We start from the raw sequence: 138,727 nt of genomic DNA, 5'->3' as shown, positions 1-138,727 counted from the left end.
TCTTTTATACTTAGAATTGATTCATTTGTTTCCTTTCTACCATAGGTCATTGGACACGTACAAAGAGTTTTCAAAAGAATGTAAGTTGCCAAAGCATTTTCAACAGAACAAAACATAAATATAAATGAGATTGGCCATCTCAGAAATAAACACTCTGAGGAGTTGAATGCAATATTTGTTTTTGACTGATAACACCTTCCAATAACAGTTCTTTACACTAGATCTCTGCTATTTATTTTAAAAAAATATTGATACATAAAAAAAGTTGGGCTGTTCAGTTTGAATGACTATTATGTTTTTGATCAATACCCCTGTATAAATTAGCTGTGATTTGTCATTTTTTAATTAAAACTTCTGCCTGTGAGCTGTTATTAGAGTGTGTTTTAGTTGGGATAGAATGGTCCTAGCTTATCTTGAACACATTCAGTCCACACTCTTTAGAAACCTATTTATGTTTCTTCCATTATTGGATGAAAATTATTGAAGTACCTAGCCTTTTTACTTAGATACTTGAAAATTCTGATGGTGCGTTAAGATTACACTTGGTTGATTGCAGTCTATGAAGGAAAATACCCCTTTTGAGCACAGTGTATAGAAGATGTGTTCTGCAACAAAATAATCACCATCAGACCATGTGCTATCACTTAAGCGAATTGTCTGTTCTATATCGGATCATTTTTTCACTAAAGAAGAGGGGTGGGGCTACATTAGTCTCAAAACAGCTGTATGGTGTTTGAATTTTTATTTTGAATCATTTTCGTTGGAGTTCACATCCTCTATAGTAAATTTATTTAAAATTTGAAGTACCTAAAGTAATCATAAAATATTTTTATTTCCCAAATTTACATACAGCATTTTTTTAAACTACAGAGCTCAGCAATGTAAAAACTTTATCTTACAATCAAAGAAAAAAATTTTTTTATAAAAAATTGTTATAAAATGTTTTAGGATAACTTTTGCACTCCAAGCTTTTTTGGTCCAGCCAATTGCCTCTCTCTTTGTCGTTGTTTCCGTTTTTCCTCTCGCAGCAATCTCTCTTCAGCATTTCTCTGCTGGCGATCAGAGGTTTTGATAGTTGCTGCAATGAAAATGAGAAACAGTGATTCTTATAATATACATAGGGTATGAATATTCTAGGACGGGTCTGTAAAATTTTCCCGAAATGGAATAGCAAACCTGTCCCTTATAAACAATAAAAAAAATATTAGACAGCTATAAATACATTTTTATGAATAAGGGATATAAAAATATGACACACTTGTTCTCACCTTTCAAGCCAATTAAAAAAATTTAAATTTCAAGGTCCTATTTGCAATATTTAAATTTTTTGAAAAATCTGTGTAGCTCTGCTAAAAATAATTTTTATATTTTTTAATTTTAATTCTGAAATTGTAAAAGAAAAACAGTAAAATGTCTACTCTATGCAATTAAATTTTACTGTGATTATTTTAAAAAGTACTCTGACAGCAAAAAATTTCACCACCTGTGATGTACCACATAATGAGATCCATGCAGAGGGGTTAATCAGTGTCAAATTTGTATTTCTTAAGAAATCTTTTTGTATCTGGCTCTTAACTAGTCACTTTCAAGAACTACTCCAAGCTGGCATCACTATATAATTTGGTTGTTAATTTAAATGCATTAAAAATCATTGAGAATGCTTATTTCGCTGTGAAATTGTACTGCATTTTTTCAGTACTTTTATCTATGTACCAAGATGTAAAAATTTAGAGCTGCATAAGTATTTTTTTTGCTTGTCAAGTCTGGCAATTACGAAAAATTGTATGTGAAACAGTTTTATTTCTGTGCCACTTGTATGCATCCAAAGAGCCGCATATGAGCTCGTAAGCCACACTTTGCTGACTAGCAAAGTTCTAGTTCTAGAAGCTGTTCTCTAGTATCTGTGCTCTAGATTAATTTAATACACATGCATTGCAAAACCAGTGGACTATAATTAAAAGGTGTTTATGTCTTCTATTCAGGATGGAACAAAGAAGAAGAAAAGCTCATCCTTCTGGAACATGTGCCGCTGCTTCAGAGATTAAATTGACAGCTTATGAATTTCTGATTTGTTCATGTTCAGAAAAACAATTATATTATTCTTCAGCTGAGATGTATCGATTATACGTTCTCTCTCGTCATTAAATATACAGTTTCTTTCTTCAATTTTTAAACATGTACAATTTACCTATTTCTTGACTGAAATAAGTTATAATTTACTTAATTATTTCTGTTTCAGTTGCACTTTGATTACCAAACAATGTGGTTGTAAAACTTAAATCGCCAAGCGATATAATTTTGCTATAAAATGTAACTTCACTACTGTTACTTTTGGTTAAGGACAATTTATATCCTCTCTCAAAATCAGCTGCCTGTTCAATATCCCAGTAAAAAAAATCTGGATTTTTACATACAAATAGATTATTCTATGTTCAGTATAAGGCACTCATGATTTGCAGATTACTCCAGTTACAATACAAATTGGTTAAGATCATAGACTGCTATAAAAACCAGACAGCTGTAGACAGGCTAAATATGCACAGACATTAAAACTGGCTATATATATATATATTTAGTTGCAGTTCAATTTTAAGAACCAGTCCACTGGTGCATGAAGATGTGCGTGATGGCACTCTGTTATTCATGCAAGGTCTTAGAAAACTGGCTTATGCAAAGACGCAGTTGGATTTTCTCTTTCCTGAATTCTTCAAATCACAGATCCCTCACAATCCAGATGAGTACAGTTCTGTAGCGTAGTGGGCTGGGGCACTCATCCAGATGGTGGTCCAATTCCCTATACAGGCAGTGGAATTTTCTTTACTGAATTAATCTTCACATAAGCCAGTTGTTTAAACTCTTGTGATCACTTGTTCCTGAACATGTCATTTATTTGAACATCCTTCCCATTTACAAAAATTACCGTTATCAAAATTTTGAACTTTTGATTTCATGAACTAACTGTTAGAGGCTCTTTTTTTTTTATAAACTTTATTTTTTTTTTCACTATTTGTAAAATTTTTGAGTGTTGTGAAACATACCTGAAGCTTTATTTGTGACAGTTTCTTCGTCCCAACTGCTCCACTGGCTGTCTTCTTTGTTCCAATCGTCTTTTGTAAGTTCATTCTGATTTGAAAGGAGGTCCTTGGATCTTGGAATTTCACTGAATGGATCTGGAGACTGGTCCTCAGGAAAGTAATCTTTTAGCTTGTTCTCCTGAAGAGAAAAAAATAGTCCCAAAAGTCTTGAATATCTTTGCAGAAATGAAATTTGAAGAAATTGGAAAATTGTGGTTTCTTTGCACTCAGATTTTTGCACAAAAGAAAATCAACCAAAACATATGTTATTGATCTTGAAAAAGATTGTATATTAGAGTTTGGTAATTGTTTTTGACGTGAAAATACGCCTTTTAAATAATCCGACAATACTGAATGCATTCTCTCAAAAAATTGTGCGATAAAATTTTTTAAATGCTAATATCTCAGGAAATTTTCAGAACATATCAGTTTTTGATATCTGCGGGTAGATCTCGTTAACTTCGGCTTCAACAAATTCTTTGGTCTGGGCACCAGGCTCGCAGTCCACATTCGTAAAAAATTGTTTTTCACAATATCTTGGGAAGTCTGCAGATATTTACGCAAATATATGCCAATGGTGTGTGCCATCTGATGGATATTCTGAAGACAAATCCGATGATACCCATTTCATTAAGTCAGTACCTACCACACAATTTAAGGAACAAAGAATGTATTCACGTCAAAACTTGCAGCTGTGTCTACACAGCCTACTCCATTTTTTCAAATCTGCATACAAATCTAGCTCTCACTGGCCATTTTACTACAGCACAACTATTAGATGCACACAAAAGCAAATTCACAGCTAATTTTTATGCCCCTCAGCTAGGTGCAGATCCAAGATAATGTGTCAAGGGGAAACTTATTGATGTACGTTAGGTGAATTGGCCTATATTTTAATGGGACAGGCAAATTTTCTCCATACTATGACTCTTGAGAGGGATGATCACCCTCCTTTAGATTCGCACTTGCTTTCAACAGATTTGTCAAAGCAGAGGTTGAGGAAAAGCTCGTAGACGTTTAAAAAATTATTGTACATTATGGAAAGACAGTGCACATACTTACACTTCTGAAATTGTCAATAGGTTCAAAGCTCTCCCATTCATCTATATCCCACTCACCACCGATTTCTGGCTCACAGGATTCAGATGCATTCAGATTTATTTCAGAAGGTAAATTTTCTTTGCTCGTAGGTTCATCCTGGAATTTCACACAAAAGACTATAAAAATAAATAATTAATCAAAAAGGTGAAAACACAAAAAAATGAAGAACCATCATGGTTTCCTAATGCATATCGATTACTTAAAAAATTGGCCCTGGTGACAATGCTCATTTAAGTAAAAAAATATTGATAATAGTTTCAGAATCGAGATTTTGCTGCTGGTGGTAATAGTGTTCAGCATTTCTCTAAGAATATAGTTTGAGTTTTTATGGTTATGAACTTGATTAACAACATTGTCCTTTCCAATTATTCAATGAATAAGCTAATCACATGAAAGTTGAACTAAATATGGTTTTGCTACAAACAAATTTTATACATCCTATTGGTGATGAGCAGTATGATATTTTTAATTTTTTACATTCGAATCACCATTAGCATTACCTTTTGCAGTCGAATAAATATACCTCCAGTGCTATTATTAATGTAAAATGCAAATGAAATAATTTCCCAGAGGAAACGAAAAAAACAAACAATAACCTCGAAATCATTCCAATCTTCACCCCAACCATCTGTATTTTCAGCATCATCGCGATCTGGTGACTGTATGACTGGAGGTGGACTTTCTAAAAAGTAAAAAAAAAGAAAAAGAAAATTATGTTTCATGGAAATATTTTTATGTTTTTTCATAAGGGGTAGAAGAAAATCAAAATGTTCGAAAACCTTACCTATGGTTTCTTTAGTTTCAAGCAGTTTTGTTTCTGTGAAAGACAAATTCGGTGGTTGTAAACACCAGTATTTGGTTTCATCATGTAAGTTCACTCATTGCATACTTTTAATTATGGTAGAACCATTATATCAAACCCTGTTATTGTGGACATCACTTATAACACACAGTTAACAAAATATGATAATAAAGGGTGCTTATTTTTATCTGACAAGTTTTAAATTTCCAAACAAGAGATTAAACAGTGTGTTATAGTAGCGGCTCGCTACAGTGTTGAACAAGTTGGAATGTGCATGATTATCAAAAATAGGTTGCTACTCTTAACTGGCGTCAACTAGCGAGTATTTAAATTTTACATACAGGCATTCTTCACTTTACACGATTAATTGGTTTTGCAAAATAGTCGCATTATACAAAATTGCATAAAGTGAGTTGAATTTAACATGGGAAAGATAGGGGTAGGGGGTTGATTTTCTTCAACAGGATTAAAAAAATTGAACTCAAAAGCAAAGGAAGTTTTTTTAATGAATTAAATTAATACTTTTCCTGTCTTCACTACTTCTGATTGATTCTAGTGTGTGTGAATATTTTCTTTCCCAAAGAACCTGATATGAGATAGGCTGATAACTCTTTTCAATAAAGCAATCGAGATTTAGCTGATTAACAGCATTTTTCATCTCCTTATAAAAACTTTAGTAGCAAAGCCAGAGAATTCTGCATATTTCTCACAAATATAAAAATTATACTTTAACTGGAACCACTTTTTTTTTTATCAAGTTTCTCATGGTATTGTCAATGCATTACTAATCCTTGTTTACCAGTAAGATCTGGTGAGTTTTATCTGAGAATTTCTTTCATTATTTGTCTCGGCTACATCACCAAATCCAATGCATTTTGTCATCAAAGGATTTAACTTCGTTATATATATCTTCAATTTGCAAACCCTTCTCCAGGATTAAAGTTAAATTACAAGCCGGATTTTGCAGGTTGGAATTCATAAAATAAACTTTATTTAATTATAATGTGATTTTTTTTTTAGTGTGAAGTGAGGGACACCTGTACTTTACAATGACTCTACATGCTGCTCATTGATGGCACAGTTGGTAGCGTAATGGGTTGTAACACTGTTGGTTTTGGGTTCGAATCCACACCTCGTTACCTGCAAACTTTTTTTTCCACCCTTTCATTTTTGATTTTTTGACTGTCAGATTTATTTTTCTGCATCTTAATTTTTTTTAAACCATCACACAAGTGAAATGCAGTTCATTATTAAATGCTGGTGTAACCAAGTTTGCCTTCACTTGTTCTCAAAGCTGATATCATTACATTAGCACTGTAGCATTTTGCTAAAGCTTTTCCTCCCATTTTCGCTTTTTTGCGAAAGGAATTTTTTATTCAGCTTAAACCCTGATTTCCAACGAATAAATGTTGGAATGCATGTGTATTGAACCTAACGCGCGTGAAGTTTGTTCCTGTATAATGTTTGGTATGCGTAGTGCTACCATTCGGCATCAATTTTTCTAACTATGCATGAAGTGTAATGATGGGTTAATTCTATTGTTGTAGGCCTGTTGCTCTGTGGTGAGACTTTTTAATGGGAAGATTGGCTCAATTTGTGCCTGAAAGTTGAGAATTGCATGACTCGTACTGCTTGCTGCCCAGAAAAGTTAAGATTAATGCGGTATATACAACCTAGGTACAACATATTTTTGAATTCAACCTATTTTAAAAGCTGTTTTTTATTTGAGGTATATTAAATACTTTTTACAGCTAACTACTGTACTTTCATTGATCTATATCCTTATAAGAATTATAAACCAGCTTCCATTAAAGCGTACAACTTTCAGCCTCTATTAGTCTGTTATAATGAGGTTCTACTGTATCATTATTTTTTGTATTTAAATGGAAAATATTTGAAGCATTTACAGAGACAAGCTACAAATTGAGGTTGGAAGGGGGGTAGTTAATTTTCTAATTTTATTTCATTGGGCGGTATCAAGCAATTTTAATCAATCAACCAGCTAGGGTGTTTTAGCGATGGAATGTCTATGCGTTTTTACTAAACTTTATAGACTCACACACTTTCATCCAGACATTTGTACCATACATAGCTGCTTAATGTGAACTCTTACATTCTTTCAGTAGCTGAATTTGAGGTCATTATGTTCATAATGACATGTTAAAAATGCATCATTAAAAAATATAATGACCCATTTGGGCGAAAAAAAAAAAAATTGATAAGGGAAACAAATTGAGTGTCTAGCACCCTAATATAAATACAAACACAGAGGTCACAATAAGCAAAATGCCTAACGAGGTGGCTGAAGAAAGATGTCCGTAAAAAATGTGGATGTCAAATATAACCAAAATACAGCAACCCAATATAAAAGCATATATCATGAAAGAAAAAACTAATAATTAATACTATATAATACATTGCCCATAAAAAAGATTATGGTTGTCTTATTCTAAGTATGGATAGCTTCTCAATTTATCCCACCATGTTTATCATACTTCTTTTTTTTAATGTGTAAATTGTGTTAGAATTCATGACCCCCCAGAGGTAAGCTATTCCAGTAACAATCCTTCAAGAGAAAAACTTCTTGTGACACCACATGGAGTTGTCTCTTTCTAAACGAATAACTATACTGGTGTCCCCTTGAAGAAGCAAATTTTAAACATATCATATTCATATCATATATAGTTATCATATTCCCCCACGACAGCTGCATTTCTCAAATGTAAACATATTCAATAAATCGTCTTCATAGCTCAAGCCTTGTGTGATTTCCAAATGTGTCTCAAAAGATTGACTCAGAACAAATTGCTGCCCTATGAAGATGAAATGTGGTTGTTAAAGGCGATTTTAGCTGCCAAAAGTGAAGACAAAATAAGTTTTCAATCTGTTTCTCGTATAATATCAGACAACATTTAAAACATTTTTTTAGAGGGAAAGTTTCTCCAGACTAACTGTTAAGAAATCAGTGCAGTTGGATAAAGATAAAAGTGAACACTCTATATATGTAAAGTAATATGAGCATATATTGTTTTTTCATCTTCAGGTGTGCTCACTTCTTTAAGGGGGAGGGGGTGAATGATAATATATGTGTTAATGGTAATTTGTCAACTTAGTTCCAAGCAATTTAAAAAAACAAAAAGATCAATGTTTTATCACCTTTGTTATCAGAATCTGTTGGTGCAACGTTAGCTACAGGTGATGAAGAACTCCTAGATAAGGAAGGCATATGCAATTTATCCACTAAGGATGTCACAGCCCATGATGTCCAGCTGGCAGCAACTGCAGAAGGTGTAACTGACTGAAGGTCTTTTTCTGGGAATATCACAAACAAAAATTTGAGATAAGAAATTATACATTTATACAGAAAAAAGGAAAAAAGATTCATATTATCGGACAACACAAACAATGGTGTAATCCAGTGTTATCCGAAAAAATAATATGTTGAGGAGTAATTTCACTTCTCTCCAAAATTTTAGGTGTAGTTCTGTAAAATGAGTATTTTTTAAAGAGAAATGACTCTATTTAAAAATATCTGAAATTTGAAGTATTTTCACTTAACGAAATTTGGAGAAAAAATTGAATTTTGAAGCATATCACAAACACTAGTGTAATCTAAGCACAATGTTCCCAAGACGAAATAATCAGGTGGTTATATGAATACTATATTATGCTGTGAAAAAATTGATAGGTGATAATAGGGTAAAAAAAAATTAGATTTAATAAATATGTTTGATTATCCTATGTATACATTTGTGATAAGCTTGACCCTGATTCAATGATTTTCTTGACAAAAAGAATGAAATATCTCAAGTCTTATTCAATTTTTTGAATTGAGGTTTGTCTATAATATAAAAATGTATTTGAATTTTAAAAGAAAACAAGTGGAATAAAATCAAGGTGAATTCATCAATTAAGGTAATTTGATATGAACTTTCTTTACCCATCTCTTCAGCTAGGGAAGGGTCCTCTGATACTTTCTGCAGCTTCTGAAGGAAACCACCGATTGCCCTGAATGCCTGTATAAAGAAAAATATTTTAATGAAAATAGCATGCATACATATATTCACTGACTGTTGAACTATATAAAAATTCATATACCTCATCTCTAACACTCTTCTCTGGATCAACAGTGAAATGACACAAAGCAGGAACGACACGCATAGCACAGTCGTTTAGACTGTAATACCGCTCAGTGGCAGACAGTGCTCGAATCGCTGCAGTACGTGCAGGTGGGAATGGATCTTTAAGAGCTCGGAAGAAGGCACAGATAAGTACTTTCTTTCGGACCTGAAATTCATTAAGATATTGGAAAAAACAGTTGAATATTTTTGGCATGTATTTAAGAAAAAAAATGCAAAATTTATTTTATGAAGAATTTTATGAAATTGGTGAAATAGAATTGAGTGAAACATAAGATAGATATATATATAGTTTTACTTGAATCTTTTGACACTAAAAAATATTTACCTGTGGATGTAGATAAGAAGCAATTTTTCCAAGACAAACTATTGTATTGGTTCTGATTCCACCCTATTAAAAAACAAGTGAATTTAAATCATGTAATTAATAAAATTTAATTGTTCAAATAAAAGACATTAACATATTTCATATACTCTAAAAAAGTCAGACATCTTCACCTTTGCTCGCAAGCATTACAGTGCTCCATGAAGTACCCAGAGCGCTCGATGCTAGTGTCCGATTTTATGCTTGTGAGCACTTGATTAACGCTCCAATTGAAAATCTTGTACAATTGCATTCAATGATTGAAATCACCCTGATATCATGCATTTGTGTGCCAAACTTGCCATAAGGATGCTCTTTTGATAATTGGTATAGGCAGTGCTCGTGACTAGAAAAAGGTTGAAGACCTCTGCTCTGGGTAATGAGTTTTACATCTCACTCTCGCAACAATCTAGAACAGTGATGCCCTAACAGATTGAGCCAGGGGTTCTGTGAAGGGCTTCAGAGGCAAAATTATAGTTTAAAATAATGATTTGGAAGATCCCCCCCAACTGACATGGCACACTTCAGGGTGTTCAGAGATTGAACAGAGATGCTGCAAGATATTTGAAATTAGAGTTGGGCCTTGATATAACAAATTTTCATTTAATGGGTTCCTCAATTTAACAAACTTTTTAGAAAGTATTTCATCAGAGGGCAGCACTTGAAGTTGAACTTTCAGGTGGTTTTTAAGATGGCTTCCAGGGGAAAGTATGATTTATTACACAAAATTTAGCAATAAAATTCTGGAAAAAATCGTATGCGAAAATCAATATACCCTGCGTCATCTTGGCTGAAAATTTTTTAAGAAAGTGGATTATTTCTTAGCAAATCTTTTTTCTTTTTGTGATCATTTATGTTTTTAATGTATTTTTTTAGTACTAAAAATGCTTGTTCTTCTGTGGTTCCAAACTCTGAGGCGAGAATGTGAGCCGATCTCTCTGTTAAGAAGTCTCTCCACAGAGAGCAACAAGCCTTCAACAGTACAATTATTTAATTATTACACTTCACTCATAGCTAGAAAAATTAACGGCAGATAACAGCACTACACATATCAAGCATTACACACCCATAAACTTCACATTAGGTTCACAACACGTATACACACATTCCAACATGTATCAATTCGTTAGAGGTTCCAAAGAGGAATGTGGACGAGGTGCATGTGTGGTTAGTGGTATCAAAAATGCAAAAAACATCTTGAAAATTCCAAAAAAATGAATACTTGGGTCTGGAAGGGTATAATAATTTACCCCAATTTAATGAATAAAAATGTCAGTTTCATCTGATTTGTTAAATCAGTATCCAATTGTACAATCTAACCCTAAGGAAATGATCAACACAATATCAACCACCCTGAGAGAAGAATCATGGCCACATTCTGCAGCAGGGTTCTTAGGCTAAGGGCTGGGAGATCAACAGACTCTCTATAGTGAATTTACAGTGTGTAAAAACAAAAAATTATAAGAATTATTCTGGGACTGAAACAGTGTCAGTCCCACCCTTATGGGGGCCATGCACAGAATGTATGACGCATAGAGAAACAGAAAAAAAAAAATTACGTACCTGATCATCTTTGGTCTGCAGCCTTGCAAAATGCTTCAGCATTTCTTCATTCAGATTCTGGTAGTTCAATTTTGGGGCAAGGTAGAACATACACTGCAATTAAAAAGATTAATTTGCAACAACTGCAATATGAATGATAAATTATGATTATGTTCCATGTTATCGAAATGATTAACTAAAAAAAACAACAATTGTCTGCACCTTGATAGTGTATTCCCTTATTACAGGACTAGTATCTAAAAATCCTTGAGTGACACTTGGAAATATCTGTGTATTCACAACAGAATGAGAGAAGTGATCGATAAACTCTTCCATCTGTGGGTGGAAAACATCAAAACATCACAATGGGTTACAAATCATTATGAAACATGGGGTTGGTTGGAAAAAATCTTTCTGTGAAATACACTATTAGGTAAAAAATTTTCTGAATAATGAGTTAATTAATTAATGTTCAAAAGCTCTATATGAGAAACCGTAAATCATTTGTATCAATGTGTAAGGATCTCATTTTGTATCTCTGACTTTTTGCACTTAAAACCATTTGTGTTTAGAATAATCAATATGACCATTTATGTGACAATGAAATCAATATGACCAATAATTTATAATTTTGCCTGTAACATGTGCCTCTGATACAATAACTTATTAACTGAATGATTGATCAAAGTATTCAAAATGACTTGCCATACATATTGAATCAAATTAATTTTTTTCAGTATAAAATACTAAACAATAAATACCTATAAATGCCAAAAATTTAAGAGAATATATGCACAGTTACGGATAGGCTTGGTTAGGATCTAGATCGATGGTAGGAAAAAGTGACTATTTTTTCCATTATGCTGTTTGTTTTGTAATGAAAATGCTATTGCAACTTGGGAACATTTGTGTTCCTTAACTGTATATATAAACCTTATAACTTCAACAGATTAAAATACACTCACGTCCATAAATTAAGGATAATTCAGAATCACACAGAAATCGAAATCTAAAGTAAAAATTTCACCTGTAGAATTATCACACACATCTACAAGAATGATATGCAAATTTCAGGAAGCCACCAGATGATGCCGATAGTACGTCACAATGACGAGAGTGTAAGGGGGGGGTATATAAGGAATGGTGGCAAAGAAGTGAAATTGTTCACAAGAGTTCTGTAAGGCACTCAGTGCCATAAGCGAATAGTTATGACACAGAGGACGTATGTGGATGATTTTTTACGTGGTAGAATTATCGGCCACCTGGAATGCGTACTCAGATGGAAGTATCCGAGGAACTTGGAATTGCCCAAAGTGTCATCTCTAGGCTTTGGTAACGATTCCAAGATAACGGAAATGTCAGTAGACGTTACAGTACAGGTCGCCCTCAAGTTTCAACGCCGAATGAAGACCGGTATTCGGCAGTAACTGCCAAAAGAAACAGACGGAGCACAGCATCCGACCTATCTCGTCAGCTATCTGCAGCCACGGGTACCACAGTTTCAAGGCAAACCGTGTACAGACGTTTGGGAGATATTGGTCTATATGCTCGCAGGCCTGTCAGATGTATGCAACTCACTGTCGGCAGCGATTAGCCTGGAGTAGAGAACATGCAATGTGAACATCGTCACAGTGGGCTTGTGATGTTTCCCGACGAGCCCAGGTTTAACTTGCAGTCTGATTCACGTCAGACTTTCATATGGAGAACGCCAGGTACCCGTTACCACCAAGACAACATCATTGAACGACACCGTTACGGTGGTGCAGCATTGCTCGTTTGGGGTGGAATTATACTGGGTTCCAGAACAGATCTGCATGTTCAAACCGGAACCATGAAAGCCCAAATTTATCGGGACATCATTCTGGAACAACAGGTACGTTTGTTTAGGGGTGCCGTGGGTGCAGAATTCGTGTTTATGGATGACAACGCCCGTCCTCACCGAGCAAACATCGTAAACGAATGCCTTGAATCTGAGGATATAACCTGTATGGAATGGCCAGCATTCTCACCTGACTTGAATCCGATAGAGCATGTGTGGGACATGCTTGGCCAACGAGTTGCAGCCTGTCAACCACCTCCTACATGTGTACCGGAACTTCGGAGAGCATTGCTAGCTGAGTGGAGTGATCTTTCCCAAGATCAGATCGATAATTTGATACTTAGCATGCCTAGGCGTTGTACGGACTGTATTTCATCGCATGGGAGACATACAATGTATTAACCATCATACCAACCATGTAATAGTAAGTTTTTGTAAAGGAGATATTTTTTACAATTGCTCCAGGGAGCAAAAATCGTAGTTTTTATGAATGGTATCATACATACACCATTGTTTTTGTTCTTTATGAATAAGTAACATTTTTTTTTGTTTCTGAACCTTTATTTGCTGGCATTATCCTTAACTTATGGACATGAGTGTATTCTGATTTAAATGTCTATTCAATAACAATTTCAGATTTTTTCAAATATTACGAAACCAATTATAATTTTTTTTACTTTATATTAGATGTTGGATTTAGAGATTTAATCAGGTTTTGAGGGAGTTGAATTTGTGCAAAGTGTGTTTTTGTTATTGTACCATGTACTTGGTAACGTAGGGACATGTACTATGTTTTGAAATTTTGCCACCATGGTTGTTTTGCTAAAGGTGTTGGGCCAAAGTAATAAAGATTATGATTCTTCTGATTCTGAATTGATAATTTGCATGTTACAAAACTTCATTCATCGGACAATTTTGGTATCTATTAAGTGATTATGAAAAATGATGAAAAATGAAGTCCAGTGATATCTGAGTAAATACAAGCATAAGCAATGTTCAGATACTTGCTATAATCACTGCACTTAAGGGTTTTTTAATTTAGAAAAAAAGCTTACTCAAACATAAAAGACGATAGTCATTACCTTCTGCAGTAGCTTGGCCCTTGTTCCACGATCTTTTGATGAAAACATTTTAATAAGACATGGTACAATTTTTTGTTGGTATTCTTCTTCATTAAGCAATTTTCCAAGCTAAGTATAAGAAAAAATCAACATATAAACAGAGTAATATAATATTTAATACACAGATTAAATAGTTTGATAAACAGATCAAACTTATTAAAAAAATAAAAACTCTCATCCATATTTATTGAAGTACAAGCATTACCTTGAATAATGGAGTTAGCACAGATGAGCCTGCATTGCCAAATTCAAATGCATTAACAAGTTCAGGGAGGACTTTGTACAGGCATATGTCTTGAGGGAAATCATCTAATACAGACGATAAGTTATTAAAAAACTTGAGCTTCTCGTCATTCTCTTTAATCTAGAAAATTCCAAAGATAAGAAGTTACGCCCTCAGAGATATATATATATTTTAAACTATAAGAAATTTTATAACATAAGGAAAAGAACATGAATGTACATATTTAAACTATTAACACTCACATGAATTTCTCTTAAGAATATCATGGTGTCAACAAACTTATTTCTGAAGAAACCTTTTCCTTTTGATGCTTTCTTGAGAAAATTTGTTGTACTTGGCCTCGATGATGGATTTGTCGACACAAGCTCATTATAACATGGCCCCAAATTCTGAGGGATCTATGCAAAAGAAAAGAGAGATGCAAGTGGAAACAAATTCACAATAATTTTTTTAATGTAATCATAACTAATTTACACAATTTAAAATAAATTTTTTTTGGATAACCATTGTATCATTATGAGTTTGAAATCAACTAATTGCACCAGACATGAGAGTAGAATCTCAATAATCCACATAATTTTCAATATTGTGAGGTAGTCTCAGTCACCTCAAATTTATTACGACTGCTTTTAAGGAATTAATGTTTACCGGGGGTTCTCAACCTTTTCCCACCCACAGCAGCACTCCTTAACCTAATCAATGCTTATCCATGGCTCTACAGAGCAGTTTAACAAATTATCTCTTTGAGAAACCTTTGTCGCAATGCCTCTGACAAAGGTTGATAGCTCACAGTTTGAGAACCCCTGATATACACACACATCCTTCAGAATATTTGATAGTAGAAAAAAAATCAACATACTTTTCCCAGTGCTTTCAAAGAAGATGTGTTTTGCAAGGGTCCATTGAATATTTCCCATGTTAGGCAGCCAAGACCCCAGCTGTCATACGACCTTAAGAAATAATGATGAATAGTACATTATCTTGAATGAGCCATTAGCAGCAGACAGAACACACATCCATCCATAAAATATAAATTAAGAATTTCCTCATTTATAGCTATTGTAATTTATCACAAATTATTTCCTTAAGGGGACTTCTGATATTTTTTGTATGATGCACTTATAAACTTACAGCTAAAATTCTGCACACAGCAGACCTAGAAATGTATTTTATATATGTTATGCAGGATGATTCAGAAAGCATAATCCGATTTCTAAGTGATATATATACATTCAATTAATGACAAAATCATCAGCAATACATGAATATTAAAGGAAATTGTCTGAGTTTTTTTACAAATGTTCAATATGACTTTAGTTACATGCATATTGTCACAAGGTGCTTCAACAGCCTCCTGTACGTGAAGACAAAATTTCAGTCATCACTAACTTTCAGCACTTGTAAGTCATGCAAACAAAAGAATACTGGATACAATTTTACTTTCTCACCAAAGAACTTCATAAACAACACACTTGCATTATTAATTGTTCATGATTTAAAACTTAGACATTTTTCCTTTATACTCATTAATTACTTATTGTTCTGTGTTTCTAATTTATTTTTTTTGAAAATAATTTTGAAACTGGATCAATCTTTCTGAATCATCCTGAATATGTGATTTTCAGATATTCAGGATGATTCAGAAAGATTGATCCAGAATATGTGATTTTTTTTCATTCTTATGTGGGATTTAGAAACACTTCATAAACTTTATGCCACATCATTTAAAGATCGTAACTTAAGGTAATGAAAAATTCAATGATCATTACAAACCATATTTGTGTGTGTTACCAGTAACAAGGAAATGAGAAAGGTGCACAAAAAGATAGATTAAAACAATTACTTATGGTTGATATGTTTTCTTTGTATTAGGTTATGACAAAAAGTTTTATCAATAACGTGTTGAAGATTCTTTAGATATTGATCATGAACTTTTTAAGAAAAAGTTTTAAGGGAAAAGTTAATCTACGCTTCCATGAACTTTTTTGTTGCTTTTTTAAAAAAATCTTTTGTTTTTTCTTAACGAAATTCCTACTTACAGAACAGATTACAAGTTGGATTTCTGAGGTCTGTGCATGCATATTCTATTTGAACAGCTTTGCTTGTAATACACTGCTGCATGTGTCTTTTTCCTGCCACACCCCCCACAAACAAATAGTTGAAAGTCTTCAATGCAGTTCTGGACTGAAGTTTTCCATTATAAGGAAGCAGCAGGGTTGGTTTGTCTTTTTTTAAATGTTAAATGCTGCACAGAAAAATCCATCCTTGTAAATGTAGAATGAAAAGGAGAAAAAACACACTAGAAAAATGTACTGTAATTTCTGGTATGTAAGTTGCTGGGAGGTATGAGTTGCACCCAGAAAAATAAAATGGTGAAAAGAAGTTTTGAAAACAATAAATATAATTTTGCGAAAGACACACAAAAACCCTGGCTTTCTCTTCCTTTTTTTTCTCAATACTTATATTTGGTTAACTAGCTTAGTACATGTCTGAATAATCTCTATAAAAAAATTCCTGAGGGTTCTGATATCAGAGTTTGATTGATAATTGGAACTGAAAGTAACCCAGATGAAAATATGAAAATTTTTTGCCCTGTTTTGTGTGAGAAATGAAACAGCTACATTTTTTTACATAAAACTGGCTGCAAAATGTGCATTTGTGCCACTATATTCCACTCTGAATTCAGCCATTTTGAGAAGTTCAATGTGGATTGCAATACTTTTTAATGTATGTTCCATAGATCCCTTTACAATAGTCTTTTGAGCTGATGAATTCAGTCAACTGAAAGAAACTGACCAAGAACTGAAAAAATTATGTTTCTCCTGATATTTTCTTGCATTCTAGGAAGGCCATCTAAAAGCAGCTCCACATGTATATGGAAAATAGGGGCTACTACATGATTAGGACATTGTGAACTGAGTACAGAAGTGAATGATAATAAGGAAAAGAAGTACGATTTTTGACCTCCTAGTTTTGCAGGTCAATAATGATAATTCTATTGGTTGATAATAATATTTCTGGTTCAAACTTAGCTTCAAAATATGAATTTTTTTTTTGACAAAAAAGATATTGCTCATAAAAAATGAAATCTTGATAACTATGAACAAAACTCTCCCCATGTTATAATATAAGTCCATTCTGCACTTCTGAAAAGCGATAACAATACTCAAATGACACCATTACCCGTGATTCCAATAAGCGCTGCCTACTGTACTATTGAATATAATTAGAAAGACTTTGTTTTCTATTTCATAGAAAACAAAGTCTTTCATAGATGTGTATTACTTGTATATACTTGTATTTCATAGAAAATAAAGTACAAAACATTCTCTCTCAAGAATAATAGTTGAAATTACCTAATGAGCTCAGGAAGAAAAAATCGTCCACTGAGCTATTCTGCTCTTCCTAACAATTTTCCTCCACTCATACTATTTACTACAAGTGTAGACACAAGACAAACATATATAACGAAACGATGAACCTCTCTGCTAATTATAAAATTGACTTTATATCAAGCAAAGATGAATTTGAGAAAGAAAATTCACATTTCTCTATGGGATATTTTGTATAATTAGTGGAGATGTGCATCGTTTCGTTGTACGTCAGAATCTGGGGGCTGATGTCATCATGAGCTGTTGCTGAGTTAGAAGACTGTCTGCTGTACAGTCCCATTCAGCCTAAGGCCAAGGTTACACTACGAAATGTTTGTAAAAGCTCTTTTATGATACTTGAGAAATGCAACCAATAAACAGATCTGTTACAATCAATCAAATGCATCTAATAGGCTTATTGGCTTTTTCAAGTTTTATAAAAGAACTTTTTTAAAACTTTTAAAGTGTAATCCCAGCTTAAAAAAACGTATTGTTCTAAGAGAGAAAGAAAATGTCTGCTCTTTTTTTTGTAGCTTAATGGTAAAGCACTCGCCTGGACAGTGAGATGTTGGTGGTTCTTTTCCCCACAGAGGAATGAATTTTCTTTCCTAAATTCATCTGTTAATTGCACTTTTCACAAAGATATATTTCAATCCTGTAACCATTACAGGGAATATCTGACAAATAATAACATTTTTTATTCATTTTTGGCTTTACCACGACCCATCAGTACTCAATGATGAAAAAAAAAAAAAATTCAAGGAAATATATTGGAATAAAATGGTTTTTATACATGTTAGGTCAGCTGTACAAGGGCAGGAATCAAACTTTTGTAATGATACACCTCAGCTTTATTAGCAAAATTTACCTTTTGCAGATGTGAAACTAGCGGGAGAAATAATTTTTTAGCTCAACTAAAGTGACCAAAATTAAAAAAATGGAAAATAAGAAAGCCAAAGAATCATTGCAATAAAAAAAAAAGTACAGTATATACTCGTGTATAAGCCGAGTTTTTTTAGTGGGAAAATTCGTTCCTAAAGCATGGCGCTAATAATTAGTAGTGATAGATGGCATTGCAAATCATCAGAGTGATTTTTGTAGCTATAGATAGATGGCGGTTGTGTTAGTACTTTTTGGGTTAAATCCACGTGGTAATTTTTTTCTCAGGCAGTACAAGTGTGTAACCCACAGAAAAATCATTGATCTAGTGTTGTATCAGTAAGTATCAACGATCAAAAATGGAGAAAGCTAAAAGATTTGCGTATGATGCGTCTTTCAAACTGAAAGTTATCAAATTCGGCAAAGAAAACAATAACTGTGCTGCAGCTTCGACATATAACGTCAATGAGAAACAAGTGAGAGAATGGCGGAAAATGAAAGAAAATTTCAGCCATGCGGAAGACAAAAAAGGCTCTTTGAGGAAAAGTATCTGTGTTCCCTGAACTCGAGAAGGAATTGAATGAATGGGTGCTACACCTCAGACTGAAAGGTACAATTGTGACAAGGACAGCCATTCGTCTGAAAGCATCGAAACTAGCTGAGAGTGTTAAATTCAAAGACACAAATCCAGAAAAGTTCTATGCATCCTCAGGTTGGTGTACTCGTTTCATGAACCGTTTCGACCTGTGCTTAGGCCAGCAAACAAAGATCGCACAAAAACTCCCAGAAGAATTGGAAAGCAGAATTGAATCTTTCCAGAAGTTCATAATTGAACTGTGAAAAAGACATGGATTTGAACTGTCACAAATCGGTAATATGGACGAAACCCCGGTTACTTTCGATTTTCCAAGCAATAGGACTGTTGATGAACTCGGGGGAAAAAAAACCCCATCTTTGTTAGAACAACTGGGTACGAAAAAACACGATTTATGGTCGTGCTACTGGGCATGGCCGATGGAAAGAAATTGCCTCCAGTTGTGATTTTCAAAAGGAAGAAAATTCCTCCGAACATGAAGTTCCCACCAAGAATGATCGTGAAAGCCCAGGAAAAGCGCTGGATGGATGAAAAAGGCATTCTACAATGGATCCAGGAAATATGGAACAAAAGACCCGGAGCAGTGTTCGAGAAACCAGCATTATTGGTATGGGATATGTTCAAACCCCACAGAACCGATAATGTCAAAGCCAAGGCAAAGAAATCGAAAACATCATTGGCTTTAATACCAGGTGGGCTAACGTCGATTTTACAGCCTTTAGATGTGAGCATTAACAAGCTTTTCAAAGACTATTTGAGGCATTTGTGGATTGAATGGATGAGTTCCGATGATAAAGAAACTACAAAAAGTGGTGCCTTGAAGAAACCTGACATTGGCCTAGTGTGCCAATGGGTACATGAGGCGTGGAATTCTGTTTCCACCGAAATTATTATCCGATCCTTCAAAAAGTGTTGCATCAGCAATGCGATGGACGGAACTGAAGATGATATCCTGTTTGAAAGTGACAATGGCGATGACAGCCCAGATGAAGATAAAAACGAAGATGCCGCACCCTATGATGATCTGATGGATTATGATGAGCTTGGAGACTCAGAAGAAACGGCTTAAAAAGTTTGAATCATTTTTTATTGTAAATTTGCGTAAGCTTTTTGCTTGAAAATATAAGAATTTTTTTTTTTCTCTGAAATGCAAGGATTTTTTGGGGTCGGCTTATACACGGGTTTTCAATTTATTGCGGTTTTGGTGGTCCTGAAGTGGGGGGGGGGGTCGGCTTATACACGAGTATATACGGTATTTATACCAGTTATTTGCTTTGACGTGTGAAGAGCTTTCAAGTTCAGGTGGGTTGTAACGTTTCAGAGCAGGAATGATTTTTGCAGGCGGTCTTTCATTAGATGACACTATATGCTCTAATCCAAATAATCTCCATTCACCAGCCTTTGTGACAAATATAGATGTGAGGCAAATATTGTTGTGGGAAAGATTGCAGTCTTTATTCAGGAAACCAAGGCCAGACTTTAGAAAAGAAAAATAACCATTATCAAGATTTTAGTAAACAAAGCTCTTTCAAAATTACAACAGATCACATAAAACTAAAAGTAAATCAAATAATTCATACAAATCTTATTTAAAACACTGAGAATATACAGTATAATCTCTCCAATCTTGGACAGAAAAAAAATTACTTTACTTATTCTTTAAAAAACTTTCGTGAGTATTTCTTGGATCCGAAAAAATGAATTTTTATGTGTTTTTTGAAGATTGTAAATAGTAGATTTTTCGATTCCATATTCTTCACACAACATTCATACTGGTGCTTTGCTTTCATGCTTTTCCAAAAGTTCAACTTTCCTCACATATACTTGAATCGTTATGTGTTCGTATCTACACCTTGTACCTGCCACATCACTTGGCAGGTACAAGGTGTTGGGGCTTAAGAAAGACGAGACAAACACATTTGCATGAGTTAGATTGTGAAAGAATGGGAGTTAACCTGCTTAGCAGGTTGACCCCCCCCCCCTGTCAGCAAAATTTTGTTATCAGCTCTCCCCTCTGAATCCTAACTCATATTTCCATAAAGGGTGGTTGATGATGCAAGCATTATCCAAACCCCCCCTTGTCATCAAAAGTCAGCAAATCGGAACCCCCCACTATCAGTGATGACATAATACTTGAATGACCCCGTTGTTAAAAACCTTCATATACAAATATATATACAGGGTGATTATAAAAAAACTATCCTGACATATGGGCCTAATGTCAAACCAATGAATATTTTATTCATTGGTTGAATTGGTTTATTCATTGAATTTATGAAAATTTTTATATTATCAAAATATATAGTATGAAGTCAAAAGCAAAAGATGGATACTTCCAAGAAAAGAAAAAAAGCTGATTTAGACAGTTTTTGGCATACTTACAAATTCATTCAGGTAATCACACAAAATAATAGAGTGCTATAGATAAGTTCTGAAACACACTTAACTCATAGAACAGAAAAATTTATGAAGATAGAAAAGTTCTTTTGATCAAAACTAATTTTCGCACTTATCACATTCATTGAAATATGCAAATGCCATCATTGTTTTCACTTTCTCAGAAGATCAAAAACTGCAGTGGACACCAACAACATATATCGAGGAAGAAAAAAAAAGTGATGCATAAAAGAAAAATGCCTGATGTAATAAGAAAAATGCCGAAATAGAATTTGGGTAAAGTAAAACATTGAAGTCCTCAGTTAAAAAAAAAAAATTCTAAAGCATCCAGAATATGTGTGTCTGGATTTGAGAGGTTTTGCTGTACTAGGAAACATCATAACATACATAACACACCATCTGCACAAACAATTCTCGGAATGCGCCTATAAAAAAAAAACCACATATATAAGGTTAATTCTAATGTGCACCATTTCCCAATAGTTCTTCAGAGGATTGTTTATGAGGTGCATGAGCAATTTAGCAGTAGTACTGTTTCTGATGTCCCACAGAATGCTATTATTAAGCATAGTATTCATTCAGCCTTCACAGTATTTATAGTTTTCAATTCTCAACAGAGGGTGCATCAAACAACAGAAATATGGTATCTGGGTACTTTTTGCATGGATGGCGTAAATGAATGAAGACACCTTGAACAGCTAGCATACGCAACATCAAATATGTAAAATGATGATGCAATAAAATGAACCATATGAATGAATCTCTTTTTTTTAACTGCAAAATAACACACACAAATACAAATAATATACAAAATACGACAATAGAAGAAAACATACACTCTGCAGCTCTTACGGACCCAATCGGTCTGTCCCAGAGCTTAATCATTTTTTTTCTATAATCAGAAAGCAACAGTAATTACATTATGTGTAACGCTAAATAAATCTGATTTTTTTTCCATTTTTTATTTGTTATTATTTTTTAGTTTCATTCAAAGCTTGCCTTCAGCACTTATTTTCAATAAGTGTTTCGAAATTTGAGATAGAATTTGCAAATGTAAAAATTTCTTCCTTGAGATGTTGAAAGGACAATTTTTTTTCAAATTTGTTACAAATGACTGGTCCCAAGTAATTCATACTTTTTTGTATAAGGTATTTATATGTTTTTGGTGATGAATAAAAGAAACTGTACCTATTTGAACTTCTATCATTGTTATTTATAAGAAAAAAAATGATGATTCTTTACCATGAAAATGATTAATTTATACACATAGTTAGCCTCAGTTCAAGTGTTAAAACATCTGAATTAAGTAGGTTTGAATTATTAAATGTTAAAATATTGCATTTAATGCGATTGTATATGTTATTTACATTTTTGATATTGTCGAGGTATGCACCTCCCCATACCATTATTTTGTAAGTTACTTTTGATTGGATCCATGCGTGGAAGACTGTCTTAAGGAGTTCTGGGCTTATAATGTTTCTCAATCTATATAATACTGCTATTTGTTTCCGAAATTTACTATAAACATTGTTTGTGTGACTATTCCATTTCAAATCGTCTGGTATAATAATGCCTAAATATGTATATTCTCTTTCTATAGAATTGCAAGAACAGCTTTGGGGAGAATATTCACAAGTGTGTAATTTTATTGATATTGGGGTCTCAGGTTTCATACATCTAGTTTTTCGACACATGAATTTTGTTTTTTCAATGTTTGGGAGCAATTTGTTTTTTGTTAGCCACATGTTAATTAAGTTCATCTTCAACTTTAGTAATCACGGTAGACGTTGTCTTACCATGCAATTTTAAATGGCATAAATCATTAATGTACATTAGAAAAAGAGTGGGGGGACGTAGAGTACTGTTCCTTGAGGTATTCCTTTTTTTAATTTTAAGATAGTTCCTATTTTCGTTCAGTATACTAACTGCCTGCTTTTGTCCATAGCAATACATCTCGAACCATCGCAAAAAATCACCACAAATTCTAATTTTCTCTAATTTATTCAATAGTAGGGTTGAATCTACATTGTCAAAGGCTCTTTTCAAATCAATAAAAACTAATGCAGAGTAAATATTATTGTTGTAACTGTGATTTACGTATTGATTTACTTTTGCGATTGCCAGTTCAGTACTTTTTCCTGTTTGAAATCCATATTGACTCTCAGTGAAATAGTCTGTTTTAAATTAAGTTTATTTTCATACTTTTTTCAACTCTTTCTTTCTTCTCTCTGATGAATTAATGCTGGATAAGTCAACATGATCCAATCTATGTATGTTATCTTTGAATAAATATTTATTCTGAAAAATCTCTATAATGAAAACTTCATGCACGTATTCTATAGCTTATACAGCAACTATTGATTAGTAAGAGTTAAATATAAATACTAGACATACAGCTATTTGATACAAGCCCCAGGATATCGCCAAATTCTTTTGCTTTTCGGAATAATCAATATGCTTCAGGCGCATGGAAAGAGGCTCTACTTTTTCAGTTACAAGGTAAATAATCTTTTCTGTCTGAAAATAGAAATGAGCATTATTCCAGCATTGCCACATCACAAACACATATACTGATGTATTACTCTACTACAAAGTCTACTGACCTCTAGGCTGTCTACATAGGTTAATATACTAGGGTGTCTCATTGTCTTTAGGCGCTTGACGCAACTTTTGGCAACATCGAGCTATAAGAAACGACCAGATATTTTTTATGCACAATTACGGCAAACATTTCAAAGTTGACAAAATCTAAAAAAAGTGACAAGCTTTGTTTACTGTTTTGAAGGCATGTTATTATTATACAGAAGAACCCAGCTAATCCGAACTAATTGATACAGTGTGTGAGGAAAATTCACTGACCATGCAATTCATGACGCTCACTGCGGCACAATTCACCAAAAGAAAAATTCACAGACAAACAATTCATTAACAAAATGTCACAGTGAGTGAATGGATTAGCAAGTAAGAGGAGTTAGTGAATGAGCAAATGAACAAGTCACTCGTATGGTCAATAACTAAATTGCTCATTCACCCACTCTATCATTCATCTATTCACTTGGTCACTCAAACTGCCACTCACCTATTCACTCAGTCACTCATAAAGTTATTTATTCACCACTTGGTCACTGACTCGCTCACTCCCTCTGTCACTTATATGGTTGCTGGTTCACTCAATCACTCACTCAGTCATTTGCTTGTGCTTAATCACTCACTCAGTTATTTGCTTGTGCTCAATCACTCAGGTACTCACCCATTCACTGGTTCACTCACATCATCACTCAATTACCCCCTCACTTGGTCACCCATATGATCACTCATATGGTAACTCATCCTCACTTGGTCACCCATATGATCACTCATATGGTAACTCATCCTCACTTGATCACTCACTCACTGGAGATGAACAGTTGTCAATGAATTTCAGAAGTGATTTTCACTATCGGTGAATTGCTTGGCAGTGAATTAATTGTTGTCTGTGAATTTTCCATACATCCATTGGGATCAGGCTATTATCGGACACTTATCGGCCATTATCGAAAAACTGCCCAAATCGTTCCTTTTGAAAACCAATGAATGACAATGATGAAGGATTAGCGGATTACAATGCAATACAAATACTGTTATCAAAATATTAAGTTGAAATACAATTGTTTCAAAGAACTGAATATACGTGTGTTCATATGTTTATATATATATTTTTTATTCCAAACTTACCAGAGAATGTGTTTCTGTTGATGCAACTTCAAAAGTAAATACTGATACGGCTTCACCAGTCACCTAGAGAACAGAAATAGAAGTTCACAAGATTATGGGCTTGATTCTGAATTCAAAAACAATCAAATTTAGAGAAAACTGACAACACTAACATTCTTAAATTGTGCATGTATCCAGGGCCCGTTTCTCATAAGTTCGGAGGGTCATGGGCAAATATGATTTTTTCGTCACCCATACAAGTGTTCTTTGAGGCAGTGACATGAGGAAGAGCAGATGCATATTTATGGGGGAGGGGGGGGGGGGGGTTGCGGAGCTGTAGCCCAAAGTGGCTAGTTCGGAGTAACGGCAAATTGGAGTAATGTGTGATAAATAAAATTATTAGAATGGGAGAAATGCTGTAAAAAACTTTCATAGCCCACAAGAAGTAAAAACACAAGTCTGTCTCTGGCTAGAGAGCGGAACACTACGACAGTGAATGAACAAACGAGTGAACTACAGGGTTTGCAAGCACGTAGGGATAGAAAGAACGACCAATAAGAAGTGATTGCAGAACCTCTCAGTGACCTAGAGGGCAAGGGACGATCAGTGACAGACCAAAAGAGTGACGTAGAGTGTTTGAGCGTGAAAGTGAATTGAAGATCAAGGGACCAGGTCAATGAGTGACCAAAACAGTGTTTTATCACGCGAATGACCAAAACCGTGACTTAGAAAACAAGTGGCTAGTCGGTGACCTAGAGAGCAAGTGGCTAGTCCAAAAAGTGACCAAGACAGTTTCTGAGCGTGGGAGTGGTCTAGAGATCAAGTGATCAGGTCAGTTGAATGACCAAAATAGTGACAAAGGAAGTGTGCAAGCAACTAAGAGAGAGTCACCTAAAGAGCGAGGTACAATGTCAGTGAGTTACCAAAATAGTGACCCAGGGAGTCTAGGAGTATGGGAGTTAACCTGGAGAGCCTGGGACCAAGTCAGAGAGTGACCAAAATAGTGACAGAAAAGTGTGGAAGAATATAAGTGACCAAAAGCATGTAAGTGAGCATGTAAATGATCTGGAGACAGCTGTGTATTTTCAGGAGCGGGCAAGAGGGTTATGGCACAGGACTGCAAATCTGAGTCAATAAAATTAGATTTGAATGGGAGGAGGGAGGCAAGATAGTAGGAAAAACTATAAATACGACTCTGAAGAAGAAAGAAGGAGGTCTGTGTCTTATAATACAACAGAAAGTCGATTTCGGAGCCCTGGGCAAGGGACACATTCGCCCGTGCGAGAAACAGGCTCTGCACGCATCTGTGACATTGTGATGGTCATGAAATAGATGGAGATTATCCGCGAGATACACAATAGATCTCAAAACTGGGTAATGGAGATGGTGATTTACGGCATCACCTTTTTCTTTCCGGAGCGCAACTTCCACATGAAGAGATCATTTTCCCATTCAACTTCGGTTCCGATTTCGTAGCCGAAATCTTTGAGCACGTCGCGACTGAAGAACGACCACATGATGACTGTGCTTCGCTGTGCAGACGGTAGTTATCATAGGCGAGTACTGTTTGTCTTCTTGGCTCATACACGGCCTTCCCAATCAGTCAACAACACACATCATCTGTTGACATTGTTTATGGCTCGTCAACTCTGTGATGAAAAAAAAAACCTACATCGGGACGGTTTTGACCGTACCGTCTAACGACCCCATGATCAAGAGGTCGGTCGTGCTGCCATCTTCAGTCCTTTTCATTTGGTGAATTTTATAACTGTTGTTGCTCATCATGATGGACTGACCATATTTTATCGAAATATGTATAACCATGCTGCCATCTTCCGTCAGTACATCTGCCGACCGTATATTTTTGGCCGTTATTTCACGAACCCCCCCCCCCCAAAAAAAACATGTTTAACTTGATGGTCGCGACCATATAATTTGTATTTTCCAAGACATTCCTGTATGGCTCAATAGTTTTTTTAAATAAAAAGTTCCATTTTTCCTCCCGTATTTTCAAGAAAGCTTGCTTGAATTTTTATTATTTAAGAATAAAAATTTATCAAAATTTATTTTTCTTATTTACCATGACTAATTATGATATTATGATAATTATGACTATAAACGAGGGGCGGGGGTCATAAGTAAAAGGATGCGAGTGATCAACTTATCTAGTTCCGAGAAAAGTCTGATGACCATACGTCCCGTATTTCCCAGGACAGTCCCGGTATTTTCTGTTTTTTTGGCCGTCCCGACTTTTTGGCAAAAGTGTCCCGTTTTTATTCTTTATTGAAGTCAAAGATTGAAATTAATTTTCAACTCATAAATTATTTTATGATAATTACAACTATATGTGGGAATATTAATCTCCCACATTTGCCTTAGTAAACGTTTTGTTTTTCGTGGAATACATTTTAATCCACTGCAATTTGCAGTAATGCATCATTTCCCGCCATTGTGATTTTTCCGTAATTTCAACAATATTTGTCAACTTTGTTCGGTTTTGGCGTCGTTTTTGGCAATAATTGGCGATGTCCCGTATTTCTCTCGAGGAAATATGGTCAGCATAGAGAAAAGCAATTTTGAAGTTGATTTACTACATGCAGTAGCGCGCAAAAGTTTTTTGACAAATGCAATAATGTTTGTAGCTCCAACTCATCTGCATGCACTGCCCTGAACAGGGCCACAACTAGATGCTTGGTCACCCGGGGCAAGCGCGCATTTTGACGCCCCCTTGTAATGTTGAAGGAGAGGTTTCAGAATGAAATTTGCGCCCCCTCGGGTTCAGCGCCCAGGGCACGAGACCCGCCTGCTCCCCCCTAGTTGCAGCCCTCCCCTGAACCTTGACATATGTTAAGGGGGTCATATACTTGTTCACATGGAGAAAAGTTAAAATTTCATTAAAAATACTATTTAGCCATTGATTTATTAGAATTTTTTTCCCACATATTTTTGATTAAATATGCTATATCCTATGCCAGTGTAAAATTTTACAAATCTTTGATACTTAATTTTTTTCAAAAAATACATTAAAAACAGCTTGCGTGCATGATGAAATGATGTGACAATGTAGAAAAGATGTTTTCTTTCTTAAAAACAAAATGTGACTCCGGAATGAAAACATCAAAGTATGTTTGTTTAAAACGATGAAAAATTAGTTGAAAAATCACGAGTCATCACCCGGACAGTTTGATTGCCATTCAGAGAGTAAATCCGATCGAAATGAAATCCAAACCGACTAAATACAATCCAGAGCCATCGAACTTATTACAGAGGAATCTAAACATTATTTCTGGATTGGGGAAGTTCAAATATTACGTAAGCAAATTTTTAATCATTTTTGACCCCCTTCCCCCCTTGTCAGCAAAAGTCAGCAAAACGTTGACCCCCTCCCCCTTTCTCTTGTCATCAAAATTTCGTCATCAGCTCTCCCCTCTGAATCCTAACTCATATTTCCATAAAGGGTGGTTGATGACGTAAGCATTATCCAAACCCCCCCCCCCCCCCTTGTCATCAAAAGTCAGCAAATCGGAACCCCTCCACCATCGGTGATGACGTAATACTTGAATGACCCCGTTGTTAAAAACCTTCATATACAAATATATATACCGGGTGATTATAAAAAAACTATCCCGACATATGGGCCCCTAACTATCATACCATTCACAGAAACTGAATGAAATTTTGGCATAAGGTATTTTGATGTATGCGCTCAAGAATGATATGGAAAACAACAGTGTCACTCTAACAGTTACGGTTACAGTGAGAAAATTTCGAAAATATCAAATGGCAACACCAAGTTTTTTGTTTTGGAATGTGATCTCCATTGTGAAAAACCCTAAATAGCGTTCGAACGCCAATAAGGACAGAGAAGCAGCATAAAATAAAGCATTTTATTGTGTTTCACAAATTTTCCACAAGACCTTGTGGAGGACTAATCAGGCCTCAGCCGAAGAAACGGTGTGACGAATGAAACGAACATTAATGCTCTGGTGCACGGCAGTCCTTTTTACTTGCCTAGCTCCGGGGATTTTCGTGCTACAGGTGCCATTCCAACGCTATTTAGTGTTTTTCAGTATGGAGATCACATCCCAATACAAAAATCTTGGTGTTGCCATTTGATATTTTCGAAATTTTCTCACTATAACCGTAACTGTTAGAGTGACACTGTTGTTTTCCATATCATTCTTGAGACATCAAAATACCTTATGCCAAAATTTCATTCATTTGATCATTTTTGTCGCACCACGGTCATTTTCTGCACACGAGGGCTAATTAGACCGGGACCTACAATTTATTGCCGATTCCGAACGGCAGGCTTGTTTTTCATACTCATCGAGAGGTTGGTGCGCTAACACCTCGATGGGGGGACTCCCTGCGGTAGCAATTTTTGCTGCGGTCAAGTCGCCTTTTTTTGTTGTACCCCTGTGTCAGGAAAGTTTTCTGAAAAGGACGAACTGGGTATCGAACTCGCGACACCTCTAAACATCCTTTGGTACTTTAGGCGAGCATCTTATCGACCGGGCTACCGCGCCCAAATTTCATTCAGTTTCTGTGAATGGTATGATAGTTAGGGGCCCATATGTCGGGATAGTTTTTTTATAACCACCCCGTATATACATACATTGAGTACGTTCTTTGCCCTCTGGGAAAGTTAAAATGACGGCCCTCTCTGATCCCATATTAAATCAAACTTATTTATAACCATTGAACCTGAGTTTAAATTTTCATCAACATATAGCAACAGTTCAGGGCCGCAACTAGAGAGCGTGGGCGGGTGCAAATTTCACCCTAAATTCAAAAGTGATTTATTGGTAAGTCAGTAAAAGTACGTTATCTGCCCAATTATTTGTCTAGTGTAATTTTCTTGACCATTCATTCATCAAATTAACCACCCGGGTTATTGCACAATTTCTTGGTCTCTCCCCTTTTTGGTCAATTATTTGGTCGTTCAATGACCCGGTCCCTCACTCTCAAGGTTACTATTTTGACACTCCTATGCTTACACACTCTCTATGTCTCTCCCATTCTCATACACTCTCTATGTCTCTCCCATTCTCATACACTCTCTAGTTCGACCTTTTGGTCTTTCACTAACTTGGTTATGCTTTTGGTCGATCATATGCTTGCTCACTGTTTTGGTAGCTCACATGCTTTACGTCACTCTCACAGTACAACTCTTACTTACCGACCTAGTCCCACACTCTCTAGGTTTCTCACATGCTTGTAAATGCTTTGGGTCACTCTTGATCGCCATAGACAAAAACTTGTATCCACACATAGAACCCAACCACCTCCCCCATTATTTGCCACCATCTCTATAAGATCCCATGACAACAATATAGGGTCCAGCCCTCCTATTGTTTCGAATAGCTATCTATCTATGTTTATCGCTCGCTGACCTCTCTAGGTCACTCCCATCTTGCACACTATTTTGGCTGCTCATTGACCTGGCCCTTTGTTTTCTCGGTCATTTACATGCACGACTTAGACAATTTTTTAAGATAATTTTATTATAAATTGCAAATAATTTTTAAAATAACATTAATTGATAATTTTTTTCAAATTTATCCTTGTTACATTTTCCCGTTTTTCTGTATTTGGCAGTTACGGACAAATTACTGAGACAGTGAGAGAGTTGGGACATCAAAATGCACCAAAATGCAGCAAACTCTGTACGTAACTTGTTAGGTTACTCCCTCACTACCTCGGTCTCTAGCAGAGACGGTTTTATGGTGTTGCCGTCCGTAAGCAAAGAAAATTTTGTCGCCCTTCTCGCATTTTTGGCCACCCATGACTCAAAATTCACCACCCTCTGATTTTTAGTTGATCTAATTTGCTCAGTTGAGAATGTAGAGGAATGGTGTGAGGAAAATGTAAATACATTTCCAAGGAACTCGATATGCATTGGAAACTTCACGTTAAGGAGAAACGACACTGTTAAATATCTTGGATGCATATTAGATAAGTCCCTCTTCTTTGCCCCACAAGCAACTTATGTAAGAAACAAGGCATCACAAGCTGTAGGAATGCTTTCACGAATTACGTTTCCTCAAGCAAGACTTTCACTACAGAACTAGGTCATCTTGTTTAAGACCATCATCGGTCCCATTTTGACGTATTCTGGCCCCAATGTGGGCTTATGCCAGTGGAAGAAACATGAGTCTACAAAGGCAACAAAACATTATACTACGTACTACATTTCGCCAAAGCGCCATGGTACGTGAGAGGAAAGAATATCAGGAAAGATCTGGATGTGTGTGTGTACCATTAATCTTGGACTTCATCAAAGAACTCGCAAGCGCGCATTTTGAAAGGCTTAGATCATCGGAACATGTCACATGATCATTGGATCATAGATGCTACCTGGACTATGAACTCAGCTATGAAAATTAAAAAAATCTGTGTTATACTTACATTTACCATCTCAGTACTCTGTTGAAATTTGGTAAACCGCATTTTTATTCGAATATGTAATCGAATTTATTTCCATTTATACTCACGTTAACCGCATATATTCACGTACATTCTCATTTATTCCTTTCCGTAAACATAAGATACAGCACTTATAATTTTATTTTGTGGACATTTGTGAATTGCAATTATTATAATTTTGTTATTTTTGTAAATTACCTTTAGTTTTCGATATTCATTATGTTAATGGCATTAGTCTTGCTCGCATAGTTGTGAATGCGTGTCATGTATTGCAAGGTCTGCAATTTAGACTCATAAGCCGGGTTTTCCTAGGAGCAGGTTTCCTGTGCCGCGCGCAACGTGATTCGCCCAGCGCGACATGCCGTCCACTCACCAGTAAGAAAAGCAGCATGACTGTTTTCCTACAGAGCGCAATACGACAGCGCTTTAAGTCGGGCGTGATTGGCCGACTGCTTCTGGAGGAGTCAAATGCGTCGTGCGCCGTGGTTTTGCCGATATTCTCTTCACTCTAGTGTGTTTTCTTTTCCTTCCCTTCAAATCGGAGCATGCAGACGACAGAGTAGCTGATGCCAAAGCCATATATAGTCCACCGATCACGAGAAGAACACTGACTACGTCACGTCGGACGATTCTATTATTTTCTTTTAGGTAAAGCAACTGCCCATCGAGAATAGCCACGACCTCCTATATAACTCAGGTGGTTATCTAGGTGGTCGTGGAATAGCGCATTACCAACGGCGCTTTCCCGTTTGGCACCTTTAGCGCTATTTTGGCTTCCTAGCAATTTCACTAAAAGCGCCACGGCAGTGCTCTCAATAACATCGTCATCGCAGTGTTTTTGTTGCGTAAACACCGGCTGTTCGACAGTGTCGTCTTAAGGAAATGTCGCATTAGATTCACAAAAATAAAATCTGGTTGAAATTTTCCAGAATTTACTTGGTAGGGCCTTAGAAAAATCACTTTGCCCGGGAAAGCCCGTGATGCTGTTAAGACGGCCCGGCTGCTCGAGCACTTACGACACATTATTTTAATACAAAAAATATATTTTTTATTCCGGAGAAGGGATCGAAAACTCCAGCCTTTTTGTAATAATCAGTTCCATGCATCAAGCTGAAGCCGAACACTGCTCGTATAAAACATTTTCGACCATGGCTCCCAGAAGGATGGGCTACTACACTGCACACCAACTCCGGTCATATATCGCCATACGGTGATTTCCAACCAGTGGAGTTGGGTGGGAAATGAAGGCTTCATTTCCTAAGCACCTAATTCCATCGGTGGTCGCCCTAGGCTCGGTAGGTAAAGAACTTGCTTCGAATGTTCTATGCCCGGATTCGAACCCATGGACCTTGATGGTAACCTTCGTAATGGCAGACGAACTGAAGACGAAGGATGGGCTGACAAAATCCAGCCTATAGGAGAATTCTTATAATTTTCTTTTTTTCCCACACTGTAAATTCAGAATGGACGGCCGGTGAGAGATCCCGGCCAGGATCCCTGCTGCAGCATGAGAGGACCATTTTTCTGATGCACTTAAGCATGGCCCCCACATCTTGCAGCCGGGCTCTCAGATCGGAATCTTCGACGGGTCACTCTAAAATGAATTTATAGTTGTTGTGAAAAATGACTAGAATCATCCAGGGCCCCAGGGCTGGATCCCTGTCAGCCCTGCCCTTGGAGGGACATGCCCTTAAGGTGGCTATAGACGTAACTGCAAACTTGACAAGCAGGCATGCTCAATCTTTTTATTTGTCACTACTGCATTTGTCACCTATTTGAAAAGCCCATATGAGTAGCTTCTGTCGAGAAAGTAACAAAGGAAAAAAGACGATGATATGGCTATAAGAAAAAGTAAACAGAAGAAGAATGGCCAATTGCTAGCAGGTGGCATTTTCTTGCTGCGGTATAGAAATTAAACCGAAGAAAATGCCATATAATTTACAGTAGTAATAAATTATTATTATATTAATAATACTCCTTTTGTATTAAATTATTAATTCAAAGTAATTTAACAATTAATTTATTTTATTATTTTAGGAATTTAATTATTAATTTAAAGTAATTTTACGCCCTTTATTACTAAATGATCACTACCCCCTTCGAATTGTTTTCTGTATCAAACATTTTAGTTCAAAATATTAAATTTAAATTTAATAAAAATTCAAATTTCTTATATTAAAAAATTAAAAATTTAATTTACTTCCAAAATTTATAACAACAGTTTTCGAGAACATCTTTTAACAAACGCCAACACAAAAAGCGCAGCTCAAAAGCGCAGCGTGAAGACTGACGGGGGGAGTTCACTGAAGCGTGAAGAATACCAGCATAACAGAAAGAACCGATTTGTGGTTTTTACTGGCAACCCGGGGTGATTTTTATCCTTTCCCGAAATGGACCCTCTCCAGAGAGGAGGGTTCGCGTAACTCTTCTCGTGATCTGAGGACTATACTTCATATAGACGCCCTGATCTGATGCGCCTCGCTAGGAAAACACAAACGCGTAGCGTGATTATGTAACACGTTTCTGTTGGCGCGAAATAGTCTAATTCGGTTCACGCTGCGCAACAAACCTATTCCTAGGAAAACCCGGCTTTAAGGAGGTTGAGTACTGAAGGGTGTGTACAGACAATGCAATCATGAAAAGTGTATAATTATTATACTGTGTAATGAACGAATGATATTTTTAAAAAATAACTCATGCTCTGTAAACATAAATCTCTGATTGGCATCTCTCAATTATGTCTCATAATCCGTAGGGATTTTTAGGTAACACCCCCCCCCCCCCCCCAATGACAAATGTTTCTTCAGAATATAGTATATCCCTCGTTGGGCATTTTGCTTGTTGTGGAGTTGTATTTGTATTTCTCGTGATGAGTGCTCTGAATTCAAAGATCTGTAAATTACCCACTTGGATTGAAATTAAAATTTATATCTCTAAACATACATTCACTACACTACTGACATGCAAGCACAAACTTGTCTTTTCTTCCACATGCCAATCCCAGGCAATTTGTAGGTCGGAACACAGCCTGCAAAGGCTAGGAACCGACGAAAACGTTCAATTCTGGTCTGGTGGTGGCTAGTTGATCTAAAAAGTGTTTTGTAAGTCGCTGGACAGCCTGCAAGGGCTATTCCGTAGGTTAAGGTGTTAGATAGCTCACTGAACTCTTGAGGTATTTTGGTCTAGAGAAAAAGTTTGGAATAATATTCACGTTCTTTTCAATATATCACTACATCTATCTGCAGTCACAATTTCTCACAGAACTCCTGACGATGTCTGAGGTAACTCGTGTGAGAGGAGTTAACTAAAACTCGGCCAAGCTGATATATAGCTTCTGTAGGAATCAGTGTGTGCGTGTGTGAATTGGATAAAAAAAATAGACTGGAGATGCTCTCATCGAATCGACATTTTTTAATGATTCCAAAACCTGCGTTTATTTCAGGGTCAAGCACATTCGCAGCTGTCGACGACCATGTTTGGCAGTTTGACGTCATAATAGGTGTTCGGAGATTTCCCGTCCGTATAGATCGCGTGCAAATCGCTCATTTTGTGTGGCACGCAGCATAGGTTCGGCACCCGCTTGTTCAGATTGATCTGCATTTTCTTGTGGATGTACATTCTGACGACGGAGGAATACGTCGGGTGCACCGAAGACGAAATGTCAGCGAGGCAGGAACCTTTGCAGAAGTTCGCCTCGTACGTGGTAGGAGCGTAGATCCAGTCCGCCCATTCGATTTCCGTGAAGTTCACCTGCGGACAGATCCAAAAAATGAACAGTCACTGACTCGTATACAATTATAATATAAGGCAGGCTTTGAGGTAGGTGGGTAAGAAAACTTACAGTGAACTTATCTACGCAACAGGTCGTCGAATAGTTTGTGCACATCACGCTCCTCCTCCTGCGCTTGGAGTTGCCTTTCGGTGAATCGGTGTGAACGACCAGGAACGGCTTCTGGTTCTGCTTCGTGGACACCAGTGGTTCGAGGTCCGAGTGACATCCGTCGCAGCTGATTTCCAGTTTGTGAGTCGTATCGTTCCTCAGTGCCCAGGAACGGACCGCTGACGTCAGTTGTAACTCTACCCAACCAGGTGATCTGGAACATATGAAACAGAAAGATGTGCTTTTGAGAGTTTGATCATTATTCACCAGAGATAACATCAATTTCATAGGTCCTTGGAAATAAGTGGGTACATGCCTAATATATTTGGTCATTAAATATCGCATGGCTCGAGCAAAGGACTCCGTCCAATACTAGAGGTATACGGGGTGTTTCAGAAAGGACTTTCTAACTTTGAAATTACATAACTTGGAAATTGTGAAAGATGGGAAGATCGAACTGGAATGATCTGTTATTAATGATCATTTTAAATAAACCGATCCGTAAAATTGAGTACAAATTACAAATTTGACTAGTAGATGCAACCGCAGTCGTTTTATTTAACGATTTGTTTCTGTGGGGGCTATTTGGAAGTGACAAGTCCTCAAACCTTGTGTCAGCTTGAACAGTTCATCTCACAAAACAAGAACAATGAAAAAGACAAATACAGTACTCCAAAAAATACGAAATTCCTAATGCATTTAAAGAAACTATGGGTACCGTCTTCAGAGGATAAGTATAATATGATCACTATCCACGCTGACCGGGGATCCCAGTTGGGTTCGATACCAAATCTTAACTCTTGCTTGCTCAGCAGAAAAAGACGAGTCAACGTCGCGTGGTAAGAATGAAAAACACGCACGCAGTGTGTATGTGTTCGCGCGGTCAAACGTTGTCATGACAAGGGAGCCACGGGTTGAGAAAGTTTGGGAACACTGCCCTAAGGCATCAGTGTCACCAGCTCTTCCCTAGTGTCTCATGGCCCACACTTTGGGAACCACTGCATTAGTGTTATAGATGTGAAAAAAGGGAACACTTTTTAGACAGACGTATTCAAAGGGAGGCAAAAAAATTTTTGCGTCAGGTGGCGAAATTGCTTGGACCGGCCATGGATAAAACCATGAATATAACAGGATGTACTGTATTTTATGTACTAAGGTTTTCAACAGCTGGCTGATGCGCAGATGAATTTAGGAAAGAAAGGAAATTCAACTGTGCCCTTGAGGGAAATCGAACCCGCATCCGCTCACTTGCCGGCTGAGTGCCCTGGACTACAACGGCAACAAACACCTATCTTTTCTTAGAGCTCGTGTGCGCTGAACGGGACCGTAAATGGACGGTCGGACCTAACTTAGACCAAAACTCATAATTACTGACACTGCCACCAAATGGCGACTTATCCTAGGATGACGTCATTCTCCGCTATCCATACGAAGGTTTCCAACAGTCAGCTTAAGCGAAGATGAATTTAGGAAAGAAGGAAGATCCTTATATATAGGATGTATTTGGTCAGCAACGATGTTTAGAGACAATGATATCTTATTCAGACGCACATTAACACGAATTAAAGGGCACAGAGCATGTTAGGAAAACATTTCCCCCAAACTATCACTTTAGTCCCCGCCAATCTGAAGTAGCTAAGCACTTCGCGTCCATGATTTCGTGCTGTTTTCGCTGAATTCTCACTCGCCCAACTGCGTGGTGTAACTGAAAACGGGATTAATCGGACAACATAACTTGTTTCCAATTATCCACTGTCCAATCCTTGCATTCCTAAGGGATTTCGAGACGTATTTTCTTATGTTCAGAACACGTACACGCACATTCTGGCATGTACCAGTTTCTTAGAAGTTCCGCAAAGGAATGTGGACGAGGTGCATGTGTGGTTCAGTAGTAGTATATTGACAATACCATTAATGCTGAGGAAATATCGAAACAAAGAGATTTTTGCATATATTGTTCGACGTAAAGGCCCGTTTACACATGCGTCAAGTAGTTAATCAAATTTTAAGTCGTCAAGTAATTTAAAATGCATGCAGACACATAAAGGACCGTTTATAATCTGTTTGGTTGTTGAGTTGTCAAGCTGACAAAACGGATTCTATTTTATTCGTTTTAGTAGGCCCTACGCGCATGCATGGCCTCGAACTATCCAATGAGCATTGACTACTTGCTTACTCACCTTGGGACAGTTTTTTTTTGAGTACTTGATAACTTAAAATTACAGTATTTAACTAGTAAACTACTTGACACGTGTAAACAGGTCTCTACAGGTCGGAAGATATTATTAAGCATCGAATCTTCCAACAAATGCTAGTGACCAAAGCGCTTGAAGGTAGCTTCTAGCGTATTCTTCAATCGCCTTGCTAGTGACATTTGAGGTGGAAGGTATGTAAGTTTCATAAATGGTATGGCTTGTGTACCTGTTGATCCCCTTGAAAGAAACGACCCTCTTGGTGAGGTCTCCGTTGACAGGATGAGATGAAACATCAATCACTATCAAAGTGACATTGCCAGAGCTCCGAGATTCGGATTCAACGAAGTTTTCGCTGTCGACGTTGTCGTTGATGTACAGCCAGAGCTTCGCGGACGTGACGCGTCTCGTGTGCACCTCATGCGTCAGGGTGAAATCGAAGCAACTCGAGCTGCGCCGCCTTTCCCAGTCGTTGGTCCGGGGCCACCAACAACTCTCCGAGTCGACTGAAATATAATGGAAAGAGAATGTCATCACGTGATTATAGAGTATATATGTGCACTCTAATATGGTAATTTGGTAAGGACATATTTGAGGTAGGGGTGTACGAAGAAAAATCGGAATCAACAATGAATGCAGGGTTGTACACGTTACCTTCACGTGCGCAGAGAGGATAAGAAACAAGGTAGGAAATGTGGAATGCTTTTTAATACTCACAAGAACGTTTGTGGTCGCAGAAGGTGCTCAGAGGCGCTAACATGAGCAATAACACAAGCTTGATAGAGAAACGGAACATGGAAATATACATTTTGAAAAATATCTGGCGTCTTGAAAAATCCCAGCTGCAATGTGTCATCAATTTCATGTGCTCTGATGATGCAATCTCAGATGCAGTAATAGTGTGCGTCAAGTTGGCACTCGTCCCATCGGGAAATATTCCTTTTGGGCTTGTTGTCGACTGGAAGAGACAACACGCTAACGAGAACAACGGACAACAACGGAACAGACTACACGCGATGAGAACAACGGAGTCAGGCGACTAGAGGCGTCTGAAGGCGTTCATTGAAAGTGACTCTTGCATGCAACTCAGTTCGCGACTGCACTCCATGCAAACGAGTGTGTTCTTGAATAAACTTGAGGAAACATTGAAGAACTACAGTTTTTGAAAAATGCACCGAGAGGACCATATAAAAAGTCTATTACATCTCTGACACAAAAATCAGGCATCTGACACAAACTCGAGGAAGGCGTTCGTGTTGTGAGTAAATAAATAATAATATTTAATCGATTACTACTCACCATCACAACCGATGAACGACAATTATTAAATTACAGCTTTCATGTTCACGAGGGGAAGGAAGGAGAAAGACCGAAGGGGAGAGAAAAAAAAAGCGAGGTGAGTGGCGGGAAAAAAAGTAAACATCCACACTGCCCCTGCGCAGAAATGTTAAGACGCGTTTAATCATAATTCTGCTGGATCGGTTGCTCGACTGCTTTCGTCAAGATATTTTGTAGCGCACGACGTTCTCCTACTTTCTGTGTAATGGGATTAGTCTTGCGAATAGACAACTGTGTGTGACTTGATTATCTCTTCCAGTAGACAACCGGCCTTAAAAAGGTATGAGTCTAGAAAAGACACTCCGATATACGAGTGAAGGTTCTACTCTAATGTAATTAATACATAATGATCACCGAAAGCTCCACTCCAGTACAGACTAGAGTGAGGAGATGTAATTTGCGTAGTGTTCAAAATACTACAGGGAGATCTCTCGGTATAACATCCTAAACGTTTAATGTCAGCTAACTTATAACGTCAGTTTTGAATGTCTCGACGGCATTATTAGCAAATATTGTTCACTTCGCATATGAAGTCATCCCGCTTTTTTTATGAGCCATTTTCATTCGGTCCTCACGCGTGACGTTATTCCGCGGTGTCTGTACTTACAGCAACCCTTCAGTGATGAACTAATTAAGAAATGCATTCTTTGCATCAAAAGAATTTCCATTTACTTTCCACGACTTACAGCAGTGATTCTCAAAGAGTGGGTAGCAGTTCCCAAAAGTATCTCCAAACTTGTATTGCACGGATTAATATGTGTTTTCTTGGGAGTTAGAAGGAATTACTCTCCCGGACACGTACGGTAGGCGCTGCCGTCAAGGCGTCGCTAGAGGATGCATTTTTATATACACTGGTAAACATAATAACAACATATTCACATGCATAGGCATACGCAGGATTTTTTCAAGTGAGAGGGATTTAATCATTTTTTCTTTTGAAGGGGAGAAAAATGGAGGGGGAGTTTACGTTTCTGAGGCTCGGGGTTCTCTGGAAGGGGGGTCCCTCCCTTGCGTCCGTCAATGTGTGGTCCCACCATTACGTACGCCAATGTCCACTTTATACAGTATATCTATGGACAAGAAATTGGATACAAGAAGTTAGAAAAATGATACTTTGAACACTGGTGCACACAATGGGGAGGGGGTGTGCAAAATGTTTTTCTGATAAAATAAGGAAATCCTGCTTACGCTACTGGTCTCAAATCATATTTCAAAGGAGTAATGATGTTAGTTTTGGTTTAATTACATCAAAAATTGGAATGCGGTGAAAATTTGATTTGCGAAAAAGTTATTATAACAAGGGGGTTTAGGATTGGTACGGGGAAAAATGTTAATTTTTCTTCGTCAATAGAGGGCACTGCATGAAAACAAATCACTGAAAATATGCAAATCAAAGTCCTATAAAACGCAGGTTGGGTGGTTAACAACTCATTTCGAATTTTTTTAAGGTTTCTTTTGTGATTTTGACCAATGTTGGATAAAGCACTATTGGTTATGTTGTTTTATCTCAGCCCCGAACCACCGGCTAAAGCATTTTGAATACAGAAGAGAGTGAAGAAAGGCTCAGGTCCAATAACTTCTGCCGGGTTTACAGCGCTCTCAATCGACGAAAGTTTAAGCTGAGTATTTTCCTTAAAAAAGAAAAAAAAGAAAATCTGTTTGTGAGAATAACTTTTTTCGCAAACCTCATTCAAATTTCAATTCTTTCAATTTTTATGAACTTTCAAACTACTTGCGAATTTAGAGGGATACCCTGTAAATCATAATATCCGTCTTATAAATGTAATCTGGTTCATCCTGGTTTTTCCTCCAGGATTTCGGGAAATAAATTTGGATTCCGGGTTGTATTTTAGGTGCGGGATCTCGCGAGAGTCCCTATCGGAGGCGAAAATCAACGAATACAGATGTTTCAGTTTGCGCGTTCGAGAATGAGAAGGAAAACAAAAATCTAGCTCTAGTTCTAGAGAGAGAGTAGTTACGGTTTTACAGCAACGAAATTTCGAAAACTTTTTACAGAACACCCCCATTCTTATGAATTGCAAAACGTGATCTCGGCACAGAAAAATCAAACCATAATTGGCGTTAGAGCGTTACCTGCAGCATGATAAGCTACAGGTAAATTCATTTGTACATAGGTTGATCATATTTCATCGAGGGCAATTGGAATCTAAAATACGAGGTATCACCAATAAAGTTACCAAAATGTTGGCAGAACTGCCAATTACACTAGTAGTCTACAAGGTTTTTCTAAAATGGAAAAATGAAGCTGTTCGTAATTAATTTTTTGGGGCTGATTCCAGATCTGACCCTAAAAAATTACCATCACACTCAAAAATTAAATGCTTATAAAAGCAAATGTTCTAACTTTTCTTTGTTGGAGATCATAGGATGAAGCAATGGATCCAGAATCGAATCTTTACGATTGATGATGCGAACCATCTATGCTGCATGCGCAGGCTCGACGTTGTGAGTACGTAGCTATGATAAGATTATCAATGGCGTTTTGTGGTATCCGGGTCCATTTAAGCGAAAGACTTGTTCGAAACTCACCGAGGCTTTGGGAAGGGTCACGGAAAGTAGTTGAATGTTTTTCCGGATGTCTAATATAATCTTTATTGGGTTCAAGTCAAAAGAAATGGGTGGTTATTCCATACGAATCAGCGTTTCAGACTGAACTTAATACTCAAAACACACAAAATGTGTTAACTTTTGAATTAGTGTCCATAAAAATGGCATCAGGTCATCATTAATGACCATAAGAAATGATGCAAGGATGTCATCTCGATAGTGCACAACCTCTAGTGAAGGTACCAAAGTCGATGTGGTTGCCAATAGAAATTTCTATTCAGATCACCATACCGTTGAAATAGAGAATTATCAGTTCGTTGGGAAGGAAACTATTGGGGAATTTTTGTGTTTTCACATAGAACTCGCTACATAGAAATCATTCACACCTGCAATAAAGGGGTTTTTAGGGAATCACAAACAGGAAAATCACCAACAGTTTATTCAAGAGCTGCTTAGTTCGTACAAAAATCTTGGCTCCAGAAGTCCATTTTGATGTTTCCCCCTGATAACCCGGGAGCAGTCAGTGATGAACAAGAAGAAAGTAGTAAAGAAGAAAGTATGTGTAAAGAAGAAAGTATTTTATGATAACAATGGTCAAACAGTTGACCATTGTTATCAATATAATTGGACAAAAATTATCGATTGATGCTGTCATTGCTTAAAAATTGTCGATGGGTTGGAAACAAAGGGCTGCGGTGAATCTGCAGTGAGATCGAATGTATTTCCCGGTAATGATCTGAGTAACACTAAAAATTCTAAGAAAAGTATTGTTGAAAAACGAAACATTTCTTTTTTTGAAAAGCCCGGATGTCCCGTCGATCACGTGGCCGCTAGCCTGGGATCTTTCACGAAATACGATTCTTTAATTATCAAATCGCGTGAAATTGATAAGAATACACCACCCTTGCCGGGTAATTATAATAATAAATACAATGCAACTATCCCAAGTAGCACAAAGATATAGATCTATATCGTAAAATTTCAGTTTCCAATATAGATCTATATCGGGCCACGATATCGTTCTGGCTAAAAAAGGCATAGTCGGAGATAAATAGATCTATATCGTGAATGTGATATATTCAAATACTTCAAATTTTGGACGATAGATGGCGCCCTTTCGGAAGAAAAAAAAAGTGTAATTAATTGGAGGTGGGTGGATTTGAACCCATGTAACCTGAATTCTTCCCATCTCTAACCCCGCATCTTACCAACCCACCACTACAGCACTGGTTACAGTTTTTTATTATAACATTAAATTACAAGTAATCTTTTTTTTTACTTGTATTTTCAATCAAATTTATTCATTTTCATGTATGCACAAAAATTACAAAATAGAAATTGTTAGACATATTTATCATTTTGAGGCAGATAATAGAAAAATTATATTGTAATTGAGGAAATTATATATAATACAAGAAACAAATTAATGTATTGTGTAGTATATTATTTATTTAAAATTATTAATTTATATGCTAATAAAACAAAAAATACAGAATAAAAAATATGCATCACAAAAGAGTTAAAATTCTCAAAGTATGGTAAAAATGAAAACATCAAAGGAAAAAAATAAATAATTTTAAGAAAAACACACATACAACAAAAACAAAAGCAATTTTTTTTAATTAAAAAATATGTGCAATTATAAAGTGGCAATTAAAGTTACAGTGTATAAGTTCTCGCTCCTTCTAAAATACCAACATCTACGATGTAGAACATGCACAGTAAGGATTCAATTATAACTGACGAAATGATTTTGATATATCAACATAATTAATCCTATTAAAATCAAAATTTCATATGAAAAATCATTCATTCAAACGTTTTTAATTTCAATTCAAACAAAAAATTGTACGCTCGACTTTAAATTTTCTCCAAATTTTTATTTCAAGGCAATATTTTTATTTAAAGGCACACAATATGGTGATATATCAGCATATTGTGTATCTGATATATATCTTTGTCAGGTTCATGATATAAATGTATGTCATGCTCAGGATATAGAGCTATGTCTTCTTTGATAGATCTATATCAGGTCTATATCGAGAATCTGATATAGATCTTTGTCAGGTGCACGATATAGATCTATGTTTTTCAAACTATATTAAAATAATTTATTGTCCCAAGTTGTTGTCCTTCAAAGTAGAGATTATTCACATGGAATCAAATACATATTCGGCTGAAAAATTAAAGATTTTATCAATTAACATCATAAATAATTTGCACCATATAAGACGAGATCGTTCTATATCATAGTTATGACATCTGATATTCCTCTGACATTTCGATATATAACGATATGGTCCAAATATTGTACTATATCGTTGTGCTACTGGGGTATTATGAATAATATAGATTTTATTAAAAATATATATCAACACATACGTTTTTTCAAAATCGAATGAACATATGACAGCTCCTTCTGAATTACTTTTAATGTTTTAAATTTATATATGTATTGTCAGTTAAGACTAATATCAACAACGTGGACCTGAATAAAGTTTTGCGATATATTTTCTTAAATAAATAACTACGAGCTTCTAATACTAGTTCATAGATGGCGCTATAAACAAACAATTTGTAAACAGCTTCATAATATATACAGTATGTACATTATTACAGTGCTCACCCCCTAGGCTCTATTATAGGGGTTCTTAATCTATGAATGTCGCGACCTAAACTTGGGTAGCAGGGAGGCTTCCAAGATGTGTCGTACAAATCCATTTACAGCCTGGGTTTCTTGAGCCGATGGGAACGACCAAAACTTGTGAGCTTACGAAATTTACTTTAAATCAAAAACTTGAAGTTTTTGGTTTTGAAATAAATGCTAGATGCATCTATCCGCTAGGAATGCCTTGAAATCTGCAAAACATGTGGACGGCATGCATCTAGTCTTATCGGTCACGACCAAAACTTGATTCGTAGAAACGTCCGAAATAAGACGTACAAATCCAGTTACATTCACGGATTCTTGAGCTCGGGTCATAACCCAAACTTGATGTGCAGGGGCTTCCAAGATGGCGCTATTAAAGAACAATTTGTAAAACAGCTTTTTAATATATATATTTTTTATTACATTGTTCCAGTGGTGTCTTAACGCATGGGCCCACCCGCGCGGCCTCAAGAGAAGAGGGTCTCACAAAAATGGGAACTAATTGAAGTTTTCGAGAATTTTCCATGTAGGGCTTCAGAATTGGCCCGGGGGGCCATGATGCTCTTAAGACGGCCCTGCATTGTTCACCCAGGCTCTATTATACGAGTCCACTTATAGCCATGTATTCTTGAGCTATGAATGACGACCTAAGCTTGATTCACAAAGGCTTCCTATATGAGTCGTACAAATTCACTTACATTCTTTGTTATCTATAACTGATACCTATAAATGCACCTATTGCGTCACTGTTTTCATTAATTTCGAAAAAACAAACTGTCCTATGGGTCGCGAAGCTGATCTTGTTGGCGATTTAGTCTCGGCTGAAAAAGATTAAAAAACCCTGCCCTAACGTACTTGTGTTGCCACAATCCTGCTTATTCCGGGTTCTAGTGGTGCTGCCACCTGTCTCCAATATCATAGAAGTAGAAGATGTTCGATTTTCCTTGTACCGTGTCGAAGGTCTGCCTGCTGTTTTCTGTTAATGTACGCCCTAAACAAAATGTTGCAAGTTGGGAATCGTTTCGTCAAAAAAAAAAAAACTAATGGCTTTCAAAATTTGAATAGCTTGAGGGCCGTATTCACCGACATGGTTTAAACTGTAGTGACAATTTTTGGATAAGAGATCAACATAGATTGGTTAAAAACCTGAATTTAACCAATCTCCGTGTCGTATCTCTTATGGAAAAATTGTGACTATAGTTTAAACCCTGTCGGTGAATACCACCCTTATTGATTTTGTAGAAAAGTTTTTATCGAGAATTACACGCAATTGGCTACTTTTGACCTTCGACTATTCGAGAGGATGATAAAAAGATAATGAGATCTCATTATCACTTATTTCGGTTATAGGTTCATTTCGGTATCACTTATAGGTTCTCAACCAGTGACCCGCAGGCCAAATACAGCCCATAAGCAGTCCGATGTGATCAGTGATTACAAAACTAGCGTGAATTTTGACCCAGGTCAACAATTTTCTTAATTTGCTTATTATTCTTTAATGTCTCCAAAATTTCAAATCATGCACCCTCCCTCTACAAGGCAGAGCCGTCTCAAGAGTATCGTGGGACCCTGAGCAAAATGGTTTATAGGAGGACTAAAAGTGACTGCTTACCAATTTACGTGATTATTATAAAAAATCTTGAAGAAATCTCGTCACGAGGTTCCCCTCCGCACTTAAGGCTCCCCGGGCCATGATTGGATGGTTACATGCGTTAAAACAGCACTGCTACAAGGATGAGGAAGACGGAGTTCTAGCAAATCCCCCATATGCTACTATGACACTCTCAAGTAGGCTTTGAATTTAGCTTGGGTGCTTTAGATCGATCTTATTTTCTTGAAAAAATTTCACTGTGAATTTTCTGGAAAAAAAAAAACTACTAAGCCTGCTGGATGTCCTGAAGCCACACAGTGAAGAATGTAAGGATTCTGTTGTAACTTCAGATCCTTGAAGAAACCTTGCGGGATATTCGAAGGTATCACGAGTTTGATACCGATTTGTACTAATTAGAAACTGTAACAACGTGGAGGTGCTACAGAAACTACGACATGATCGCAGAGGAAGATTGCACCGCAGGGATTCTCACACCGAGGGGTCAGTGCTCAAACCTCTCGGTGAGTACAAAAAGGCCAAATATGCAGAATGCTGCGGTTCGGAATCGTCAATCAATCTACAAGCGCCAGTCTGAGTGCATATATTATCGTGGTGCGACAAAAATGATCAGAAACCTTACGATGAAACACTGACCGACTGTAGGAACCTGACCAGTCCTCAAAACATTAATAGGTCTCTTGGTTGATCATATTTCATTGCGAGCAATTGGAATACAAAATACGGGATATCAACAAACCAAGTTGGCAAAACTGCCAATTATTAATATTTGGATAAAATTTCCAATTACTGCTGTAATGACTTAAAAATCGTCGATGGTTTTTTTTTAAACTGAGCACAACTCAGGTCTATCGTCACGGGCGATTTACTAACTGGCGAGTTGTGCTGGAAGTGTAAGTGTGTGTGCCTAACAGCCTTCGTATTTTAGTGTTGTGTTTTGATTTTTCAGTCTGCCATCTATATTTCAGAAGTGAAGTGTAATGATTGAACATTTGTATCCCTGTTGCTCTCTGTGGCGAGACTTCTCAATGGGAAGATCGGCTCGCCTTCGCGTCTCGAAGTTGGAAAACAACTTCAGCTGACCACTACTGTGGCGACGATGGGGTTCGAACACGGGACCTCGTGATGCAAGTCAGTCACTCTGACCACTCAACCACCACGGCGGCGAAACAAAAAGGGCTGCTGTGAATTTGCAGTGTTTTAATAAGAGAGCAAGCAGAGCTCCAAAATGACAGTTCCATAACATGGAAATGCAAACATTTACGTTCGATACTGCAAAAAATAGAGAAGGTAGATTGGCAGCAGTAAGAACACAAAAACAAGCACAATTCTGACAACATAAATACGTTAGGGGGACACTCAGAACAAACATTCTGTAGGAGAATGTACGGTTAAGTAGTAATAGTAGTGTGAATCGCTGTAGTGAGCATAAAGGTATTTCTCGATAATGATTTTGAAAAACAAGAATTCGAACACACTGAAAAACGAAACATTTTTGCAAGGAAGTCGGCATGTGCCGTAAACTACGGATCTTTCAAATTTAATAGATTTGTTCACTATCTTTGCTCAAGATGGGCTATTAAAGGGGTTCTAACAAAAAAAAAAAATATTCATTCCTGCATGGAGTATGATATGTAGCATCACCAAAAAATGACCCTCTAGTGGAGAGAATCTCATTTTAACTTACCCAAAACGATTCATCAATTAACATTGAAAAATTTATGTATATATATTTTAATTTACTTTTCTATTAAATCAATTGTAACAAACATGTAATTAATGAATAATTTCTAAAGTTTTAATTTATTTTTTATATGTATTATGATTAACGCCAGGAAAAATGACGTGATTGTAGTTTTGTGAAAGATTTTTCTAGTTATTATGAGCTTCTAATATTAGTTCATAGATGGCTCTAAATAAAAATGAAAATGATTATCTATGTAAAACTGCTTCCTAAAGTCGTTTTCCTATATATATCGGAGCAGGTTTCTCTACAGCACATGCAGCGTGAAAATGCTGATTGGTTAAAAACCTGAATTTCAAGTTTTACACACAAGGCGCAGAATTTCTACTCCTAGGAGAAACTGGCTTAAGATATACAGGGTGTTCTGTTAATGGTCCGACAAACTCTGAGGGTTGTTGGTAGACACCAAGAGGAACAAAAATTGCAATGGAACATGGTATCGCAATTACGAACAGGTTGAAAGGATGAAAATCGCAAAGAAACGCATGCAGGTTTCGACGTCACGCTGGAACGACAAAAAGTACAATAATAACTACAAAAAGATTTATTTGATTAATTATTACAAGAGATGTTGGAAGTGGCGGCCGCTGACGTCATGTCATTGCACAGTCTACATTCTACAACGACGTAAAAGCGATTCTCGGACGCGCGAAGATACGCCAGATCTGTAACTGCTACACGTGCTTACTACCTACCTCAATAGCGCTAGTTTACGTCGTCCGCAGCACGTGATTCTACCCCAGCGCATGCGTTTCTCGACTCTGCTTACGTCAGATATGGTGAACGAGCGCATTCAGCGATTAACTGGCACCCACCTTTCGTCTCCTGTGCACTCAGAGCCTGCATGCATTTTTTGCGATTTTCACCCTCTCAACGTAATTTGCGACACCATGTTCCATTTGAATTTTTGTTCCTCTTGATGCCTACTACCAACCCTCCGAGTTTGTCGGCCCATTAACAGAACATCCTGTGTAGTTTTTTCATTTGTTGGCCAAAGGGGTTTTTACCCTATAGATCGCGAACTCAGCTTGATTACCAGAAGCGTCTTAGGTGAGTCATACAAATTCACGTAGATTCAGCCAGGGATTTTTAGCTGTGGGTTAAACCCAAACTTGATTCGCAAAGGCTTCCTAGATGAGTCATACAAATTCACTTGCAATCATTGCTATAAATGCACCTATATTGCGTTACTGGTATCGCTAATTTATAAAAACAAACAGTCCTATAGGTCGCGAAACCAATATTGTTGGTGGTTTTAGGTTTTGGCAGAAAAAGGTTAGGAACCTTGCCCTAACGTAGGGTTTCCAGATTCGAAAACTGAGAAAGGAGGGCCCTTGCACGCGCATTCTTTCCACAACGTCACTTTTAACAATTCACATAGCGAACGGCGCCACTAGGAATCAGCATTGTGTTGTTTGCATTCTGTTTTCATTGTTTCTAAATGGATGAGTTAACACTCTTCCCCTTCAGTACTCAGAACTAGATGTTGGTGAACAAACAACGATGTTCCTAAAATGTATGTTGCGGTTTTTTTCTTCCAGAGCTGTTTTTTTTATATTATCTAACTAGGGCAAGATGGGCCGTGGTTAGAATAGTATCAGTGCCTCTAAACGCATGGTCTCCACCCAGGCACGGCTCGAGGCCTCAGGTGCAGAGGGGCCTCATGATAATAAGATGTTGTGAAGATTCTCGAGATTAAGCGTGTGAAAATTTGTAAGCAATCACTTCTACTCAGGTAGAAGGCCTCAGAAAAATCAATTAGTCCGGGAGCCCATGATGCTGTCAAGACGGCCCTGCTGCTGCCTTGCTTTCACCTTCAGTTTTTGTTTTCTGGGAATTTTGAGGACGATTGGTCAAAGCATGTAAACATGTGTGAAAAAAGTGCACACACAAACACTCATCCAGGGATGATGTCACTCTCCTCTATCCACACGAACGATATTAATCGCTAGCTGATTGGAAGATGAAATTAGAAATGAAATGAAAATTCAGAGCTGCTCTTGTAAGGAATCGAACCAACGTCCTCTCACTAGCCGGGTGAGCGCCCTAGACCACTAGACTACAAAGGCAACGAATCCCAATCTTTCCTTAGAGCTCACGTGTACTGCTAAGGAAAGACTGAGATTCTTTGCCTTTGTAGTTTAGTGGTCTAGGGCACTCACCCGGCAAGTGAAAGGACGTGGGTTCGATTACCTGCATGGGCAGTTGAATATTATTTCTTTCCTAAATTCATCACCGCATCAGCCAGCTGTTAAAAACCTTCAAACACTCAGGTCAATGAAGAGATATATCTTTCAGAGTAAAATATATGTTCAAACAAAAAAATAGTTACGGAAACCTGGAAATGGCAAAAGGGTGAATTTCCTGAAACATAGGAGGCCGCTTGAAATGACATAAAAAAAAAAAAGGACGTCTGGTAACCCTACCCTAACGTATTTGTATTTTCGTGTTTTAGAGATTCTGCCATCTAACTTCAGTATTAGAAACGAAAAAGTGCAAGATGTTTGATTTATCGTACGTGGAGATATTCTTTCCAGTTGCTGTACGCTCCAAAGAAAATGTTGCAAGCTGGGAAATTTTTTTTTTAAACGCTGGATTTTTCACAATTTTAATGGCTTCATTGATTTTGTAAGAGGATGTTTACTGAGTTTTAAACTTATTGGTTAATTTTGACCGATGTCTTTTGGTGGTGAATTAGTATATTTCGAGGCATACATTCTCAACCAGTGACCCGCCGAGTAGTGTAAGCAGTCTGATGTGCACGATGATTATTACTACAAACCACACATGCACCTGATTCTGGAATATGATTGTATGTGTTGTGAATCTAACCTGAAGTTTGCTTATGTGTAATGCTTGTTATGTGCGGTGTGTTGCCATAAATTTTTCTAACTAATGAGTGAAGTGTAATTATAGAATAATTGCATCGCTGTAGGCCTGTTGCTTTCCGTGATGAGACTTTTTAACGGGGAGATCGGTTCGCATTCACGTCTTGAAGTTGGGAACCACAGAAAACCAACCTCAGCCGAGCATCACTGTGTCGACATGTGTACAATGATTACAAACCTAATACGAATTTCAACAGATCGCCCATTTTCTTAGTTTCTTTATTATTTATTTTCGTTTCCGGAACTGAAAATCATAGCTCCCGCAAGACGAGGCTGACGGTGTCTTTTTCTTTAGCAAAACCTTCTAGATACTACTATGTCCCTGTCTAGGAAACTTTGGTTCCAGGCTAGGTGCTTTAGATTCACCTCATTAAAAAAAAAAAAATTCACACTGAATTCATAAGAAAAAAAAAATTAGTGAGCCTGCTAGATGTACTGGCCTAGCGGGAGCCACGTGGAAGAATGTGGGGGGGGGGCTCTGCTGATAACTTCACATCAGAAATCTTACGGGATGTTCAGAGGTGTCGCGAGTTCGATTCCGATTCGTCCTCGTCTAAAACTGTTCTGACGCATGGGTATTACCAAAGCCTCCCAGAAGTAGTATCTAGGAGACTTTGGGGCCGTTCAAGTATTACGTAAGCAAATTTTTAGCCATTTTTGACCCCCCCTCCCCCTTGTCAGAAAAATTTCGCCATCAGCTCTGCCTCTCTGAATCCTAACGCATATTGGTGGGATCAGAGACGTACACGGGGGGGTATAGAGAGGATCGTGCCCCCCCCCCCCGACGATCAAAAAAACATTTTTTTAATTGAAATAAAGAAATAACAATAAACAATAAAGAAATAACAACAATAAAGATACCGAAGTCTCTATATTGAATTGACCATGGAAAATTTTATAAAATAATGTTAATCGAGAGAAATGAGACGAAGAGTAGAGAGAGGAAGGAGATGAAGTTCGTTTTCAAGTTCGGACACAAGAAAGGAAAGATCAGCAGCAGTCGTGAGCAAATCGGGTGGATTTATTTTGGATTGATTCGAGTTTGTCTATGTTACTGGAGGTGTAGGGGTCCTAGATTTCAGCGGCGTAGGAAAGAACGTGGGAGATATACGTTTGGTAACAGAGCAGTCTGATATCCCAAGTGGAGTGTTTAAGATTGCGGCGGAGGAAGAAAAGTTTATTAGGACACTTCTGGTAAACGTAGTCTACATGTTTGTTCCAACGTAGGTCGGCTGAGATTATGACACCGACGTATTTGATTTGAGAAACTTTGGATAACGTTAAATTATTGATGGAGTAAGAGTATTCAAGAAGTAATTTACGGGTAACTTTTATGTGTGAACCTTTTTTGAGATATTGATTGGCATTTGCTATAAAGAACACCAGTCCGCGATAGAAGCCAGGTTATGTTGGAGAAGTTCTTGATCAGATTGATGGTGAATGATACGGTAAATTACACAATCATCAACAAATAACCTAATGGTGCAGTTGAAGGATTCTGGAGGGTCATTGATGTAAATTAAGAAAAGTAATGGGGAGAGGACCGATCCTTGAGGGGTCCCAGACTTTACGGGGGCGGATGGGGAGTTATGATCATTGAAATGGACAAACTGTTTACGATGTTTTAGGACAGCTTCTACCCAATTAAGTAATTGCACGTTAAGGCCAAGGAATGAGAGTTTAAGCAGAAGTTTATTATGGGGAACTTTATCAAAGGCTTTAGAGAAATCTAGGAAAACGATATCAGTTTGTAGGTTGTTATCAAATCGCCCATAGATGGTGATGTACATACCAACACGTGCAGACAAAACACACATTACTATTCGAATTCGCCTTCCTGGACCCATAGTTACGTTCAGTTAATAAAGAAATTAATTGAAGATTTATCATATTTACTTATACGAGCTTGGGAAAGATGCGTGATTTTAGTTGAAAATGATAAATTCTCCGTTAATGACCAAAAATTGATAAATTAGAGTTTGGAAAAAAAAATAAGAGTTTGCCTGATTTTACTGAGTGGAATACATTAAAGCCGAATTCCACGGGTCCGGTGATCAGAAAGGTGTCCGTTAACGGGGAGTGTCTGTTAGGGGAGGTTACACTTTAATACAATTTTTCCTCCTTTCCACAAGGCATTGAAAAATCCTCTAAAATATTAGATACCAAAACATATACGTATTAATGAAGCATAAGACTGGTATAATACTATAAAAGTTTTATTAAAATTCTTTCATAAAAAACTTTCTTGTATAAAAATTATTTTACAAAATTTGACAAATGTAAACAATAAGCTCGTTGGTTCCATTTGCTCGAATGTAACCGATATACTTATTGATTATATTTTTCAAGTTTAGGAAAAGACCTTTTATAAAACTTTTATAACCATAAATACACATTTTTACAATACTTTCGCGCGTTCAGTTTCGGGTAGATTGTGGCAAATTTGTCTTCAAATTACTCAATTCCAGTGTGGCCTAGAACAGTTCTCGTTTCAACAGGCCCAAAAGATTGGATTATATACCAGTTTCGTACCCCCATTACAACATTTCAAACATCTCACCTAAATTCATATCTCTCGCCATCTTAGGCTTATATGTATATATCATTTCCATATAATTATAAAGCTATCAATATTTCCACATTAAAAAGATATATAAACAAATCACCATAACATGCATTTTTTTGAATTCTCAGACGTTATTACAATTACGCAATTCCAACTGCAAAAACGACATTACACAAGTGCTATGACCTAAAACTGTTCAAAACAGTTCAAGTCAAGTTTTTAGAACTCCTTCTCTCTCTCCCTACACACCATCATAATTCTTCCACTACCAGTTTGTGAACAATTTAAGAAATAAAAACAAATCAATATATATATATATATTAATTTAAAAAAAAATCATTCAATATTCTATATTCGTTTAATGCTTCACATGAGGTTATAAACCCCATGAAAAGCATGTCTAGACGACGGACGTCATCCTAAAAATAGTTGATGCAGGTCATGCATGATTTCGAATATCAAAAAAATAAATAAATTCAGGCGATAGAAAACTCTAGAAAAGAACTCATACTTTTAAAATTACATGTATTTTATATATATATATATACATATATATATATACATACATACGTCGTTGCTGTATTGAAGTTTAAATAGTATCCGGTTTTAAAATGTTTTTTTTCTGGAAAAACAGAAAATGATGACGCATGTGTCTCTTCAAACCATCAATTCTATTGTCCGTTTTCTCCGAATAACCATTTTATTTTTGTTGCATATCACATATGCAAATTTATTTTTATGTATATCTAAGATGATGGAGACAATGAGTTCTGTATTATACAAAGAAAATTTAAAATGGAGGGAAGTCTACAAAAAAAAAAAAAAATCTAAATAAAACCAAGAAAAAGCAGACCAGACATTATTATTGGTTACGTATATTTTTCTCTTCGCTTTACTAACCATTATACAAAAAAGAGCACTCCAGTGTCGGTGATGATGACCTTGGCCTTGAGAATGCTAACCAAAATTAGTTTAAGAAAAGAAATATAAGATGTGGAGAAGTGATTTAACTGTCTGGCACATCTGAAGGTTAACAATTTCAGTTAAGAAAATGATGATGCCAAAAAACATCATCTCTAACGTAAGAAAAAGCCCAAGTCGTTTACTGGTGGAGGGTAAATATCCTATTTTACATATTAACAGTGTCGTTAACAATGTTTCTATTATTACTAGACATGGGCTGATATAGTAGACAAAAGATGGGGAAGAATAGTTATGAATAGATACAATGTTATACAAAAGAAGAAATGTCATTAGTTAGTTAAAGTTTGACTAATTAGTTTTCCCTCTTTAACATACCATCATTCTTTAGCACGCGTTTGGCTTCCCCAAGGACGGTTTTCACATCTTTGTTATTCACAAATCTCACGTTTGAGTTGAATACATAAGTCATGTATAATTAATATAAATTTATATACCGTATTTACTCTCATACAGGGTGATTTTAAATTCATGGGGGGAACTTTAAGAGGTGATATAAGACTCTTAAATAAGTATTTTTGATCATAGAATGTGCAGTCGCATCACAGTAGCAATTGCTGTAGAGGGTGTTTTTATATATATAGAGGTGTTTTCAACAAAACACTTCACCATAAACAAATATATTTTTCTGCGAATTTGCTGCAATAAATGCAATTAATTGTTCGAGGGTGCAGGGTATTGTAATGTGATAGGCCTTCTCATTGTGGATAACGCAAATTCTACCACAAGTCTTTACACCGGTTGATCATTTTTTTTGCGGAGCATAAACTTCATGGTCCTTGCAACAATTAAAAAGAAACTCCAATCCAATCCGAAGGTGCATATGCACCATCGAATGATTGATGGCATATATTGCAACATGTCCGTCGGCAAAATATTATACTTGGTGAAGTATATTGTTGAAAACACCTCTAAAAATATCCTCTACTGCCTTTGCTATTGCGATTCGACAGCTAATTCTATGATCAAAAATGCTTGTTTAGGTGTCTTATATCACCTCTTAAAGTTTTTCTCACTAATTTAGAATCACCCTGTATAGGACGAGCTCGCATTTATAGGACGAGGTATTATTTTAGACGTCAAAATCTGGAAAAATAGATTAGATTAAATAGATTTTCGTTCATTCACAGATAACAGCATACGATTTTTAGGGCGAGACGACGTAAACGGCAATATGAGTCGGAGTATTATTGTATAGGGCAGTGCTTCCCAAGCTTATTCAGCTCACACCGCCCCCTTTTCAAATAACAATTTTCTCATCGTCCCCATGGAAATTAAAAATTCACATAAAAAAAATTGAAAGATGCAGCGAAGAATTTTCGATTTTTTTTGCATCAAAATGTTTTCCTTCAACACAGTGGTATAAAAGGGGGTTAAAAATTCGAAAACAATCATAAGATTGCATTAAACGTCATTACAAACATTAAAAAAAAAAAAAAAAATTAAATTTGTGAGTTATTGTTATAGAATTATAATTCACAAAACATATGCACATATTTACATTGACTGCAGTCAACGAAATATTCGCTTCACACTTAAACAATATCTATTAATAATGAAAATTCAAAAGAAAGAGACACATAGTGCTGGACTATTTTACTAATCAGCATCCTCAAAACTCCCTACTACTGAATATTTGTAGTTGATTTAGATTTTTGTCAAAAGATTTGTGATCGCATTCAAACGTGTCTCACCTGAAAAATTCTGTGCTACATTGGAACCTCTCAATAATGGACACTCCGTTAATGGATAGTAAAATAATCAATCGCATATCCGGAGTCCCGTCGACGTAATTCAAAAAGTGTCAGGTAACGGGGCGCGTCCGTTATTGGAGGTTCCTCTGTATATCACATAAAGTTCAGGTACAGTTTCTGCTTTTTCAATCAGAGCAATTGATAGCCATCTTCAAATTTGAACTTCAGACCCTCTTGATGCTATTTCTGTCAATTATTCTTGTGAATGTGATTATTGTTATTGTTAAAGATTGAAAATTGTTATATTTATTCTTTTATAATCGCCCTCCCCTCTTATTGTCAACTGCAGTTCACATATTCCTGAAACAATTTAAACTATATTTAATGTGCTATCCACTTCTTATGAGAAATCGCATATCCGGAAAATTTATTTTACGCGAAATTATTTATTCCCACCCCGATGAACATTGGACTTGAGTATTCTACTTGGATATATTTGAGTATTTCATACTGACATGGATCATAAAGTAAAGTGTTGTTGAGTTGCGTTCCGGCGAATGCATAAACTTTCAGTGACAGTGAGTCCGTAATCATCCTAAACGATAATCCTCCCCCTCTCTCATCGATTAGAGAGTAAGTTAATTTGTAAACATTATCTTATTTTTTTGCACGTTTATTCATGGTGTTGTTTATATTACGTACATTTTATTGCATTATGTATAACTATTAATGTGTTTTATTATTGATTGAATTCCGTTTTTGTTAGTCCTTTTTATGTGAATGACTAATTGTGGAACGAATTACATATCGGAGTTTCCATTATTTCCTACGGGAAAGTTTGATTCGCATAACGAGCTATTCGGATAACAAGCACGTTGGCGGAACGAACTAAGATCGTTAACCGAAGTTCCACTATATATCTCTTTATCATACACAAACGATTCCTGTTTTTACGAATACGGTTATAGCGAAAATCTCGTTTTCGCGAAAACGTTTCTAATTCCCCCAGATGAGCTCACATAGGAACAATGTAAAAATCTGGAATTTCTTTATAACGAAATTTCGCTTTAACGAAGTGATTTCTCCGATCCTTTCGGGTTCGTTATAACGGGATTCGACTATATATGAGAAAGAAAGAGAAATCTACTACACCGATCTTTTCTGCCCCTTCTATTTCTAACATGCGAACAGGGAGAAACCAGTTTTTTTAAATCAGATTTACTGCTATTTCAAATTTGTTACAAACAGCCCCTACGTGAAGGGGGTTGGGGAAACTACAATGGCTACAAATCATGAAATGAAGCTGGTGGCGATAGAGCAAAAGATCTCAGTGCCCAATCTCAAATGTCTGGTCATCACGTGGCGAGTGGCGACCGTTAATTTTTGTCTTTACTTTGAAACGTGCAGGAGCAACGTCCTGTTGGGAGAAATATTTGTCTAGAAGTTACGGGATGTGCCTCAAAAAATACAAATTCGTCTCAAACTGTCTTTTGATATGCCTATATTCCCAAATACGTATAGCCCTGTCATTGCATAGGTGAATAATACTTAAAAAACCGTCGAGTCCATCTAAATTGCTTCTCATCAAAGAAAACATCCTCATCCCACTCATCACAGAAAACTCCATGCTGTTCGGCACATCGCTTTTCTCTGTGCGGTTGTATAAGGGAAAGTTTTACTTCGGTTTTGCGTAGCAGTAATTTCAATTTCTTTTTATCACATTAGGCACAATTCGACGAGTACAAATCAAGTTGTATTTCTCTTCTGGATTATTCAGATATTTTTTTCCCACGTAGAAACTGTGAATATAATAGTCTTTTTCTCTCTGATGAATGGTAACAGAAAGAAGCCTTCTTGTGCATGCTATATAGTCCATAATTCTCGGGCCCATTTATGAAATTTCAATTAACAGTCTTCAATCTCTTAATACTTTTGGAAATTTATGACTAGACATCGCAGTTTCTCTGAGTATTTTGCCTTTTATATGTCCAATAAATATGTTGTCTTTGGCCATCTTGACACTTCCGGAAAAAAAAAATAGATTCTCTCCACCGTGCATAACTGTCAAAACAGTCTCTGCCGTTAATTTAAACATGAGAAAAATTCAAATTTCTCTCCCCGACGTCAGAAAACACAAGTCTTTATTTACTTTTTCCCCAGGTTTTGACCTTTACTAATATTTAAAGGTTAAGATCGAGATTTAATTTAAGATTTTTTTCTGGAGTAGTGCAGCACTGATCAAAATTACTTCCACCGGAAAATGCTCAATTCCACTTATAATTATTGCTCCGAAATTTTCATATATTTGCATCTGCAAGTTTTCAATGTATGATGATATTTTCGATTGACCTTAAACACTTTCCTCTCACCATAATGATAATTTAATCATTGCTAAAGAGTGATGAAGCTCCGAAAAAAAGTTGATTCAATGACATATTTGATAGGTCCCCATTAAAATATTGAAATTAATTATTGAATATACTATGGGTAATTCATTGATTTATTTATATGGTTAATTTTATTGAAAGTGAATTGATCGCAGTTAAAAAATGCGTGCGTTCTAGTGATGAATTTTTTTTCGCGTGTCCAATTAATCAAATAAATATGAACTAGTTTAACAATATTTTTCTTCCAGGATTCCGAGAATTTCTGGTCTCAAATTTTTTCTCTCAAAATATATAAACATTCTTACAACTATAAAATGTCTCCAAGTGTTTTATTTCCAGATTTCAGGTCCTACTTTAGCCCATTACCTATTTAAATTGTTTGTTGCGTGCGAAATGTAGCTTGGGCCCAAGTTAACCAAACCCGGGGGTTACTTGAACCCAAATTGCAATAATTTATTATATACGTATATAATTAAAATTTTCGATTGAAAAGAAAAACACAGAATCTTATAGAAAAATTTCCTAAAAGTAGTAAAAATTAGGTTATCAGCACAATTAATGTTTTAAAGGCTATGCTTTGACAATAAATACATAAAAATTTTCACTTTTTGGGTCCAAGTAACTCCAAGTTACGGCACTTTATATATAAAAAAAAGTTTTTGATTATATTGCATTGCCATTTGAAAATGCAACACCAAAAAACGAAACAGCCAACAAAATATCCTTTGGAATTCGTGTAGAAAGTCGCCTCTGCCGTTGACACAGTGCGAGCCACATTTGACATTTTTATGAGGCTCGCGGGCCACTAAACAATCTTACACACATGTTGCCGTAAAGCTCGGTGGGACATGAGTTGAAGACCGCTGTCATACATCATGGAATAATGCATAATGTTTCCAAAAGTCTGTATCTTTTTGGAGTTTAGACATCTTTTCAAATTTTTAGAAAAATACTGAGAGAATCGTTCTGAAATTTCGGTCACATTAAATTTCGCAATTGCATTTAATTTCACATTAAATTTCGTGAAAATTATGCCCAAATTTTTTGTAAAAATTTAGTTAGTAAAAAATATTTCTAGTTTCGTGAATATACGCGCTATTCTCACGAAAGTTGCAAGTCATTCTGATACAGGGTTGATCAAAACTTTGTTTTTTCTTATTTAGTTTTTTGACGGTCCCCTAAATACACTCGTGTGACTAAATTTTCACTAGAAATGATGGATACTAACACAGGGTTTATATATGATTGAAATTTCAGAACGATTCGCTCTGTATTCTTCTAGAAATTCGAGAAGAGGAGCCTAAACTCCAAAAAGACTTTTGGAAACAGTGTAAATGAATGCTTCTGGTAAGTGGTATGGCAGGAAAATTCAGAAGCGGGAGAACATTCTAAAACGTCACTCAAACCCAACTTCAGAGGTGAAACGGTATATTTTTTGCCTCGGTGGTGATGAACCGGGGGTGTGGAAGGACAGAAAAAGATTTCAGAAACGTCTTGTTTATTCTTGCCTTATATTTTTTTTGTAAATGAACTCTTTCGCGACAGCCTCAGCATCATTTCGCGCTTTCAGAGCGTTCATTACGCACATTATCGCAAAATCGTGCTATTAATTGCACACAGCGCTCGTAATTTGTTTGGAAAGATTTTTATTCCGGCAAGAGGATTATATAATGTCCATAACGTTGAAGAATTATGACCATTTCCAGGTCATTCACTTTCTTTATTTTCTGTTTTGACCGAATGAATGACCCTTGTATATGTTCACCCAATTCACACATAACACTGGAATCTCATCGATTTTCTTTTTTTCAATAATTTTTCAAATTGGGTACATCAATATTTGTTATAAATAAGTTATTTGTTTAGAAGTACGCATACAGGAACTATTTACTGTCAAATTCGGTTTGTTCCAGACTCTGCCACGAAGCCGGGATGCAACGGGATAAGTCGGGCAGCAGAGTCCTGCGTTCAATCATTCAGTGAAATTTGGTTATAACGACATTTAAAGTTCCACGAAATTATGTCATTATAACCGAGGTTGACGTTTTCCTTGACCTTTTTGGCGGAAAATGCAATCAGAGACAGTCAAATACTGAGCATGAACTTGACATTTCGTTTTGATTAGAGTGACCATATTTGAACGGAAAAAAAAACGGGAAATCGGAGTCATACATACGAGATATCGCAAATTCTTGCTGAAAAATATTGTCATTTTTCCGCAAAATCCTTAAATATCGCTTATAAAAAAAATACCTTGGCGAAGAATACACTTCTTTCTTAGCATGATTTGTAATTATGCAAATTAAATTCATCCTTGATTCTATAATGAAGATTAAGAATTCAAGTAAGTTTCTCTGAAAAAACGGGAAAATGGGAAATTTTTTATGAGGGAAAAATGCCGGGAAAAGGGTGAAATCGAATTATCATTAGAGTTCTGGAATCATATCTTTCTGTACATTTGAATTATCATGAGTTCTGGAATTACTCCTTTCCGCACTATTGTAGTGTTCTGGAATTATTTATTTCTTTACAACTATTCATGATACTCTGGAATTATTTCTTTCTTTACAACTATTCATGATACTCTGGAATTATTTCTTTCTTTACAACTATTCATAATTCTGGAATTATATCTTTTTTCCTTCACATCATTAATTCTAGTCAGAGATGTTCGAAAGGAGGGGGGGGGGGTCGATGTCCCCCAAGCCGACCAAAAATTGGGGAGAAAAATTAATATTTCGGTGAAAAAATTCAAATATTATTTTTACTTCACGTTATCATTAGTTCAGGAATTATTTATTCTTTCTCCTTTGAATCATCACTGATTCAGGTGTTATTTCTTTCATTAATTTTCATGAGAGAAGTTATACCAGATTAATGAAGATTCAGATTTGATGAAAATTCAGATTTGACGGAAATTCAAATTAACGAAAGGGATTTTTCCAGAACTATTGGAATTCGAAACAAACAAAAATTCATAATACAGTCGAATCCCGTTATAACGAACTCCAAGTGACCGGAGAAATCACTTCGTTGTAGCGAAATTTCGTTATAAAGGAATTCCAGGTTTTCGCATCGTGCCTATGTAAACTAATCTAGGGGGATTAGAAAAGTGTTCGCTAAAACGAGATTTTCGCTATAACGGTATTCGTTAAAACGGGATTCGACTGTATTAACGAAAGACGTAAGTAATATAATGAATTGATGAGAGAAATTACTCTAGAATTTACTTTCGAAATTTATGAAAGAAATCGTCCCATAATGAATGGGAACTGAATTTTTCAAAGGAATAATTTTATTCAATAAATATCATATTATTTAAGGTATTCATTTCTGTTCATGCAACTGTATGAGCGCCCTCTATTGAGTAGTTTTTTGACTAGCTTTGTTTGTGCATGTATTTAGCACGTGAATACATTTTTGTATCTACTCGACTGTCAGTAAATGAAGAAGTGAAACTGAACGTGATTCAATCTGGTACTGCTCATTATTGTTATATAATTGTGATCAAAAATTTTATACGCTTGCATTCGAATATCCATTTTAATAATAGTAATATATAATTTTGAATTGGGATAATAATTTATGTAATTAATTTACACCAACAAATTCATTTACAGCAGTTGCATTCTCTCCTTACTTTTGCAATGTCAGCAATATGGTTACTATTGTTAATAATAATTATTATTTTTGGGTGAAAAAAATAATGCATCAAATTCATGTGATATTGCAATTGATGTGATTACAATACAGAGATGGCGTGTGTCATGTTTTCATTATAACTTTTTATTTGACGTTCTTGATTATGGTTATATGACTGATGCCGGTTCTACAGCTACATTTGTACTGCCGAATGAACTTGTGCACAGATATTTTGGCATGAACTAATATTTTATTGATTTAAACATCTCTGATTGGCGCCTCTTGATTATGTAAAATTTTGTAATGTTTGGGGTTTTTGGGTAGCATGTCATCAGCTACTTCCGTTATGACATTTCCCCTTCGACTGTGCTGTGTTTTATCTCGACGAGCACTCATTTCGCAAAGATTTGTAAACAATACTCTTCTGGCTCTTTCATTCTCTACGCATACATACACTATACACCTTACACACATGCACAAACTTGTCTTTTTCCTTCACATACCACCCCTGGTCATCTGTAAGTCGCCAGACAGCCTGCAAAGGCTAGGCGGCGACGGAAACGTTCAGTTCTAGTCTGGTCTGGAAACCGTTTACATTATCCTATTCTAGAGTTGCTAAAACAAGTCGTGACAGCCTTAGGCTGGGCAACGATGCGAAAATTTAATTCGATCTGTAGTCGGTAATCGGAAATTTATGTCAATCACAGGCTAATGGTGACTGGCTAAACTGACTAAATTTATGTCAATTACAGGCTGGTAGCACCGTGGTAGATACCACGATACATTCAATAAGATGACCATTTTGATCCTAGAGTGATGGCATAAGCAGAGATCATGCATGGCATTGAAATGCCACTTGCATAATCTTTGCACCAAGGTTCATCTCGACTGTTCGGGAGATTCTTCTGCTGGATCTTGTTAGCCTTCTCCATGGAGTATTGAGTCTTGATTTTCTACACGTGGATGGCAATGCTCGCTCACACACGACATTACTGGTACTTTAGAAAGTGGTAATATCATCTGTATGACGTGGCCTACATATTTCACGGACCTTAATTTTATTTAACACGCTAGTGATATAGAGGTGCAACACAGCGGGAAAATATCTCGAGAAAGTGAAAGAAATCGAATCTGTGAAAGCCTGTGGTACGCTTCAGAAATATTTTATATGTCTTCTGTTTCAAAATCGGTGGCCTCGAAAGGAAACAGCTTTTGATTAAAGGAAAATTTTAGATTACTTCTGAAATTCACGCAAAAGCAAATGAAAACAGCGTGACATTAACATACTGCATATCTCCATGCACTCTTTTAGCATTTTCGAAAAATCGGAATAAGTTGGAATTTCAAATTCAAATAGCAATTATAGGATCACGTAGAAAAAAGACTAGACTTTAAAATTTTCAAAACGTGGATGTAGCTTGTCTTTACAAGACATTTTCGAATTCAGTCATTCACGTCCGAAATGTGCCAATTATTAGTCCACTCATATGAGAAAAGACTTTGGAATTTGCATGTGCTTTATAGTTGCGAAATCATTCAACCATTGCGCGCATTTGAGCACGCGTATGCTTCAGAGGAATTTGTTGTTTCCTCGGCTTCACAATTTTCTGAAATGAAACTTGCTTAGGGAGGGTGCGAATTTTCAAATGCACGTCAGGAAAAGTGAAACGGAAATGACGTAACCTTTCCCTTTTCTTCAATCACAAAAAGTGAAACGGAATCAACGTATGCTTTCTTTTCACTCAAAAACCGGTTCCGTAGACGGAATTACGTTAGGTTGGTAGTGGGGGGAAGAAAATGTCTATGGAATTCCGGTCTTGTGTACAGTTTGCAGGAAAAACAAAGTTTGGATGGTGTGAAGGTTCTATAAATCTCACCAAACTGTGGTCACACAAAATATGAACGAACGAAACAAAAATTAATGAAAATTGAAAATTAATTCAAGAAATAACTTTGAAATGAACTTAAGAACTTACTCCTCGGAATTAATAAATATCAAATTATTTGTGTTCTTTCAGGACTTTTTAAAGTTTATTATATTCTCCAAAATCAATGAATAAATTATTTTAATACAATCCATAAAAGAAAGACAAATTATTGATCATACATAATATTATATATACTTAATTATAATTATTAAATATATATAACCTATATACATATATATATTTATTTATTTAACTATTTATGTTTTTATAATATAATCTAAAATCAATTAGAGAAGTAGCTTTTTAGAATTGATGAAAATTTGCGAATAAATGCAAAACGTAATTTCGGAAATGATGAAAACTTTCGATAATTTCCGAGGCTCCCATATTTGACACGCCCCCACCCCCCAATTTATTGGGTTTGATCGATAATGTCAAAGCCATGCTTAGACTTGCATAATTTCACATTTTAAAAAACCCGAGATGGACAGAATAAAATATGAGTTGCAAATTTTTTATATGCAAGTGTTTCACTTCTGTCGAGTGCGATTCTTACGCCATTTTTATTTGTACAAAAGAAATGATTACATTTTATTTTACATTTACATTTCAAATATGTTAAGCGAAACTTCATACAAACACACGCACGCGCGCGCACACACACAAAATAAATAACTTTTTCATTGGAATCAAATTCCACACGCAACGAAACTTTTTAAACGAACATTAAAATTGGCATAATCGGAAATTCCTTTATAGCAAAGTGGTTTTCTTGAGTCCCTTGGAATTTGTTATAACGGGATTCGACTGTATATTCAAGAGGACGACATTGATTCAAGCAACTTCTTGATTTCAGGAACGATCATATAAAATAATACATTTTTTGAAAAACAGCGTTTTCTGTGAACAACAATTTACTTATAATAAAGCCTTGATAATTTAATTAATACCGTTGATTGAAAGAAAATGTTTTTTCTGTTACAGCAACAGTCCAGTCAAAAATCGTCAGTGAAACTTTTTGTCAATATTTTTAGCTTTTTTTATAACTGAAAATACGACATCAATTTGACTTTATGATTTGTGTTGAATTTTTGATACGCTTTTTCATGATTTAGTAAATTTAGTAATTTCATCCATCAGATGCCATTTACACAACAAAAGAATTAAATTCCTGTGATTTTTTTTTTAATATGTTGGATAAAATTCGCATAATCCTTGTCCAATTATTTATTTGTAAAACGTGAATTTGTGTGTGTCTGTGTGTGCTGTTTTTGTGGTGCTACTGCTCGCTAGATGGCAGTGCTACAATAAATTTTCATTGACTTTTTACAAATTAATTAATCCAAAAACATGGGATGAAATTTCAAATTTATTAAAATTTAATGGGCATAACTCTGATGCCAATATTGGTGCATTTTGTTTTACAGCGGATTTCTTTTCATACCATGGAAAAATTTCAAATTTATGCATATTTGAATGTCAATATTGCAAATTTTTCGATTTATTTTTTACACGAAAATTGATTACAGATGAATGATGAAAATCTATTATGTTAGGATTTACCCAGAAGATCACGATGCTTTTGAGATGACCCGGGCAACAAACACAAATTATAAGGAATTAGGACATGCTTTAAAGCAGATTATAATAGTGTTCTATTACAATATGAATACGTATGAATTTTGGACCTGTCATTTAAATAACATGCCAGAGACATGAGAAATGTGTACTTCAATGATGATGAAATTCTACCTTATTGATCATAATCAGTCACGCATTTGAAGATATGCAACATCAGTGCAGTATTAACTAAAGGGCTAGCTAATTCCATCATTGCTCAGGGTCAAAAAGACTGAAAACCTGAATTGGCTCAGGCTCATTAAGGGATTATTTGAGCGACATAAAATGGCACCGAAGTCTGCCGTGGCGCCTTTATATATTGCACAGACCAGTGGTTCCCCAACCTTGGATCATGTTGTTCGTTCGGTCCTAGGTTTTTCTAAGGGGCCACGGGTGAATATATTCTGGAAGAAGAGCCGTGACAGGTGCTTAAAAGGCCTTCGGAGAGCTACCCAAAAAAATTGGAATATGTAGAAATAAAGCAGGGGGAATATGAAGAATATGAAAAGAAAAGGGGTGGGGGCAATTTTTAGAATCTAGCAGCACTGCCCATAGAACCAGGGCTATCTTAATGCGTGGGCCTATCCGGGCAATATCTTAAATAACCTTACATTAATACCAGTAAGGGAGAAATTTAGCGTCGAGAGAGAGAAAGAGAGAGAGAGATTGGTCACGGTGAAGAAAGAAATGTTTGATTTTTTTAATTTAATGGGAAAAGGGTAGGGGAGAGAGAAACATCGCCATTTGTTTGGAACTTCTAAATTAGCTCCGCCAATGATGACGTACTACCTTCGTCACATACACCCTAGGGAATCCAAAATTTTCTTCTTACTCGTATCTCAATGTAAGGTTTCTTTATAATGCATTCGAACATCACACGGGGACCCATCCATGTCCATAGAAAGAGGGGGGGGGGGGGCTACATGGCAACATCTGGTACTATGATTTTCGAGTATGTGTGTAAACTGTTACTTCCAGCTGAGTGCGGTTGTCCCCAGAACATCACTTTGCCCTACGATGAATAGAACCTCTCCCACGTAGAGGAAAGCTCACGGAAATCTAGCTCAGGGGGGCCCGGATATCAAACTGATCTATAAAAATTTTATCCACTATCTAAATTTGCTCGAAAGAAATCAATTCAATAAGTAGATAGGCTCTCGCTTCTGATTGAGGAACACCTGGATAATACAGATGGGCACGAGAATAAAATATTGTCCAAAGGGGGCCGGTGGGCGAAAGAAGGGTCAAGAAACAATGATGTACACGAACGAAAACCACAATATACCTCGACGATCTATCTCCTCTAATTTGATAAGAATATTATGGAGCTTCAAAAAAAAAACCCTCTATAATAGGGCCACCCTGTGACCCTCGAAAAACCGGACCCTTAGGTATCTCGATTAGAATAAAGTTAGCTTTATTAAGAGGTGGTTCTTCGGAGGGTCTTCCACTGTACTTACATGATATCGCGAAAAAAAGTCCTTTATGGAACAAAGACCTTGATGCCTTTACCATGACGATAAGTAAAAGTAATGGCTGTAACTCACCTTAAAAATGAATGACCATTCGATCATTTTTGTCACATCACGGCCATTTTAGGATGGTCATTATTCCACTGAATACACGTCATAATTATTTTATCATAAATTTTCTGCATTTTTAAATAGAAGAGAGCCTTTCATCCTGCACGTATTTTAGATTTGAAGTGGCATTTCATAAAATTCAAGCTGGATATTAGCTTGAATGTTTCAGTCAGTGATAGATAGGTATGGTCCCCAACCTACTTTTTCTCAACCCCGGGATCCCGGAAATTTCCGTTTTTCGTAAACATATGAATAATTTAAGTAAATTTAGAGACATTTAATAGCAGATAAAGTGTTATTATTAAAAAGTTATTAATATTTAAACATGACTAACTAATATAATTATTAAAGTTAATATAATTATTAAAGTTAATATAATTAATAAAATTAATTATAAAATTAATTATATAATTAATTAATATAATTAATTATATAATTAATTTTATAATTAATTTTATTATTATATTAATTTTAATAATTATATTAGTTAGTCATGTTTAAATATTAATAACTTTTTAATAATAACACTTTATCTGCTATTAAATGTCTCTAAATTTACTTAAATTATTCATATGTTTACGAAAAACGGAAATTTCATTAATAAATTCAATTAATATAATTAATTAATGATTATTAATTTGCAACTGAAAAAAAATTGATTAACTGAGATACATTGATTTGTGTGCGTGTGTGAATTTGTTCTTTTTTTACCTCCTGAACAGATCATGTCTCGCCGCTCTGTCTCAATGAAGAGGTTTTAGCAGGTGGTCGCAGTCCTGGGCCACGCTGTGAAATGTGCATTCATGTGTTGTGAACCTAACGTGAAGCTTGTTTCGGTGTAATGCTTGTCATTGTGCTGCCATCTGCCATCAATTTTTTCAAACTATGAGTGAAGTGTAATAATTGAATGTCTCGTTGTAAGACTGTTGCTGTCTTTCGCGAGACTTTTTAACGGGGAGATCGGTCCGTATTCGAGCGTCTCGAGGTTGGGAACCGCAGAAAATCAACTTCAGCCGACCGCCACAGTGGCGACGGTGGGGTTCGCACGATGCGAGTCCGTCAATATGACCCACCACAGCGGCTTCTCTTTTCACCGGAAAGGGTCGACTCCGAAACAGATCAATGTGTGTGGGAGGAGAATGAATGAATCTCCCCGATTGCCAATTGTGCTTTCGAGTTCAAAATACTACTGTACATTTTAATGAGTGCGGCAAATAAATTATTCGAGTTAAACCATTACTCCACAATATTCCCATTAATTAGAAGATTCATCGCAGTTAAACTATTCTACGATATGGCTGGAAGAAATTCAATTTAATGAAAAATTTCTTTACATTTACTAAACTACAAAAAAACAGCAGAATTCATTAAACCCCATGTAAAATGCCATTGGCTAAACAAATTTCTGGAATCCTCCAATTCCGAATTTTATTTATTCTTTTCTTTTATTACGTGATTCTAAAATTACTTCCACAAATTATGAAATAATTTTTTTTCATCCAGTCTAAATTTATTTATGAAAGCAATTCTGAAATTATTTTTCTCATTAACTATAAAATTTTCATTTTTCATGGATCATGAATTTTTTTTCATTAATAATGAATTTTCATTTTTTATCAATTACGAAACTGTTTTTCCATTAAATAATGAAATTGTTTTTCTATTAATTATGTATATTCATTTCTCATCAATTACGTATTTTCATTTTTCATCAATTATAAATTTTCATTTTTCATTAATTATGAAACTGTGTTTTCATTTATTAAAAATTTACATTTTTCATCAATTATGAAATGATTTCTTTCGATAATCATGAAATCCATTACAGAAGTAATTTTGAAATTAGGTCAGAAAAAATTTGTAAATAATTCCTAAAGGATTTCTTTCATTAATGAGTTTTTTCAGTCATTCTGTGATTATGTTATGCCTTTTAGATGCTGAATTTTCCCTCCCGAAGTACATGAAATCGACTGTTCCCAAAAGTGCTTGGACCCGGAATTAGTGAAGACGCCGCTCTTAATTTATGTATCAAGAACATCTCGCAATTATAAATTGTGACAGCAGTACAGCTCTCTCAGCGGGCTTCAACAATTATTTCCATTAATTCAATCGCACTTTCACAGCGAAACAGCCATCTCCTCAAAATGGTAGGCGGGCCATGGCAAATAAGCTCCGAGGGCCACATTTGGAAGGCGGGCCGCGTGTGTGCGTTGATCTCTGATTTAACATAATATATTTCTCCTCACATTCAGCTTTGCATGACGTAAAAAAGAAAAGGAAGGGAATTATTACTACGTGCAGTAATTATGAACTTCGATGGCGGCCATGTTTTGAAATTGTTTTTATACATATAAATGTTACGGTAAATGGATAAACCCGTTATATCATACATAATAACCGGTTATTATGCATAATCGCCGAGCGTTTTGGTGAGTTTGATGAATTTCCCTAAATTTATCACTTTAACCGGCGATTATGCATAGTACCCAAGCGTCGTTGGTAAGTTCAATGAGTACAAATTTTTTTTCCACTTTTACTGGTGCTCATGCTTAATACTCAAGTGTCGCGTCGTTGGTAAACATGATAAATAGTTACAATATACTACTCACGATAATTTATACATGTATTGTATTATAATGTTGGGGGTACAATAGTAAAATTAGTTATCATTATATCGCTGTAAGATCGTGAAATTCATTATCGGAGTACGATATTAAAATTTTTTATCGTTATATTGGAGTACAATATTAAAATTTATTACCGTTATATCGGAGTATGATATCAAAATTTGTTATCATTATATCGGGGTAGGATTATATATTCATATAACACATACTAGACTCATTCGCAATTTTTTTCATTTTTATCAAATTCACCAATTACCCTAGGGTAGAATGTATAATCACAGATAAAGGGAGAAATTTCAAGTATTTATCAAATTTACTAACGACACTTGGTTATTATGCATATTCCAGTAAAAGGGACAAATTCATCAAACTTACCAAGACGATTGGTAAGTATGTATGATAACCGTTTATCACACAGTTATCGTAACATATATATTCCATAGCCATGCTTTTATGCTATGCAACATTCAACTTACCTTTTTTTTGCTTTTGGCATTTTTGAAATCTCCGCAAGACTTCGAGAACAATCTGTACACGCTTGCTCATATATTCACAGCTGGTTCTCGTATACACGAACATGTAAAGTACAGCGAATGTCTAAGCCAGTTACGAGAGGGGCAATGGCGCTTTCCAAAAGCCGGATGATATGGGAAGAACTGGTCTGTCCCGTAAAACCCCACGAACCTATGCAATTAGTCACCCCCTCCGACGTCCTGGAGCCGCGGATGGTATCAGGGGACCGCGGTCGTTCATGTTTTCCGTCAGATGACGGACGCAAACTGTTCAAATGACATCGTCCAGGTAAATATTAAATCGATTTTGACATTATACACCATTGTTCCCTTTTTTGGGACGCGGACGCTTGTTTTCATTGCTAATTAATTAATGGAATTTTTAGTTTCGATTGTTGTACCTAAATTTTGAACCGACTGCTACAAACGTTACAAACCCAATAAAAAGTATTCTAAAATTTTAAATAAATAATTATTAATTAATTAATAATTAATAGTTTTTGTTTTAATAAAACTTTTTATCCCGAATAGTTTTTCCTTCATATTTCATTCATGTTAACATTTTTTTGTAATTTGTTTTCTTTGGAAAAGTTAAATAATAGAGTTTTGCGTTAATAGAACTGTTATAATCGAACAGGTCGAAGGAATAGTCAATATGTTACGGTAAACGAGATATAAATCCAGTTATTATACATAATAACTGATTGCATATGCATAATCATAGAGCATTTCGATAAGTTTGATAAATTTCCATAAATTTATCACTCTTGCCGTCGATTATGCATAGTACTCAAGCGTCGTTGGTGAATTTGATAATTTTTTCTAAATTTAGCACTTTTATCGGTTATTATGCATAGTACCCAAGCGTCGCGTTGTCGGTAAACACAATCAATCGTACTATAATATATACTATACATGATAATTGTATTCATGCATCGTATCATTGTGTCGGGGTACGACCGTAAAATTTGTTAACATTATATCGGGGTGCGACAATATTTATCAAACATACTAGACCCATGTGGAATTCTTTTCATGTTTATCAAATTTCACTAATTGCACTAGAGTTTTATGCATAATCACAGATAAAGGAATCAAATTTCAAATGTTTATCAAGTTTACCAGCGACGTTTGGGTACTATATATATTCACCGGTAATTAGTGATAAATTTATCAAACTTGCCAAGACGATTTAATAACCGATGGATTACATTTTACCGAAACCGATAGATCCTGTGAAATTCATTCATTCCGATTAAATCGTTACAACGATAACCATTAACAATTGAGGTCCTCCAAAATTGAGCATTTTTGGAGGTAGGCAAAAAAATTAAAAACCAGATGCGAAATATGTTGAAAATCTCCTTTCCAAGTCAGAAAACTCTTGCACCCCTTCGCTTACAAGTTATTGGCAAGAAATTCGATGATATGTATTTTGCGAATTGGCGATAAATATGGTAACCTTGTCCTAACATAGCTGCACGTTAGAAAAAAAGGAAAAGAAGGAGAAGGAAAGGAATATATAAAAGAAAAGGAAGAGGAAAAAACAAATGAAAGGAAACAGTATAATAAGTAGATAAGAGAGTAGGCACGAAGTAGATTTCTCTTTTCACCCTCACCCTACCTGTTCTCTTTCCATCTTACATGTAAATAGTAGAAGGATTCATCATATGCGGGAAAAATCACTAATAGAAGTACAGAAATATATAGAGGTAAAAACCAACGTTAACGTTGTTTCATAAAGGGATTCAACAAAGTTTCACGATGATGAAAAGAGAAGAAAGAAAACACAGAGAGGTTGTTTGAATCTATTCCACTGGTGTTTGGACGCAATATTACGTCCTTGATCGTAAAGTGGTTAAACTAATTGCTAGAGCCCAAACGCTTCTCCTGGCCTTTTCCCCTCAAACTTCAGTAGAAAATGTCTCGACAAAAAATGAGAAGCATCGGATTGAAGAGCTAATGATTTGAAGTTGGTTGTTTGGACCAGGGCCCCCATTGGCCCCGCGTATACTCGTGGCGTGCTTACCCACTACATACGTTAGAGAGAAGCTTGAGTAAACTATAAAACGCAGTGACATTCATCCCCTTAGAAGTACATGGGTTTCCTGCTTTCAAGTGCCTTGCGTGCGAGCTCCTAGAAATGCGTAGGAGGCTTGCTTACCTTACCCCCCGCATCATATTAGAGCGAGGATTGCGTAAATTATAAAAGTGCAGGAAGCATTCGTCCCCTTGTGATAAATGAGAGGGAAATACGAGGGATACCTATGTGGCATGCGTGCTCCTAGAAATGCGTACGCGGTCTACTTACCCGCTACATTTGTCAAAGAGACTGGTGTAAAATAGACACGTACAGGGTGTATTCATACTCCTAGAAATGCGAGGTGATGCCTAGGGGTGGGGGGGGGGTGTACGTGCCGTTAATAATGCGTAAGAGGCATGCTTACTTTCTACCTATGTGAAAGAGGCTTGCGCAAACTAAAAAAGTGAGTGCGTTCACCTCTCTTTCTTCCTTCGGAATACGTGGAATTGTGCGTGCTCCTAGAAATGAGTAGGAAGCGTGCCTACCTTCCACACATGTCATAGAGGCTTGTGTGAAATAAAAAGTGCAGAAGATATCCTTACATTTAGAAATGCGTGGGATGAATGCGCAGTGTGTGTGTGTTCCTATAAATGTATAGTAACCTACTTACTACATATATGAGAGAAGCTTGCGTAAAATATGAAAGTGGTGCCCTCCCCCTTAGAAATGCGGGGGAGTTGTGGTCACTTCTCACATACTTGAGGGAGTATTGAGTGAAATAAAAAAATGCAGAAGTCATTTTTCCCCTTGGAAATGTATGGGATTGTGCGTACTCTTAGAAATGCGCAGGAAGAGTGCGCATCCTTAGAAATGTGTACGGATCATCAGTGGAAAAAAACGGAAGTAACTAAGCGCATCACTAGAGATGCATAAAACTCATCTGAATCCCCAGAAATGCGTGGGTTTTAAGCGTGCTCTAAAAAATGTTTAGGTAGCTTCCACGGCCACTTTCAAATACTGCACCGAAACTATTTTTACATAAGAGCTTTTTTTTTCGCACGTGTTTCAATATCTGATTCGTTTTTCTGTCATCACTCATTAACTCTTGCTTACCTCTGAAAGGCGAGTCGCGTACCCCTTGGAAAAGTCGGGCGGTATGCGTACCACAGGGTGGAAACCGCTGTCTAGAGAGGAGTCGTGTTTATCGAACTCAATTTTATAAACATTTCCATTGATTCGGGGATGAAAATTCATTCCAATATATCACCAGCGTGTTAATACTTACTTGTTATGTCAATCATGTAATACACACACATAAGCCGAATTCAGCAATATTTTACCAGACTAAAAATATCCATGCATATTTATCGGGTACTTACCGTTTTCTGGTACAATGATAACCTGCTGAGTAGTCCCGTAAAAGTCATCCTCGTCGAAAGTTTCGAACTCGTCATCCTTCCCCAGTGTCTGATGGATAACCCTACCACTAACCAACGGTTCCGGCAGCACCAACTTGGTGACCTTCGGCGGTTCTTTGAGCCTCAACTTCTGCAGTATCTGCTGTTTGATGACCTCCAGTCTCATCTGCCGTAACCTTTCGGGAGTTATGGACTCCTGCACGGACACCAGGCTCTCGGTAAACGCGCAATCCGTACACTCACCGTCGGATTCCGGTCCCGTCTGCGGATTGGGAACGGCATCGAATGAAGTATCTGCTAATGTGTAATAGTAATAGGAAGAGAACAGAAGTACGTCGACGATCAGTAGACGGCAGTGGACCAGACGCATGTTTGGAATCGTTTCGAGAGACAGACCAGAGAGGTTTGCTTGTTCCAAAAAAAAGCGCCAACGGGCCACCAATTGACTCAGCCTTCTTCGACCAAGAAAGGTTTCGGTATTATGTGAGGGTTCGTGTCATGAGAGCGATCGCTCATATAATATTTCGGACAGCAAAAAAAGAAAAGAAAAACACATAAAGAAAGAGACAAAAGCTAAATGACGATTGGTGAAGAACCTGTCGTGACGCTGTACGCAAAGGCGTGTCCTCAATATGGTCGGAGCCGTTTCTTTTGACTTGTCCTCTTCTCCTCATATACATATGATATATATATTTTTTTGTTATTTTTTGCATACATTACTTATTCGATCTAAATATATTTTGATTATGTTTGTAGTCTTATGCAATATATTATGCAAGTAACGAGAGAAAATTTCTCACATCCTTTGATACGTCACCAATCTGCACCGTGGAGTGTTTAGTTTATTTACTTATTTTTTTGGTGTTTGATGGATCAGTGTTACGTAATGAAAGAAATTGATGACTTTAATGACAGGATATGTTTTAATACTTCCTTCTTGGGGTAAAAAGAAATTGATGAAATTTCTAAAGTTAATCTGTGAATGATTCCAGGATAGAATTTTTCAGATATTCGATTGTTTTTTCGATTGACGCGTATGGTCAATGCTGTCAGAATGACACCCAGCACGTAAATATACATTCTACTATTGCATAACAGGAATTTCTGAAAAATGTTGATGCAGTGTGTGTTCATAGTTTCAACCCGCTCAGCGGCATTGACGAGATATCTTGTTTCTTTGAAAGCCTCTTATTGAAGGCATTGATATTTTGTAAAGTAAGTCCAGATATTTTGCATGATTTCTCAATGAGACACGAGTTTCTCCATACCTCTTAGTTTTCACCTGGTGAAAATCGGAAGAAAGCCCACTTCATTAAAGAGGTTATGTTGTTTCACAGGGAGTTCAGTGATTTCCACCTTGTCGCGGAGTTAAAAAAATCCCTAAAAATATTTTCGGACTCTCAATACGCACGTCTCGCCAAGCTTCCGAATTCACAGGCGCCGCTCACACGAACTTCCAAAATTTACATGTACTTTTCTCGAGTTACCAAACATCTGTTCCTCACAGTTGCGAGATTCCGCTAAAAAGAAAACGTACGTACTTCTTAAAAAAAAAAAAAACCTATAAAATCTGCACGTCTCTCCGAGCTTCCGGAGTTTGCATTCATTTTTCCTGATATTGCAAAATTCACATGCCACTCCCATGTGCTTCCAAAATCTACATGCGCTTTCTTGAGATAACAAACACCTGCTCGTCAATCACACATCCCCCTTGAAAAAATCTCTCAAAAATCTTCATGAATTCACAATCTGCACGTCACACCGAGCTTCTAAAGTTCGCACGAGGCTCAAATGAGGTCCCAAAATTTACACGAGTTAAAAGCAAAGGAAAGTCGCAAAGAAAAATTCATGAAAGGCGCATTTTTGCAAAAAAGTCTAAAAAAAAAAGTTTTTGCAAAAAATGTCCAAAAAAAAAATCTAAAAAAAGGAATTTCTTCAAAAAAAAAAAAAAAATTGCAAAAGAGATAGGTTCTAAAATACCATTTTTAAAAAAACAAAATTTTCACAAAAATTTATAAACGAACCCTCCACCGCCCCCAAAAAAAATCAAAATAAGGTTCCGAATCAAAATCTAAATAAATAAATAATTAAAAAATGAAATAAAATAAATTAAAAAAAATTTTTGCAAAAAAAAGTCCAAAATCCAACAAAAGGCATTTTTTTTCAAAAAAGTTCTGAAAAAAAGAATAAAAAAAACTTCATTTTTTTTTTGTTTTTACCAAAGAGTTCGAAAATAGGCGAATAAACAAAAATGCCTTTTTTGGATTAAAAAAAAAGAAGGCATTTGTGGCATTTTGTCCCCTTTCGGGCTACAATAATAGTGAAGACCATTAGAGATGACATGGCATTTCCTCATCTCGAACATCGTCCACACGTTGGCAGATTTAAAAAAATTATATGAAAATATGGCAATCTCTGAATAATTGATAACTAGGCAGGATTTGGAAAAAATATATATTCTGTGTATTTTTGTCTTTTTAATGGAACATTTCTATTTTCGGAACATAATTAAAATAATTATTATTTGTCAGGCACATTCGCAGCTCTCGACGATCATGTTGGGCAGCGCCGTCTTGAACAAGTTGTTCTCCTCGTCGATGTACAGAAGAGTCAGTGGCCGCATGATGTAAGGTGTGCAGCACAGGGTGACGGTCACGTTGTTGTTGGCCGGGACGCTCTTCTGGTGGATGTAACGCCTGAGGATCGTCGTGTAGTGGTACCGCGAAGACGATATATCGGCTAGACAGGATCCCCTGCAGAAATTCGCTTCGTACGCGTACGGGAATATGATCCACCTGTGCCAGTTGATCTCACTGAAATTCACCTATAAGTGAAGTTATATTATAAATAAATGATTCATTGTGGTTTACAGATTGTTAAATCAACGATTCTATGATTGACAATATACAGGGTGTTCTATGTTAATGGACCGACTAACTCAGAGGGGGTTGTTAGTAGGCATCAAGAGGAACAAAAAGTGCAATGGAACATAGTGTCGCAAACCACGTTGGGAGGGTGAAAATTGCAAAAAACGCATGCAGGCTCTGAGTCCAGAGGGGACGAAAGGTGGATGTCCGTTGATCGCTGAATGCGTTCGTGGGTTCGCTCACCATATCTGACGTAAGCAACGTCGCGAAACACATGCGCTGGTGTAGAATCACGCACTGCGGACGACGTAAATCAGCGCTATTGCGGTTGTAAGCATACCTGGCATCTGCGAGCGCGTCCGGGAATCGTTTATTAGTTCGTAGACTGTACAATGACGTCAGCGGCCGCCACTTCCAACAACTCTCGTAATAATTAATCAAATAAATCATTTGGTAGTTGTTATTGTACTTTTTGTCGTTCCAACGTGACGTCCAAACCTGCATGCGTTTTTCGCGATTTTCAACCTCTCAACGTGTTTTGCGACACCATGTTCCATTGCAATTTTCGTTCTTCTTGATGCCAACCAACAATCCTCTGAGTTCGTCGGTCTATTAACAGAACACCTTGTAGATTTCCACACGAACCGACTGGTCGATAAAAGCACCAAGATCAATCTGGAATTCATTACGTCTGGGAAATTCACCAGCAACAATTAATCACCACGCTATTCACCGCGAGGGCGAGGAAAATTCACCAACTAACAATTTACCGATAAAAGGTCGGCACCACTGAGTGAGTGAGCAAACAAATCAGTGAAAATCAGCAATTAAGTAAGTAGGTGAGTAAACGAACTGATGAGAAAATGAGTATATGATTCGGTGACCAAGTGAGAAAGTCAATAACCAAGTGAGAGCAATTAATCGAGTGGGTGAGTTAATGAGAAATCAAGTTAGTGGGTAAATGCATGAGCAAATCAGTGAATGGGAGGGGGGGGAGGGGAGGCTGTGAGCGAGCAATCAATGAATAAGTGAGCTAGCGAGTGGTTGAGTGAGCGAGTCAGTGGTTGACTAAGAAAGGGAGTGAATTCACATACTAGGTCACACAGTCACTGGGTTGATCATTCAGTCACTGGGTTGATCATTCAGTCACTGGGTTGATCATTCAGTCACTGGGTTGATCATTCAGTCACTGGGTTGATCATTCAGTCACTGGGTTGATCATTCAGTCACTCATTAATTAGGTAGCTCACACTCTGTCACTCAGTCACTAGGCCACTCGTTCACTAGGTCGACCACTTCATCACTCATCCGCTCCGCTCAGTTGCGCCTTATGTCTGGGAAGTTTTCGCCCCGATGTTTGTTGTCGCGTTGTTATTTTGCGTTGAATTGCATGGCAATGAATTTTCCGTACGTTTTAGCATGCTCAATGACCATCTTTACCCGTCAATGAATACTCTCTTGTCTGAAGACAGTGGCATGTACCCCATGACACATTTTTCTCAATTTTTAGTAAAAGTGTTTGAAAGAGCACGGATAATCATTCGGATTGTAGACTCAAGTTTTTCTAAGTCTTACCAGACCCGTCATTTGAGGGGTCGGGGGGACTGTTGCCCCCCCCCCCCCGGCTTTTAAAAATACACTAAAAGTAAAGTGATATATATATATATATAATTATAAATACATTGAGTTCATGTTCTTTGCCCCCCGGAAAATGTTGAAATGACGGCCCTGAGAGTCTTACCAGGAGGTTGTTAGAGAGGTTATTGTTAGACGTTAAGTCTAAATAAATGTGTGCGTTTAAATTTTGTTAAAACCGATTTGACGAAATGCTGAGTGTTCAGTCTTTCTTTTGGCCAGGTGTTGTTTATTGCATGAGTGAGGCAGAGCGTCGCATCATCCAAGTGTGCGTATAGGCGCGTATACACTAGCGCGCAGATCATGCAATGAAAGCATTCGCAATTGGTTGTTCAGTAATTTGTACGGTGTTGCGAACGATTCTTGAGCTGTTTTCACTGGACCCACCTGCAATCGGTTTTTTCAACGAACACAAAGGAAATAAAGGAACACAAAGGTTTGTGTACCCACGAGCGGATTAAAACCACTGCAAGGGGTCGTGCGTTGCAAGATCGGCGCACTAGTGTATAAGCAGTGTATAAGCGCCTTATGATGAACCGTGCGGATATTAACGAACCTCACATTGATACGCGCAGGAGAGAAATTCAGCACCCCGTGATTGGTCGTAAAGAGTGACGAAAGAAGCATCGTCTCACTTTCAGTGGTGAAAAAAAAATCGTTATTCTGCCTTCATCTTGAGCTTTGCCAAGAACCCCGCCAATGGTTATGTACTACTTTCATTATTCACCGCGACCAATCACGGGACCCTAAATTTCTTCCTTACTTAATCTCATCAATGTAAAGGCGCGTATACACTAGCGCGCCGATCTTGCAACGCACGACTCCCTGCAGCGGTTCTAATCCGCTCGTGGGTACACAAACTTCCTTTGTGTTCCTTTCTTTTCTTTGTGTTCGTTGAAAAAACCGATTGCAGGTGGGTCCAGTGAAAACAGCTCAAGAATCGTTCGCAACACCGTACAAATTACTGAACAGCCAATTGCGAATGCTTTCATTGCATGATCTGCGCGCTAGTGTATACGCGCCTTAAGGTTTGTTGATATGCGTGCGATGCGTTCTCTTTCAATTACTTCTGCAAAGTGTGATAGAAATACAGTCGAATCCCATTTTAACGAATACCGTTACATCGAAAATCTCGTTTTAACGAACACTTTTCTAATCCCTCAAATAAGTTTATGTAGGAACAATGCTAGGTAACCTGAAATTCCTTTATAACGAAATTTCTATATAACGAAGTGATTCTTCCGGTCTCTTGGCGTTCGTTATAACGGGATCCGACTGTATATCCTATACCATGGCATCATCACTGGAACATGGCATCGTCTTCAGAGAAGAAAGTATACATTTAAGCATGTCCATTTCTGAAAATACTAGAACAGACGAATCGTGGAAAATGTGGACTTGGATAAACTTTGAGGACACAAAAAAATACATTCGACGCTCGTAATAATGACCACGCGTTATAATAACCTGTAGGAAATGTCCCAAGTGTTTTCATGCAACAACTATCTTATATGCGTTCCTTCCCATATAACGCCCACTAGGCTTAAGGACCATTTTTGATCGAACGATGGGGTCGTTATAACGAGTGTCGACTATACACAGTCAGGCTGGATTGGAATAGGAGCATAATTTTACTTTCCCGTGACCACTACTATTCGTTGGACGAAGGATATCAAACGTCGCATATGTTTCGTAATTAATCAGAATTTTTAATCTAACGGTGAGATCTGTGGCAATACTAATTTTTTTGCATAAATTATGACCACAATTTCTAGAAAGGCATTTGAAGTGTTTGAAAGTTATATTTTGAGGCATGCGGTGCTCTTCTGTCACAGTGTGGCGTTTATGTACATATATTTCTAAAATGTTTAGCAATGTTGATAAAAAAGTTCAGTTTCTGAAATCATTTTGAGAATATCTCACCCTATCGAAAAGAAACATTCCAACCAGTGACCGATTATATCAAGATATTTTGCGTTAGTGCTGTCACCCGGAATTTTGGCGCCTCCTGCATGTAGAGGAAGCAGTTAAAGGGAATTTTAAGTATTCCGTTGATTTTTTTTTAAAACTACTTCTACCTTGAACAGCAGACGAGAAAAAATTTCCGATTCCTGTGGGATCATGAGGTTTTGCCGTATCTGCGCGCAAGCGCAGTGTGGTTGTTTACTTTTTTTCGTGACATTCACTGCGTTTTTTTCCCCTTCTCTCTCTCTCTCTCTCTCTCTCTACCCTCCTTACCCAAGTGAAAATGGAAGCTTAAATTTGATAATTGCCGTTTAGGGGGGGTCATTCAAGTATTACGTCAGCATCGGGGGGGGGGGGAAGAGGGGATTCCGGATTTGCTGACTTTTTATGGCAAGGGGGGGAGGGGGGTTTCAATGTTGCTTACGCCATCAACCCCCCCCCCCTTTTTGAAGATATGAAATAATCTAAGCTGCTGACGAAATTTTGCTGACGGGGGGGAAGGGGGGTCAGTGTTTTGCTGACTTTTGCTGACAGGGGGGGGGGGTCAAAAATGGCTGAAAATCTGCTTACGTAACACTTGAAGGGCCCGTTAGGGGTTGTGATGGTAAGTAGTAATCGATTGAATATAAATATTCATTTATTTACAATAAGAACGCCTTCGTGTCGGGGGGGGGGGGAGACGCTTGAAAATTCATGACAGACTCTGATGTCCTTAGATGTCCATCAAAAAAAATCATTGGTTTCATCGTTAGGTTACATCGAGATCGAAACTCACCATGAACTTTTCCTTACAGCAATGCGTGGAATCGTCAGTACACGTTATACTCCTCCTGCGCCTGCCTTCATTCTTGGACGTGTCCGTGTGGATGACCACGAATGGCTTCTGGTTCTCCGCCGTCGAAATCCACGGTGACGATGATTCGGGACCAGCGTCGTCGGAGACTATTTCCAAGAGATGCGTGGTCCGCTTACGCTGCGACCAAGAGCGGACCGTAGAAGTCAACTGGAATTTGATCCAATTTGATGAACTGCGAGAAATGATTCAAACGAGAAGTTATGAAATATTGCAATGCATTTTCAAAGGCAATCAAAGTTCAAACGTAAAGATCATAGCACTGAGTGAATTGATTTTCGCTGAGAAGAGACCCGGGCAGTAGCCAGAAATTTATTTCGGAGGGGGGAGACCAAAGTGATAGAACAATAGATTTAACCACGTTATTTATTCCATGGAAATAAGTATTTTTCTAACATTTAGGGAGGGGTGGGCCCCCACTGAATTTTTTATTCATCAGTTATTGGGGTGGCTCAGTCCTCTTAAAGATCTCTCCCCTCTTGAAAAAGGGGGGGGGGGTGAAATAACCTCTGCTCACAGGTTTCGGTAAACTAATGTGGGAATGTTCCGCGGGCTACTTGAGTGATTAAGGAATGCACCGCGGGACAGTTGAATGATCTAGAACTGTGCTTAGTATTTCTTGAGTGATGTGGAATGGCACCGCGAGCCGAAGAAACTCTGGAACTGTGTCACACACTAATTAAGTGATCGGTAAATATGTCGTGGGCCACTTGAGTGATTTGTAAATATGTCGTGGGCCACTTGAGTGATTTGTAAATATGTCGTAGGCCCCCTTGAGTGATTTGTAAATATGTCGTGGGCCACTTGAGTGATTTGTAAATATGTCGTGGGCCACTTGGGTGATTTGTAGAGGTGCCGCGGGATTTTTAACTAAGTGATCTGCCAATATGCCACGGGCCATTTGAGTGACGTGAAGCCTTACCACTTAAGTGATCAGTAAATATGTCGTGGGTCACTTCAGCGATCTGGAACTGCGAAGTCAACTAATCAAGTGGTCTGTATATATGTGGTCACTTGAGTTATGTGGAACTGCTGTACGGGCCGCTTACGTGCGCAGCGAATGTACCATGGTTCACTTAAGTGATTTGTAAACGTGCCGCTAAGTTAATTTTTTTACTAAATTAGGGTTGAAGTCGCGGTCCACATAGGATGACTCCGAGGGACACATTCGTACCGCGGGCCACGGGTCGGACATATATGACTTTATTCATATTCGATCCTGTAAAAGCTGAAAATCAATTGAAAAATGACTCCTTTAGTTATATCGAATTTATTACACCTGCCCAACTTTTGAGAAAAGACATGCATATATTCTTCTAAAAATATATGTATGTATATATATATATTCGGAAAAGTATAAATATATTTATCAAAATCTTTGTTACTTTTCACTTGTACGTAAAAATAGCCATGCATTACGCAATCGGTGTCGCTGAATGCAAATGGGATTTCTCACCCAATTTTTGATTACATGCGTATTTAAATAAATGAATGGATAAATTTAGAAACCGAATGGCCTTGAAAGAGCTGCTGCGAAGTGCTCAAATGTAATTACAATACAGTGTTTATATTATTGAAAAAACAAAATTGCTGTTCTTTGTTAATCTATATTGGGAAATCCTATGAATATATTTCTTTTCTTGGGAATGGATTTGGAAAAGATGAAATTGTAATGTTGAAAATACACTTTGTCCCAAAAGTTTATGGAATCTTGTTTCTTCGGATAACTTTTGTAGGTATGCAGTGTAATGAAATGGCCGCTGTGCGGTCGTGTGGGCATCGCGATGGACTCTCGTCCCGAGGATCCAGGTTCGAATCCCGTTGACGGCACAGTGGTGGTCGGCTGAAGTTGGTTTTCTGCGGTTTTCCAGCTTCAAGGCCCGAATGTGAGCCGATCTCCCCATTTGGAAAAGTCTCTCCGCAGAGAGCAGGCAGGCCTACAACACGATACTCACAAAACATGAAAATTCAAGCATTTCCATCCTCACTTCAAAAAATGGAAGCCAGATGGCGGCATGAACACGAAACAAGCGCAACTCGACAACATAAATACGTTTGGGCCAAGAATACACTCAGAACACACATTCCGGCAGGTGCCGATTCGTTAGAAATCCCGAAAAGGAATGTGTACGAGGTTCATGTACGGTTTAGTAGTAGTGTAATGAAATGCAATTTTTTTCTTCACAGAAAAGTAAAAGCATTATTTCAATAATATAAAGAGCATGTTTCGTGAAATAATATAAAATTGTGTTTATAAACGTTGATTTGTCAAAATTACGCGCCCCAAAAGTTTGTGGAATAATCTCACAAAAACAGTCTAATTTCTGATAAACACGTATTAATTGGGAACTGATAATATTTCCACTGTTTTGAATAATATCAAACAAGTTACCTCCCATTGAAAAACTAAACTTTGCAGGAGTCGTGGGTTCACAAATTATACCATTCGGTTTCTACGGCATGTTTCAAGGCGTTCATCGAGCTGAACTGTCGACTATTGGAGTAGACTTGATATTGCTGAGATGAAACCAAGGCGCGAAATTACAATCCCTACTTTCTTAGTAACACGGGAAGCATTAGCACGCCAGTGATTGGTTACTGTGAGCAAAAAAAGCTAGCAAGACGTCACGAGAGGCGGAGTTTTGGGCGAAACTGAATTTCAAAGTTCATTAACGAAAAATGAAAGCATTTTTTATTGGATCAGTAAATGATAGCTGGGCCAAGCTTCGCGAACCGTTATTATTGTCTTCTCGATGCACGTGGACCACATTTGATTAAAATCAGGAACAAAAATGGAAACATATTTTAGTAAATCAGTAAATGATAGCAAAGATGGGGAAAAAAGTTGAACGGGTTCAGACAGAATCGAGCACATGACTTTCGGTACGCGAGTCTCGTACTATAACCACTACTGCAACGGTGGATACTTGAATCAAGCACAATTTAATGTGTCTATTCTTAAATGTCGCCAGCAAAAATTTAACCATGAGTGGTTCATTACTCATTTCGGCCAATCACGATGCGCTAAATTTCCGCAATGTAGCTAGAAATGTAGGGACTGTTTATAAGCGAATAGGACTCATCTGTGGCCAGTTTCAGTAGAATCACAGAGTTTTAGAGATTCACCCCATTACCCACATTCCGTAGAAGTTAGATATATTTTTAGCATCGAGAACTTCAAAAGGAAATTTTTCTTTTAAAATAGACTTTTCATCTCTGTTAGACCTAGCTTTTAGATAGCTATCAGTTTTCTCAGTTGGGCATTTTGCCTGTTGTGGCCTTGTATTTGTATCAGTATACCGTCTGATTCACACCAATATTGTAAAAGTTCTAGACGAAAGCAATACACGTATTAGAAGTGGTGAGAATAAATTAATTATAAAGCGTAAATATATAAATACACTGCAAACAACCATGGCAAGTTATTATAGATATGCAAAAATCATCTACAGAATTTTAGAGATCGTTTTCAAAAAGACGCAAACCGATTACGAAGCTCAAAATTTGGAAATTTTGATAAAAAATGTGTCGTTATCATGATTTTTTTAAATAATATAATTCCATATGAAAAAATGTTTTATATATACACTTCCTTTAATTTTAGCTAGAAATATTTTGCACGTCAGAAAATTGCGTATTAAATATTCGATTGAATTGAACACTCACCAAATCTTGAAGGACCACAAACCCTTTTACGTGGCATAACAATATCAACTTAACTAATAATACAGCTATTATAATCTACAAGAGTCGATTCAGCAAGTACAGTCAATTTTTTACCCAATTTTTAGACCGTTAAGCGGGAAGCTTTAACGTATTTTTACTTACTCTGTTTCCCAACAATTATAAATGCCCTTTTTTAGTGCCTATGCTAAGCATTTTTAGTGCCCTTTTGACAATTTGTGGTATATAGAATTCAAGGATCCACTTATTAGTGTTGATAAGTCTTCTCGTTTGCGTACCAGGCGCGCGGCACACTTCGAAACGAAATGTTTTAGGCTACCTTTCAAAATGTAGGGAATGTAAATAGAAGCCAATGGCATCAGAAAACAGATCTCTTCGAGACAATATTGTCAACAATTATAATTGTTATAACAGTACTATTATTAGTAATACGTCTCCTGGTTTATGTACCAGGAGCACTGTGTACGCTTTCGTGACAAAATTATTTTACATTACATTTTAAAAGAAGTAGTAGGTATGTACAAGACGGAAATGAATCTTGTAGATATAAATCCCACAATATATTCCATTCATTTCAAGTCGTCCTTAGTTTCACTAAGCGGATCAAACAAATTGTATTGCACCGTGAAGACGTTTTAAGTATTCGTGTTGAAAATTGCGACAGTGTCAATGTGTGACACAGATTCCACCAATTTTTCTTCATTTTTCATTGCGGTGTGAAATGTCAAAATGTTTAATGTAATTAAATTATTACCTTTCGATCTTTTTGATGGCGACCACGGCTTTCCTGAACCCGTCGCTGTGTTGCAGGGGCACGACGTCGACGACGGTGAATGTGACGTTGTTGTTCCTCGTCGGTGTCGTGCTGCCGGATCCTTCAACGACGGACGCATCGTTGTCGTTAACGACGTACATCCAAAGCTCGGCGGACGAAACTCCTCTGGAAGTGACCTCGTGCGTCAGTTTGAATCGGAAGCAACTGCTCCTGCGTGAACTGCCGATCGAGTAACAGTTCTGGGCATTTGCTGCAACACATACACAAAACAAAATTGCAACTAAATCCACACACAATGAACGACTTCGCAAATGAAAAAAATAGTTCTTACCGCTAATAATGTCACTAGTTAATAAAATCAGTCACTTTATAAAATCAAATAAAACGAAATCAAATCAATACCTATCCTATTATGAATTCCGTTTAATGAAATCAAGCCATCACTATTAGGGTATCCGACTATCTTTCTTAGCACCTTTTCTGTAAAATAGTACTGGAGTAAACTTTAACCACTTTACGATCAAAGGACGTAATATTGCGTCCAAACGCCAGTGGAATGAATTTAAACAAGCTCAGTATGTTTTCTTTCCTCTCTCCTGATCATCCCGAAGCTTTGTTGCCAAACCTTACAACTTTTTTCTTTTTGGTTTTTGTATACCCTAATAGTGATTTTTTTCTCCACCTATGTATCTTTCTTATAAGAGTGAAAGAACAGGAACAGGCAAGTGTGAAAATAAATCTAACTTTGTACACCTTATCTATACATACTGTAATATACTCTCTTACTCTTTTTTTCATTAGTTTTTTTACTTCCTTTTTTCTAACGTGCGGTTAGGTTAGGACAAGGTTACTATATTTATTGCAGATTCGTCAAATTGAGAGCATACGAATTTCTTGCCAATTCGCTTGTAAGCGAATAGGTTAATAACATTTTTTGATTGAAAATATCTCAAAATGATGAAAATATAGTAAATTTTAAGCTACTCTATGTTTTCTATATATGTATAAAAGCACTGACTGACTGATTCACTGATTCACTGATTGACTGATCACGGAGCCGAAAACGCTGAAGTTGTCAATATAAAATTTGGCCAGTAGTTTTATTTCATGGCGTAAGGACTCATTAAGAAGGGGTTTTTCGAAATTCGACTCATAAGAGGGTTCAAAAGCAACTTAGAGAAATCACACCGCACCGAAACCGCTGAAGCTTATCGTGATGCAAAGACTCACTAAAAATAGTTTACCCGAAATGTTGCCCGTAGGTACGTACAGGTCTTGTTTTAGGATCCGAATGAGTTCAAAAAGTCATATTCGTGTTGTTACTACCGTAAATAGCGTAATAACGGGTCGATCAACGGCACCAGAACTGGATGCTGTGTCACAAAGTGCTTCAATTGACGACCTTAATCGATTCTGAATTTAAGTTATTCTGAATTTTCACTGATTCTGAAATTATTTCTTCTACAAATTCTGAAATTATTTTCCATTAGTCCAAAGGTTTTTCTTCCATCAGTTCTGAAATGATTTCTTTCACTAATTTTGAAATTGTTTTTTCACTAGAAAAAAATGAAATTATTTATTATATTATTAATTATTGAATTATATTTATTAATTATTGAAATTATTTTTTCGTCAATCACAAACTCATCCTGACTCTAAAATTGTTTTCACCAATTCTCAATTTACTTTGGGACATAACTCGGAAACTATTTCTTTTACTAAATTCTGAAATAATTTCTTTCACAAATTCGGAAACAATGTCTTCCATTAGTTATATTCTATTTCCTTCATTAAATTCTGAAAATATTTCTTCCATCAAATTTTGAAACTGCTTCTCCCATTAAATTTTGAAAATATATTTCCATTAAATTCTGCAGAAGTACGAAGATTCTGAAGTACGAAGCTGTCCTCTGTTTTGCACGACATCATACCTTTGTTTGGAAAAAGCGTGTTTGTACATTGCGCTCCCTATGGTTCACGGATAGCGTGCGTAACTTTTGTCTTGAAGAGAAAAGACCATTCAGAGAGTATAAAAGTTAACGAGGTGACATATTATTGTTTACTCATAGAAGAAGCACGTTGAAGAAGGATAGTAAAAAGAAAGTTGAATCTCTCTAGGTTGGCAGATAACATTGGCTCAGACCCAAAATCATTTTTTAGATACGTCAGTAATTTATGTACGTTCTCGATAAGAGGGTCTAGGGTAGAGAGTAATGTAGGCATGTGTAGTGCTTTCAATTACTTTTTCGCGTCGGTTTTTAATAGAGAAAATGCTATTCAATGTACGGGTGTTGCATGGGGTAAAAAAATCCTCAACGATATTCAAGTGGAAGACGTGGAGGTCCTGAATCTTCTAAAAAATGTATGTGAAGGCAAAGCACCAGGACCATACGATATCTATCCGAGGGTCCTCAGGGAATGTGCTAATGAATTGTTGGGACCAATCGTCCAGATCTATAAGAGTAGTGTTGCTGAGGGTGTCGTCCCAAGGGATTGGAAACTTGCTAATGTTGTTCCGATATTTAAGAAGGGTAGTAGAGAAGTTGTGTCCAGTTATCGTCTAATGAGTTTGACGAACTCCCTCTCCAAAATTCTGGAAATTATTATCAAAAGGTAATTGGTGAAGCAGATAGACGAGAATAATGTAAAGTTGGTAATCAGCATGGGTTCAGGAAGGGGAAGTCATGTGTAACTAACCTCCTTTGCTTCTATGATCACGTGACTAAGGCTTTGGGAGAGGGCAAAAATGTAGATGTTGTCTACCTTCATTTCCAGAAGGCATTCGATCGGGTCCAACATGGTACACTCTTGAAACGTTTACACGAGATTGGGATTGGGGACAACTGGCTGAAATGAATGGAATCGGGGTTAAGGGATAAGTCACAACGAGTTATGGTGACTTTGTTGGTGAAAGCAACTTTCCTTCTGTTTCATTAACTGCGGTTAGCAAAGTACTGCAATAGCAATGTCACATTAACAAATTAATGAATGGGAAGACAATAAATGAAATTTAAACAAATATTACGCAATCAAAAATTAATTTAACCTGATATCAAATTTGCTATATCAAATAATAAATAATTCGACAGGTAAATTTTGTTTCCAACATAAGTGGAAACAATAATTCGATTTGGTTATGTGGAATCTACACACCAAGTGTAGATTCCATTTATTTTAATTTTTATTTCTGTCTAGCGTTTTCTCTGTATTATTAAAAATTTGCCATTGAATTAAAGTGAAAAAAAACCGCGTAGAATGAAATTCTCTTATATCAGCTTTGGGTTGCCATAATCATTTTTTTAATTTAATAAATAAATATATTTACACCAATTTGGCCGATATACTTCGTTCTTTTTATCTTTGTTTCAGGTCAAAAGAAATAAGAAGATTTACGTGTATCGCAAGAGCAAAGATGTCTAATAGGGTCGAGAGCATTTTACTAGCTTTTAGCTATTGCTCTCTTCCCTGTCCCAGCTTTCTTCCCCATATTATGAATTAACTATTTTCTACCGTGTCCATTCAAGCATTTTTTCTTTCTTTTTGCATTTTCTTTCAAATATTGTAAAATATGTAATTTAATTGTAAACTCTAATTTGTATATTACAGGAAAAATAATATATATAGTAAGTATTTTTTATTATAAACCATATATTGAAATATAAAATATCAAAATAATGACACAAATATCATTATTAATATATATTTAAACAAAATTAACAATGAAGGGAGGTAGGAACCTATTTATATACAAATACAACGCCACAGCAGGCAAAATGAATTACATGACATGAATGTCGCTCTTCACTTGTTAATACAAGATATACGGAAGACTGGATGTTGTGAAGATATTTATTATTTGAGATGTTAATTTTTTAAGGAAGGAAAAAACTCATCTCTGCCTCTACCGGGAGTCGAACCCGGGTCCCTCGATTGCCGGACGAGTGCTCTGACCATTAAGCTACAGAGGAGATAGAGATTTTCCTTCGCTAGAGCGTATATAAAATGAATTATCGAAATTGACTGGGGACAAATAAATTATGTTATGTTATGTGAACGGGGAATTTTTTGATTGGACAGGCGTCACAAGTGGAGTTCCTCAAAAAAGGGTCCTTGGCCCCCATACTTTTTTGACTTTTGATCGATAAACTCGATCAGGGTATCGATGGGATTGCTAGGAAATTCGCAGATGACGTGACTGGGGATAATCGGGAATCAAAACGATAGGGAGTTGCTGCAGATCAACTTAAACAGGATTGCAGCATGGGCAAATGAATGGAGCACGACGTTCAGCATTGACATGTGCATGCTCGTTCATTTTAGTTGGAACAGCCCACGATTCTCTTAGGAGTTGAATGGTGTCACTATCCCGGATGCAACTAGGGTCACCGATTTGGGAATTCTCATTGACGAGTGGCTTAGGTTTTCGGAACATTGTTCAGCGTTGGTCGAAAAATCGAATAAAATGCTCGGTTTCATTTCAAGAAGGTCTCTTTGCGTTCCCCGAAAGTCATTCTTCCGGTTTTCCAAGGTTTATTTTGTTCTTATTTAGACTGGAGTATACTGTAAGGTTTTGTAAGGGACATAGACTTGGTTGAAGGGTTGCAGAGAAGAGCTACGGTGTCCTTATTGACACACGGGGCTTGAGTTATGCAAACACTAAACATGGCCACGCCATGGGCTATGCTGGAAAGAAAAGAAAAAGCCCCGCCAGCCACGGGCCGAACGCCACCGGACCTCCGACCCACGCAAAAGACTACAAACACTAACACCAAACATGGACCTCGCTCTGAAGCAGATTACCTAGTGGCTGGGCCATGCTGGGAAAACAATATTGATGTCCGGGCCCGGCAGGCATCCCCGTCCCTTAAGCCACAGGACCCAACCCTTCCGAGCCCCCTATCGCCTCCGACTCGTGGCAATCACACCCCCCAAAGTCCCCGGAAACCCCAGCCGGCCGCCAAGTAGCCCGGGTGGATCGCCCGCAAGAGACCAATGAAAACATCCCGAGCTCCATTCGCCTTCATCACCGTACTCTGTCCCAAATTTTTCAAGGGATGGATAGGATGGATCACGTATTATTAGTACACCGTCAATCGACTGCTTTGCAAGGGGACAATGCGAGGTTAAGGTGTCGCAGGGAATTTTTCTCTAATAGGGTTATTAATAAATGGAATAGCTTACCCCGGGAGTAGTAAATTCTAACACAATTGACACGTTTAAAAAGACATACGATGAACATGTTGGGGTAATCATGGTCATTTTATAATATATATATATATATACATATTGTTTGTAATTGCATTTTTAATTGGGTTGCTGTATTTTAGAAATGTATGACATCCATATTTGTTATGGGCGTCTTTTTATCAGCCACTTCGTTAGGCATTTGCCTGCTGTGGCGTTGTATTTGTATATAAATGGGTTCCTACCTCCCTTCATTGTTAATTTTGTTCAAATATATATTAATAATGATATTTGTCTCATTATTTTGATATTTTATATTTCAATATATATGGTCTATAATAAAAAATACTTATTGTATGTATATATTATTTTTTTCCTGTAATATTAACCTTTGTAATTTTACCCCACTTTCAAAGCACAACAGTGCGTGCTTCAAGGTATAAAACCCCATGTCGTACCGTGAACATTTTTGTCTTTTCAAAAAAATCCATATTTCATGCTTACAGTAAGAAAAAAAATTAATTTAAAATTTATATGATGTTTCATTCAGTATATAGTTACTAAAAATGAACTAAATGAAATTTTACTGTAAAAGTTGACTGAGGAAAAAAAAAAAGTTTGGAAGATAATGTGCGAAGGTGTAACAGCCTGACCCTATACGTACCTGTAAACTTCAAAATGTTTTGCATTGACATCATTTTACGGTATAACATGAGTTCGAAACTTCAGAAAAGTAGAAAACTAGACTAATGATTAATTTCATGCAAATAAAAAGCGACCATTTGAAACATTTCTGAAACATGAACGACATTTTAAGACGACATTTTTCCCCCTCAAAAATGAGGAATCGCATTTTAATTGAAGGGTTTTTTTTCCCCCAATATCTCGACACGAATAAAATTATAAAATAAAATAAAACGAAATATATATGACATAACACCCTGGGCATTTCGCCAGGGTTACATCATAACCTTACTTCAAGGTAAATGGGCTGATCATGCCCCAATATGGCGGAGACCGGTCTTGACGTTCCAATGTTTTAAAAATGACGACTTTTTTATTGATGAGGTAAAAGACAGGGGGAAAAAAAACACCATGAATTATATAATTATATTTTATTTAAATATATCGAATATTGTCGGGTAATTTGCATTTCTCTTTCCCCTTATCTCGATTTCTGAAAGTCATTTTATTGTTTGATGTCATTTATTTTTTGGATATGTATATGTTTCCGGTCGATCAGATTGAATTATTGGCAACGGTTATTTATTATGTATTGATGTGAACATGTATATGCCATTCGTCCTTGACGTGGAACATTATCAAAATGCATCTGTGAGATGAGGAATGGTGCAGCCTTGGCCTTAGGTGGATTATGCAATTTGCATACCGGCTTGTGTGAAATTTATGGGTGGATAAGGAAATACAAGGTGTATCCGAATCCATGCAAAAATTTCCATTTGGGTGGTAGAGAGAACCAAAATGAACTACACTCAAACTCGGTTATAACGACGTCGAAGATTCTACGAAATTTTGTCGCTATAACTAGGGCTGGCCCGATTAATCGGGTCGGTTAACAGATCAATTATTAATCGCAGTTAAAAATTTTAGTTGAGTTAATCGACTGATCAATTCAATCTATAAATTCGATTAAAATTTTTATTAAAAGATTATACGTAATTTAACTTGATTTATTTGACTAAAGCGATTGAATGTCTTAAATTATGTTCCTTCTACATATATTTCAGATAAGTGATCGTATTTAAAAATATTTGAATCAGTATTTTGGTAAAATTTTTCGACATGAGGAAACAAGTCAATTCAACGAAAACTAGTGATTTCTAAAATTACCGATTTAAAGAAACGACAAGATCAAAATCAAGAAATTCCAGGATATGACAAGTATGTTCAGCATATCGTCCCCCTTATGTCAGAGACATGAATGTGCAAGTTTTCACTTTTTGGTTTTATCAGCTGATTGGATCACTTATTTTTTGTCGAGTTTTGTCAGAAACGCAATTCGTATCCCCTATTGAAACACATTTTACAAAACATTTCAGGACAACAACTTCCATATAGAGTAACATTCATAAGTCCGTTTTCCAAGCTCTAGAAATTTGCACATTCATGTTTCTGGCAAAAGGGGAACGACAGTAAATAGCTTCAAGCGGGCGGTCTTTATTTGTTAATCTACTTCTTTATTTATTTACATCAATTCAGTGGGAAGATGCGTGAAATGAATGGAATATGTTTTTATAGCATCAATTAATGTATAGTTAGCAACACGCTACGTTTGTAATCAGTGAATAGCATTTGCAAATATTCGATTAATCAGTCGATTAATCGATTAAAATTTTATTGATTAATTAGTTAAAATTTTTCATCGATTCCCATCTCTAGTTATAACAGAGGTGGACGTTTTTAAGGCCCTTTTCTTCGACGAAAAATATATACGGATGCAGTGAATTACGAAGCAAGCAAGTATTATTTCATTGTAATTATGGTGGCCATATCTTATCGATAAAAATACGGGAAATTGGGATAAAATTAATACTATGTAACATCACGGATTCTCACCAAACATATCACCAATTGTCGGTGACGTTGCCAAATACTGCTTACAAATAACCCTTGCGGAGATGGGGTGGGGGGAACACAGTGCTACAGCAAATCTGCTAAAATGTATTTGTTACTGACAAAGACGAAATTGGCCAATTTCGTCTGTGTTGTGAATACGTCCGAATTTCGGGCTTTGCCAGCCAGTTCCCCTAGTGACCGGAAATCCCTTGCTAAAGCCCAGTAACAAAGGACATGATTCTAGGTCATCGCCAAGTTGGCGTATTTCTTCGTGATATTTATGTCCACGTTAGTTATGCCAACCCATGAAACCACTGTCATGATGCGGTAATCATCCCTTCTCCAAAATTTGACGGAAAAAGTATATGTCTATGTTATGTTTATAGTTTTTCTCTTTCAAATTTCTCTTCCTTTCTCTCTCTCTCTCTCGTCACATGGAGCTAATCCATTACAGATATTATACAGGATGTCCAGTAAGTGTTAGCACGGCCTTTATCCCATCCCCCATCCGTCGTAGAGGTATGATTCCAATTAAAAAAATGCTCAACAGGTATTCAAAAATTACCCTGTAACTGTTTTGAGAGTGAAAATACAATGTGTAACCAAATAAAAAAAAAATTTTAATTTTTATACGACCCTCCAGTGCTCTAACTTCCAGTCAGAAAGTTGTTGATTTGTCTCTTCTGATGCCATCAAAAGAAATTCCGCGTTTCTAAGTGCAATATTCACAGAGATATTCGAATTCGAAAATCGTAGGAAATTCGGGGAAGAACAGCGTTAAATACGGAAAAACCGTTTTACCCGCATTTAAAGCTGTTTCTAAATTATTAATTAAAGATACAAAAAAGGATTAAAAATGACAACAGTTGGCTACTTATCACCTTCCGTGCTTCTTAACTAGTTATTTCTCTGTTATTCTCTCTTTTACTGTCTGTGTTGTTTGAACAACGTCACTCTAAGATTGTAGGGTTGCGGGATTTTTAAAACTCACTTTTGGCCTCTATATTGGCGTTTAAAATATTAATATTTACGAAATATTTTTGAGTGACCTATAATAATTCCACCGGATATTTTTATGCATATTTTAATGAGCAGAAATTAGTGGTAATTTTTTCGTAACTCTGAGGATTGGACCCTTTGGACCCTTTCCTTGTCAGTTCAGGTTGTGGGCTTTGCTTGTAGGGAATTGACTGCACTGAATGGAAATTTCTGCTTCTTAATCGGAATTCTATTATCACCGCTTGAGTCGTCTATAACTTTGTGAGTAGATAGCAGCACAAACAATATTAATCATATCGCTAACGTTCAGGCAGTGCTAGGCTGACCATATTATCTCGAGAAAAATACGGGAAAATACGAAACAATGCCAAGTACAGCCATAAACGATGCCAAAAGTAAGCAAAGCTGCTAACTCGTGTTGAAATCACAGAAAAGTCGCCAATTGCGAGAAATGAAGTGCCACTTCAAATTGCACTGAATTGAGAATAATTATATTTGTATATAAATAGAAACATCCTCTCCACTTGTCAATACAAGATTTATCGAAGGACTGGTTATTTGTGGAGATGAAGATTACAAGGAAGAAAATTCATCACTGCCCCCACGGGGACTCGAACCCCGGTCTCTCGCTTGCCGAACGAGTGCTCTACCATCTAAGCTATTGAAGAAGATAGAATATTTCAACCTTGGAGCGTATATATATGTTGAAAGGCACCGTACATAGACGGCGTCAACAATCAACTAATAGCTCGTGAATGACAAAAGCCAACCAGATGGCCATATACATATAGAAACGTCCTCTCCACTTGTCAATACAAGATTCATCGAAAGACTGGTTATTTGTGGAGATGAAGATTACAAGGAAGAAAATTCATCACTGCCCCTCACGGGGACTAGAACCCCGTTCTCTAGCTGGCCTTTGTCATTCACGAGCTATTAGTTGATTGTTGACGCCGTCTATGTACGGTGCCTTTCAACATATATATACGCTCCAAGGTTGAAATATTCTATCTTCTTCAATAGCTTAGATGGTAGAGCACTCGTCCGGCAAGCGAGAGACCGGGGTTCGAGTCCCCGTGGGGGCAGTGACGAATTTTCTTCCTTGTAATCTTCATCTCCACAAATAACCAGTCTTACGATGAATCTTGTAATTATATTTGTAGTCGTAATGTATTTTCCGAGTTTCTAATTTTAATCGTTGATTTGAAGAATAAAAAGTCAAGTTGGTTTCTTTGAAAATACGTGAAAAACCGGGACATTTTTCCAAAAAAGTCGAGACAGTGAGAAAAACATAAAAATCCTAGTCTGTCCCGGGAAATATGGGACGTATGGTCACCCAAAAGGTAATTGTACAAGTCATTCATTGCTCCATGGGCAGCACCTCATAGAGCAGAGATCTTCAACGCATGGCCCGCGTACCAAATGAGGCCAGTGCCGTATCTGTATACCAGGTCCGTTTTAAAAAGTTGGGGGAGGGGACTCGTAGCCCGAAAACTTTTTCGGGCCTTCAATTTTATCATTTCTAGAGGAAGAAGTCAGCATCCAAATAGACACACACACACTACATAATTCACAGAAATGATCGAAAACGCCTTAATGAAAAAATAACACGGAACCAAAATGTTAAAAAGAAATAATTTCAGAATTAGTGACAGAAATATTTCGGAATTACTGAAAGGGAAAAAAGAACCAAAGTAAAAAAAAACTATAATTTTAGAATTGATAGCAGGAATTATTTTAGGATAAACAAAAATCTTAAATTATCCGGGGCCGTGTTGAATTAAAATAAGAAAATAAATAATTAAAAATTATGGAGAGAACAATGAGGGAAAAGGTTGAAATGAATGAGGGAAGTAAATGAAAATTAATGAGACAAATAATAGAAAATGAAGGAAATTGTCCAGAATTAATGAAAATTTGGAATTGATGAAATGAAAAAAATAATTGCAAATTAATTAGAGAAATAACTGGAAAATTATTTGGCAGGAAAATATCGAAAATTACTTGAGAGAAATAGATTATAATGGAATTATAATTATTTGGAACAATCCAGAATCAATGAAAAGATGGAGTTGATGAAACGGGTGAAAATAACTGAAAATTAATCAGAAAAATAAACGAAAATTAATAAGAGAAGTAATTTAAATTAATAGAAATGATCCAGAATTAATGAACTTTTGGAATCGCGATGAAATAAGAAAAATAATTAAAAATTAATTTGAGAAATAACTGGAAATTTATGAGAGGAATGATTTAAAACCTTTTGAGAGAGAAATAGATTGAAAATCAGTGGAATAATCCAGACTCAATGAAAACTTGGAATTGATAAAACGAGGGAAAAAAATGGACATTAACGAAATATACAACTGATAATTAACGAGAGAAGTAATTTAAAATCAATGAAATAATTAAGAACTGATAAAAAAAATTTGAATTTTTGAAATGAAATACCGTCATTACAAGACCGATAAATATTCTGATATCTAAGAAAGGAACAATTTCCTCAATTGGTGACATTAGGGATCCTTTTTTTTGATTCGGAACGTTGCGTACGGGATCCAGCAGGTCAACAAGTTCGTGAAAGAGACTCCGCAATTCTATTTGCACCAGGTCACTCGTCTAGTAACAAAGCCGCTTGAAAGATTAACTCTCGCTAGATTAACTCCGCTTGTAAGATAAAACTCTTAATGCAGCTTTGTCTAGTAAGGATGGCTCCTGTTCTTGTTTCCTGCGCTTCCCATAATCTTGTACGTAGGCTATACGTATTGTCTTTCACGTAAGAGAATTTCTCAAGATCGATAGTTGTGTGCTGCCATCTAGTGACTTTAAATGTTTATAAAGAATTATTTATTGAAAATATATTATTTTCTCTATGAATCAAGTAACACGTTATGATTTTTACAAATTTCGGTCAGAGTAATATTCAAACATGTTACACATAATGTCAATCACTTCATAAGGTAACATATTTATTATGAGTTATATATTTATATATTTTTTTTATGTTTTCTTTATGCTCAACTGCTAGATCTGTTAATGGGTGGAGTATATATGTCGCACCTGCAAACCTCTCTGTACGAATCGTTTCATCTATTATAGAGCATCCCATAAATTCGTAAAAAAATAATTGTTGAAGGATTTTTCACATTTGAATGCAGTTTGCAAAAGAAAATAAAAAGCCACTGCTGTGGCCGAGTGATCATGGTGACAAACTCCATCGCGAGTACCCGAAACCGACCATGACCTAGGGGCGGATCTATGGTAAGGGAGTGGTGATCAACCCTCACATGTGAAATGTCTATAAAACTTCTATGTAATAATATTACAAAAAAAAAAACCTCTTCGACTATAAACCGGGAAATTTTTCAAAAAAAGTGGGATAGAGAAAAAAACCCCCCAGAAAAACGGGACTGTCGTGGAAAATGCGGGACATGTGATCACGCCATGCCTAGAGCAATTTTTTTATCGATTGTAAAACCACCACCTCCCAACACTCACCTCTAGATCCGCCGCTACCATGAACCCCACTCTGTTTCCATAGGGGATATAGTTGCCTATATATATAGGGTATATAAATATATATGTAATATAGTAAAATCTGTCTTCAACGGAACCTATATTAAGCGGAGACCCCTGTCTAACCAAAAAGGTGTGGTTCCGTGATTTCAATGCCAAAATATACATTAAAGAACCTGGATTAAACGGAACCTGTGTCTAACGCGGAAACGGAAAGGAAAATTTCACCCTTTTTAACGGAAAATTTAACACAGACACTTCGACTGTTTCGTGATCAATTGACCAAGGGATCATACAAAATATTAGTTCTTTTCTATCGAAATTTTTAATGCAATGACTGCTTACCAATGCGAGTTCTACTTCATACACCCTTAGATTCGTATAAAAACCGTTACCTATTTGATGCTGTGGTTTTTGAAAAGGCACATGTAGTGAAACAGCTGCTTTTCGGGGGAAAATTGTAACACAAATTAACACAAGGTAAAGCAGGCTTTCGTATGGGAGAAAAATCAATGTAATGGTTAGATTTCCAAATGATATACAATGACTTACAAAACTGTATGCAAGCTGCTTTCCGTGATCGCAAGTGCTGAGTAGGGCAGGAATTGGAGGGTGGCAAATTTTACGTGGGGAAATCATGGAATTTTACAGTGGTCGGGGCAGCGGAATCATGTTGGCCCCGTGTTGTACAAACTGAACCTGACACGACAGATATTGACACCCTCATTGAAAATTTCATAGAAAGTACAAAAAAAAGAACGTAAATGTAGTCATTTCAGATGAAGAACAGTGTGGGGTGAAAACCTAAATATTTAGTAATTATAGAGCAAATAATGTACATTATTTTATGTACATTTAAATTAATTAGTTTATTTTCACAAGTGATCTATTTTTATTATACTGTACGTCAAATCACATACGAGATCGTTACATAATTTCACACATTATATCAATTGAACATCTATTAAGCGGAAACTTGAGTTCAACGGAAAAATATCTCGGTCCATTGCTGTTTGCATGTGCCTTTTCAAAAACCACAGCATCAAATAGGTTTTTATACGAATCTAAGGGTATATGAAGTAGAACTCGCATTGGTAAGCAGTCATTGCATTAAAAATTTCGATAGAAAAGAACTAATATTTTGTATGATTCCTTGGTCAATTGATCACGAAACAGTCGAAGTGTCTGTGTTAAATTTTCCGTTAAAAAGGGTGAAATTTTCCTTTCCGTTTCCGCGTTAGACACAGGTTCCGTTTAATCCGGGTTCTTTAATGTATATTTTGGCATTGAAATCACGGAACCACACCTTTTTGGTTAGACAGGGGTCTCCGCTTAATATAGGTTCCGTTGAAGACAGATTTTACTATATTACATATATATTTATATACCCTATATATATAGGCAACTATATCCCCTATGGAAACAGAGTGGGGTTCATTAATATAGGGTATTTTAATTATGGACGCTCTGTATATTTTATCCCCCACCATATTAAATTATCCTACAGGTGAAAACAGTCATCAGAAAAGTTTGAAATTTTGTGGAGTGCTTCAAGTGATGGGAATTTGTTTCAAGGGAAAAAAATTAGTAGCACATGTCGCCAACAGAGTGCGTTTCACTTTGAATACCTGTAGTAAACATGTAAGTTTATGTGATGTCACGCAGCAGCTATTATAAAACCTAGAAAAATTCAAATACAAATACAACGCCACAACAGGCAAAATGCCCAACGAGGTGGCTGAGAAAAAGATGCCCATAAAAATATGGATGTCATATATTTCAAAAATACAGCAACCCAATTAAAAATGCAATTAACGATGCATAAGAGATATATGATATGATATTTGTATATATGGAGTATGATAATGAAATTTGATCGTTACCACAGGATCGTTGGCTGTTCGTCCTGGAAGAGGAAGAAAACCCGTTTCTATAGACGCAGTCAGTGCAGGAGGTTTCGCTTCAGGTGGAAGAGGACAGAGCTTCAAATTTTCGTGGTAATGTCAGGCGTGTAGTACAGGCGTTGGATAGGCCACGTTCAACCGTCCATAAGATCATGCGGAATATCCTCCTATATTATATGTATAAACTTTCACTTGTGCAGCGGTTGCTTCCACATGATTACGACGCTCGACTCCGGTTCTCACAACAGTTTGTAGCTCGCGTTGAGGTCGATTCAGAATAGCCTTGGAATATCCTCTGGACAGACGAAGTGCTTTTTTACTTGGATGGTGCAGTCAATACTCACAACTGCCGAATTTGGGAACCGGAAAATCCACACGCTATCTTAGAGATTACGTTGCATTCACCAAAAGTGGCGGTACGGTGTGGATTTACTGCATCATTTATTCTCAATCCTTACTTCTACGAGGAGTTACGTTCTACAGGTCCAGTAACATTTTCGATCACCGGGAAGCGATATGCATTGCTGTTACAGAACGAAATTGTTCCTGCTCTGCTAGCACGTCACTGCCTTGCAGGCAAAATCTTTATGAAAGACCGAGCTCTTCCACACATTCAGTGTGTGTAAAGAATGTTCTTAAAACACATTTTACAGAAGAACGTGTCATCAGCCGGCACTTCCCTAATCCATAGCCTCCCCGATCCCCGGACCTTAATCCATGTGATTTTTGGCTTTAGGGGACATTTGAAATGTTCGGTAAGTCGTGATAATCCAAGAACTTTACCTGACCTTAAAGGCTGAACATTTCCCCGCACACACTTCGGTCGGTTGTGGAACATGTCATCTGGCGATTTCACATGGTATCTGAAAATGATGGCCATCACGTGGAACATGTTTTGTTGCAGGAACCATTGTTAAAATTGTAAACGTTCGCCCTAAATGTGTCATTTCTTAGTAAATCGCCCTCTGGTGGTGACATGTGCAACTAACTTTTCCCTTCTGAAACAAATTCCCATGACTTCATGAAGTCCTCCACAAAATTTTACAATTTTCTGATGACTGGTTTCGCCTGTAGGCTATTTTAAAATAGGGTCTTTTAATTATGGACGCCCTCCCTGTATTCATGTTCATTAATAAAATCCCATCAAGTAATGTTTATGTAAGAATACATGTTTTCTCAGCTCTAATGCGAAAAACTGTTTTACCCGCATTTAACGCTGTTTCTTCCCAAATTTCCTCCGTTTTTCGAATTCGAATATCTCAGTGAATATTGCACTTAGAAACATGGATTGTTTTTGTTGAGAGCAGGGGAGGCAGGGCAACAACTTTCTAATTGGGTTGTGGGGCACACGGAGACTGTATAAGAAGTTAATTTTTTATTTTAATAACTATACAACCCCTTATCGCCCAAGTGGCGCGATGGTAATATGCTCGTCTACGGTTCCTGTCACGGTCCCGGGTCCAAACCCGAGGGGGGATATAGGTAAGATATTTTCTCTAACGAGCTTGAGGCAACCACCGATAGACAGCGCATTCATTTATGGTGGTATCTACGTAATGCATTAATGTAACCCATCTCATTAATGGCAGTAAATCGCAATGTACATTATAGTGATATGGCCAGAGTTTGTGAAGCGGTATACAAACCCCTCCTGAAATATGAGTGACATATCTGAGTATTAAACGTTATTTGGAAACTTTTTCTAACTGGAAGTATGCTTCAAGTATCAACGGTTCGCAAGTTTTAGATGTCATACGCCCTGTTTGCTATGCACCCTGTATAATGCCTACCAACAGTTTATGTTAAAATATGTTAAAAAATACTTCTAGTGCAAGAAGAACAAAAACTCCAACACAGAAGCAGAAAATTTTATAGTATTTGAAAATTGAAAAATTCGAAAATGTGTTTTCAAAAAATTTGCCTGCACCAGCCGCGTTAAAATTAGCATTTCGGTATTTTCTATACTTGGCAATTCATCATTTAAAATAGTTCACTCGTTATTCAAGCACTTTTGTTGTATTCATTTAGCACAGACAGGTTTTTTTTTACGAAATTAGATCACGAAGTTTTGCCAGTTTCCGATCACTAATGGCGATTTTGTTTTGTCAAGTTGCTAAAAAAAAAAAAATCAAACGCGAAAAAAAAACAAATTAAATTCTTACGTACGTTTTAGCATAATACAAAGGGTGACATTTTCGAAGAAAGATGTGCTCGTTTTTTATCAAAAGTCTATCATAGAGAACCTGGGTATATCTTCAGAACTTTCTCCACATTTCTTTTCACGTTGCTCAGCAGACAGAATGTTACAATGGCAGTTCGAAAAAATGGCACCCACAGTACTGAAGTAACTTCAGAATTTCCAAATTATGTATTTTTGGGTCATGAAAGATTTTTTGTATAACAACTTGGGCGAGAGAAACGAAGTCTGACTGCTTATAGAATTCTTCCACAAACCAAATTTTCTAATACAAAAATCATGATTTTTCCCTCCAACTTCGAATTTCCGAAAAATAAAAATTTAAATATATTCGAATTAAACAAGAAATTTTAACATTGAATTTGGCCGGGATTAAACTGTAAAAGTTTCATGAAAGTTCATTTATATATAAAACTTGAAAAATGCAACCAATAAGAGCGTCGGTTGCGTTTGCTGGAATGCAACCGATGCTCTTATTGGTTGCATTTTTCAAGTTGCATTTGCTGGAATGCAACCGATAACCTTATTGACCGTTCATTTTTAAAGTTTTATAAATGAACTTTTATAGTGTAATCCCGGCCTTATAGACAGAAAACTCAAGGGGAGCTTGTAAAAGTTCGAATTATCTAAAATTCTAATTATTAACCAAGTTCCACTGTACTTTTTTTTAACTGCACATGCACATCGTACACAATTCTCTGCGGAGTTTTAGGAATTTGGGGTGAGCACTGTCACCCATGTTTTGCGAAAAACGGTATCGCAAGTATCAATGAGTACCGGAGCCAGACTTAATCGGCACCATCATTTCGTATTTATCACCAGTAGATATCCCTTCACCAATGCACACGCATCTCATGATGCTTTTCTGGTGGGAAAAATTTTAAATCGAACGCGTTGTATAACCTTGAGCTTCTTCAATCATTATTGCCCTAATACTGTATCAAATGAGGTTTTTTGGATCACGTGATATTTTGAGGGACATGCAAGATAACTAATATGGCGACTTTTCTGTGCGATTCATGAAAGAAACAGAAATGAATTGTTTTTTCTTCTTTTTAATGAAAGCTGGAAATTTTGAATTTTTTTTTTAACTTCAAGTTAACGATATGCCTGTTTTTCCTTCAAAAAATGCTTAATTAAAGCTGCGGTTCTTCGATGTAATTTATATGGGCCTCTATAATTAATTTAAAATCATCCTAAACCGTATGGATTGATGCAATTGGATAATATAAGACAACGCGGAGACATTAATTCTCATTTTCCCGCTTGAGAAGATATAAATAAAAATTTGAAATCAATGTTATTGCATGAATATCCACCTCAAAAGTGGTTCTGGCTCGTTATTTTATATTTAATTTTCTAGGCTTCTTATGTCTAAGCGAGCTCAATATTTCGAAAACCAAAGATTCAATTCAATTTTTAAAATTATTGATGTGCCGGAAAACCCCACCAAATTTCCGCATTTCTACGCTAAAATCGGCAATTTTAACATTGATCTCTATGGGGGATCATCCATTGCATGTCCCTCAGGAGTAATGCTGATGATGATTATGACGTCTATTCGGAAAGCCTCATAATGTTTTCAAATATATTGCCATTCTCTTGTGTACGTAAAGCCAAACTTAATTCTTTTTTAATACTTTTTCTTATATCTTTTTCTATCTACGTCTGCGTATTTTTCTTATTCTTGTCTAAGCTGTGATTTAAAATTTGCTTAGAAGACATCTTTCTGTTTAAAAAAGACGCGCGTTCTCTTTTATACACAGAAGATGATTTTTTTTCCCCACGAAAATCCATTTCATACGAAGGTAAGACACAGTAAGAAAACGTCGGTGCAACTGGACTAGGTTAGTAATAAATTCTCAATTCTTAACAAGTAGCCTCATGTGTCGTTTACAAACGTGTCTGGTGTTTAGTCTGAATGGTTTAAAAACTAAAGAGCAATAAAAAAAAAAGGTGATTTAAGCGATTTCTTGATCTTGTTAGAATCTTTTGGACAGCGTTTCGAATGTCTTCGAATGGACTAACCACGATTAGTTTATCATTCTTGGACTATTCACGGACTAATTTCGTCGTTTTTTGGGTGACTGCACCGGAACAAATTATAGAACCGTGTAAACACACGTGAATTAGAAGTAAATTACGTTTTCCTCTTATCTTTTCAACGATATTGCAAGGAGAACATGTTGATGTCCGAGTCATGGACTGTTGAGAATGTTTCCACCGTGGCCTTGGCTAATTAACTCTAAGGCGTATCGGGAGATGTCGATAACACGTACATAAAGCGTGTTTGTCACTATTAGTTTATTCAGGTTTATAGATGCAAGATTTAATTTACAGAAGACAAGATGAAACTGCGAAAATAGCGTAAAAGCTGAATTGATTAATGAAAACCCTTTTAAAAAGAGCGATTTTCGTGGTTCGCGGACCCCCAGAAGTCCGTGGAGGTACCAACTGAACATCATTAGTTCAACTAAGTTATTTTCATCCTGACGTAAAAATTTCTTTAATTGAATTGAAAAATGATATGAAAAGTTGAAAAGAAGTATAAATAAATTGTAAAAAAATAGAAAAAAATATTTGTAAATTTTAGAAATTAAAATTATTTCAAAAATTTGAAAAAAAACTTTAAAAAATTTTAATATTAAAAATTAAAATGTTTTTAGAAATGAAAGTATATTCAGAAAATAAAATATTTTTAAAAATTTTGGAAACATTTTAGGAAGCAACACGTTAGCAGAAATTCAAAAATACGTAGAAATCTAAATATTTTGGGAATTATCGATATTAAAATATTTTGAAATTTTTTAGAAATTAAATTATCATTAGAAAATCAAAAAATGTTTGAAGATCATAAAAATATTTTTAAATTTCCAAATTTCCATGTGTTTATAATGAAATTAATTAATGACGATTAAACAATTAACATGAATTGCTGATGACTCCCGTGGGGGAGACATGAATTGTATCATGACTCCCGCACATAATCAATGTAATGAGTGAGTATCAAGAATCGATTTGATAATTCCTCGGAAAAAAGAAAAGAAAATTAATTGAATACAGAAATTAAGCTTGTTGAGAACTTTTACTTACTTTTTTATTTTGAATAAACTATAATCAAACGGATTATAACAATCCTTCACTACATTTATTTATGAAATATTGTTGAGATTTTATTTGAACCAAAATTGATTAATACATATTTAATGAAATCGAAACTAACAATTCTATTTGAAAAATGGATGAAATAATTTAATCAACTCAAGATCATTCAGCCTATTCACAGTACATGCTCGACCCATGGCTCCTCGGAGTTATATCTTATGTGGCCCGGGACCTCAAACCTAATTGTGTAAAAGGAACTGAGTGACTGATAAACAGATCTCTTAAGTGATCCGTGATGTAGTTCCCCATCACTTACGCCTTACGCCACCCGCGCCGTATTTACATATCATCTGAATAACGTGAGGCTCAGTTCTAGGCCACTCAAGCGATAAGCAGTGCAGTTCCACATCACTTGAGTGACTCGCGGTATGTTTATATATCACTCGAGTAACGTGCACGTGCGGCACAGTTACAGCTCACCCAAGTAGCCCACAGCACATTTTCAGATCACTTAAGTGACCCGTGGCACAGGTTCAAATCCAATGCGTCCATCGCAGATCACAGACAAGTCACATTAGCAAATCACTTAAGTGACTCTCGACACATTTAATCACTTGAGTGACGGAAGGTTTTGCTGTGGAAAAGTGCGGTGCTGCTTAGTACATAATTGGTCTAATGACTGATTTGTTTGGTTGTTTTTTAGGCTGAGTGCAGAGCGTGAGACTCTGCTGAGAAGGCCCGCAGCCATAACAGCTCACCTCATGAATGTGAGCTTTAAAATTAAGTTTTTTTTATTTAAAATGACACCAATCATGCGTTGTCTGAGACTTGGGTTGTAGTATGACGTGCCCCAACTGTGACAGTGGTGTTGGCGGTTGTTGCCTCCTTGCAAACCAGAATTATGTTAGGCCTACATTTGCTATCGTTTAAGACCAACAGGTATCTATTGTACTCCTGTGTCAGGAAAGTTTCTGACAAGGATGAACCGGGTATCCAACTCGAAATGCCTCTAAACATCTTTTGGCACTGTAGGCGAGTATCTTATCGACCTGGGCTACCGCACCCCCGTTGTCCATCTCTTGTACAGTATATTGATTACTATCTAAACACTATGTACAGCAGAGATGAGAAATTTTTGTCACTTTTATACCTGGACAGCACTGTTTTGTCAGATGTCTATCTCTCAAACATTTAAGCTATTTGCATTCCAGTGGAACTGGAAGGGCCTTTCTGAAACAAAAGCATGTATGGGGGAAACAAGCATTGTTCGTTAGTTTGAAGCTGTTTCCCTCCACAACTTTTTTCTTCCATTTTTCAATTCGAATATTTCAGTGAATATTGCACTTTGAAACGTGAAGAATTTTTGTAACGTTATTTCCTTAGCTTCCAACGCTAATGCTCGTAGCTGTTCGCACTGATATTCGCAACTTCTAACGCTACTATTCGTATCTTGCAACATTTATATTTACGCTTGTAACACTGCTTTATTCGCTGCTTTTTACACTAAAATTTGCTGATTTTTACATTAAATATTCGAAACTTCTCACAATAGTTTTTCACCGCATATGCTTTTATAATGAATGTTCGCAAAAAATTTTACATTAAATGTTCGCAAAACTGTTTACATTTTATATTCACTGCTTTCAACATTAATATCCATCTTGTTTCTTTACCAAATATACGCAGATTTTTATATTAAACATTCGCAGTTTTCAACGCTCATATTCTCAGATTTTTCCATTAATATTTAGAACTTTCAACGCGAATATTATTTATTTTAATATATTTACATTAGCAACTAATACCTCTAATATTCGCAGTTTTCAACTCAAATATGTATTCGCACCTTTTTAACACAAACACTCTCTCACCCAGCTTTCAACAACAATATTCTAAAATTTTCTAAATACACTGCTGGCCACCCAAATTGCAACACCAAGAAAGACAAGAGATATCGCAACAATATTTATTTTGTAGATAACATGTTGACCAAGCATCAAATGATTAAATTTATAGACTTCTGTGAAGTGTGGTTCCTGCCAAAATCAGTCGCCAGAGTAGCCGCCATTGTTGGAGATCACCGCTGCCACACGCCTCGGCATTGATTCAAAGAGACTTTGGATGTGTTCTTGGGGTACAGCAGACCAAGCAGCTTCCACGCGTTGCCAAAGTTGATCTGGTGTGGCAGCTGGGGATGTAATCTGGGTCAATCGTTGAGCAACCATGGACCACATGTTTTCTATCGGCGAAAGATCCGGAGAGCGAGCTGGCCAGGGAAGCAATTCAATCTGGCGATTGACGAAGAACCTTTGCACAATGCGTGCCACGTGTGGTCGCGCATTATCCTGTTGAAATATGACTGTGGGCAAGCCCTGAAGGTAAGGAAGGAAAACTGGCTCCAACACCTCGGAGATGTAGCGCTGGCTTTTTAAAGTACCGGCAATGCGTACTAGAGGAGTGCGAGAATGATATCCAATACCGCCCCATACCATAATACCCGGTGCAGGACCAGTGTGGCGATGCATAACGCAGCTGTTCAGCATCCTCTCTCCACGGTGTCTCCAGACTCGAATCCGACCATCGTGGTGTTGCAGACAGAAGCGTGACTCGTCAGTAAAGACAATTTAATTCCATTGTGCCGTCCACATCCTTCTTTCATCGCACCATTGGCGGCGGAGACGTCTGTGGTTCTGCGTCAAGGGTAGACGAAGCAATGGACGTCTTGCGGACAGACCACTCTGCTGTAAACGGCGTCGAATGGTACGCGCAGACACTGGATGATGCGGTACAGACTGAATGTGCTGTGCTATGGTTCGTGATGTGGCTGAGCGATCCGTCACTGCCATACGCATAATACGCCTGTCATCACGTGAAGTGGTGCACTGAGGTGGATGCGATCGAACACGTCGGTCCGCCGTACCCTCCGGCATCCAACGATCACATATCCGCATTATAGTTGTTTGGTTTCGTCCAACACGACTACCGATTTCCCTGACAGATAATCCACAATCTCGGTAGGCCACTATCCTTCCTCTGTCGAACTCGGATACTTGGTCAAAAGATGATCGCTGTTTTCTACGAGGCATAATTGGTCGTTTTTTTGAAAAGACCACAAGAAAAACACAATTGCCGTACTTCAAATCGTCGAAATCTCCAAGCCTTAAATAGCGCTTTGAAGTGGCGCCACAGGCGCGCGTGATGTGCGTCTGCGCTGAAATTCTAATCATTTGCATATCTCACCTCCGCTAATGCATGTTGTAAATTTCATATTATTTGCATGCTTCCTTCAGGGTGTTGCATTTACGGTGGCCAGCAGTGTACATTCACCGCTTTTAATTGTCATATATTCATACATCCTCGTACCAATATTCGCAGCTTTCTCAAATAAATATCCCGAACAAAAAAAAAGTATTTTATTTTTGTTAATAGTAATTATTTTAGAATTAATGTTTTACATGTTCTTCGCATATAGGAGTAATTGAATTGATAATATTCTTAACAAGAACTACAGTATTTCAATTATAGTTCTAATATTTTTATAGCAGATGTCAAAATTATGTCACAAGTTCATTAAAGTAATTTAATAAAATAAATTATTAACCTGATTATAATTCAATTCAAATTTAATTTTGAACATTTGTATATTTTTAGAAAATTTTTCATTCATTTTTGTATATTTGGATCTGTTTTATTGAAAATTTTTAGCAACCTATTCAAATGGTTTTTTTTATTAATTATTATTTACGAAAGATAGATGGCACTAAAACGATTACATTTTCAATGTGACTACTAACTAATGCTACTGAACCTTACATACACCTTCCTGAAAAACTAGAAACAATTTTTAACGATTCGTTGCATGCCGTAACGTGTTGCATTGTGTGAGTATGTATGGCTCTAACATATTTATGTTGTCAGAATTTATCAGTGTTTCGTGATCTCGTGCTTTCATCTCAACTTCAGTATCGGAAGTGAAAGTGGCGGCGCAGTGTTTCTCATCCTGTGGACATGTGGCCCCCTCGTGGTCCTGGGATATTCTAAAGGGGCCATGGGTGAAAATCAGATGAAACGGGAGTCCTGGCAAACGGTGAAGGGGACTACAGAGAAATGTGAAGAAGAAAAGCTTTTATAATTTGAATCAATTTTTTACATTATTAATCGAATAACATGTCCCTCTCACATTGCGATACTTAAATTGATGATTCTGAATCTGACATTAATTTTGTCTGATTGGCTCTAGTTTTTAAGATAAAGTGAAAATTAAATTTAAATGGTTGTACATAATAAGTAGCTTCAAATGACATTGAAATTGTGCGTTATAAATAAATATAGTAAGTCACCGGAAAATATATTTCAGTGCTTTTAGGGTGATTTTGGGACACTTGATTGGGTTTTTCAGATTGGCTCTAGTTTTTGAGATAAAGTGAATATTAATTTGAATGGACATACATATATAAGCAGAATACAAATCACATTATTGGGAGCATGCATAATCTCAAAAACTAGAGCCAATTCGAGATTCACAATCACTAAAATATCTTCGCCAATGATTTACTGTGTTTATTTATAAAGTACATACACTTCGTATTTGATTTTTATGCTTCTTATGGTATTACCATTGAAATTTAATTTTCACTTTATCGTAAAAGCTAGAGCCAATCTGACAGAAATATTCGAAATCATCCTAAAAACATTCAAAGTGATTTCTCAATCACTGAAACATACTTGAGAACCAAATCAGTGTTGAGCAGGATTATTTATCCAAAAGAACTACGATGGCAGTCACAGTTCCCACATGGGAACCATGTTTCCTGGGATGTTCTGGGGGGCATGGGTGAAAATCAGATGAACAAGTGATGAAGAGGGCCACAGAGAAATGTGGAGAAATAAAGCGTTTAGGTGACATATGTTGGGAGAAATGTGACTACTTCCACTATCCAGCAAAGATGTCCATAAAACTAGGGCCAGCTTAATCCATAGGCGTAACTCGGAACCTCATATCGGGACTTACACGGTGAGATATGATACCATGATTTTCGAATGCACATAAGTATATATATGTAAACTGTTATTTATAGCTAAGTAGGGGTATGCCCCCTCAGAACATCATTTTAACCGCGGACCCACGATGGTGAGAAAGCCATGCATGAAACCCTCATAAGAAAGAAGCTCACGGAACCCTATTCCAGGGTAAGCGTGCACCCGGAGTGTTGTAGCGGAAGATTTGATTTATTGTGTAGGTTATTCGCATCGCCGCGTATTTTACACAGACCCATTTCACCGATATAATTCAGCTCTTGAGAGAGATGATCATCCACTTTTTTTTTTACGCGTGCTGGCCAACACCTGCTAAGGATAGAAGGCCTCCACACGCTGCTCGTGACGTCAGCAAGTAGTCCATTTTCCCACAGAATTTTAGAGAAAAAAAATTCTCTGCTCGTGCCAGTATCGTTCCAGTTGTGAGGAAAAGAAATGATCGGGCTCGGAATTGGCGATTTCTATGCACCCTATCCAATCACCATGGGTATTTGTGAGCCAACCAGGAAGGTTCTACACCAAAATAAGAAGAAACGAAATAGGACGCTCTGTGGTTCAAAATGTGGCAAACTTGCTAGGTAGTCTTAATGACGTCACAGATGAACTTGGCAACCCACGGGGAGGCCTTCTATCTCTAGGAGGCGCTGGTTTTGCCCAGGGTTCAAAAAATGAATCTAATCTATAAAATGTTTGTGTTCATTATAAATTTAGTGTTGATTGAATTCAATTTCGAAGGTAGAAAGGGATGATGGTCAATCTTGGATGAGGGTAGATAGATAGATAGATAGAACCGCTCACAGCCCCGGACTGATGCAAAGCACCTTACTTCCGTTACCTCAAAAGAGGCAGAGTTGTGTCGGAAAAGTTAGCAAAGATTTATAGTGGTGGCTCCCCTTGCCCCGTGCTCGCAAGTTTCAAATTACTCGCGTCGTTCTCCCCATGAAGACAGCCATCAACTCGATGCAACGTACAAGCCATTTGACTAAAATGTATAGCTGAATCCAATGACTAGGGAGAAAAATTGCACGTGCGCCCAGTGGCACATAAGGGCCGGAGACCGCAGCCTGGGATTTCAAAAGAAGGGTGGAAAAGACTTGTGGACAAGAAAGAAGAAAAAGAAGCTGGCATGTTGAAGTGGGAGAGATTTGAGAATGGTCTAAATACACAATGCATACAAATTACATATATACAGCGCCTCGACTGTGATGGGAAACGAAGAAACAAAGCCTCCGTCCACAGCGCTGAACAGTGTGTTCTGCTCGCTCTTCCCCTTACAGAACATGCAATATATACACACACAGAATACACACATAGCCCACATTGCGACGGGAACAATCAAACAGAGCCTCCGTTGACAGTGCTGGGCATTCACATTTGAATTACATGTATACATTATTTACTTTACAAAAATTTCCCTTTTTCATACTATTGGGAATGCACATAAACATTACTATGAAGGTAGTATTGGGTACAAATATCACCCTGAGCTCATACAAATATATATTCAAGGTTACAAAATTACTATCATACTATAAAAGTGCGGCGGGAACAATCAAACACAGCCCCCGTTCACAGTGCTGGGTGGCAGCGATCACATTTGAATTTCCCATACATATATTTACATAATATATTTATATAATATACACTATTTACATAATATAAATTTCCATTTTTATATAATTGTTGATACACATAAACATTACTATGCACGACACATATATTGGAAAAAATGCCATAATGAGCTCATACAAATATTCAATTACTAAACCACCATCATACTATGAAATTGTATATACAAAAACATTCATAATTTATACAGGGTGTATTACTAAAATATTATAGTTTAGCAGCGTATATAAGTGCGTCCCTCTATGTTGAATCTGCATCTGTTTCAGATTCTACTTCCGAATCATTAGTGGATTGTTCCCTGCTTTCAGTTATTATCAAAATAGTTTCTTTATTATTCATCAAATAGCCCAAGACTTGTTGTAGTTTCCTCGTTGCAGATCTTTGCAAAATAATTTTCCGTTTCCACAAGATCTCTCTTCCGCTCGGCGGCGCCTCCAAATGGTATCCCTTTGTGTACTCACACTGTGTCACATAGTGTATCACGCTTCCCGGATGGCCGCATCTACACGTGCTGGTCTGGCTGATTTTGAACCTCTGCATGTATTCACCGAATGGACCGTGTTCTGTGAGGAACATTATTATTTCTCTCGGCATGACTTCTTTCATTTTACCCACTTTTGGTATAACGTCGAAGACCTTTCTTCCAGTTGTGCATATTTGCCAATGGTGTTGCCATTTCTCTGACGCTTCTTTCGAGAGCAGATTTTTAATATAGGATGCCGGCAATTTCATTAGGTGGTTTTCAAGTTGATGTTTTGTAGCCTCTTTCGCGAATTTATCCGCCATTTCATTCCCCTCAATGCCTACATGAGCTTTTACCCACCGTATTGTAATCTTCCTGTTGTCCATCAGTATTTTTCTAATGTCATGCACTAGGCTATGAGGGGATTCTACGTCTCGTATTGCCTGTATACATGACATGCTGTCTGTGTTTATAGTTGATTTCTCTGCAAAATGTTTTGCATAATTGACCGCCATCCAGATTGCGTATAACTCTGCTTGGAATACAGTGTTGTTATTGAGCAATCGGCAGTTCCATTTGTCCGTTACTTCACCCATGTATATACTGACGTAGGCGGCCCCTACACCGTCCACGGTCTTTGAACCATCTGTGAAAATAATTCGATTTGTTGATTCTTCTGCATCTGTGGTCAAGACCTGTGTCGGCAAAATATCTTTCACCGGGTGATACGTCCATGGTGGATGTTTATGCTCTACATCTGTAGGAAGATATGTTACATTGTTTATTTTAATCTCACGCTTGATGAGGGTAGATCAAATCGAGAAGAAAGTATTGCCAAAAAGGGGGCCATGGGCTAAAAAAGATTGATTGACCAAGCGCGGATCCAGAGGGGGAGCGATCGCCTCTCCCAAGTGCCGAGTAATACGGGAAGAATGTGTCTGGGGTGATCCGATGCACCTACACTATGAGTCGCTCCTCCGACAGATCGCCCGGGATCAATCTGAGCCGTTCTATTCACAGCTGAAGATTCCTGCTTTCATTCCAAGCTGAAGATGTTTACCTTTACTTCATTCGCTGCTGGGAATATCTTCCTGAATTCGCTCCAGTCCTCAGCTTCATTTGCATCTCGAGATATCTACCTCAGCCTCATTTGTAGTTCGCAGCTGAAGATATGTGCCTCAGCTTATTAGCAGCTGAAGATGTGTGCCTCAGCTCATTCGTAGCTGAAGATGTCTGCTTCGGCTTCATTCGTAGATGAATATCTGCTTCTGCTTCATTCGTAGATGAATGTCTGCTTCTGCTTCATTCGTAGATGAACGTCTGCTTCTGCTTCAATCGCAGCTGAAGGTGCCTGTTTCCACTCCATTTCGCAGCTGAAGATATCTGCTTCCACTCCATTTCGCAGCTGAAGATATCTGCTTCCACTCCATTTCGCAGCTGAAGATATCTGCCTAGGCTTTATTCGCAACTAAAGATGCCCACCTCCCTCCCATTTGTAGCTGAAGATGCCTGCCTCTGCTCCATTTACACCTGAAAATATCTGCCTCTGCTCCATTCGCAGTTGAAGATGGCTGCCTAGGCTTCATTCGCAGCTGAAGATATCTGCCTCCGCTCAGGCAGACCCGAGAGAAGATAGGAACCCACCCTCTAAAGAGCCGGATAATATGGGGAAATTTGTCTGTCCCGTAAAATAAGGGACGATCAAATGAACTTCCCCATTTCACCTCCCCCTTCACACCATCCTGGATCCGCGCCTGTTATTAGCGTACCTATCTAATGTGATATACATACCCGAAAAGCTGTTTGTAACCAAAGTGTGGATTCCTGCGTAATCAGCCTTCATGGGGCTCAAAATAATGCAACAAAAAGTGCTCTTAATCATTTTTATGTACTGAAATTCGTGATATTTCATGCTAAAATTAATATTTTGAATTTTATTATTTTAAATTGTGATTTTTTTTAGGATAATAGCCCTATTTTCCACAACAAAACAATTTATATAATTAGAATATTTTTCATCGAAGTACTTGATGTTCCAATATCCATTATTCGGACAGATTTCCTCTTCTCTGACCATTTTTATAATAGAGAAGTTGAATAATAACCAGTGGTCACATCCCGGGAGACTGTCCAAAGCATAATTTCCCAACCTTTGTTGTTCCATTGTCCCCAAAGCAATCTAACCCATAGGATTCTATGTTATACCTGGAGGTTCTACCGCCCCCTTGGAACATTCCATCGCTCCCCAGGGGGCGTTAACACCCACGTTGGGAATCACTGGTCTAAAGCATAGTTTCCCAACCTTTTTTGTTCCATCGCCCTCTTCTTCAGAAATTTTTTCTCCCATCGGCCCCAACGCAATCTAACCCATAGGATCCTATGTCCTACCCGTGGCTTCTACCGCCCCCCTGGAACATTCCATCGCCCCCAAGGGGGCGTTAACGCCCACGTTGGGAATCACTGGTCTAAAGCATACATTCTCAACCCATGGCCAACGGGCCAAATATGGTTCTCGGAGTCATCTGATGTGGCCCGCGACCTCGAAGCTAATTTTCTTTAAATGAACCAAGCGGAACATAAGTGACCCGCGGTTCAGTTCCACATCGCCGTGAGGGGCCGGGACATATTCTCAGAGCAAGTGGCTCATACTACAGGAGTGGCTGTTTATCACATTATACAGAGATCATTATGCAAGTGGCTCATTACACTACCATTCAAATACCTCGCGGCACATTTCCCGATCACATAAATGACCCGCGACACATTCCCAGATCCTTAAGTGATCCCGCGGCACATTTCCGGATCGCTTAAGTGTCTCATCGCACATTCACAAATCACTTAAGTCACCCACAGCATATTTACAGATAATTTATGCGACCCACGGCACAATTCCAGAGCACTAGTGTCCTACGGCATATTTACAGACCACTTGAGTGACCTGAGGCACAATTACAGATCACCAAAGTGGCCCGCGTCACACTTACAGACAGTGCCGCAACAAACCATTCCTGTGCGCCGTGCGAGAATTTGCATTTAAGCCCCCTTCTAGCCCATTCTTGGGTCCCTAAATGAGGCACTTGCCCATTTAGGCCCATTCTGCTCCCCCCCTCTAAGTGGGCCCTGTGTGAGTGCACCTGCCTAGTTACGGCATTGCTTACAGATCATCTAAGTAATCGCAATCAGACTTGTTAGGTACACACAGTTGCACTTCCGGCACAACTCACTAGATATTAAATCGCCTATAGATGGTGATAGACCTAAGCTGTGCTCGGTTTGGAAGAAAGAAAGAAAGAAAAAGAAAGATCACATCTCTCTAAAAAAGTAATCTGCGGTGCTGTTCTAGATTCATTTAAGTGAGCCGCGACACGTTTTAAAATCAGTGGAAGACCCGCACTCTTCAGAAGATTGAGCACCCTTGGTCTAAAGCCTGCTTATTCTCGTATCCCTGGAGAAGTACGATTGGCTTCACAATAACCTTACAGTCTTTAATTTCAGATTTAAGTCCTAAATTCTTGAAATAAATTCGTAAAATTTTCGATACTAAAAAATCCTAACTTTCACTTTAAAGTATAGTATTTAAATTGTTTCCTGTAGAATTTCATTCCTTGCTATTTTTTTACTTATTTTTTGAAACTCCTTTGATTTGTTTATATCAATTTGAAAAACATTATTATTTTTTGATAAATGACCGTTTTTTCAATTAATATTCTATTTCAGCTAATATTTAATTATAATATTCCTCTATATTCAGCTTTTAACAGGAATATTTGCTGATTTTGAATGGCAGCATTTAACCAGCATCTCCTAGAGATAGAAGGCCCCCCCCCGCACGCTGCTCGTGACGTCAGTAAGTAGTCCATTTTCCCTCAAAATATTCAGGGAAAAAATTCCCCGCTCGTGGAGAAATGATTGGGCTCAGAATTGGCAATCTCTATGGCCCATATCCAATCACCATGCGGTATTTGTAAGTCAATCAAGAGGATTCTATGCCAAAATAAGAAGAAACGAAATAGGATGCAGTGATTAAAGATGTGGCAAACTTGTTAGGTAGTCTTAATGACGTTTCAGATGAACTTGGCACCCCACGTGGAGGCCTATCTCTAGGAGGTGCAGATTTAACTCTAATATGACCGCTATCAACAGGAATATTTGCAGTTTTTGAATTTAACATTTGCAGAATTTAATAGCAATATTATAGCTTTTAATAGGAATATTTGCTCTAATTATTCGCAGTTTTTGAATGTACCACAATGTAGTAATACGTAGTAGCTTTTGAATCTAACACTCGAAGGAATTCAACAGAAATATTACAGCTTTTAACAGGAATATTTGCAGCTTTTACAACAGCAATAGCTTTATTGGTAGCTTTTGAATCGCAGCCTAGGGGTTAACGACTATAATGCTACAAAACTGCAGTAGCTTTCTGAATCTACTGCAACATTGTAGCTTTTGAATCTAACGTTCCTAGAATTTAACACTAATATTACAGATTTAAACAGGAATATTTGCAACTTTTTAAACTGGATATTCACGGTTTAAATTCACTCTAATATATTCGCAGTTTCCTTTTTTCATTAAATATTCCAATCATTTTTTTAAAGAAATTCCCTTAATTGTGAAATTACAATTAATTGTTTAATATTAGGTGAATAATTTTTCAAAATAATTTCTCACGTTATTATCTTACCTAACATGATTTTCGCCATACATTTGAATAATCGAAATCATTCATTCCATAATTTTTACTGTAAGATAAAAAACTCATAATTTAAATGCAAAATAATTTATCTATAAAATATTAAGTTAATTAAAATTTAATTGTAATTGTTGAATACATATAAATTTTTTAACTTTATAGTTTTTTATTATTTTTCAAATTTTGATCTGTTTCCATTCAAATCAACCGCAATTTGTTTTAAATACTTCCTTTTACAAAGTGATATAGCTTCTATTCGTAAAATATAGATGGCGCTAAAATGACAAAATCTGCAATATGACTACTGCAAGAAGTTCTAACACCGAGCTGTTTGCGTACCCACTGGTGATATGATAGACATACGAAGCCGTTTGGAATTAATAATAAATGTGCGTTCTCGTGTAATTGGCCTCCTTGAGCTGAAAGTAAGTGATACGACAAAATGTGTTTTTATTATTTTTCAAGCATGAAAGTATTTGTATTTTGTACAGAAGACCAATATTTTGAGTTTCAGTTTTTTCAATTTGTAATATATTTCGAGGGAAACAGTCTTATTTTTTTTACAATAAAACATACATCTTGAATCTTATACATTTAATTAATGATCGACTCTATCAAAAGATTACGTACTCTCGTAACCCTCGAAGGAGTACGATGGCTGCAAAATAACATCACTGTTAATTTTAGAGTTCCATCCTAAATTTTTGCATTACCGTAAACTGAGAGCCCTGGGGGACTACTTGAAGGCAAGACAAAAAGAAAATGTTTTGCATCACTCCTGGGTTTGCTGTTATGCAAATATAGGCATGATTGACAATAGTCACAAAAATTATACTCTCAAAATGGCTGATTGAAAAAAAATTGCTTTTTTTTTCAGTCGTCTTTTGTGAAAGATAGATGGTACTCAAATTCATAAATTCATGATGATACTTCGGTTAACGAAGATAATTTGTTCCGGAATCATGTTCATTGGCCGAAAGCTTCGTTAGCCGAGGTAGCACTGTGCAATGAAAGCTATCTAAGACGGAAACCTGTCTTCGACGGAATCAAAAAATAGTCCCTTCGTTGTTTAATGATTTTATGTGCAATGTGCACCTTTATTAAATGGAAACCTGTCTGTATAAAATGAAATTTTATTTTATTATTAAATAATTTAGTCTATTTTTACGTCCCGTAACGTTTTGTTGAGTAATAAGTTTTTTTATTACGTGCTTTCTTATTAATTAAGTACACGTTTCATTGTGTAATACAATCGAAAATAAAGGTATAATACAAACAGAGAATCTGGGTTCGAACCCACAACCAAAAACAAAAGATTTAGTAAACAAAAGAACGCAAGGATTCTATCCCCACGCACAACAATGTATAATCATTCCGCCTGGTACAAGCAAACCTGTTAGAAAATAGAGAAATAAAAAACCTACTACGCGTACGCCATCTCTATCTATACATCATTTTTAAAAACTTGAAATTTTTTTTTTGAGAAAAAAATCCAGAATCCTGAGATGATGGAGCAAACTGCTACGCTCATCATCTCTGGGTGATGGAAGCACGCTGAAGGTTAAGAAAATGACAAAAGTTTTAGTCAAATGTAGAACGCCTAAAACGTAAGATTTATTTATAAGCAATGAACAGTGTGCTGATAAACTACATAAAAATGCGGTTACTTAGACCCAGCCAGGGAATGGTAACCTCTAGCTGCATGTTTAATGATACATTCTGAAATTTCGCTGTAAAATAATTGAAATCATCATTACTTTTTGTCAATTTCTTTATCTGGTGAAAAACCAAAAATACCCTGGAATTACAAGAGGTCTCCTCGCAACAGAAAGTATGCGGATTTTACAGCTGAAAATTAGAAGAATGTTCAAAATACTGTTAAGATCGGGAGAAATATCTCAGAAAAACACATCATCCCACTTTAAAATAAGTAGGTCCACTATAAAAATGAGATTGAAGAATGATTTATTAAACAGACCTGGACATATTATTATTATGCAATCGTTTTTACTAGCGAAGAAGTGCGATGGAAAAGGAAATTAGTCCACCAAAACTAATGAAAAGGTGATTGTTTTCAGTTGCAATGTTAAGTAGCCTTTCCATACATAATTATATCCTTAGTAGGACTAGTTAGAAAGATATGAAGGGGTGCTAAAATATTTCATTCAACATCACAAAATTTATGAATTTATGATGTATTTTAAAATTAAATATCAAGTTACATAAACTACAACTAAAAGTCCTCTAGGAGTTTCATTTCCAGATCCTATCTCCTACTTCAGCTCATTACGTATTTAAATTATTTATTTATAAGGAAATGTAGCTTGGCTGTATGTAACCCTAATCCGTGTGGGCTACTTAAACCCGAATTTCATTAATTTATTATATACACATAAAATTAAAATTTTGGTTTGAAAAAACCTATAGAATCTTGGAAAAAGGTCGCAAAAGTAGTGAGTAGGTTATCGGTGTAATTAATGTTTTTAAAGCTATACATTAGTAGAAATGTACGAAAATGTAAATTTTTTTAGTCCAAGCAACTCTAAGTTATAGTACATCTATTGAGTTTTAACTATTAGTATCCTAATCCTTTTTATATTAAAAACACTAAAATTATTTCCTTTCTATCCACTAAAAACTTTAAAATTTCAAAGTGGAAATAAATTTAATGTTTTTAATAATAAAAAAGGGAATGAAGTTGAATTCCGAAAAAGTAATGTTAATTATAATAATATAATGCAAAAAGAAAGGATATCTACTCAAAATTTTAAAAATTTCATTCTTCTTTTTTGCATTATATAGTATCTTTAATTTGTTTACGTCAATTTATGACTGTCTTTTGATATTTTACGAAATAAAAAAAAATTAATAATTTGAGATTAATTAATAATTTAAGAAAAGAGTGGCCTAAAAGAGAGAACACATGGTTCTTATAAAAAGGAATATCATTCGTGAACCCTTAGTTGGGACGAGACAGAATCATCTTGTCTCTCCGCTGCATTAGACTACAGTTGATGAAACAGTTCATGGAAGCTCTTGATGAGGAGAGCCCTTGCTTTACGTACATAGAGAAAAAAAAAATGCCTGGATTGAGTACAGAAAAACTGAAAACTGGAATTTCTGATGATACTCAAATCAGAAAAGCTCATAAACGATCCCAATTTCCAGGATTCAGGGCGAAAAAAGCGAGGATCTCATTTGTTCATTACTTGCACAGCCGTTGCCCTGAAAAAATCTCTCTTTGCGATACTAATGAAGAACAAGGAGAACGATTTCACAAGGACATAAAGGCAATGGAGGACCGATACCAGGGCAGATGAGATACCCATATGATGTCAGATTACAGTCGGAATCTGCTAAAGCCGGGTTTTTCCAGGAGCAGGTTACCTGCACCGTGTGCAGTGGAAAAACGCTGATTGGTTGCAAAACGTGAATTTCAGGTTTTTAACCTGTTTTAACCAATCAGTGATTTCACGCTGAGCGCACTGTAGAAAACCTTTTCCTAGGAAAATCCGGCTTAAGAGACTGAGTAGAATAGAATAGCTTTCACTGTGGTTTTTATTTGGTTCTTCTCATTTACAATTTTAAATTAAGCTCTTGTAGGTCTACCGGAGTGCTGCTGTGCTTTTTTCAATTGATTAAAATATTTTGCAAAATTTATTAAAGAATTTATTTCTTAATTTAACGCGTTAAAGTAAATAACGAGATATTGTCATACCTGACAAACAAGAGCTTATGGGCAAACACTAACGGTGTAACGAATCTATTTTATTTGAGCATGGACATTTTTACTACCTTCCTGTCTGTGGCCTTATACCACATAAGCTGATTTGTTTTGTTTATGAGTTGATGAAGGAAGGTGAGAGAAGAAATCATCTTCCGCGAGAGGTCTTGGAAGGTTGTGTTTCGTGAGGTGTGCAGTGAAATAAAGACGCTTCGTTGGGTTTCCTCTGGTTATCTTGTGAAATAGTTGCACATCCCACCAACATTGAGTGAGAGAAATCTTCCGCCACACCGAGCAGGAAGGACTTATGCTATAACGTCATATTTGTTTTCACCACGTGAAATTCACATAAAATCAGTTTAAACAAAACCCCGGAACCAAATAATGTGTTGCCCTGTGTTATCTTGTATCAATTTTCATTCATTTTTGTTTGGTGCGCAGATATTTATGTGAACAGCATTTCTGGACGTACCATATGACTTTTAAGATTCCGACTCTTTTTTCCTCAAAATATGTAATAAGGCCCTCTAAAATTTGAGACCCGGGCTACCAAAATCGTTGAGACGGCCTTATGTCGTCAACGTTAAATTGCATATTTATATATGCAAATTAATATATTATTTATATATTAATTTGCATTCTTATATATATATATATATATAATACAATTTAATAATTTTAGACTTATCGTATAAGCGTTAAACTAAAAAATAAATTCTTTAATAAATTTTGTAAATTATTTAAAGAATTATATATATATATATATATATATATTGTATTCTGCTTTTATTTCATATAAACACTCTCAACGTTTTCCTAGCAACCTCAAAAATTTTCAGATTATATTACAGTTATAGTGACAGACTCGCGATGCGAGGATCCGGGTTCGAACCCCACAGTGGTGGTCGGCTGAAGTTGGTTTCCTGTGGTTCCCAACTTCAAGACGCAAATGCGAGCCGATCTCCCCGTTAAAAAAGTCTCGCCAGAGAGAGCAACAGTCCTACAACGATAAATCATTCAATCATAACACTTCACTCATAGTTAGAAAAAAAAACTGGTGACAGATGGCAGCACTACACATAACAAGCCTTACAGAGAAACAAAAAACTTCGTCAGGTTTCACTACACGTACACGCACATTCACGCATGTACCTATTCGTTGGGGGTTCCGCGGGGGGGGGGGATCCGCTCGGGGATCCATGATGTTCTTAAGTCAGCCACCTCGTTGGGCAATTTGCCTGTTGTGACGTTGTATTTGTATTTGTAGTATAAGCACCTACATTATTTCTTCAACTTTTCTATATCCTACACTTTATATCCCCATTTTTACAGAAATATTAATATATTAATGTATTCTAAAGTTTTACTATTAACATATTTCTGATTTTCAATATTAATAATTCTTAACTTTCTAACATTAATATCGCATGAATATCAAGAAAATTTCTCTGATTTTATCATAATTTAACGCGTCAATGCATTCAATCGATTCAACATGAATTTGCTGAACATCATTACTACATTAACATTTTCAAACGGATATCTTCATAATCTTGCATAATCAAACATCAGAGTTCACATAAATATTGCGCACGCAAATTTGTTGAAATACTTAGTAACCTCTCTGGATGAATATCCCTAACATTTAACATCGATATCCATTGGTAATGTTTTAAAGCTGACTTTTACTCTGAAATTGAATTGCATGGATTTTTTTTTCTTATTTCAAGTCCTGGATGTGCCAATTCATTTTTGAATGATTTTCATCATACTCATGAAAATGAATTATGTCTTTTTTAAGACCGGCTTCCTCCCCAAAATCGTTAATGACCTTTATACTGTATTAAGGCAGTATAAAAAGCTTTTTTTTGAAGACATTCTAATTTCTTTTTTGGTATAAATACCCTTAAATATTTACATAAATATCCTAAATTTTCCTTTAAATGTTCAAAATCGTTCTAATAAATATCATAAAATATTTCAAATAGATATTCTACACCAGGGGTTCTTAACCGTTTTCGATCCAACCAAAAATCAGCAACAAGATCAGCTTCGCGACCCATGTGACTTTGTTTTGTGAAATTAGTTACAACAGTGACGCAATAAGTGCATTTATAACAGGACTGTGAGTAGATTTTTACGACTCATCTCGGAAGCCCCTGCGAATCAAATTTGGGTCGTGATCCATAATCTCAAGACCCCCTGGCTGTTAATGGATTTGTACGATACAAATACAACGTCACAGCAGGCAAAATGCTCAACGAGGTGGCTGAGAAAAAGATGCCCATAACAAATATGGATGTCATATATTTCTAAAATACAGAAACCAAATTAAAAATGCAATTACAAACAGTATATATATATATATATATATATATATATAATACAATGACCATGAAATTTATTTATGTTCTAAGTATGGATAGCTCCTCGATTTACCCCAACATGTTTATCGTATTTCTTTTTAAACGTGTCAATTGTGTTAGAATTTACTACTCCCGGGATAAGCTATTCCATTTATTAACAACCCTATTAGAGAAAAATACTCTGCGACAATATAACCTCGCATTGCCTTCTTGTAAAGCAGTCGATTGACGGTGTACTAATAATACATGAACCATCCTATCCATCCCGTTGAAAATTTTTAACACTTCGATCATATCTCCCCGACACCTGCGTTCATCCAATGTAAACATATTCAAAAAATGAAGTCTCTCTTCAGGGCCCCGGCGGGGTTGAGTCCTGTGGCTAACGGGCCGGAGATGCCTACCGGACCCGGACATCAAGATTGTTTTTCCAGCGTGGCCCAGCCGCTAGGTAATCTGCTTCAGAGCGAGGGCCATGTTTGGTGTTAGTGTTTGTAGTCCTTTGCGTGGGTTTCTTTTTTTTCCAGCATAGCCCATGGCGTGGCCATGTTTGGTGTTTGCATAACTCAAGCCCCGTGTGTCAATAAGGACACGCGTAGCTCTTCTCTGCAACCCTTCAACCAAGTCTATGTCCCTTACAAAACCTTACAGCATACTCCAGTCTAGGACAAAATAAACCTTGGAAAACCGGAAGAATGACTTTCGGGGAACGCAAAGAGACCTTCTTGAAAATGAAACCGAGCATTTTATTCGATTTTTCGACCAACGCTGAACAATGTTCAGAAAACCTAAGCCGCTCGTCAATGAGAATTCCCAAATCGGTGACCCTAGTTGCATCCGGGATAGTGACACCATTCAACTCCTAAGAGAATCGTGGGCTGTTCCAACTAAAATGAACGAGCATGCACATGTCAATGCTGAACGTCATACTCCATTCATTTGCCCATGCTGCAATCCTGTTTAAGTTGGTCTGCAGCAACTCCCTATCGTTTTGATTCCCGATTATCCCCAGTCACGTCATCAGTGAATTTCCTAGAAATCCCATCGACATGGGGATGTACATACCATGTTTTTAGGATGATTTCGAATCTTTCTGTCAGATTGGCTCTAGCTTTTACGATAAAGTGAAAATTAAATTTCAATGGTAATACCATAAGAAGCATAAAAATCAAATACGAAGTGTATGTACTTTATAAATAAACACAGTAAATCATTGGCGAAGATATTTTAGTGATTGTGAATCTCGAATTGGCTCTAGTTTTTGAGATTATGCATGCTCTCAACAATGTGATTTGCATTCTGCTTATGTATGTCCATTCAAATTAATATTCACTTTATCTCAAAAACTAGAGCCAATCTGAAAAACCCAATCAAGTGTCCCAAAATCACCCTAAAAGCACTCAAATATATTTTCCGGTGACTTACTATATTTATTTATAACGCACAATTTCAATGTGATTTGAAGCTACTTATTATGTACAACCATTTAAATTTAATTTTCACTTTATTTTAAAAACTAGAGCCAATCTGGCAAAATGAATGTCAGATTCAGAATCATCAATTTAAGTATCGCAATGTAAGAGGGACATGTTATTCGATTAATAATGTAAAAAATTGATTCAAATTATAAAAGCTTCTCTTCTTCACATTTCTCTGTAGTTCCCTTCACCGTTTGCCAGGGCTCCCGTTTCATCTGATTTTCACCCATGGCCCCTTTAGAATGTCCCAGGACCACGAGGTGGGCCACATATCCGCAGGATGAGAAACCACTGCGCTGACAGTTCGGTGTGCAACCTCTTGCAGTAGTTTTATTAGCAATAAAACTAGTGCAAGAACACGATAATTCAGATATACGCCACTTTCTCTTCCGATACTGAAGTTGAGATGACAGCAGCAAAATCACGAAACACGGATAATTCTGACAACATAAATATGTTAGAGCCATACATACTCACACAATGCAACACGTTACGGCATGCAACGAATCGTTAAAAATTGTTTCTAGTTTTTCAAGAAGGTGTATGTAAGGCTCAGTAGCATTAGTTAGTAGTCACATTGAAAATGTAATCGTTTTAGTGCCATCTATCTTTCGTAAATAATAATTAATAAAAAAAACCATTTGAATAGGTTGCTAAAAATTTTCAATAAAACAGATCCAAATATACAAAAATGAATGAAAAATTTTCTAAAAATATAAAAATGTTCAAAATTAAATTTGAGTTGAATTATAATCAGGTTAATAATTTATTTTCTTAAATTACTTTTACAATTTACGAAATTATTTTTATATCTGCTATAAAAATATTAGAACTATAATTGAAATACTGTAGTTCTTGTTAAGAATATTATCAATTCAATTACTCCTATATGTGAAGAACATGTTTAGATGTAAAACATTAATTCTAAAATAATTACTATTAACAAAAATAAAATACTTTTTTTTTTGTCATTGGGTCGGGATATTTATTTGAGAAAGCTGCGAATATTGGTATGAGGAGCTGTGAATATATGACAATTAAAAGCGGTGAATGTATTTAGAAAATTTTGGAGTATTGTTGTTGAAAGGTGGGTGAGAGAGTGTGTTAAAAAGGTGCGAATACATATTTGAGTTGAAAACTGCGAATATTAGAGCTGCTAATGTAAATATATTAAAATAAATAATATTCGCGTTGAAAGTTATAAATATTAGTGGAAAAATCTGAGAATATGAGCGTTGAAAACTGCGAATGTTTAATATAAAAATCTGCGTATATTTGGTGAAGAAACAAGATGGATATTAATGTTGAAAGCAGTGAATATAAAATGTAAAAAGTTTGGCGAACATTCATTATAAAAGCATATGCGGTGGAAAACTATTGTGAGAAGTTTCGAATATTTAATGTAAAAATCAGCAAGTTTTAGTGTAAAAAGCAGCGAATAAAGCAGTGTTACAAGCGTAAATATAAATGTTGCAAGATACGAATACTAGCGTTAGAAATTGCGAATATCAATGCGAACAGCTACGAGCATTAGCGTTGGAAGCTAAGGAAATAACGTTACAAAAATTTTTCACGTTTCAAAGTGCAATATTCACTGAGATATTCGAATTGAAAAACGGAAGAAAAGTTGTGGGGGGAAAACAGCTCAAACTAACGAACAATGCTTCTTTCTCTCATGGATGCTTTTGTTTCAAATACAACGCCACAACAGGCAAAATGCTCAACGAAGTGACTGAGAAAAAAGATGCCCATAAAAAATATGGATGTCATATATTTCAAAAATATAGCAATCCAATTAAAAATGCAATTAACAAAAATTGTAAACAATATATACATATGAGTAAATATTATACAATGCCCATAAAGAATACTTATGGTTGTCTTATGGTTGTCTTGGAAGCCCCTGCACAACATCTTTGGGACGTGACTGAAGAAAATCTGGGTATAAGTGAATCTGTACGACCCATCTGCCAAGCAAATCCAGTTAGTGAACCATAGCTCAGGATTCCCTGGCTGTCAGTGGATTTTTATGACCCATTTTAGAAGCCCCTACCAATCAAGTCTGTGTTGTGACCTATAGCTCGAGTCTCTGGCTAAGTGGATATTTACGACCCAACTCTGAAGCCCCAGCGAATGAAAATTAGGTCGTGATCCATACCTCGAGAATCCCTGGCTGTAAGTGGATTCATACGACCCTTCTCAGAAGCCCCTGCGAATCACGTTTGAGTCGGGATCCCACACCTCGAAGTCCCTGATTGTTAGTGGATTTAGATAACGACCCATCTCAAGAGCCCCGGTGACCCAAGTTTTGGTCGCGACCCATAAATTGAGAACTCCTGTTCTAGACCATATCAAAAATATACTCAACGTGTCTGCATAAATATTCTGTATATTTTCATATACATATCTTCAACGTTTAAACACATATATTCTGAATGTTTTCAAATGAACAATTTCAACGTTTCATGTAAATATTCTGAATTTTTTCATATAAAGGGATCTTTAACGTTTGCTTATTTGCTTATAAATATTTTGAATTTTTCTTTATATGAACATCCTCGACGTTTTCAAATGAATGTTCTGAATTTTTTTTGATATAAATATCTTCAACTCTTTCAGATAAATATTTTGGATTTTTTCATAGAAACTTTCAGAACGTTTCCACATAAATTTTCTGATTTTTTTCATATAAATATCCTTAATGTTTCTATATAATTATTCTGAATTTTTTCATGCAAATATTATGAATTTTTTCATGCAAATATTATGAATTTTTTCATGCAAATATTATGAATTTTTTCATGTAGACATTATGAATCATTTATTCATGTAAACAATATGAATTTTTTCATTTAAATATCTTCAACGCTTCCAGATAAATATTTTGGATTTTTTTTGCATGGAAACGTCCACAACGTTTCCATATAAATATGAATTTTTTCATACAATACCCTCAGCGTTTTAGTAAATATTCTGCAATTTTACATATAATTATTATGAATTTTTCCATATAAATTTTCTGAAATTTTCCAAACTTCAATATTTCAATATTTTCTCATGTACTATGAATATTTACATATAATTATTATGAATATTTACATATAATTATTATGAATTTTTCCATATAATTATTATGAATTTTTCCATATAATTATTATGAATTTTTCCATATATTTATTATGAATTTTTCCATATAATTATTATGAATTTTTCCATATAGTTATTATGAATTTTTCCATCTAATTATGAATTTTTCCATCTAATTATGAATTTTTCCATCTAATTATGAATTTTTCCATCTAATTATGAATTTTTCCATATAAATATTCTGAAATTTTCCATACAGCTATTCTGCATTTTTCCATATGAAATATCCTCAATGTTTTTATATAATTGTTCTGAATTTTTTCATGTAATATTACGAATTTTCACATACAAATATTACGAATTCACTCATGTGAATATTATGAATTTTCTCATGTAAATATTATGAATTTTCTCATGTAAATATTATGAATTTTCTCATGTAAATATTATGAATTTTCTCATGTAAATATTATGAATTTTCTCATGTAAATATTATGAATTTTCTCATGTAAATATTATGAATTTTCTCATGTAAATATTATGAATTTTCTCATGTAAATATTATGAATTTTCTCATGTAAATATTATGAATTTTCTCAAGTAAATATTCAGAACTTTTCACACAAATGTCTTCATTGTTTTCAGGGAAACCACCAAAATTTTTACAGATTAATTTATAAGTACATACATTAATTCATTACGCGTTTTTATTTTTAACACGAATATTCGATCTTTCCCATTAAAAATTCTCAATTTTTACATTAATAATATATGTTCCCCATTTTCAATATTTTAATAATTCTTTACTCTTTTACATTAATGTTGCATGAATATCAGGAAAAGTTTTCAATTCTCTAATAATTTAATGCAACGTTTCAACTTAAATTTACTGATATTTCCACATCAATTTGATATGAAATTTCTGAATGGATATATTCAGTTTTCTTGCATAAATATAGTTACCTCACAATTTACATAAATACTACAAAATTGTTTAAGGATTTAGTAGTTTAAAATTTCTCCGGAAAATCATTCCTAATATTTAGCATCGATTTCCATTGATGAAGATTTGAAATAAATTTTTCTTTAGAACTTAATTGCCTCAATTTCATTTTGCATCTCAAGTCAAAAATTAAGATAACATGGCAATTAGTTTTGACAATAAGTGCCTGTTATTATTTACGCTATTCGCATGAACATGCGTACGGTATTGTTCAAATACGTAACACGCTTACTTTTCTCCGGGAAAACGACGACTTGCTGCGTCGTCCCATAAAAGTCGTCCTTGTTGAATCGGTCGTAACTTTCGTCGTCCTCTTGGGACTGCAGGACCTCACCACTGACCAGCAATTCCGGAAGTATCTGGTTCGTCACGTTCGGCGGTTTCTTAAGCCTAAGTTTCTGTAAGATCTGCTGTTTGATGATCTCCAACTTAATCTGTCTCAGTTTCTCGGGCGTTATGTCACTCTCGACAAGCATATCGTCCGCGGCGGCGCATCCAGCGCAGTCCTCGTCCCAGAACATAGGAACCGTCATCATGTCCGAACTGATGCTACTGCCAATGCTGATTCTCGACTTAAATCCGATCAGGATCGTCACCATCACTAGCATACGCCGCATCACTTGCAGGGAGTTTCTCGGGCCGCGAGAACGGGCCACTCGCGTGATCATCACTTCCATTGAGGTTTCGGTAAATATATTAGCATGAATGAGTCAAATAAAACAAAAATAATAATAAATAAATAAAAAAAAATTCTCGCAGGTTTTGCTGATACGCAAATGTAATGCCATCTGTCGGATTATGTGAGAAACACAGTTTCTTTTTTTTTCATTCCCCCCGTGAACAACTTTTGTCGATTCATAGCGTACAAAGTTAATTTATTATCGAATATTCAATCCATACACGAACAGTGCTCTTTCTTGTAATACACCAAATAAATTACGATTAAGATGGGCGTACGGATCTAGCTATTATCCCTTTCAGACCCAAACGTTCATATTTTGGAGTTTTTAAGATGCTTTTCACTATTGATATTCAAAAACCACAATAAAAACTTTTTAAATTTTATCGAACAGGACTCACAGAAATGTGTAGCCTGGGTTTCAACTTGTGATATGTGGCAGGGTGTGTGATATTGATGAAAGTATGATTTTTAGCTCAAACATATAAAATGTATCGCATATATTTTTGACATCCCGTCCTTCTCTTATGCACAGCCTATCTGTCTGGGCCAACAACGATAGTTATTCAATTTTCACTTCACTCATAGTTGGAAAAATTGACGGCAGATTGCAGCACCACACATAACAAGCTTCACGTTAGATTCGCAACACGTACACGCATCATGTACCAACTCGTTAGAAGTTCCACAGAGGAATCTGGACGAGGTGCATGTAGGGTTTTGTAGAAGTGGTAGCCTATCTGTCTCTCTACAAAACAAAGCAAATTTGAAAATTTGATATCATCTACGCACACACACACAATAGGCCAAAATTAATCTTTTGCCAATGCATTTTTATTCTGAGATATTTCATGCAGCTTATCACTATGTGGATTCCAAACTGTTTTTTTCTCCCTAATTACATCTGTATTGCTTCAAGTTTTTATTATTGAATGTTTTTCGAATCAAATGCTATCATCTGTTTAAACTACAAGGAATATTAGCAGACTTAATCATAGGATACGAAAACTGTTCACTAATTTGAAGAAAAAAAATATTAGTTACCATCAAAAACGGATTTAAAATGATCAGAAAGGCTCAGAATAGTTCCAACACGTACGTAATAAAAAACTAAATTTAGTTCTACATGTACAATTGCGCATGTCGAAGTTTCGAGCTTCATCATCTCATTAATATTTTTTGTAGGCTAAGACGATATAGAGATTATTTTCATTCATATATAATTTTTTTCCCCAGAATTTCATTGCTAAATTTTGTGCAATACATCATCTTTAATCCGGAAGCACCTTCTCCTGGAAGCCATCCTGAAACAAACAAGCACATCCTGAAACAACAAGCTATGCGCTTCCCTCTCTGAAGAAAGCAACTCCCCCCCCCCCCCTCCAAAAGTTCATGTGTTTATCATGATTTTAACCCAAAATACGTTCGGTCCTTTAAATCAGGGCTTAATGATAACGCACCCACGCACGCGCACGCGCGAGCACACACACACACACGCACGCACACAAGCTAATCGGAGTCACAGACTCCGCATATTCGGCATTGTGTCATGCTATCTAAATTTTTTTTTGAAAATGCTAACATTCTGCTTATTTTACATGGATGATCTCCGAAAAGTACTAATGCCACCACTATACATAAATATTGGTCACATTAAATAATTTGTCAAAGCTCTAAATTAGAAATCATCAGCATCAAAGCACCTAAAATACATTCTCTGTGGCATAGATTAAAAAAGGGGGTTCTTTTGAAGGAATTTCGGCTAACCGGAACTAAATTCTTAGAATCTTATTTCAGCAAGGAACGTGTTATGCACTGTAAAAGAGGCTTAGGATATCTTTTAGGATGGATAACGGTTTCCTAGGTAATCACAGGACCAAACACCTGTGTTTGAGCTTGTGGTAAAATATAAAATCTAAACAAAAATGTAGCACCCAATCTTTAAGTATCGGAGATGCCCGAGTGCCCCCTGGAGGCCAAAGCCGCTTGAAAGTTAAACTCTTAATACAGCTTTGCTGGGGGTCGACGTGCCTACGTTGCTTCTTGTGATAGAGCCTGGGTGTCTCGCGATTTGTCCAGTTTCTCTATAAGTGCTCTTCATCACCTCCTCTATGCTAATCTCGAAAAATTCAAAGAAGGCATGGGTGCTTACTCAGAAGAGCAACATCATCAAGGAATTCTCTATTCAGGGTATCGTAGGACAGAACGTGTATATGAGAATAAAAAGAATAAAGGAAATGTGTCCCCCATCAATTTTTGAATTTAAAATTTTATTTCCTGTGAAATGTTTCGAAAAGTGACGTTATTTTCAGTTTTTAAAAGTATTGTCAGCGCGAAGTTGTTTTTTTTTTGTCATTTTCAATATTCCAGTCACCCAATCCGAACAATTCACAAATATCGATTCCCTTACCACAAACGTAAATTTTTAGGGAATAATCATCAAGTTCTGCTTGCCCGGTTACGCATAAGACACAGTCGCCTCACGCAATCATATTTATTATTAAGAGAGAGTCAAGTGCCCACATTGTCAAAGTCCATTGACTCATGGTTTTACTTCTTCACATCATCGTCATCATTTTACGACCGCTTTTGGTCAGAATCATCTTTCACTTCGTGACATTTTATCTGACCATTGCGATGCATCTCGCATTTTTAAATTTATCAAAGCCATTGGTTTATATGACAAATTAGTTTTTGCAATCTATGTTAGAGACGCTGGAACATATATGCCCATGTTGCTAAAGCAACACAAATCATCATTAAAATATAGCTGATTGCCCCCTCAGTTCGGGCGATGGGAAATTTACCAAAAACGTGACATTTTTGTTGAATGTGTGACGTATGGTCTTCATACATATCCAAGTGAACATTATGTTCATTACTCGAGCAATACCAAACATTTTTGACTTCCCTGATCTATGTCATTGTTTTACTTTGCATGCATACTTTTACCTCTTGACATGACAAGAACAAGTCTTGTATTCTTTTTATATGGACATTTGTTCTGGCACAACTTGACCAAGATGGTTCTTGCACCAAAGAAATCAAAATCCAATCCAATCCAATCCAATCCAATCCAATCACCATTTTCATAATTACTGCAAAGAAGAGAACTGGGTGAATTTTTGATGGCAATATTTTTCCTTCCTATTCTTTTTCTCCCTTCATACTGTGCTCTCTGTCTCCCCCTTAGAATATCTCAACCCCCCCCCCCCCCAGGTTGAGAACCATTGATTTAGGTAAAGTTTGTGTTTTATATCTCGTTCTCTGTTATTTGCGGTTAATGGATCTTAACCGACGGAAATAAGCATCTTAGGGCCGTATTCACCGACATGGTTTAAACTGAAGTCACAATTTTTGGATGAGAGATCAACATAGATTGGTTAAAAACCTGAATTTAACCAATCGCATAGATCTCTTATCAAAAAATTGTGACTAGTTTAAACCATGTCGGTGAATACCTCCCTTAGCAACTCAATAAGGTAAAAACCAATATTCTTAAATAAACTTTAAATACGAAAAAATATGAAGCATCCAATTTTAGAAATTTATTTTACAATATTTAAACTCTTTCTTGAGTTTTTTTTTCGATCCAGGTGAGTGAATACATGGATGGTCCTAAAACGCAGAAAAAAGTTTGAATATTCGTTAACGAACGTTTTGTTTCTGTTTTTATTTGAATTTAGAAGAGATAAGAGAAAATGCTTAGACGAGCGGAATAGTGGAAATACCATGCTATCAGATGTTTTGGTTTTCAATTGCGCATTTATACGCGCGCTTGCGTTTCCGTATATACCTCACTAACGCGATGTCCTTTACCTTAAAATAGATTTTCGGAAACTATAAAAATTCCGAGTGATTTTCCAAGACGTCCTCCAATCAGAGCCTGTTCCTCTTCTGTTCGGGCACTGGGCAAACATGAATTTTCGGGGGGAACCCTTGAGCTGATATTGTACTGTATTTCTAAAGAAAAAACTACCCTTCCTTCCCGAGAAGGTCTTGCATACGCCTATAGAAAATAATTATGTATAATTACTATCAATCTAAACTCTGAAATTATACTGTAACCTCAGCTTACTTTTATCCTTCACCTATTTTACATTCGAAAATTCAACAACATGATTCAGTGAATGTGCAGAACAAACTCCTGATATTTTGTGAAATGCTTCTCATGAGAGACTCTTTCCATTTCTAATCATTCTTTCGCTAAAATGCAACTTCTTTTTGGGATGGATGCGATACAAAATATCATTTAATTTGTTCAGAAATGCGTTAGTCCGCATCGCTGGGCCATCGCTAAACTCTAAATTGATTGGCTCACTTTCTTCTAATGCACGTAAATAACTTGTACATCAGGTTCTAACTCTCATATGGTGACACTTTTAACGTTTAAGAGACCCTCTTTAGTTTATGAACATCGTTTTCTAACTTCACATTTCAGGCTCAACATGCTGAGAGGAATTTGATGGATCATCCACAGCTGAACAGAAAAAAAACAATCATGATAGTATATAGAGCCATTGTACCTACTTAAGTACATTGAAAATTGCAAATTATAAACATCTTTTAGCTCATCTTGGCAATACAAATTTCAACAGGACTGCCTTTTCATCTCTTCGGACTTGAACAAATTTGGCGATAGTCGTGACTGCAGATGACTACTTACGATTGCCACTTCTGGCAATATTATAAAAAAAAAGGGTGGGGGGGGGGGAGAAAGACTAAAATGTAAAAAAGCGACCATTTTGGGAGGGTTCCCTTCAAATTTTTAGGCCCTCGGCATATGCGCCGTTTGGCAATGCGAGAAACAGGCACTGAGTTCAATCAATGCTGAACCCGATGCGGTCGGAAACGTACATCTATTAGTTGCCTACTCAGCAACGTTGAAAAATGTGTTGAGAAACCATCTAACGAACATCCAATCTCCTCGGAGATACAAACGATTTTGGGATGTACTTTAGAAGTGGTTGTACATGAATACGAGCTATGTTTTCAACACTTTTCTGCGGCATAGTAGAAATCACTAGACCCCCCTGTGAAATGTCATATCTGTTTTTTTAATGAAGTAGGATTTCAGCAGTAAAGGGTTAGAAAAATGTGTTCCATTGAGAAATCAACTTTACAAAATATTTGGGCTTGCCGATGCTAAAATAAGAGGCTTTCGAGGAGGCGAGATATCTCGTTAATGCCGCTTAGACGGTTGAAAAAGGAGTTCAAATGCATCTTGAAACATTTGAACATGAGTAGGCACCGTTTCAGGTACCTGCTTTCTCCTTAGGATTCCGATAAACATTCTCCTCTGTTCAAGACAGAGCAATCGGATCCAGAACATTTGAAAACATTCTAGCATAATACTAACAAGGAACATAAACTACCGACTTGTTGCTTTTGAATTCGAAAGACAGATGACAGAAATTCTTAGGTATACATAGGAATTTCTCAGAAGCTGCTCCGAGGAATGTTTACGAGGTGCAAGTGTGGTTTAGTGGTAGTGGTATCGCACAGATCCAAGTTCCAACCCGTTGAAGGCACAATAGTGAGCGGCTGAAGTGGGTTTCTAGCGGTTTTTAAACTTCAAGAGGTGAATGCGAGCCGCTATCCAATTTAAAAAAGTATCTCAGCAGAGAACATGCAGGCTTACAACACGATTCTTACACAACATGAAAATTCAAGCGTTTATCATCTTTACTTCAGAATATGGGGAGCAGATGGCGGGACCAGCAGAACACGAAACAAGCACAGTTTTGGCAATATAAATACGTAAAGGCTCACTCATAGTCTCAGAACACACATTCCGGCGTGTAGCAATTCGTTAGAAATTACGTAAAGGAATGTGCACGAGGTGCATGTACGGTTAAGTAATAGCAGTAGTAGTTTTTTTTTTCAAACCGAGCACAACTCAGGTCTATTGCCATAGGCAATTTACTACCTAGTGAGTTGTGCCGGAAGTGTAAGTGCGTGTACCTAACAGTCTGAGTGCGTATCTAGTGCTGTGTATGATTTTTCAGTGCTGCCATCTATATCTCAGAAGTGAAATGAGTGATGTGTAGTGACTGAATATTTGTACTGTTTGTAGGACTGTTGCTCTCTGTGGCGAGAAGCAGTAGTAGTTGTAGTCTGTTCAGGATCTACAACTAATCAAGAGGTAGCGTGCCTACATTTGTTTCTTGACTAATAATCCGTAATGATTCATTACCGCTTTACATAATCCTGTGAATTTATAACCAGGAAACATTGTTATCGTGTAGCAGTACCGTGACGTCACGTCGTGCGCACCACTACTACTACTACTACTACTACAACAACAACCGAAGCGTAGATGTCATCTTTCCCATTCCTCATCAAGATTGGAAGAAGCCAAAGTATGCCTGTAACACGTGAATGATCACATCCTGTGAGGCATCGAGATGGAGAAAGAAAGTGTGAATGTCCAATATGGAATCAAAACAAAACTGCAATAAATGCGTCACAAACAGACGCTTTTCTTTTCTTCTTTTTCTTCTTAATGTTACTAGACGTAGGACAGAAAGAAAGGAGATCACCGTAGCCATATCCATCGCCACCCATAAGAATAATAAGAAAAAAGAGAAGAACAGACCTTAATGAAAAGTAGTTCTTTCCCATCAGAAGTGGCCATAAAGGTCGGTCTATCACAGCTGTGTCTTTTTTACAGATGCGATGGCCCTCCGAGAAGAATAACGATACATATTAATTCGTCGTTGTTTGATGGCGTGTCTGAAGATTTGATAAAGCGGCGGATTTTTCTTTCATTCCCGCAATGTGTGTGACACATTCATATCTATTCTCTTTTGACCTGTCTGGGGGTTGTCTTTCATACGTCTGTATGAAAGACTAACGAGGATTGGGTTGTTATTCGAACAAAGAGTTCACGGTCCCGTTCACGGGAAACGGGCTTCTTCTGCAGATATCCGACTGTTTACTGCGACGACGGTGTCAACGTTCTTTCAAAAAACAAGGTTCAAAGCAGCGCTGTCCAGTTAGAAGTAATGCATTCCTAGAGCGAATGCGAGGAAAATGTAAACATAACTTATCTAAAAAATTGCCGACATTTTATATGTAGTTGTAGTATAGATCACAGAGAGCATAAGCGAGCTGGTTGACGTTCCAGCGACAAGATAGTGTTCTTATCCTTACAAAAGCTGATAAAAATTATATTTTGAACTAGCCAGGTGCTAGATAGGATAGAACAGGCAGGTGTAAGAGCTTACGACACCTACATTGCTGGATTCGCCTTCAAGTCATCGTAAGGGAATTTCCAATTTTTTTTTTATATTTTGAAATAGCCGGGTGCTAGATAGGATAGGACAGGCAGGTGTAAGAGCTTACAACACCTACATTGCTGGATTCGCCTTCAAGTCATCGTAAGGGAATTTACAATTTTTTGTCTTGGGGATGCCACTCGAATTCATCTCGGCAGGGAATTGGTCTGGTTTGAATCCAATACTGGTGTGTAAAAGCGTTGACTAAGCTGGACTGGTTGGTCACTGTCTAATTACAAAGCACATTTGACTAACAAAAACACCGGTTGTGTATCCGATTAGGATAGGTTTAGTGCAGTGGTTGTCATTAAGCTGCGAGGTGGACCCTCATTTAAAAAAAAGTCTCTACGCAGCACGCACGCACGCTATTTACATTACCATTCTTACTTCCAATATGGAAGACAGATGGCAACACGTCTCAAACGCAACACTTGCGGAGCTCTGACATCATCGACACAGTAGCGCCTTCACGTACATCTTCCTGTGTTCACCAAATTTCCCGGTTGAATGTTTATGAAATGTGGCACCCACATATGGTTTCAGCGGTTCTGAAATTTCTGTTGCCTGCGGATCTCTCACTTCAATCCTCGTTTAAGATCTTCTCCCATGAATAGTCTGAAAAGAATCGCTTTCAAAGCACTGAACAGACACACATCAGTATAGTCAAGATACCACAATGCACCTAACAAGAGTTAGAGACACCTCCGGGAACCCAAAATCAATACTTTTAGAACTAATGATTCAATCAAAATGAAGCAATCTCTAGACTGGTGAGTTCATGTGTAAATATGTAATGAATATCTTGGGTGACTTTTAAAATACTCAAAGAACGGTGGTCGAATTCATTCTGGATTTTTTATGCCGATTGTTAGCAATCTCTAGGCCAAAAAATGTATGTAATTCTCTAATTATAAGGTGCACCTGAGCGCAAATTTAAATCTTATTTGCTCTTATATACTCGATACTAAAATCACTGATAGTTCCATGTCAAACTATAAGATACATCTGAATACTTAAAATAGAATGGAAGCTCCAACTGAAGATCCTCGCGAATACGATAGCAAATTGCATGATGGGAAAAATTATTTAATTTTTTTTATATGGTATACATCGCGTGCGCACAACCACCGGCACAACCAGATACGGCCCGCAGAGTTGTTCCATCCGGCCAGCGAAAGTGCGCAGAAAAGTGTCTAAAAACCACAACACACACAATAAACGCCTAGGCTGACCATATTTAATAAATATTGCCAGAAAAATTCTCGAAGGCAAGTAAAGTTGCAATTTACAGAAGGAAAATTTTTGTCAGAGGCAAGTAAAGTTGTCAATTGCAGCCGAAAAAGTTGTCAAATTCAAAAGTAAAGTGAATTGCAGACGAGAAAAAATGGACAAAGGCGAAGCACATTTGTCGATTACAGCCAAAAAAATATTATCAAAGGCTAAGCAAAATTGGCAACCATTGCTATAAATTGTTGAAAAATCGCCAATCGCGGAAAATGATGGGTACTGCAGGTCAAAATGTAAGGTCACCAAAACAGTTATATGTTGGACAAATATGTGAGATGTATATAGTATTTATATGAGTGTAATTAATTATGATAATTAGACTCATAATCATCATAATATAATTCATGTCATGAAAATAACCTTAGTTCTTGATTTCAGAAATTCAACTAAGCCCTTTTCAAAACAAGGGGGGAAAACGGGACTTTTTATAAACAAAGTTTAGACTCCCGAAATTCCGGAATATCCCGTAAAATACGGATCATGTCGTCACTCTCAATATACGAGTTTCTAGCCCGCGAGTGAAAGAAATATCGTGGACCTGGCCCGCGGGCTGAAATGGTTGTGCACTTCTGGTATATACAGTTGAATTCTGATTTGACGCTATCGTTTATTTCGTAAAATTCTGATTCAAAAACGAGTTTGGCGTTTTATCGAATCACGTTTTCTATACAGGGTGCCCCATAAATCCGTAAATCGTTTAAAAATTCATAAAAATTTAAAGAGTTGGTGAGGCTTGCAAAAAAGTTCTTCCTCTGAAGGTGAATTTCTTTTTTGTACACAAAAAAAATTAGTTCCAAATTTGTCGTAGAGGGCAACGCACACGGAAGTTGTCACATAATTCGTTTCCCGAAGCTTCATTCAATCTCTTGTGTCCGAAACGTTTGTAAAGTTTCAGCCGGCGATTGGTGTTTGACGTAAAAGAACTTCGCTTCATGCACCATTCACAATGAAAACCTTATGTTTACGCTAGTGGTCACAGGAAAATTTAGGTATAAGCTGTTTACCGCACTCCCTTAATTTGATAGGAATTTGATTTGTATATTTCCACTGATTCGTTTCGTGCAGCGTCCTCTATCAACAAAAAATTGAAGTAATTTTTTCTCTTTGCCGAAAAAAAATTTTCTTCACGAGAATAACTTTTTTCTTTGTAAACCACATTCTCAAATATACTAATTCCTTCAATTTTTATGAATTTTTAAGCTATTCACACGAATTTGTCAGACACCTTGTGTACAGTAAAACCTCTCAACGGAACCCCCCCCCCCCTAAAATGCGCGGTCGCTCTGTTTCCCTCTCTCCTACGGCCAAATAGTACAG

General features: G+C 36.6%; 4 protein-coding genes across 6 annotated transcripts in view; 1 reads left to right on the top strand and 3 right to left on the bottom strand.

The window, feature by feature from the left end:
• Window positions 1-2,166, top strand: part of LOC149081073 (uncharacterized) — an 18,594-nt gene extending 16,428 nt beyond the window's left edge. For all 3 annotated transcript variants that reach the window (XM_089237850.1, XM_089237848.1, XM_089237849.1), the window contains 2 exons: window positions 46-80; window positions 1,983-2,166. In XM_089237850.1, coding sequence (XP_089093976.1) covers window positions 46-80; window positions 1,983-2,145 — 198 coding nt within the window. In that variant the 3' untranslated portion in view covers window positions 2,146-2,166. The remainder of the gene's footprint in view (window positions 1-45; window positions 81-1,982) is intronic.
• yata (N-terminal kinase-like protein yata) lies at window positions 814-26,807 on the bottom strand. The gene is made up of 20 exons (XM_089237845.1): window positions 26,545-26,807; window positions 25,163-25,225; window positions 24,052-24,132; window positions 23,843-23,965; window positions 20,314-20,528; window positions 15,066-15,156; window positions 14,449-14,604; window positions 14,168-14,326; window positions 13,924-14,031; window positions 11,245-11,358; window positions 11,044-11,136; window positions 9,445-9,507; window positions 9,076-9,264; window positions 8,918-8,993; window positions 8,134-8,289; window positions 4,960-4,992; window positions 4,772-4,857; window positions 4,137-4,271; window positions 3,039-3,213; window positions 814-1,078 (listed from the first exon to the last, which is right to left on the bottom strand). The coding sequence occupies exons 1-20, from the start codon at window positions 26,656-26,658 to the stop codon at window positions 945-947; spliced, it is 2,364 nt and encodes a 787-aa protein (XP_089093971.1). The 5' UTR covers window positions 26,659-26,807; the 3' UTR covers window positions 814-944.
• Window positions 26,808-34,966: 8,159 nt separating this feature from the next.
• On the bottom strand, window positions 34,967-74,084 carry LOC149081071 (protein dawdle-like). The gene is made up of 4 exons (XM_089237306.1): window positions 73,382-74,084; window positions 37,872-38,148; window positions 35,412-35,664; window positions 34,967-35,320 (listed from the first exon to the last, which is right to left on the bottom strand). The coding sequence occupies exons 1-4, from the start codon at window positions 73,788-73,790 to the stop codon at window positions 35,015-35,017; spliced, it is 1,245 nt and encodes a 414-aa protein (XP_089093432.1). The 5' UTR covers window positions 73,791-74,084; the 3' UTR covers window positions 34,967-35,014.
• Window positions 74,085-75,863: 1,779 nt separating this feature from the next.
• Window positions 75,864-128,849, bottom strand: LOC149081070 (protein dawdle-like). The gene is made up of 4 exons (XM_089237844.1): window positions 128,397-128,849; window positions 85,179-85,449; window positions 80,663-80,915; window positions 75,864-76,244 (listed from the first exon to the last, which is right to left on the bottom strand). Exons 1-4 carry the CDS (start codon window positions 128,839-128,841, stop codon window positions 75,948-75,950), a joined length of 1,266 nt encoding a protein of 421 aa, XP_089093970.1. The 5' UTR covers window positions 128,842-128,849; the 3' UTR covers window positions 75,864-75,947.
• Window positions 128,850-138,727: the final 9,878 nt, after the last annotated feature.

Source organism: Pholcus phalangioides, unplaced genomic scaffold, assembly GCF_987345545.1.
Source record: "Pholcus phalangioides strain wild (caught in Gottingen) unplaced genomic scaffold, Ppha-v1.0 ptg000010l_1, whole genome shotgun sequence".
NCBI lineage: Eukaryota > Metazoa > Arthropoda > Arachnida > Araneae > Pholcidae > Pholcus > Pholcus phalangioides.
The sequence above is the reverse complement of the archived record's forward strand: the minus strand, read 5'-3'. Positions and strand labels throughout refer to the sequence as shown.

Excerpts from the sequence above, each read along its gene's own strand:
- yata (XM_089237845.1), bottom strand. The coding sequence starts at position 26,658 with ATGTGGTCGTTCTTCAGTCGCGACGTGCTCAAAGATTTCGGCTACGAA. Across the intron at positions 14,327-14,448 it reads TATTCTTAAGAGAAATTCAT|ATTAAAGAGAATGACGAGAA; the intron begins GTGAGTGTTAAT and ends GGAATTTTCTAG. Across the intron at positions 4,272-4,771 it reads AAGATTGGAATGATTTCGAG|GATGAACCTACGAGCAAAGA; the intron begins GTTATTGTTTGT and ends GTGAAATTCCAG.
- LOC149081071 (XM_089237306.1), bottom strand. The coding sequence starts at position 73,790 with ATGCGTCTGGTCCACTGCCGTCTACTGATCGTCGACGTACTTCTGTTC. Across the intron at positions 38,149-73,381 it reads TATCATTGTACCAGAAAACG|TCGACTCGGAGAGTTGTTGG; the intron begins GTAAGTACCCGA and ends ATTATATTTCAG. Across the intron at positions 35,321-35,411 it reads GTTGCGTAGATAAGTTCACT|GTGAACTTCACGGAAATCGA; the intron begins GTAAGTTTTCTT and ends ATCTGTCCGCAG.
- LOC149081070 (XM_089237844.1), bottom strand. The coding sequence starts at position 128,841 with ATGGAAGTGATGATCACGCGAGTGGCCCGTTCTCGCGGCCCGAGAAAC. Across the intron at positions 85,450-128,396 it reads CGTCGTTTTCCCGGAGAAAA|CAAATGCCCAGAACTGTTAC; the intron begins GTAAGCGTGTTA and ends TATGTGTTGCAG. Across the intron at positions 76,245-80,662 it reads GCTGTAAGGAAAAGTTCATG|GTGAATTTCAGTGAGATCAA; the intron begins GTGAGTTTCGAT and ends CTTCACTTATAG.